This window comes from Gymnodraco acuticeps, unplaced genomic scaffold (genome assembly GCF_902827175.1).
Source record: "Gymnodraco acuticeps unplaced genomic scaffold, fGymAcu1.1, whole genome shotgun sequence".
In the NCBI taxonomy this organism is placed as follows: Eukaryota; Metazoa; Chordata; class Actinopteri; order Perciformes; family Bathydraconidae; genus Gymnodraco; species Gymnodraco acuticeps.
The window spans coordinates 203,189-347,367 of record NW_022990764.1 but is presented as its reverse complement, the minus strand read 5'-3'; the positions used below and the strand labels follow the sequence as shown (position 1 = coordinate 347,367).

General features: G+C 40.8%; 3 protein-coding genes across 4 annotated transcripts; 2 read left to right on the top strand and 1 right to left on the bottom strand.

The window, feature by feature from the left end:
* Positions 1-28,549: 28,549 nt before the first annotated feature.
* On the top strand, positions 28,550-32,868 carry rab20 (RAB20, member RAS oncogene family). The gene is made up of 2 exons (XM_034232413.1): positions 28,550-29,039; positions 31,762-32,868. Exons 1-2 carry the CDS (start codon positions 28,850-28,852, stop codon positions 32,355-32,357), a joined length of 786 nt encoding a protein of 261 aa, XP_034088304.1. The 5' UTR covers positions 28,550-28,849; the 3' UTR covers positions 32,358-32,868.
* Positions 32,869-33,084: 216 nt separating this feature from the next.
* On the bottom strand, positions 33,085-94,167 carry col4a2 (collagen, type IV, alpha 2). 2 transcript variants are annotated; one of them, XM_034232410.1, is made up of 48 exons: positions 93,896-94,162; positions 93,530-93,648; positions 93,394-93,445; positions 73,755-73,835; positions 55,590-55,724; positions 55,452-55,496; positions 55,235-55,351; positions 55,070-55,138; positions 54,877-54,912; positions 54,706-54,759; positions 54,446-54,481; positions 54,274-54,315; positions 53,802-53,873; positions 53,617-53,661; positions 53,461-53,508; positions 53,333-53,368; positions 53,214-53,258; positions 52,812-52,875; positions 52,375-52,488; positions 51,799-51,948; positions 51,266-51,337; positions 50,921-51,072; positions 50,761-50,833; positions 50,355-50,461; positions 50,078-50,261; positions 49,682-49,723; positions 48,850-48,924; positions 48,667-48,765; positions 48,326-48,547; positions 48,012-48,173; positions 47,747-47,917; positions 47,284-47,427; positions 47,075-47,200; positions 46,813-46,994; positions 46,434-46,497; positions 46,254-46,328; positions 46,031-46,138; positions 45,823-45,930; positions 45,648-45,719; positions 45,091-45,216; positions 44,451-44,567; positions 39,673-39,834; positions 39,199-39,297; positions 38,947-39,093; positions 38,741-38,857; positions 37,662-37,853; positions 35,230-35,516; positions 33,085-34,383 (listed from the first exon to the last, which is right to left on the bottom strand). In XM_034232410.1, the coding sequence occupies exons 2-48, from the start codon at positions 93,577-93,579 to the stop codon at positions 34,129-34,131; spliced, it is 5,031 nt and encodes a 1,676-aa protein (XP_034088301.1). In that variant the 5' UTR covers positions 93,580-93,648; positions 93,896-94,162; the 3' UTR covers positions 33,085-34,128. The 2 variants fall into 2 exon arrangements, with proteins under 2 accessions (XP_034088301.1, XP_034088302.1); XM_034232411.1 differs by lacking the exon at positions 49,682-49,723 and having other exon boundaries at positions 93,896-94,167.
* On the top strand, positions 94,168-132,116 carry col4a1 (collagen, type IV, alpha 1). Its single transcript, XM_034232412.1, has 52 exons — positions 94,168-94,423; positions 113,148-113,201; positions 115,556-115,645; positions 115,813-115,857; positions 115,991-116,035; positions 116,287-116,349; positions 116,435-116,488; positions 116,672-116,698; positions 116,787-116,861; positions 116,981-117,043; positions 117,224-117,259; positions 117,369-117,407; positions 118,007-118,099; positions 118,234-118,269; positions 118,386-118,445; positions 118,555-118,590; positions 118,704-118,748; positions 118,846-118,878; positions 119,770-119,830; positions 119,949-119,984; positions 120,104-120,250; positions 120,345-120,428; positions 120,613-120,696; positions 121,462-121,532; positions 121,633-121,824; positions 121,948-122,116; positions 122,263-122,355; positions 122,635-122,739; positions 123,039-123,136; positions 123,437-123,587; positions 123,716-123,829; positions 124,113-124,280; positions 124,491-124,580; positions 124,725-124,877; positions 125,018-125,116; positions 125,322-125,411; positions 125,662-125,801; positions 126,432-126,558; positions 126,780-126,860; positions 127,017-127,115; positions 127,488-127,538; positions 127,625-127,810; positions 127,938-128,071; positions 128,159-128,231; positions 128,346-128,417; positions 128,567-128,695; positions 128,800-128,898; positions 128,984-129,196; positions 129,298-129,475; positions 129,724-129,838; positions 130,248-130,420; positions 130,583-132,116. Exons 1-52 carry the CDS (start codon positions 94,349-94,351, stop codon positions 130,668-130,670), a joined length of 4,932 nt encoding a protein of 1,643 aa, XP_034088303.1. The 5' UTR covers positions 94,168-94,348; the 3' UTR covers positions 130,671-132,116.
* Positions 132,117-144,179: the final 12,063 nt, after the last annotated feature.

Here is a 144,179-nt window from a genome sequence, read left to right as displayed (position 1 = left end):
TTTTTGTTATATTCCAGGGAATGCTCTTAACATCCCGATAGCAAAGTGCTTTGACAAAAAATCCATAAAAAAAGGTAATCTGTAGAAGCCGTAAGGCAAGGCAAGTTTATTTATAGCACCTTTCACCACAAGGAAAGTGCTTTACAAAAAACGAAAGACATTAAGAAAATGGCATTTAAAATCAGTCATTAAAAAGAAAAGATAATAAAATAAACATTAAAATAAAAAATACATGGATACAAGTTACAGTGCAGTTTCAGATGTGAATAGTTCAATTAAAAGCAGCGGCAAAAAGAAAAGTCTTCAGTCTGGATTTAAAAGTAGTTAGAGTTGCAGCGGACCTGCAGGTTTCTGGGAGTTTGTTCCAGATATTTGGAGCATAATAACTAAACGCTGCTTTTCCATGTTTAGTTCTGACTCTGGGGACAGAAAGCTGACCAGTCCCTGAAGACCTGAGAGATCTGGATGGTTCATAATTTAGCAGTAGGTCAGAAATGTATTTTGGGCCTAAACCATTCAAAGCTTTATAAACCAGCAGCAGTATTTTGAAATCTATTCTTTGACACACAGGAAGCCAGTGTAAAGACTTCAGAACAGGAGTGATGTGATCCACTTTCTTAGTGTTAGTGAGGACTCGAGCAGCAGCGTTCTGAATTAGCTGCAACTTTCTAATAGATTTTTTAGTGAGACCTGTAAAGACACCATTACAGTAGTCCAGTCTACTGAAGATAAAAGCATGGACAAGTTTTTACAAATCCTGCTGTGACATTAGTCTTTTAATCCTAGATATATTCTTTAGGTGATAGGAGGCTGATTTAGTAACTGTTTTAATGTGACTGTTGAAACTCAGGTCAGAGTCCATGACTACACCTAGATTTCTGGCTTTATCTGTTGTTTTGAACATTGCAGACTGAAGCTCAGCGCTAACTTTTATACGTTCTGCCTTGGCTCCAAAAACCATTACCTCAGTTTTATCTTTGTTTAATTGGAGAAAGTTCTGACACATCCAGTCATTGATTTGTTCAATGCACTTACTCAGTGTTTAAATTGGAGCATAGTCTCCTGGTGAAATTGTTAAGTAAATTTGTGTGTCATCCGCATAGCTATGGTAACTTATTTTGTTGTTTTTCATTATCTGAGCCAGTGGTAGCATGTAGATGTTAAAGAGGCCCCAAGATGGAGCCTTGAGGAACCCCACATGTCATATTTGTCAACTCAGATGTGTATTTACCTATAGAAACAAAGTTGTTTCTGTCCTTTAAGTAGGATTCAAACCAATTTAGAACTGTTTCCTAAAGTCCCACCCATGTCATTGAAGACCTTTACAAGAGCAGTCTCAGTTTTCAGGGCCTGTGGAAAAATACCTGAGTGAAGAGATTTGTTTACTATATGAAGTAGATCTGAGGCCATGCAACGAAAAACATCTTTGAAAAATCCTGTTGGAATAATATCAAGGCAGCAGGAGGAGGATTTCAGAAGTTGAATAATAAGGTTTTTATCATTAATCTGATGGAATTGTTTCATGGTGTTTGAATTGATATTAGGTGGACATAGGGACAACACATTTGCTGTACCTGATGCAGAGGCATTGACTGCTTGTCTGATTTTATGAATTTTGTCAGTGAAGAAGGAGGCAAAATCATTACACGCCCTGGTGGATAGAAATTCAGAGGCTACTGACACTGGGGGGTTAGTTAGTCTGTTGACAGTAGCGAACATGGCACGTGCGTTGTTTTTGGTAATGATGTCAGAGAAGAAAGACTGTTGTGCGTTTTTCAATTCCAAATTATAAAGGCCAAGTCTCTCTTTATAGATTTCAAAGTGAACCTGGAGATTTGTTTTTCGCCACCTACGTTCAGCTTTTCGACACTCTTTTTTCTGCTCTCACGGTCATGGCCTTTCTCCATGGAGATATTTTCTTCCCAGTCACTTCCTTTACCTTAGTTGGAGCAATGGCATCTATAACATTTTTTATTTTGTAATTAAAATGATCTGTAGTAGCCGTAGTACTGTAAAAAGCACGACCAATCATTTTCATGGGAGCCTGCCTGCAGACCTCCACTGTCAGGACAGTTCCGGTGCAGACCTCCACTCTCAGAACACCTCCACTGTCAGTACACGAAGTGACGATTCTGACGAACACGTTTTTTTTCCCGCCCACCGAATCACAATGGAGACTCATCACGGAGGTGATGAGTCCGCCCACCGTGCACTTTGGGTCGGCCTTGGTCAAGCCCTTTTGACCCCCCAGCCTGGTTCTCGTAAAAGTTTTTCGCTCAAAAGACACCATGGAGGAATGTAATGGGAGTTACAGGAGGATAGAGAACATGGGATGGGGGAGTAGGAGGGGCAGAGAAGGGGATCATGAGGTTAGGGCAGTGGTGTAGTGGTCGTTGGACGCGAGGGATCGCCGTCCCCCCACTTATTTGGAACCCCCATTTTTTTTAATAGTCTAATAAATATAAAATCATTGCCAGTAGGCACACACACACACACACACACACACACACACACACACACACACACACACACACACACACACACCACACACACACACACACACACACACAATCACACACACACACACACACACACACACACACACACACACACACACACACACACACACACACACACACACACACACACACACACACACACACACACACACACACCACACACCACCACACGGTTTCTCACGCAATGCCACTGCCTCGTTAGCAAATAAGACATACCGGCTTGTCTCCATTTATCACAAAACTTGTGCTCAGTTTCCCCATGTCTCGGTAAATGAGTGCATTAAATTGCCTTGCATCAACTTTTTTTTATATTACCGCTGATGATATTGAGACGCATCAGAGAATAGCGGCATAGGTGGCCTATGATAAGCAAATTATATGCTCTGCAAGTATATATTATATCGATAAATGTTTGTTTTGTCCTGCGAAACAATACATTTAGACTGCATTCATTGTTTGGATAGTGCAAACAGGTCACACCACCTTACCTTACTGATTTGCACAAAACCATCAGACGAGTCGTTCGGTGGGCGGGGAAAAAAACGTGTTCGTCAGAATCGTCACTTCCTGTACTGACAGTGGAGGGGCCCATTCCAATAGTCCATTTAGCTTAGGAACCTTCCTAACCAAGTGAAATGACCCGGAAGTACGTCACTGGCAGCCATGATAAGTGCCGTTCCAATTCTCCAAATGAAAGGAAAGGAGGTTTCAAACTTCCTTTATAACCTCCTTTAGCTTAGGAACCACTGGACCTCCCTAACCGAAAGGAGAGGAGAAAATGCTGCCCCACAATGCATTGCAGCCGCAGCATTTGCCGTCACTCAACAGTCGGCCGTTCACGGAAACAACCGATTATGACCGAGAAATGATATCATGAAAGTTACGGTGCTTATTAAGCATTTTAAAACGTAGGCCTATGTGGTAAGTTGCCAAAGTGCTTTTTTCTGAACGTTCATCAGTATTATAATCAAAAAGAGAAATATGAACGTTAGTTTTTACTGAAATGATCAAATAAAGTCAACATTTCACAGTCTTTACTGAGCTGTGTGGGGTTTGTTCAACTTTTAAAAGATGTTTGAATGGTGATATACACAGTGATAGATGTTAAGGACTAACGTTTATAATAAATACATTTGTATTGATTTTAAGATATGTTCATAGTTCATACAATCATACGTATTGGGATCATTTGTATTAATGTGGACCGGAGGGAGAGGGTGACGAGCATAAGTTTCACTTTCCTTTTTTATTTCAATTCCAACTTTGGTCATGAAGAATATGTTTCTCTGTTGTCCACGTTCATAAAGCATAAAACAACAGCATCAGAGCACGGTGCAGAGTCTCTAGATGAGTTTACAGTAGTCCCTCGTTCTTATTAAACATCCATGTTGTAGTCCGCTGTATAGAAAACTGTAGTTTCCATAGTTTCCCCACAGCAGCAGACGCACATTCATGACGTCCGCTGGCGCATCATAAACACGTCGGATAGTGAAAGTGCATTCGGATTCTCTAAAGTACCGCGGTCTCTTCTCCTAAATCCTTTTGAATTCTCCTATCCACTATCCCTTAACCCCGTGACGTTTCACTCAGAGGTCAAGGAATAGGAGATAGGGTTAGAATTTAGGAGCTGATTTTTGGATTATCGGAACGCAACCGAGGTGTTCTGACAGTGGAGGTCTGCACCGGAACTGTCCTGACAGTGGAGGTCTGTAGGCAGACTCTCTCATCATTTTAGCCAGCCCGGATGGCCTACCTGCCTGTCAGCCTTCCATCTGTGCACAAACTTATCTCATGCCCTCATTGGTCATGTGCGCGTTCGTGTTGGAGGAGGGGCTCCGTATGCTGCGTTCACACTGGACGCAATGCGAATATTCGCATCGCTCCAATCGCTCAAGTTTCACCGCGGCTTGCAGTTTGTTTTATCGCGTCATTCAAAACAGACATACCGTTGACGCGCCGCGCCGTTGACGGACAGTTGAGATTGTTTACACTTCCATGCAAGATCGTTTTGGTTATTTCTGTCTGTAACGGAGGTGATCTCTGGGGCCATAGATCTCGGCATCCGTTACGGATTGTATAGCTTCGTGTGTTAGTATGTGGATTTGTGTAATAATCATTATTTGTACTTTCTGCTGACACTAGGTGGGGCTGTGCCATCTGTGGAAGCCGTAGTACTGTAAAAAGCATGACCAATCATTTTAGCCGGCCCGGCTAAAATAATTGGATGGCCTACCTGCCTGTCAGCCTTCCATCTGTGCACAAACTTATCTCGTGCCCTCATTGGTCATGTGCACGTTCATGTGTGTTGGAGGAGGGGCTCTGTGAGGAAGTGGCAGATTTTTTCCGGCTGTGTATTTTCAAATTCCAGCGCACTCGAGCTGGTTTCTACAAAATTACCTACCTCACTGTTTGATGTTCTCATAAACGAGTCATGTTTATCATAGAACTTGGTTTAATAACCTTAATAGTGACGGAGCAACATTACATACACATTGCAGTTATCACAACACTACTCGAACCCACCTGTAGATCCCTACATCCGGTACTTTGTCTGCAGAAGGACCAAAGAGACCAAATGTGAATACTCTACATCCCCGTTCTTTAGCTCTTCCTACAGTGGTGAACACAACTGTTATATTGAGCACATATGACAGAACATACAGAATGCTGCAAATGTACATATTATCAAACTATGTGTGCATTTAGTAACTGATGAACACAGAGGCTATCTCAAAGAATGAGTGTAGCAATTAACTCAGTAATTACTACAGTAACAAAGTAGATTACTAAAATAGAATACATTTGCACTGAAACAAAACTTTAAGTCTCAATATGGTATAACTGTGTGAACTAACAGTTTAGAGTCATTGTTCTCAGAGTGGTATGCTTATGCATACATGACAAAACTTCAGTCTCTGTATTTGGGATTAGGCTTGATAGCACGGCATGAGCGTGTCCTATAGACACTCTCGGGAGTGTCTGACAGCAGTTTAGCTGTGGGAACATCAGCCCTCATGTGTTCACTGTTCAGTGATTCCTGTGTGTTACAATCTGTAAACTCAAATCCTGTGTCCAGGGCCCAAGAGTTCAAAGCTTTTAATCTCAATCAGATCCGATCAGATTTTGAAATCCCATTTTTTGTGATCCAGGATCAGACAAATCGGCCAAATTTTGTCCCTGGAGTTCAAAGCAATTCAGGATAGGATCAGTCTGATCCAGATTACGATTTTTCAAGATGACTAGATCCTGAATATCAGTGCTTTAATCCTACCGATCGCCATCTAGTGGATATGAAAAAGAATACAAGGAAGACAAGAGACCACATTGCAGAGACATCTATAATGTTTAATTATATTTTTAAATACATAAAGGACATCAAATCATAATGAAATTGTAATTTAAAAAAATACTCCCACTAGGGTAACAACAATAAAGCATTAATTCAAAGGCAGCTGGATCATCCAAGCGTGCTTTGAGGAGCTGAATTCTCAGTGAGGTTTCAGTTTGCTGAAGCCGGCAGAGCTGTATTTGTTCTTCGGCCAGACGGATCTGCATCTCTGCCCTCTCCGATTCACGGCTCAGCAGTCTCGTAGGCATCATCCCTCTGCTCTGGTTTTCTGGTGCGCTTGCATTTTCTCTTTAGAGGTGGCTCTTGCAGTGTGTCATCAGGCCTGGCTGAAGGTCCAGCTTCTGGATCCACATGGGTCAGGAGGACCTCATCTTCAATGGTGTGTGTCACATCAGGTGCATTGACGACCTGAAATGAAAGTGTATCAATATACTTTATACCCCTTAATAAGATGATCACAAGCATGCAACCTGGAAAATTGTAGTACTAGGATGCTATGCAAGACATATAGCCATTGTAGTACTATGAAAATAACAATTATACAAGATAATAATTGTAGTTCTATAGGAACAAGGATAAAATCACACATACTTGCGACTCACCATCCAGTACAACGTTTGGTATTCCATGTAAAGATTGTGACTGCTGACCACCAATGATATCAAGTACCACATCTGTGTATTGTCCCCTTTTATGTGGTTTGTTACCCGTCTGTGGGTTTTTAGCCTGGCTGTGGTCTTTGGTAGCTTGCTGCTTCAAATTATTCCACCTCAACCTCACTTGGTCCACCGTCCTCTTGTGTCCAGATCCTGTGGCATTCACATTGTCTGTAACTTCCATCCATATTCCGCTCTTTACTTTAGTCGCTCCACCCTCTCTGTTAAAGCTACCAACTATGGAGTCATAATTGTTCCTTACACCCAGCAGCAGTGCATGGGTCTCAGCAGATGTAAAATTAGGCCCCTTTTTGTCCATCTTTCCAACTCAATGGTTTGGTCAGGTCAGCAATTAGTTTTATAGGTCTGGCCTTGCTATTAATTGTTGTGGAAATAATTATCATAAGACGCCAATTAGTAACATACAGGACAAACCTCGATGTCTGTTTACCTTCTTTAAGGACACAGGCGGCTTAGCCAATAATGTTATTGTTCCCATTCTGTGACCGGTCAATACTGGGATACAGATGGTCTGTGTTGTGGGTACACTGGGACACTTCCTTCTCTGTATTTGTGGACTCCAAGGTAAAATCTTCGAGGTCATAAGTGTCCGAGGCAAGTAGCTCTGTGTTCCCACACTGTTTAGGCTATCTCCTCAAATATGTTGTTTACTCTCTGCGAAACCAGTTAGATGGGCTGGCAAGAGAGAGGCTCTCCAGAATTGACGTGGCAACTCTACCGTGAAGTCAGAACCTCTGACTCTTGGACTTGTGATGTGAATCCTCCGGCCGTTAACTCCAAATAAACCATCATGTGTTTGACATCAAAGCTACTGCTCTTCCCGTGTCTCCTTCCTGAGTCGGTGACTCCCACTGCATGCTACACAGAAGTTTCCACTACAAATTGGCGTTGTCGGCAGGATGCCAACAGATCTTCAGATTGTGGTAAGTGTGATTTTCAAATCTACTTTGGACATTGCCTTATCAGAATCTGTGATTGACGGTATCCTAAAATTACCTGTGAAACTGATCGGCTGCGTTTCCTTTTGGTTAATGAACATTTGGGGATGATAAACCCAGGAGATCAGTGTCTGGGGACTCAGTCCTGGCTTATTTCCTCTGTGTGTGCTGCTCGGGACGGAAGTGCCATACAGGCATACACAGCTCATGTTTAGAGATACCTTAAAGAAAGGGCATCAGTGAGGTGGAGCTTCTGTGTGAATTGAAAGCAATGTAAAAGATTTGTATTGGACAAATCGCCGGATTTTGAGGGTCTTAGTGGCTAAGCACAGCAGTTGAAAATAAGCAGCCAAAGATATTTGCTGCTATCACCTCTCTGTAAAAACACGGCTCCAGCTGCAGGCTTGTGTGTGTGTGTGTAAAAGAAACCTCACCGTGTGTGTGTGGGGCTGGAGCAGTGCAGGCTGAGAGGGAGAAAGTCACAGCTTATTGCGTATAGGCTTTAACTCACGGCACCACCGTCCTTCAAACGGGACGGTCTAAAAGCACTCGTTGTTTAGGACCGCTTTTCTCATGGTTAGACGGGCCAGCGCGAAGTGCGTGCATCACCCGATGCGCTACGGCTCTCTGGAGCAGGTGGCGGTCAGGAGTGCATACATAAAAATATAGGCTAATTGATCAGAGGTGTGTAGTGGCAAGCAAGCATAGGCAAACTGTGTTTCACCTTGAGGTGAACTCGATAGTAAGTGTATATAGGCTGGTCGTACGGACTACAGTCAACTGAGCTGTTGTTTGGAGAGAAAGGGCAAGGAAAAAGTCTGTGGGCTCCGATCGGGGGGGCACAGCGCCACTAGAAACAAATAGCCTAGTGGTTGTCGCAAGAGGATAAGCTAGTTATCACTCTTGGACGGCTTTCAGGCACCGATAAATAACTTGTATACAAGGGTGAGGCGTGAGAAGACGCCGCACTGGAGATAATTCCCCCCCCCTCTAAGATCTCTAAAATCCGGACTAAATTGAGCTGAAGAGCTTTGCTGTCGCGCTGGTGTTTATTAAGAGTATGTTTTGTTTGTCTGATTGTTTGTATGGGGGTCTATATTGGTTTGTCCCGCCGTCTTGTGTATGTTTTGTAACAATAATTAATCAGTCCATAGACAGGGTAAAATGAACTAAACTGTAGTTATCTCACCAAAAGTAAATGACCTGAGAAAAATAAAAAGTGTTTTTATGTCCTGCCTCTGAGTGCAGGGGAACATGTAAACAAGAAGCACACTGTTCAGGGTGAGCGCTAGGTGTAAGAAGAAAATAAGATTATATTGCTTTAAGAATCCATTCTTAAATGGTATTGCTGGAATGTTAAGATATCTTTGTGACCTTGTATAAACCCTATGCCCGTCCTGCGCCCCGAGACCCTCAGAGACTTGCCTGAGGAGATCAGAGTTGCAAAATCTGGTTTTAGGTCAATGTTGTATTATTTGTTTCATTTATTCTTAATCTATGTATTGTATAGTAATAATGAATAAAAACGTAATGTATTGAACACATTCCGAAACAAAGCAGATAAGCAGAACTAGACTCAGACGTAATACTAATTGTTGTTGAAACCTTTTGCGCTGTTGCTGCAAAATGGAAACTGTGTTAATTACTCTGTTCCAACTGGCCACTGGAATCAGGTAATTAATATAAGTTGAAGTTCAATTACAGTTTTAAAAATAGTTTAACATTATTTATTAAACTGCTTGAAAATATTTCTAGTATCAACCAATTGGTCTCTATAGACATTACTAACATTAAAATAGTTGTTAAACTACTGACAAGTTTTCTGAAACCGAGCTTATGAACAACAGAGTAAAGGTCGCTGGTTAAGCCAGGATCAATATATTTGTTGAAGTTTTTATTGTGTGCATAATAAATGTGTTAAATTAATTGAGCAATTCTTTAAAAGTATAATGTTGCAATTTCTTTAAAATAAGTAATTACAGTTACAAAATAGGTGTTGTTTTCCAAGGGCCTCTCTTTCACAGGCACTTTGAATCATAACACTTCCAAGTCCTACAGAGATCAGTATCACTTTGTGTTGCAAGCCAAACCCAGGGGTTCTACTCGAGCCCAATTTTAAATACCATAAAGAAAAGTATTGAACCCAGCTCGAGCTAAATGTGAAATGTATTTAATTAATGTGCAAGTGTTTTGATTTATTTAAAATGTTCCAGTCTAGCTTCCTTCGAGTTTAGTATAAACAACAGATTGGTTCTCATAACATTCTCACTGCTGTGCTGTCCCAAATGTTTTAAACCTTGGGCAGACAAACACACACACACACACACACACACACTTTGGATGAGTAATCACTTCATCCAAATTGTAAATTGTTGCCTTCTTTAAAGTTATTAGTAATTCAAGATTAATTATTAAATTAAATTAGGTACATAACAATAAACAAAATAACTTTGACTTGATCATTTTGTTCACAACATTAGACCTGTCCTCTAATCTCTACTAGAATAAGATAAGTGTGCATGTTTGGGTGTGGAACACTCCTGTGATGTACCTAATCTTCTTATCCTTTTCATTACAGAGCTGGGGAAATGGTGTATTGATTAGATTCTGACCCGTGCAAAGTCCAATTTTGACTGACTTTAGTTATAATGTTAATTTGATTTCAACCCATAAGTAATTATTTAGATTAACTCAACATTTCACATGATGGATTAGTGCTCCACATTTTTCCCACTAATTTGTTGTGCAATTAGGCCAATGGTAAAGAGAGACATTGATGACCTTGTGTCCCTTTTGTTGGTACGTGGTTCCATTCTGTCTATGGCCTTGGACGGCTTCACTAAGAATCACCCAGTTCTGACACAGTTCTGAGTGCAGTCACAGAGATGCTATGGCTGCTCTACATGAAATGACATTAATGGTCTGGTCTGAGAATGGACACCATTACCTGCTTCCAGAGACAATGCCGCTCCTCAGACTGAACAATACTGTCTCACGTGGGCCACTCCCCCCACCAAGCCATGAACTGAAAGCTTGACATCTGAACACCTGGAAGCCTCCCGGTCACACCAGCACCAACACTTGGGTCAGTCAGATGGGACTAACGGCTTAACTTAGGGCATTTGGTTCAGAAATATGACTCTCGTTACCGCAGAGTGGGTTGTTTTTTTTAAGGCTATTCATACTGCTATGCAGAGGATGCCTGTAGGTTGGCAAGCTGTTAAAAGCCCCTACTATTTTTTAAAATAGGCCTAAATGTCAGGGGCCTCTTAAGGTCTAGTTCTACATGTATTCACATTATATGGACAATGTTTCCACCTGGTGAAACTGAAGGCTGCACGGTACTCAGGCTACAATACGACCATTCTGTTCTGCTCTAACAATTCAATTGATAGATTCTACATCAAAACAATTAGCTTTTATTGTTTCCAATGATAACGTCATTTTAAGAGAAGGAATGCAAACCTGTTTTCAAATGTAAGGTTTTGAATGTGTTTGACATTTCTCAGTAAAAACACCCTCAGACACCCACTATCATTCATGCTATGCCTTCAGTAGTGACTCAGATGTTAAGGGGGATGAAGCTTTTCCTCCCAAATCAGATATGCTTTGTTGTTTTTCAACAAAGGTATACAGTTCCTGCATAATATATGTTTCTCACAATTGTTTGTTTTTTTGTAAGCTGCACACAGGTGATACTGAGTCTTCTCGATTAATAGATTACACCATGCTTAAATAGACTCCTAAGTTATTATTTCATATGAGACATATGTAAGAAAAGGGAGGGAAGAGTCAATTATATTGAGTAATTGATTTTATATTGGAACATTTATTTCTCAAACCTGTTTTATGGAAGAGGAAAATATTTCTGATAAACTAATATGTTATCAAACGGTAAATGGTGAATTAATATAACATTTAGAATCATTGAGAAGGGGTGATATCCGCAGGGACTAGCTCACCTTTAAATTACAATAACATTTCTCTACTTTGGACTGATGAGTTTATGATTCTTGCATGTTAAATGACTAACACAAACCTTACATTTATGCATGTGCATGTCTCAGGAAGGCTCCCAAATAATTCTGAGGGGCCGATCCTATTTTTGTATTTAAATGATAATGTGCTAATCCATTACCTTGAGTTGTCTGCACTCAGGAAAACATCCCTATCAAGTGTTAACCCAATAACTACAATAGGACAGCTCTGAAGGCCAAGGGTCAGAGAGAGAGAGCTACGTGGGTCCACGCCAGCCACTGCAAGGTCCTAGTCACCAACAGAAGTAGATGACAACAAGTGATGTGTCCTAATCACCAACAGAAGTAGATGACAACAAGTGATGTGTCCTAATCACCAACTTGCACCACACTTGCACTACATACACCAAAACACACTACACACAAGGTATCACGAGCGAGTGCCAGCTGAGCGGTTCCATATGCCCTCTGGTTCCTCGTTTGTGTTACCGGTGTGCGGAGTCTGACTGTCCGTGTCACAAAATCGACCGAAGGAATACACACACACACCCCATGGAGCATTCCCACCTCGTGATGACGGCTCGCCTGGGACAACGCAACCGTGAGCAATACAACTGGCCTGGCCCAGTGATGTGGGGTTTAGCTCGCCACAAGATTACGTTTGGTTGTGCGGCGACAAGCTCTATCAAGTTCTGGCTCCCCTCTGGATAGGTACATGCACTCTAGTGGATTTGAATCCAGCAATCAGGCTTAACAACACTACTCTTTAATGTATTATCCATGCATAGAAAGACCTACAATGATGTTTCAAGTACTGGATTAATTTCAGTTTTGGCCCAAAACAAATATTTATAATATTTCATATAACAATTATGTAGCATATTTGATCCTCAAATTAGAGAAGTATAATTTAAAGAAATTGATATTCTCAACATTAGATAAACACAGAAGAATCCTTTCCAAGTACCATAAGTAGCTCAGGTAAGTATGGCTAATAGGAATACTTGATAGACTTAATTTGGTACAGATCAGTGGTAGCATTTACAAATGTAATAATTCAAGGTTTAAAAATGTTTAATCCTTCCTTTCCAGGTTTTTACAAACGTCTTTGAATATTTGCCTAACTTTTCCTTTTCAGATTTTGAACAATGTACTTGACTAAAATGAATGTATTGATTTCACTAAGTGCCTTACTCTTGACTAAAGCGTATTTAAGTAAACGTAAAAGTAATCCTAAAATTGAGGACACTGCACTTTTGCAGATTACAGATTGATCAAATCACCAGTGTGAATTCTATACTCTAACTGTGAATTTTTAGCTGGATCTCTTACGATCCTGAGTTTTAAAATGCTTGTGACTAGTGATTGCCTTGAAGTAAATCTTTAAAGCGGCAAGCTGGTTTTGATTTGATAGTTTGATGAATGAAATTAACTAATGGTAAATGATCAAATATATTAGTTTAAAAACAAATATTTAGCCATTGTGCACCTGTGTTTTATGTGTGTTCATTATTATGCTTTTGACAAAAGATGATCAAACACTGATGAGAGATGATTTTTCCTATTATGATTGGCTGTATCAATCATTGTGATTGAATGTTTCAATCTTATTCCACTTTGTGATATAATTAATGTAAGGTGAGACCACACTCGAATCTGGAGACGCCTATTGAGTTAATTATTGACCAAATTATTATTAGACTAATGTTTTTAGGTTATCATAAATGATAAAAAGAGAGGACTGTTGTGGAAATAATTATCATAAGACGCCAATTAGTAACATACAGGACAAACCTCGATGTCTGTTTACCTTCTTTAAGGACACAGGCGGCTTAGCCAATAATGTTATTGTTCCCATTCTGTGACCGGTCAATACTGGGATACAGATGGTCTGTGTTGTGGGTACACTGGGACACTTCCTTCTCTGTATTTGTGGACTCCAAGGTAAAATCTTCGAGGTCATAAGTGTCCGAGGCAAGTAGCTCTGTGTTCCCACACTGTTTAGGCTATCTCCTCAAATATGTTGTTTACTCTCTGCGAAACCAGTTAGATGGGCTGGCAAGAGAGAGGCTCTCCAGAATTGACGTGGCAACTCTACCGTGAAGTCAGAACCTCTGACTCTTGGACTTGTGATGTGAATCCTCCGGCCGTTAACTCCAAATAAACCATCATGTGTTTGACATCAAAGCTACTGCTCTTCCCGTGTCTCCTTCCTGAGTCGGTGACTCCCACTGCATGCTACACAGAAGTTTCCACTACATTAATTACATAATTAACCACAGGCCCTAACCAATCTGGACATTCATTCCAGGTGTGTATTTGCAATTAGTTGTTATTCAGAGACTGATGTAGGCCTACTGACTGAAACAACAGTCAGAACAGGGATTGTTCACATCTTCCATGCTGGAAGGAGAGGTTACCGCCAAAGGGTCCACACCGAGCGCCCCAAACCTCTCCAACAGTACACAACAGAAGAACTGTACAATCGTTTTTGATTTGGACTTGATGACATCAACTTGGCCTACATTGCTGATCTGGTCAGGCCACAACTGCAGTGCAGAACCTTGCGGAGTCATGCTCTGACTGTAGAGGAACAGGCCCTCATTGCCCTGCGCTTTTACGCATGTGGAACATTCTATGAGGTCATAGCTGACAGCATGGGAGTCCACAGGACAACAGTGGGTGAAGTGGTGACAGCTGTGTCTGATGCACTGGCTCGCCTGCTGGATCACTTTGTGACTTTTCCCACTGATGGCCAGATTGCCAAAGTGAAGCAGAAGTTTTTTCTTCTGGGAGACATGCCCAACACCATTGGGGTGATCGACTGCACCCATGTACATATTCAAGCACCTCGTCAGAGGGAGTGGGAATATGTCAACAGGAAAGGGAGGCACAGCATCAATGTGCAACTTGTGGGAGATGCTGACCTTGCCATCACCAACTGTGTTGTGAGATGGCCTGAGTCAGTCCACGATGCACGTATCTTCAGAGAGAGCCGGTTGTTCACTGAATTCCAAACCAACAGGCCGGATGGAGTTATATTAGCCGACAGTGCCTACCCACTCCTACCATGGGTGATGACACCTTTTCCCACGGCCAACACTCCTTCACAGATGCGCTACAACAATGCCCATGGAAGAACAAGGTGTGCCATTGAGCGCTTGAATGGAGTACTGAAGAGGCGTTTTGCATGCCTCAACTATCTGAGAGTGGAACCCCAAGGAGAATGCCAAATAACACTGGCTTGTATTGTGCTACACAATATCGCTGTCCTTCGCAGAGTCCCCCTCTCTGACATCGATGATCCCCCAGAGCCCCTCGCACCTGCTGATGATCTAGGCCCACCTATGGATTTCCCTCTAAATGAGAGACTGAGTGGTGGTGCAAGGCGAGATGCTATTGTCTGCAATTACTTTTGAAAGGTGATGACAGATGATGGACTTTTTTCTGTTGAAGATATTTTTAATTTAATCTAAATTACATTTGTGATTGACAATCTTTGTTGTGATACTTTTATGAGCATAAACATTTATGTCATCAACATTTGGTTGAAAACAAAATAGGCCACCACAAACGTGAGCAAAAAATGGAAAAACAAAATGTATTTCCCATGAAGGCTAAAAATGGTGTATTATTTCAGTTAACAAACTTTGCCATCTAATTTAAATTGAAACATATTTTAAAATAAATTGTACAGTACATTTTGCTCTGGTAATCCACTGGAAATCCACCCCTCTGGTGGGATCAGGATAATCCAGTTTTTTGGGATCAAATTGATCCCAATCCTGTGTTGTCGGTTTGAACTACCCGTTTTGAAGATTGTATCCAGATTAAAGCTTGGATTGGATTTCCTGATCTGATCGGATATCAAAGTGATCCTAATCCTGTTTTTTGGTTTTAAACTCCCCAAAAGATAAATCTGATCTGATCAGATAGGGATTAAAAGTTTTGAACTCTTGGGCCTGATGATCAGTGTCACTTGTGGAGGTGTGTGACGGGACAGGCTCAGCTACAGGCAGAATGTGCCTACGATTCCTTCTGTACAGCTTCCCGTCTGAGTGGACGACGTATAACCGGGGTTCCTTGCAAATCTGTTGAATCATTCCAGTCCGGTTGTAACCTTGTGGAGTCTGCATCCTAACAACCTGTCCTTCCATCAAAGGTTGTAGTGGTCGGCTTGACTTATCATAGCACTGTTTTTGATACAGCCTCTTGTTTAGAAGCTGGGCTTTTACCTCTTGTGGATGGCGCATGTCTGGCTCAAGCAGCTTCACCGAGACTGGGAGTGTTGTACGTGTTTATCTCGACATCAGTCTCTGTGCAGGAGATCCTAATTTTGCGTCAAGTGGTACATTCCTGATGTTTAATAGGTTAAGAAAAACATCAGTTCCATCTCTATGAGATTTCTCCATGAGCTGCTTAGCACTGCGCACAGCCCGTTCAGCTAGCCCGTTGGACTGGGGATACTCAGGGCTGCTGGTAATATGAGTGAAGTCCCACTGTGAAGCAAAGTCTTTAAAGCGCTGGCTAGTAAACTGCCTCCCATTGTCTGACATGAGGGTGTGAGGTGTTCCATGAACTGAGAAATGTCTTTTCAGCTTTGTAATGACTGTTGCTGCAGTGATATCACGAAGCGTGTCTATCTCATACCAGCCTGAATATGAGTCCACTAGCACTAAGTATTGCTGATTGTGCCACTCAAAGATGTCAGTTGCTACAGTTGACCACGGCAGGTCTGGAACTGGATGCAGATGGAGTGGTTCTTTCTGCTGGTGTGGTTTTGTGCTGTTACACACTGAGCATGACTGTATTTCTGTGTGAATGTTGTCTGTCATAGTTGGCCAGAAAACAATGCCACGTGCTCTCCGCTTTGTAGCTTCTTCACCAGGATGTCCTCTGTGCATGATGCTGATGTATTCTTTCTGTAGTGACAGAGGAATAACTGCTTTGTGACCCTTCATTATGACTCAATTTTCAACAATCAGTTTGTCTCTGAAAGGAAAATACGGTCTAATGGCATGTGGAAGATTATGCTGTTTAGCGGGCCACCCGTGTCTGATAGTGGTAAGATAAGATAGATAAGATAGAGCTTTATTGTCTCCCTTAGGAGAAATGTGTCTTGGGCATCGAGATAATACACATAAACATTCAGGTCATCACATATCAAATGGCAAAGAAACAAACAAGAAACATACAGGTACAGCATTTTCCCTATTGCACATACATAATCAAATTGCACTTTCCCTATTGTATTCATAATCAAATATTGCACTTTTCCCTATTGTATTTATACACAAATCACATATTGCACTTTCCCCTATTGTATTCATACACAAATCAATATTGCACTTTCCCTATTGCACCTATGCATAGTGTCCATCAAATTGCACATATCCCTATTGTGTCCATACCTATTTACACATAATGCACTTCCCCTATTTAACCTTCTCGATTGCACAAACTACACTGTAAACATTGCACCTTCCAACAACTCCTAACACAGCATAATCACAATTGTTTCTGACTGTTCAGCAGCTTGATTGACAGTGGAATATAGGAAAACGTATACCTATAAAGGAAAACTTATACCTACTGTAGCGACCCTGCATAGGATGTCCAGGGTGTCACTCAGGCATCCCCCGTCTCTCTGCCAATCATAGAGCTGCACAGTGATGCTGGTTGAGGTGCGGGCCTGTGGTTGGGGGAGCGGACGGGGGAGGGCGGGGAGTTGTGACGTAGACACTGCTATATATATATATGTGTAAGGGTAGGAGTTAGGTTAGTGTGAGGTTGAACCCACAAGTGTACATTTACCTGTGATCATCTGTTGTCAAACAAGAGTTATTAAAGCCTAAGCCTGTTTCCGACTCACCTTGTGAACGCTACACTACAAACAAACATTCTCTCCCGATCTCGAGTCGCGTGCAGTGCCGCTTGTTTGCAGAGTCATGTCTTCAGCGGTGTGCCTCTCTAACTCTTCTAAGCGAGAAGAAGATATGTAGTTAACAGTCATCACGTCGAAGTTGTTCTCTTCCTCAGCTTGCTGAACTGTGGAGCTGCGGGGAGCTCGCGACAAATGCGGCTTTCACACCAGCGCTTTTCCCTTTCTAGCTCCGAGCTAGAGCTTTTCTGGTTCAGCTCCGGTTTCCCTTTTCTGCTCCCGCTCTGTTCACACCGCCCAGCACCCAACTGGTGCTGCCGCTGCTGCGTCATGAGGTCACCGTTTACATCGCTGATTTGCTCCCCAACAGCATTACGGCGCTCACAACAACAACAACAACAACAACAACAACAACAACAGGGAACTGTGTCGGGTCGATGATCGTGTTGCTTTTAATCACACAAAGCCAGAATAAATTGAATAACGACTTCTCCAACCTTATACTTTGCTCCAGAGTGCCGTGGTTCATTGTTTATTCATATGTTTCTGCAGCATTTACCGACCGCTGCAGTGTTGGCTGCTCTTCCACGGGAGTTTATTCTCCTCCGTTAGCTCCCGGTTAGCTCACACTGCAGCGGCCGCTCTAAAGTATTCACTGTCCGACTCACACAAGCAGCTGATACATATCCCCAGTTCCTCTTAGTGAATGTGTGTCAGTCTGAATTGACGCTGTTTGGTATCACAACGCTGTTATGAAAGTTTCTCTGGTATGAAATGGGTGATGTTAGCATAGCAACCGAAGCTAAACTGACTACTTGCTATTGCTATCCTATTGTGGCATAAACCGTTTTCTACAGGCACATTTTATGAAGGTAGATATGGTGCAAAATGCGAGAGCGTGTAAAACCTGATGTGAGCACTTGCAGAAAAAAAATCTGAGCTTGTGTGCATACATTTACACTTGTATAAAAATATCTACGTAACTGTGAACCAAATGTACACTTGTATAAAATATCCACGTAACTGTGAACCAAATTTGAAGTCACAGAAGAAGAAAAAATGTTTTACAACTTTACGAATCTTCTCTGTGGCAGTATACATCGACGAATCTGCGGTCTTGAATTTTGCTACACTTCTTGCGATAAATGTGTCGCAAAAGTAATTTCACCTGTAGATGTGGGGGAGGGAGGGGGGTTGGAGCGAAGGGGCGGAGCTATCAGAACAACGAGGCTTGGGTCAGTCACAGTCAGGTCGAACCGGATGACTGCGGGGCTAACGGTTCGCTAACGGTTCGTGTCGCTACCGCTGACATGGCGCGTCAATCAACGGTACATTTTGCCCATTACTTGCCCAGTATTACTTTGAATATTATTATTGTGATTGAGGATTAAATCCGCTTTGAACACCACCGTTTTATATCGTGCAGTTTAGCGGCAAAAATAACGTCAGTTAGCCAGCTAACGCTAGCTTTGTTGAGTTTATGCTAGCTAAACAAGTAGTGGTTGTAGTCTACAGCAGTAATTAATATATTAAAGCCTACTGCTTTGGCACTAACGGTTGATAACCGTTTATGAAAATAAAACCAATTGAACTGTACTGAAATAATTACAAGTTTTATAATTGTCTTGGGCTCCTGCTGTGTTTTTAAAGCCTTTGTAAATTATCCATGCTATTTAGCTAACGTCGAAGTAGTGTATGTGAAATCAGCCTCACAATAAGATGTGTATATTACAATTATTAATGTCATATTTCAAGATGATTACTTAGATATTACAATATGGTTGGTTGAGCTGGAGTTCATTATCGAGCTTACACGTTAACGTCACAGTCATCTGAAGAACAAACCCTAACCTTGTTGTTTGTATTAATTGCATTACCAAATGGGTATCAAATAAACAGTAAGCATTGGTAACCCAACTTCCAAAGTTACAGTAAAATAAAAAGGACCCTGACTCGGACAATAAACAATCCAACATGTTCAACAGAAGAGAATAAGTTATATTGTTTGTACACATGGTACTTTACATATATATATATATATGTTTGTTTAAGGTGTCCAGGTGATGCAGACAGGCTGGACCAGAGAGTGAGAGACAGAACTGGACTCCTCACAGCAGTGAACTTCAGCACAGGTACAAAGACTCTTTTTTCATACTGTACAAAGAATCAAGAAAGATATTGGTTTAAATAAATGAAGTATTGACTTTAATACACTGATATACATTCCATTAAACAATACTAAATACTAGATCACCTACACATCAGTTAAGTTGAGGGTTTTTTCCATGCAAAAAGTTACATTTAGATGTTAACAAGCAATATGACTTTGTCAGCTTTCTAATTTAATGTATTGAAGGCAAAGCTATTTAACACATAGTGAGAACTGCTACTATTTATCTCTCAATATTGTCTGTAAAAAACGTGGTAAAAGTTATTCTTTCAGTGAGACAACAGAGCAAGCTTCTACAGTTCCACTACGTTTTGATAAGTTAAATATTATTTTGATAATAACATATATTTCAATGTTGAGGAATTTCATACTGTTCATTCATAATCTGATTACAATTAAAAAATAATTATATCAACAGCCCCTAAACACACAAACACACCTCTTTCATAAATAACACACTTGTTCTGCAATAATATGTTTTATGTTTCCTGTCATTTTTGTTAGGAAAGGACATGCCTGAAAGACACGACTCAGCATCTCCTCTTTCTCTGAGGGTCAAGAAGAACATCCAAGAGGAACATTAAAGGCTGATGTTATGAGATTTTAAGACCAGTACACTAAGAAACTACTTAGTTTGTGAAAACAAAGATCTGCACACCGAATATTTGTGTAGTCTATCAGGACCATCATTTGTTTGTGACGCTGCCTGCACCTCAGAGAAGGGGTGGTTATAGTCAGGGGTGCACATAACTTTTTTGCCCTGGTTCTCAAAGGAGCACCTGGAGATGTTGCTTGGTGCTCATCCTTAAAATGAAATAAACCGTAACTTTTGAGGGGTCTTGACTTTATTTGCCAGACACACGGCACTGAACACACATGCAGAGGTGAACACAGAACACACATGCAGAGGTGAACACAGAACACACATGCAGAGGTGAACACAAGACAACATTAGCACGAGCAGTAATCCTACAAGCTGTCATCACTACCCTCCTGACTGTTCTCCTCACTGTCTTCCTCTCTGTCAGACATGGTAGCTGATGATGTAGGCCTACTTCTTTCGCTCTGGTTGAGTCTGCGATTAGCTGCTTGCATCCACAAGTCAACAGCTGGGTTTGGGTCGAAAGTCTCTGTTGTCATCTTAGACAAGTGGATGTAATCAAATAAGTATGTGAACATAACCAATAACCTACCATAGCCAATAACAAATGAATGTAACTTGTTTTATTTGTGTTGTTCATTCATATCTTATTTTACCTTAACATTTATTTATGCATTTTTTTTTTTATCTCTCCAGTTTTAAAGGATATTTTTGGTTACTGTCCTATAGTATACATTGGAATGATTTAAAACCTGTTTATCCCAATAATTATAAAGGAGTGCCTTGGAAATATGTGTTTACATAAATTGCGACCAAACCGTTTGAACTTAGACTTTACCTCACTGAGCTGTAGTTATCAGTCTGGCTGGAGAGGACTCTCCCTCCACATTATTGTAGAAACATCTTCTTCTTATATCCGTTAGAGCAGCTAGCACGGCACCAGATTCTAATAACAACAGCGCTGGCCTGGTACCGGTGCACCCTCCCTCGCTCACTCGCATTTTGGCTGTGAGCTGCGGGTATGGGCATAGATATGTCTCATAATTATTTGTGTGAACATGAAAATAATTTGTGTGTAAATATGTGATTTGTAAATGTAAAACAAAATCCACAAATGCATTTAAAAGATTTGCAAACTCACAAATACATTTGCAAGTGTAAAACGGATCTGGAAATACGCTAAATATGTTCACAAATAAAAAAAAAGATCTGTGAATATCTCTTTAACATTTACACCTTTCGATCAGGCATTTGTGAATCCATTTTGTATTTGTGGACCAAAAATGCACTTGCGGATCTCAAATCTCTGTTCACGGATCTCAAATCTCTGTTCGCGGATCGTCTTTTTACACACACGGAATTTTGAGACATATTTTCCGCCGGTCTCGGCTAAAATCTACTCGTGTCACTCGGTTATTTTCGGAAACCACGTGATGGCCCGCTGTTGACGACATTTCCGCATGATTTCAAAGTAAGAGCATGATGGTTTGTTTAATGCTCTGTTTTTGTATTATAATGAACAGCGGAACATTAGATGCATTCTTTATCACCATAACCCTGACCTAAATACGGTGCTTTTCTACAGATTACTTTATTACTGCACTGGTAAGGTACAATTAGGCCGATTAATAAGATGTGAAGTGCTTTGTAACTTCGACCCGCTTGACTGAATACACAACAAACAATGAAGAAAGAGTTTTATCTGGGCTGTTTCGCTGCCAGCTGCTCCCCCGGGACCCGAAAGTGGCGTATAGCCTGCACTTCAACATCAACGAAAGTGCTCGATATATGCTATATTGAACCAATAACACAAACTAACTGTATCACTATAACATGATGATGATGGTGATGGTGATGAAGAATGCATCTAACGTTCCGCTGTTCATTATAATACAAAAACAGAGCATTAAACAAACCATCATGCTCTTACTTTGAAATCATGCGGAAATGTCGTCAACAGCGGGCCATCACGTGGTTTCCGAAAATCACCGAGTGACACGAGTAGATTTGAGCTGAGACCGGCGGAAAATAGGTCTCAAAATTCCGTGTGTGTAAAAAGACGATCCGCGAACAGAGATTTGAGATCCGTGAACAGAGATTTGAGATCCGCAAGCGCATTTTTGGTCCACAAATACAAAATGGATTCACAAATGCCTGATCGAAAGGTGTAAATGTTAAAGAGATATTCACAGATCTTTTTTTTATTTGTGAACATATTTAGCGTATTTGCAGATCCGTTTTACACTTGCAAATGTATTTGTGAGTTTAAAAATATTTTAAATGCATTTGTGGATGTTGTTTTACATTTACAAATCACATATTTACACACAAATTATTTTTATGTTCACACAAATAATTATGCGACATATCTATGCCCATATGCGGGCGCCAGATAAGCCAACATCCCCCATTTTCATCACTTACAGCGCCCATCGTACAGGGCAAATGAAACGTGTAACCGGGGTGAAAAGGGTGTTACATTTACTTAATTATGAATATTGTTACATCAAGGCCGAAAATTAGGATGAGCCCCAACGGTCAAAATGTTTGTTTCCCTCCCAGAGCTACCAGCGCAGCGCCTCCACAGATCTGGCGCCCTAGGCGAACATCTAGCCAGTGCTACGGGCCGACCCTGAGTTCATATCATGGTTCATACATGTATGCAACTCGCAAATATCTTTCTCTCTCTCTCGCTTCTCTCTCTCTCATCTCTCCTCTATTTTCTCTTTTCTCTTCTCCCTTCTCTCTCTCCCTCTCTCAATGTTGGTACGCAAATGCGCTTTGTTTCAAATGACCCGGTGCTCTTTTTTTGGCGGAGGTGCGCATGCGCACCAGTTATGTGCAGCCCTGGTTATAGTCAGGCTTATAAAGTGTGGCGAAAAACACAGTCAGCTGATGGGATGCATCTATTTCCACATCTACACTCCATCAGCTGATTATTTATATTTGCCTCACTTTATGAGCTTCACATCGCTTGTGCCTTGTACCGCAGAGTTTGCAACATCACAAATAAATGGGGCCAATCTTCAGTCAGATGTGAATGTGTAATCTAACATTTTCAGTAAGAATAATGGACAAAAGGAGAGCAAATTAAAATACAATTTATTGAAATGTGAACCAAAAGTTAATCAAATGTTTTTAAATAAAAAGCACATATGGACAGAAGGTGTAAACCTATTAAATGTATAAGTAAACAGATGTAGTCAAATAACGTGACAGACTAGGCCTGTGCAGTTGGTATCAGCTTTTCCCAGCATGGGCTCCTCCATCAGGCCTGGTCCTCCTCGCAGAGGAAAGACCCTCAGTCCTCTCCAAACCAACAGACTGGATGTCCATCACACAGAGGTTTCTCCCTGAAGTCTCTGCAGCCCTCTGGACACCATGCTGTCTCAATCCGTCCACACTGAATATGAGAGGGGAAAAATGAAAATAATAAATGCTTTAGACAATAAGAAATATAAAGTTAACTGTTGAGTTACTCCGTTTTTTTAGATTATCAATACTATTACTGTATAACTAATATCTCAGGTTAAGAGGCACATTCAAATAAAGATTGGTCTTTAAATACATTTTGTCTTTTGAATTGTTTGTCTAAAGTCAAGGATCTAGAACTGGTACTTAGATTTAATGATACAGTCTGGTTATTATGCTGTTTGGAGGAGGCCTCACAGGTAAGAGTACTAACTAGCTACCATCACATGTACCTTAGCTTGACTTAAATGTATTAAACGTATAATTAAGTGATATCAAAATATAAATAACTAATGTCATGCAAACATATTAGTATTTGCTTGATTCCAGTGTTGAATTTAGCTGGCTAACTGACGTTATTTTGCCGCTAAACTGCACGATATAAAACGGTGGTCTTCAAAGCGGATTTAATCCTCAATCACAATAATAATATTCAAAGTAATACTGGGCAAGTAATGGGCAAAACTTACCGTTGATTGACGCGCCATGTCAGCGGTAGCGACACGAACCGTTAGCCCCGCAGTCATCCGCTTCGACCTGACTGTGGCTGTTACTGTGTGACTGACCCAAGCCTCGTCGTTCTGATAGCTCCGCCCCTTCGCTCCAACCCCCCTCTCTCCCCACATCTACAGGTGAAAATTACTTTTGCTACACATTTATCGCAAGAAGTGTAGCAAAAGTGAAGACCGCAGATTCGTCGATGTATACTGCCACAGAGCAGATTCGTCAAGTTGTAATGACTGATTTGAGAGGTTGTAATAACCAAGTTGCAGTTGTAATGGAAAATATATTTAAAAAATATGTATCTTTCTGTGTGAGTGAACATTTCATCACTAAGTTCATTTTTTTCCTACAAGCTACAAAACTTTTTTTTTTCTTCTGTGACTTCAAATTTGTTTCACAGTTACGTGGATATTTTATACAAGTGTACATTTGGTTCACAGTTACGTGGATATTTTATACAAGTGTAAATGTATGCACACAAGCTCAGATTTTTTTTCTGCAAGTGCTCACATCAGGTTTTACACGCTCTCGCATTTTGCACCATATCTACCTTCATACATTTTACCGGCGTATTTTTATTATGATTCTACTTGTGATAGTCGGACACGACAACCTGTGCAGCCCATGTATTGATTCTTTCACACACACATACGGGTTTTGGGCCGAGGGCGACACCGTACTTCCGGTATCAACAATTTCACACGAGGTGCATACAGAATATCATAGTCGATTGCCTTAATCAATATAGTCAACTCTAAAATACCACATATATGCATTGGCATGATAATATTATTGTGACAAGTGGGGTATTCACCTGGTGTTTCCAGAAGATAGACGTAGATGCAGCCAAAATTGACCGAAGGCCACTTTTGAGGGTCGTAATTCCATACATTGTACATCCAACAACCCACACAGCTCTAGTTTACGCTGGTAACGACCTAGAGCACACCCCTCAAGTCCAGAGATGTAATCCGAAGACATGCAGCGATTTCTTCGGTCGTTAATTCAGAAAAAAAACCTAGTGCGCTCTGCCTGGCTACATAAGCTAGCTGTTTATATTAGAATTGCCAGGATTTTTGCACCTCCAGAAAAATGGCGTCTTTATAAAAAAATATATGGCGCGCGTTGCATTGTGGGTAGCTGTGACGTCACTGTGTGTGAAATAATTCCATCCGATAGCTGCTATAATACAAAACAACACGTCTGCCTCTCTCCACAATGATCAATAACAGTGAACGGATGGTCAAAGTAAGGTAGGCCTACAAATAAACAGAATCAGACGAAGCCTGGTTAGTGTTGCCTGACTTTATAAAGTGTGTTTATAAGCACTACTGCTTGTAGGCAGGCATGACAGTTTCCTGCACGCCTCGACGTAAGAGAGACGTAAGCGACGCCACCTCTTAGCTCCGAAGCTCTTGCCTCTAGACCAGTGCTTCTCAAAGTGTGGTCCGCGGACCACTGGTGGTCCGTGAGCGCCCCCTAGTGGTCCGCGAGTATATTGGTAACATTTCACATTTGAAATAAATAACTTAATTTAAGTTTTCCGCACTCTAGCGGGAATATCTCCGCAATGGAGCTAGGTTAAGTTTCACTTTCAATTGCATGATATAGCCCAGCGCAACACCTTCATCACACATGTTGCCACCTGTTTGTACCATTTTCAGGCGATTTGTAATCTGTTCTAGAAAAACGATGCGATTTTGGATATTTGTGGAGTTAGGTGGTCCGCGAGTGTTTTTTGTATTGGTTAAGTGGTCCTTGGTATGAAAAAGTTTGAGAAACACTGCTCTAGACCGACAATTTTTTGGAGCTGGAAGTGAACCGGATTCCGGAGCTAAGAGCCGGCGCCGCTGCGGTGTGAACAGGAAAAACCGGCGCTTTTCAGGCTCCAGCTCCGAGCCGGAGCTGAAAAAGCGCTGGTGTGAAAGGGGCATTTATACCTCATTCACACCAACGCAACTCCGGTTCAAGCTCCGTGCTAGCTTTTCAGGTTCAGAACCAGTTCTTCGGTTTAGCTCTGGCTCTTTTCACACCGCCCAGAGTCCGACTGGTAATGTATCGTTGCGTCATGACGTAACCGTTTGCGTGCCTGCTTCATAAAGCCAAACCGCTTGGATGAAATCAGTTGCATTCATTTCTTATGGCTCTATCAAGCCCCCAGGAAGTGCGCCGGAGTCTGATGAGAATATTCGTGCTGGCCAAACGGCGGTACTACACTTCCTTTAATAATAATAATAATAATAATATATAATATTTTTATAGCGCCTTTCAGGAAACCCAAGGTCGCTTTACAAGTCGGGTAGGGGGGGGGTAGTAGGGGAAAAAAGGCAGACAGGTTATGGGGGTGGGGGGGGGAAGTAGCGGAAAAATAAACCTATTAAACTAACTATACAGTGGCGAAAGGCTTTAGGTTGCTGGGCCCGGAAACACTTTTTCCCATTGACTTACATTGGGAAAGAGTGGTCTGTAACTTGTTGGATATTTTTTTTAAACTAAATAAACAACCCAGTATGAACACTTGTATAGCCCTTATTAAAAACGTTCGTTCCTCAAGTTGTAAAAATGTGCTAATAACGTTATTCTGAGAGTTATTTCCCTCGGCATTATGAACGCGCATCTAACCCACGGGACCGCGCCGCCCGGCACGTTCATGTTACATGTTCAGCACTACATGCGTTTATCTTTACCCATGGATGCACAATAACAACGGACCCATATCGCCTTACTGCCAGCCCACGGAGCTGTAATAATGGATATATTGCACGTGTTTGCTGTAATTCATCATTTGTAAAATATTATACTACATGGGCTGTATGATGTAAATCTTGTACCGTAAATGTTGTATTAAATAAAGTTAATATTACCGACGTAGATTAACGTCCCTGTAGCTTATTATTGTATTGTATTGTACATCCGTGTGTATTATGAGACTGTTCTGAGCCCATAGTGTTCAGCCACCTTTTCATTTTTTGTCAATAATTTTTTCAAAATAAATTGTATTTTTAATCTACTCTTCAAACACCTTAAATTAAGATGACTCATTGATTGACTTTTAAAAATATTTATTTTAGCCAGAAGAATAGTTGTGTGCGGTCTTCATCTAAAAGCCCAAATAAAATATTAAACGGTGTAAATGTAAATTCCATATTTGCTGCCAAATAATTTGCAAAACATTATGATTTGTGTGGAAACATTTTCATTATTAAGATTTTATTTTTTACTTTTTTTAACCTCTTTTCCTTTCTCTCGATCCTCCTTAGCAACGGTCGTTACAGTCCTTGACAGCGGTCTGTTCTACTGGATTTACAAGGTGTCACGTTTTTTGAATTGACCAATCAGAACTTTATTTAGCCTCCGTATTGTTTATGGTTGAATGTGGGCATAGACTGTATATATAAGGCCCTGAGCCCTGAGTTGAAAAAGGTTGGTAACCGCTGAGCAGGGGCGGCGGGTGCTGTAGGCTAGGGAAGGCTAAGCCTTCCCAAATATTTGTGTAACTGCATCCTGGTAAAAATAAAAATATAATGTATAATGTGTGTGTCTTTGACATTAGCGCTGCTATGCAGCCACCAGTAAACTGTACGAAGCCAGTTCAACAGACCCTGGATATGTTTGAGTTATCTTAACTAACCCTAACAAACGAGATTTCGCTAAGTGGTCCACGAAGCTGGTTATCAACTCGGTAAATCAAGCCAGGGTTTTTCTCTCCAGCTGAGAACGCGTTCACGTGAAAGGGGCGGGGTTAGCTACATTTGACCAATCACAAACAGGGACAAGTGTACTGACAGCGCAGCGTCATACTTCATTAATGAAAAGTAAACTAATATTAGACAAATATTAACTTTAAACATCCATGACTTAAACATATAATCCAGGATACGAGCCACATAGTTGCACCTGCAAGGAGAATACAGAACAACTCGTTAAAAAATAAACTGTTTGAAAACAGTTGTATGATACTGCCCCATCGACACGAGTGGATCTGACTTTAATTACATTTGAGTTGAGTGTTTCGTCAACTTAATGTGTTGCTTAAAATAATACGTCTGCATACAGTAGCCATATGTGACAATGTAAGTGTTGCACGGCCAGATACGGCTCGAGAAGCTGAACTCAGATAAGGAAATATTGTGATATTATATGATCGATGATCTGATTGATGATGTGATATCAGTGTGATATGAATGATAAGTGCGACACGTCGGCGTCTTCTCTGCGTATACGGCAGTTTAAACTGTATTTCCTTTATCCTGTAATATGACTTGATAGATTTAAACTCCGCACACTGAGCTCTGATCGGTCAGCAGGCGGTGCTTTCACTGAGTTGATCTCTTTTCTATAGACGCCGGAGGCGGGCAACGTCAGATAAAAAAAAAGGTTATTTACGTTATTTAGCCTTCCCAAACCTGAGACTCACGCGCCGCCGATGCCGCTGAGCTAGACTGCTGGGGCAGTTCACGGCCTGCCAGCAGTAGTAGAACCTGAAAGACACAGCTCAGGGTAAAATCACTCACTGTGAATCATTAGCTCCTCACCTACTTCCTGTTTCACCTCAGTTACTTTTTGAAGTTCGGACAACAGATTGAAAATGAGTATACACTGATGGTTGTCGCGCTGTCCAGATTTAAACAAACTTTCGTTCATAACATGGCTTTTGTCAGAGGAATTCGCGACTTGAATTTTACGAGCTAGACCTATTGTTTCACGATACGGAAAGAAAGAAAGAAAAGTATCCTCGCTGCAGCGGGACCGAAGCAGCACCATGCCCGAGGTGTCGAAGATGAAGAAGCCCGACGTGAAGCTAGTTCTCCTGGGGGACATGAATGTGGGGAAGACCTCGCTGCTCCACAGGTACACGGAGAGGAAGTTCAAAGACACCGTCAGCACTGTTGGAGGGGCTTTTTTCCTAAAACAGTGGGGACCATACAACATCTCTATATGGGACACTGCTGGTAATATGTTTGTGTTATTCGACTTTTCACCCTGTTTATTTAAAACTCTTATCTCATTCCTCCTGTTTATGAGCTGTGTTTACCTGATAAAGCGTGAGGCAATCACAGGCATGTGACAACCCAGTCTGCACAGACACTCTGCAAACACCTCTGTGTTATTTGTGTTTTTTTTGTTGGTATATTACATGCATACTAATTACATTACCGTGTCCTGTACAGCTTTGAACAATTCAAACGTGTCTGGTCAAAAACAGTTCGATAATCTAACACCATCTGGGGAAAAACAACCCTTGAAAGCACATCAAAATAAATCTCCAAATCTATACACAGTCACACACCAATACCAGGGTCCCTTGAACCTCTTTGATAAACATGTAGAGTAGACTAATCTACTGGGAAAACCTATAATCATTAACATGATATTAGCCCAAAGTTATTTGCTCCAAGTTGCTTTGTGTTTAGCCTTAATCTTAAAAGAAAAAATAACGGTTAAACTTAATGAAAAAATACCATATAAGATACAAAAGTCTTAAACAACTCAACATTATTGTCTGTTTTTGAATACACTTATTTACTCATATTGTTATTAACATTTAACACATCAGTTTCTGGCAGTTGGCAAGACTATCTGAGAAAATCATTTATAACACATCTGTTTTGGCTCTGGTTATTTGTGATTATCATCTTTCACAATTCTTTGTAAAATGCAGAATAAAGCATACATTCTTTAATTGGAAAGAATGACATGCATTAACAATGAAATAACTAGTTTGTTCCAGTTTTAGCTGGTTATCATATGCTAAGGAGCATTTGACACCCTTCAAAATACGATTAAGCAAACACCACAAACCTACCCACCATGCAAACAACTGCTTGGTTAAAACAAACACATGGAGGCCTTGTATATTATTGTGCAGTTAGCTTAATGTTGTTAATATAATAGGTCACTTCAGTTTTCCCTGCTTGCAAAAAACAGAGAGGTTAAAAATTCACGGTATGCTTTGTTTTGCTAAATTGCTCAACATTGGACAAATCTCAACCATCATAACCTGCACAGTCATCCGTGTACTTCTGCATTACTGCTAATTCTCGTAAGCAGAACACATTTGACCTTATCATTTCGCATCTTAAAGAGCTGCTTCAGATAGCTTGTTTGATAGCTGCCCGATAAATAACAACAACTTATTTACATGTGATTTGGCCTTTATGACAGATACACATCAATGGCCCTTACCATATTAGGTAAATATTACATTTGAAAAAATATTAGTTTTTATATTATCGAATTTTCAGTTGCAAATGCCCTTTATTGACTATTTATTTCAGCATTACTTGAGACTATGTTATACAGAAACATGATTAGTAATCTCTATGCTCTGTCCCCGTTAACACCTTTTATAAAGGGATCTAGAGGATTTGTTATCCACAGAACCAGTCTGTTATATTGCTCTTATATTGAATACATTGAAACTTGTGCTTTTCTCGAACTTCACTCCTTCATTGACCCCAAGGATCACAATGACTTAAATCGTTGATCCTAAATACACATATTTATACATATTTATATTGTCAGTGGAAAGAATCATTTGGTGAATCATCAAGTTACTGCTAATGAAAAAGCTTATAACATTCCAGTATTGTGTAAACATGAATTACAGTAATCCATCTACAGCAAATACACACTGCCAAAAGTAGAGCTGGTGAGCCACAGAGATAAGGAAAGTCACAGTAAGCCATTTCCTGTCTATGTTCCCCTACTCCGTGACCTCTGACAGGACGTTGGTGTTGCATTTTATTTAGTCTGTGGTAGAAAATGCTGGCACTAAGTCATTTTAGGGCTGCTGTTTCAGAGCCCAGCGGCAGCCATAAAGAGTAATACTGGTTGTACGAGGACCTGTAGGGGGATTGGCTCGGCAGCTCATTTAAAACATGCTGTTGCTTATTTTTCTGCTGACTAAGCCTGTTCTTAGTTAAGTTTCAAAGCCCCATGTTTCAGCTGCCTGCCCTGTTCCTCTTAACAGTCACATGACAGGGCTACCCGTCTTCCCAGGCTTCAACATATCCTTTCCAAACTTGCATAAACAGTCATTTCCAAAAGCATGAGAAGGAATGAATGAGTTTTATCACTTCAGTCAGTAGTTTGTAAGAAATACATTTATTCCTGCCTTGGATCTTTAGTGTATTCAAGAAACTATTTGTGACAAATTGATGTAATGAATACACTCCTAGATTCTATTATAGCTGAAATTATTAGTTGATCAGTTAGTCGACCGGCACTAATAATCGGAAACAGTTTCAATGATGAAATAAAAGATAAACATTATTTGGTTTCTTTGCTCTTTTACTTCATATATAATAGTAAACAATATATTTCGGGTTTACCAACAGTCGTAGCGGAAAACAAGGAATTAAAGAATGTTTATTTGGTAATTTTATGGTTATTTTCCCCAGTTTTCTGACATTTAATGGACAAAGCTATCAGTCAATCAACAAATAATCTTAGTATTATCCAAGAGATACCACTGTAGCATCGAGTCACACAACGTGCCCTTTCAACAAAGGTTGTCTCTGTTTTCAAACTGCTGACTATCTTGCACAACTTCGCTCTGTGCGGTGTGTCCTCCTGCAGTGCTGCTCTCACAGTCTGTTTTTAGTTTTGTATGTTTAAAGGGATTCATGTTGAATATTAAGCCAGCATTTGTTGACCTCGCTGTCTCCTCAGGTCGGGAACAGTTCCACGGTTTGGGATCAATGTACTGCCGAGGTGCAGCCGCTGTCATCCTCACCTACGACGTGTCCAACTGGCAGAGCCTAGCTGAGCTGGAGGAGCGCTTCCTGTCCTTGACTGACACCGCTAACCACGACTGCATCTACGCTTTAGTGGGCAACAAGGCTGACCTAACGGACCCTAGAGCCCAGCTGTCCCAGGACTCAGATGAGGCATCCAAGGACCGAATGGATTGTGGGGAGGAGAGGACAGAAACCCAGGTTCTGTCTGCCTGCCCCACACCCCCGGCCTCCCCTGTTTCCCTCTCGGGGATAACGCCAGGGAAACAGGTGACCCCCGAAGATGCAATGGCTCTTTACGGGAGAATACTGCGCTACAAGGGCCTGGAGGAAAAGAGCAGCCTGCCTGCAGAGAAGATGTGCTTCGAGACGAGCGCCAAGACGGGCTACAATGTGGACAATCTGTTTGAGGCCTTGTTTGATCTGGTGCTGCCCTCCATCCTGAGAAATAAAAATGAGAACCAGCATTCCCCCACAGTGGACCTGGAGGAGTGCAGGGGGGCCAAGCGGGGCAGACCCGGCTGCTGCTAGAGAGGTCTCCCTTGTTTTTAACAATAGACTATCAAAAGTTTGTCTGTGGACCAAATATAAACTGTGACGGTACTACTTAATTGCCTTGACTGAGACCTAATAGCATTAATGACCTCCCGGTAACACAAACAGATTCTGTGATGGTGTCCACTTACATTTTAAGGAATGGAAATAAACTTGTGCTGCGTTTTGAATCTAAGCTTTGAAGCCTTCATCCCCAACGACTGAAACTGCACTTGTATCCCAAAGATGTGCCTCTGGCCAGATAACACATAAATGGCAATCACTGCTTTTTGTAAATGTTTTAGATTGAGAATGTCACAAATGTAACAGTTAGGTGTGTGGCAGGTTGCACTGTGTTTATTATAGTTGTATTTTAAGATTACCACCAATCACTTGCTTTATGCTCTGTTACTAGCATTATTACTGATCTTTATATTTTCTATGCACATTTTCAACTTTTCAGTGATCGTATATAGTTATTAGTTAATAAATCTGTGAAATGATTACAGCAATTGTTTTTTTTGTTTTTTATCGAAGGGACAATGCACATCAATTAACACAGGCTAGTTTTGATCTACTGTCATAATAAAGATTTATTTTGCAGCCTTTCTGGTCTGCCAGATTCATTAAGTATCTATCACTTAAGGGGTAACCAACCATGCTCTTTTTATATACATTCTATGACCAGATTATGATAAGATTGTGAGAGTAAAAGGACACAATCAGAAATATAACCAACTTTAATCTTTACAATCCAATGAAATGATGAAATTACTAATATTCCATTACAGTTGTTTGTCAGTATATTCCCAGTTTATACAAACTGTTTATTTGCAAACAAGCAACTCTTGGTGAAGTAGAACATTTGACCTACTTTCTAAATTGTGTAAAATACTTTAATCTCACCCAGGATCAGTGACCGCAGCATGGATTTGCTGCAGTCAGACCTTTGATCCGAGCTGTTTGCAGTCTGCCTTGTTGGAAGTTCAGGTTAGTAGATTTATAAAGCAAAATGAGTGTGACATGAGTAGTATTAGATAATATATATATTTAACCTCTTAAAGAGGGGCTTCAAATTCATTCAGCTGGTATGAACACAAAGATAATCAGTGCATTGTGTGAACATATGGGGTATGAAAAAGAAAGAGTTATAGATGATTTTGCAATAGTTGATAAATACATAAAACAGAAGAACAGCTTGAAGACACTGTTGTATTATAAAAATACATTTTGAAAAGAAATGGAATAAAAGCAGGATAATACTGTCGATAGTATCAACCAACAATTGTTCAAGACACATTCTTCAATTGGCAAAGAAGCAGTGGCTTTATGGTGGGCTGTAAACCCTAAACAATACAAACATCTAGAGAAACTGAAGCAGTGCATTCACACGGGCGTCTTTGGTTCAGCTGTAGTGTTCTGATCTACTCTGATTGTTAACAATGAGTCATCGTAGCTGAGGTAATAAGTTAAACAGTAAGCACCAATCCACATTTAACATAAAAATACTTGTTTTCCCATAATGCTGTTGACTTCATAACGGGGCTTCTCCTGTTTTATCTACATCGGGACATTTCACTCAGCGTTCAGGGCATCGCACAGTCATTGCATATCTGAGCTCTGTGGCTCGGGGAGAATGTTTCCAATTTACATTGATCTAAATCAGTATTTGAGATCCCCCTGTTTGGTTTAGTACACAGATAGAGAGACAACACTAGGCCACTGTCAATGCAACCAATACTTTGTGTCCATGCTGCTGTTGCGTCTCTCACAAGTTCTTCATGCAGACCTGGCAGCGGCTGATGCGTGACAGCAGCTGACCGGCTTTGAGCGTCTCTGATGACTGCTCAGTGTGGAACGACTGATCTATGGAGGTTAGCCAGAAGCTGTGCTTGTTAGCAAAGTAGTGGCATGTGCCTTTGGCCCCGTTACACTCAAGGAACGGTGCTGTGCGGAAGTCCTCCAGGCAAGAGCCGGGCGATGACAAAGACTGACCTCCGCCTTCATTTCCTGCTGCTGTGTGCTGTGGAGACAAAGGTGAGAGGGCGACAAATGAGGCAGGTGTGAGTTCAGATCTACACAAGAGATTTTGGTTACATGTTACAATTTAGAATCTAAGTTAAATATTGATGTTGTGTACATTTATTTTTGTCAACAAATCCACTTAACGATCAACACCAACAATGAATTCATCAACTAACAAGTTATGTATTTTATGGAAAAGCCTAACATTGCATATCCTTCTATAGTAAAGACCTCTAATCAATTCAGAAAATAGTTTCCAACAAACACAGTTGTCTCATACTGCATTTTCTTTAAAACTACAGAGTATCCAGCCTTGTCCGACAAATAACACTGCTTGTGATTAGGAGTTACTTTAAACATAATTCCTTTATGTTGCAAAAACACATGCAGTTCTGTTTGAGATGGGTTAATGCAGACACAACGAACAAAAACCTGTAGAACAATGGAGGGTAGGGAGAGGAGTGGTGACCTTTGGTCTAAATAAAAAAAGCAGAGTATCCTGACTTTTAGCCACTAGCATGGGTCAAGTTTCATAAACGCTGCGTCATTGCGACATTGCAATACATGGGGCCATTTCATGAAACCCTCCCTTTCTAGCTGACCAACACACACACTCTCATTCTCCACATTCCCAGTTTGTCACCAAGGCGTTCTGTTTTACATTCTGTAATAATTAATTCGAGATTTTATAACATTTCCCAAAAGCAAAAGAATACATCATACATCATACAGATGTTTTCACAAGCCAAGAAATAGAACCCATCCTTAGAAAATAGATCACGCCAAATAGAAGTGTTATCAAGCATTGTCTTCTTGTTTTGTTGTATCAAGATTGGCTACTCACCATGAGGAAGGAGTAGCCGATCCACATGCTGCGCCAGCCCGCAGGACACATAGGGATGGTGATGTCCTGGCTGTGGATTGCGATGGCAACTGATGGAGCTTCACATACTGAGCAGCGGCTGATGTACGGTTTAATCTCTCCCTCTACCACAGGCATCATGGGAATAGGAGCGGTGGTCGACAACCAGTAGGACTTATCATTCCTGCTGGCATAGTAACAAAGGTCTCCTGGGTTGCAGTACAGGAAGGGCATGGTGTTGAACCGTGGGAGGCAGGAGCCAGCCAAACCTGAGAAGGACAATACAAAATTATACTTTAAAAAAGGCACACATTTAATAAACAAACTTGAGTTAAAGTGTATAACACAATAAATAAGAAAACGATGTAAATAATCATGATATGGTTAAAACTTAGGAAATAGGGTGAGGGTAAGGGCTAGGTAGAGATAAGAGATAACGTGTGGTTAAGCACAATAGAGTGCATTTAAACTTCCTTACAAGGGAACACAGCAGCCACTTTGCCCCAACTGACAACTATGTGATATTGAAAAATGCTAAAATTAAGTATAACAGTACCACAAGTACAGAAGAATAATTCAAAAATCAATAACTTGACTAAGCAATGTCAGTTATCAGGCAGAACCCAGCCAAAACGACACTACCAGAAGAATTAAAACTTCTTACAAATGATATAGAGCCTAGCAAGGGTGCCTTAGCTAACTTAGGTTAATTTGTTATATTGTTAGTTTTTCTTTGAAAATGTATGGTTTGTGGTGTGACAGTAGTTTCAATACAAAATAAAAGGTCCTGAGTTCCTGGGAGTTCAAACAAGTGAAGGTGCTCTTTGGTCTGGAGCACAAAAGCTCCAAAAACAAAAATCAAATAAAGTTGTTCTTCTGGGAAAAGTAAAAAAACGCTTGGTTGCCTTTTAAACTTTTGCCTTGGCCTTTCTTATTTTTTGAAAGGAGTTTCTGCATCGGAAATAATGTGTTGATGGTCTAACCCAGTTTTATAGTCTTTATAGTTTTAATGTTTCACCTGAGAAAAACCACTTACTTTTACTTACTAAGCACTTTGAATAGCCTTGTGTTGAAAAGTGCTATATAAATAAACTTGCCTTGCCTTGCCTTAGTGAAATGTGGTCAATTGTATAGAAATATAAAAAAAAGGATTTCTCTTTTTAGCCAAGTCCTAACTGTCATGCATAGTTCATTCACTTAGAAACAAAATCTGATTACATTGATGAAAAGTCAATGATTAATTGAAATGAGGGAAGAACCTTGTAACGGGGTATGGGCGAGGTAAAGACTTGAACATATTCAGAGCCTTTCCTCTCTGCTAAACAGCCTTGTTCACATTAGAAAATTCCACATTTAAAACAAACACAGAGCTAACCGGGAGAAGAAAACAATGAATTTATTAAAAGTGTGTTTGACTTGTTAAAAAAAAACATAAGAGAGATGTTACACATTAAATACAATATTAAATAACCATAAACGATTTCTCCATATTCTGGGGTTATTAGCTTACTCAATTATAAAAAAGGGGTCCCTTAATAAGAAAACAGCCTTAGGAGGCATTTACATACATTTTCAAGATTGCCTCTAACTATTGCAGGAAACTGTTTATTCTTGTCTGGACTTAATGTACCTCCACAAAGCAGCATCTCATTAGAGTGCCACTGTGTCTGACCCATCTGATTACTCACTTTCTTTTCCTGCCACTTCTGCTTTATCGTTGTTTCTTTCTTTGAGTGTCTTGTTAAACTCCAATAAGCAGATGTCATGCCTCCTCTCTGCATCCTTTATCTTTTTTCTCTGATCTCTATGCCTTTGTTCTCCCCCCGTTTGTTTCATTAGTGGTGTCTGTTTCTCTGTTCTCACAATCCCCATCTCTCAATTGAACTTGTGTTTTCCAACAGAAATATGAGCACACACAGAGGATGTATGTAGTGTGTATTTGCTTACATTAAAAGATAGCACTAATATAGCTTTTTTTTTCCTGAGTCTATGTTTAGTCATCGCCAAGAGATCAGCTCTGAAAAACAAGTCTATCCTTTACTATATTGAAGTCTATTTATAATATATTATCACATGTACCATCTCATTTATTTCACCCCCATAATGCCACTATAGTTCTACTTGTAAATGTGAAATTGAAAAGTAAGATCCCCGGCTGCTTCAATTGAAACTCAGCCAGCACATGATGAGCCCGGCTGCTCAGGAATGTCTTCTGGTTCACTGGATCACAATGTCCTTTCTAACAGGACTGTACTGTAACAAACTCACACTGGCCCATGTCTAGTAGACAATGTACTGATAACATTTTCTCCCAGTCTAATGGAGTAGCAAAAATAATGTTCATTCACAAAAGAGATTAGAGATGACAGTCACCACGTACATTAAAATACCCAAACTATTGTACCCAGACTTACCGAGGTCCTGGTTGTGGGCCTTCTCCTGGCCCTCGAGGTACAGCAGACTGTAGCCGTCCCACAGTTTGGACATGCCCACAGGACACATGGGCACCTGTTCTGTCTGACTGTGTTTCACCAGCAGGTATCCAACGCTGACGCTGCGGCCCGGCATACCAGGTAACCCATGGATACCAGGGTTGCCGTGGTGACCTATTGAGGAATGATGTAATTATTGGTTTGCCTTCATTCATACTCAGAGTAAGGCAATAGACGATTGGAAAATGTTGTGTATTTTTCATCAGGGCCACAATAATTGTAATTCACAATATCATCCCAATAATCATCAAAATAAGCTTAAAACTCCGAAGAGGCAATAAAACACACTGCAACAGCTTTGCACTTACCTTTTGTTAAGTAAAGTGTTTGTATTGCATAGCAGATAAGACATATCTTTCTCTAGTGAACATCCTTTTTAATTGAATAAAAAGAATAAACTGTTAAATAATGTCTTCATGAATCATAAGTCAGCCTGCATAAATAAAGGATTATTTCTTATATGTTAATTCCTTTTGAAAAAGGTTATATTTTTCACATTTCTACCATGATGAACTAGACAGCTTTCTCAAGCCTCGCCGGAGAGTATTCACAATTATCCCGGCAATGGAGTTTATAGTAAGTGTTTTTATCGCTATAAAATCCTATATTGTTCCATCTCTACTCATACAGTAAAGACTTGATACATGCATTACCATTTAAGATGGGCTAAATATTAGTCATACAAACAAGTCATATAGCTCTGACTTTACTGATATATCTGAAAACACAAGGCGTACATGCATGTGAATGATTTCAAAGGTTCACTCAAAGTATCAATTATCTAAAATAATGACCTTTAAGAACTCCTTTAGGAACTCTCTAGCTCAAAGCTATCAATGCCTATTTATTCAATTTATTCATTTTATTTCACAAAAAATCACAATAAAAACCCGAAGACCCTCTTGGGAACTGGGTTCCTGCTCAAGTCTGCACATACTTTAAATCCTTTAATCCAGGTGTATTAACCCTGATCCTAACCAGCCCCACAGTGTCGGACGTACCTTCACTGCCTTCCAGACCGGGGTGACCCATTTGTCCGGACTCTCCACGGTATCCAGGCGTTCCTGGTGTACCGCCAATCCCCGGCATGCCCTTCTGCCCGATGGGTCCGATGAAACCTGCACAGGAAGAGAATATGTTTGTGTTGCTGAACCGGACACTCCAATAAGCGATGCTCAACAACACATGTTTAATTAGAATTACTTACCTGTATCGCCAGGGGGCCCCTGTGGCCCTGATTCCCCTCTGACCCCCTCTGGTCCTTTGATACCCTGTGGTCCTGAGAGGCCTCTCTCTCCTGGGACTCTTACTGGAATTGGAAGGGGACCCTGGTTTCCTGGTATTCCACGAAAACCTGCAGCAGAGAAGGATAATCTAATGACCCTGACAAAAAAACACATAAACTCACATCTGGTAAGGAGTGAGCTGTCTGTAGATTATGTGAAAGTGTATCATATACCTGTAGGTCCAGAGTTTCCTTTTAGGCCAGATTGCCCTCTTTCTCCCTTCAAACCAAAGATTCCGGGAACACCCATCACTCCTTGCTCTCCTTTTCCCCCTGTAAGGAGAAAAGCATACACACATAGGGGGTGATCATGTTATCAGGAAGTATGGGTGACAGGAATCAGTAGAGTTGGAATCTTTCCAAGCCTTTAACCTTTATATAGACAGTCTATGCCTTTGAAAGAGATAGTGCAACATACTGGTTGCCAACTTTAGAAAACATTTTTTAACTGTATTTCTGTACATATTTTCATTATGTTTAGGATATTTCATTATTTTAATGTTCAATCCTTCTACTTTATTCAACAATATTTAATTTAAGGTATTATGTCTATTTTATTGATTTCACCTTGAGATCTGATACTGTAAAATGTTCACTCATCATTTGAACACACGCCTAAAGCTTATCGTTTTAAACATCCACGCTTACCTTTCTTCCCAGAAACACCGTTTGGTCCCCTGTATCCAAAGGAACCTCTATCTCCTTTGAGTCCTTTCCTTCCAGGGATTCCAGGAAAACCATTTATTCCCGGTACACCTTTTTCCCCAGGAGGAGCATCAACACCAGGAAAACCTTTTGCTCCAGGGAAACCTGAGAAACAAATAATTAAGGGTTAATAAACATAGCATTAAAGCCAGTCTGAAGTGACACTTTTGTCAGTTCACTAATTACTTTTATAATTAATTACGTTTCAATTTTAAAGAACACAGGGTTTCCCACACATAGACTATACTTGGGCGGGCCGCCCAGGTATATTAACGGCCGCCCAGGTATATTAACGGCCGCCCAAGTATATTTCGCGACCCATTTAGGTTTTTATTTTTATTATTTTTTATAATTTCTTTTATTTTTTATTCGTCCATGACCACGACGCCATCTGCGATCGATTAACTTGTGGACAATGATCCCTCGCTCCCTTGCTCTGATCTCGCCTCCTTCTGGCCTGTTAAGTGGCCTGCCTCACACAGGGTGACTGGCTGTCCACATGATGTGGCCTGCCGACATGGCCACTGTCATACAGATCATAAATCAAAGCCCTTGATTGGTCTCTGTGTGTCATTCAAGCTCCGGATAACCTCAGCTCAGGGTAAAGGACTCTCTGATTGTTTAGATAGTTAACTTAGTCTAAGTTCTCAGTGGGTCTCAAACGGTGTGGTCACCATTTATGTAAACACATATTTCCATTTGAGAGGGTAGTGATTGGTCTAATGCATAGTGGGTTCAAATCCCGCCAGGAACACCACCACTAGTGTGCCCTTGAGTAAGGCACTTAGCCCTTAGTTACTCCAGGGAGAATGTCCCTGTAATCGGTCATTATAAGTCGCTTTGGATAAAAGCGTCAGCTAAATGAAATGTAATGTGATTAGTAAAATATGCATGAATAAATAAATAAAAAGTTAACTAGGTGAAAAAAGGTAAGATACACTTATAAAACTTGTTGAGAGAAAACTAGTCTTTGCTGCTGCCTCAAAGAGGAGCAGGGGGGAGAGGAGGGAGACAGGAGAGGCTGATTGAGGAGCAGACACACTCACAACTATAAATGAACCAAAAATAAATTAATAAACAAGTTTCAGTGTTTTTTCATATTGGAAATGGTATGTTATTGGTTATGGCCATGATTTTATGATTATTGAAATGTATACAGTTCTGTTTAATATAGGTGTTTCCATAGATAGTCTCTTTACTTCCCCCTCAAAATGCACCAGATTGATGCAGTTAACTCCAAAATAAAATCTTACCGGGGGGGCATGCCCCTGGACCCCCCTAGAGGATTTGAGGTTGACCCCCACTAAAAATCACATGGATAGGTTCCTAAATACATTTATTTTTTAAAATAGTAACCCATTTCCATATGTTCATGTGTGGATAGTAGATTTAAACTATAGGGCTATCATTATGGGCCCTGCCTGTACCTGTTCGCTCTGCCATCGCGTGAAGGGTCTGCTAACAAGCGACCAACAAAAAGGTTAATGTTAATGTTGTTGCACGTCACCTCAACCCCCCCCCCCCCCAAGTATATTTCAGATCTGTGGGAAACACTGGCAGTTAATGGACCAGCACCAGAGGCGTTCCCATACACACAGGCGTTGGAGCTGTTCTTCATGAAATCCCAGAAGGATGAAGTGCTCTGCGCAAAATGATTATACAGGAATGAAAAGTCAATAAATAAACATGTTGTTAAAAAATGATTATTATTATTTTTTGCTTCGCGCACCCCACCACGCCCCGCGCCACCACCCGCCCAAGTATATTTGAGATCTGTGGGAAACACTGGAACACCCTGATCACATTATGCAGAATACTAATAATCAAATGAATCTAGTGTACCCTTTTCCTTAAAGAGAGAGCTGAAACTGTTTTTTTACTCCATTATTTCCACAGCCAGTCAGTTATATTTAGAAAATGCTACTGTTTTGAAAATTAAACTACCAACTATTACTGTTGCTTTTTACCCACTCAGAATTCCTCTGCTGGACAGGAACTAACCTTACATCTATAAGCCTGTTTATCTAACACTAAGGGCACCTTATTTTACACTCATGTTGAAAACATAGTTCTGTTATATTCAGGCCCGGTTCCAGAACAAAATGACTCAGGGTGCATCTGAGATTAGAGAGGGTGCAGTGGTAAAGTGCTATTTTTCTAAGGGGGTCCTCACCTTCTCTAGGGGGTCCGGGGGCATGTTCCCCCGGGAAGATTTTTTTTAAAATATTGAAGTTAAAAGCACCAATCTGGTGCACTTTGAGAGCAACATGAAGAGATCTAAGGATACATCTCTCAACATCCATATGAAACAGAACTGTAAAGTAAACAGATTTACTTTTTCTTTATGGATATTTTACAAATCACTCCCCTTTTAAGACCGAAATGTCTACATGCATAGCAGAAGATGGCATCTTTTTTACAGGAATATTCCAGCCAATCTCTGTTTTGAAACCATGAGCTGCAAAATGAGCGCCTTACCCCACTGTACAGACGAGTTGGGTACTTTTTTTAAATATACCTAGGCAGGTTCTGTTTAGCTGAGGTCCTTTGGCACTTGCGGGCCGCCGAGGAGTGGCGGTGTTTGGGGCAACGAAGACGGCTGCGGCTGCTCCGCCTCCGTGGGCGAGGCGGGCAAAGCTGGCGAGTCAGGCGGGAGGATGTTAGTGTCCACGACAGTGACCGCGGGTAACGTAATGTCCCCATGATTTGAACTGGTATTACCTGCAGTAGATGCGGTGTTACTGCTGGCGATAAGGGCTGGTTGTTTTAACCATTTTCTGATGGCCATCATTGACTGCTGTGTAAGCACCTTGCAGATGACGGACGCACAGCGGAACAGCACAGGTCACACGCACCTGACATAATAACGTTACTTACTGTAGGCTACCGTTTAAATTGACAAAATAAATGCAGCAGACAATGTTATTTAACCACAATTACAATTTACTATATTCTTCTTATTATTATTACTGTTATTATATATGTAATATTTTTCACTTTGAATTTTTCAAATGAGGGTGCATAACGACTCAACTGAGGGTGCAATGCACCCTTATGCACCCCCGTAGAACCGGGCCTGGTTATATTTCACCTTGTTTTATGATTTCTCACCAAACATGTGCTCTTAGTTAACCTTGCAAAACCGTTTTAATTGCTGTCAAGGCACCAATGAAGATATATTTGACGGAAAACACAGCACATGGATAGTTATGGTATACAAGCGTATTAGCAGGGGTGCACATAACTTTTTTGCCCTGGTTCTCAAAGGAGCACCTGGAGATGTTGCTTGGTGCTCATCCTTAAAATGAAATAAATAAACCGGTCTTTATTTTCCAGACACACGGCACAGAACACACATGCAGAGGTGAACACAGAACACACATGCAGAGGCGAACACAGGACAACATTAGCACGACCAGTAATCCTACAAGCTGTCATCACTACCCTCCTGACTGTTCTCCTCACTGTCTTCCTCTCTGTCAGACATGGTAGCTGATGATGTAGGCCTACAACTTTCTCTCTGGTTGAGTCTGCGATTAGCTGCTTGCATCCACAAGTCAACAGCTGGGTTTGGGTCGAAAGTCCAGTTTTAAAAGGATATGTTTGGTTACTGTCCTATAGTATACATTGGAATGATTTCAAACCTGTTTATCCCAATAATTATAAAGGAGTGCCTTGAAAATATGTGTTTACATAAATTGTGACCAAACCGTTTGAACTTAGACTAAAGTGAACTATCTAAACACTCAAGAGTCCTTTACCTCACTGAGCTGTAGTTATCAGTCTCTCGGTCTGACTGGAGAGGACTCTCCCTCCACATCATTGTTGAAACATCTTCTTCTTATATCCGCAGCTAGCACCAGATTCTAATAACAACAGCGCCGGTACCGGTGCACCCTCCCTCGCTCACTCGCACTTTGGCTGTGAGCTGCGGGCGCCAGACAAGCCAACATCCCCCATTTTCATCACTTACAGCGCCCATCGTACAGGGCAAATGAAACGTGTAACCGGGGTGAAAAGGGTGTTACATTTACTTAATTATGAATGTTGTTACATCAAGGCCGAAAATTAGGATGAGCACCAACGGTCAAAAATGTTTTTTTCCCTCCCAGAACTACCAGCGCAGCGCCTCCACAGATCTGGCGCCCTAGGCGAAAATCAACGCCAGTGCGACGGGCCGGCCCTGCGTTCATATGCAACTCGCAAATATCTTTCTCTCTCTCCTCTCTTCTCTCTTCTCCCTCTCTCTCAATGTTGGTACGCAAATGCGCCTTTTTTCAAATGACCCGGTGCTCTTTTTTTGGCCGAGGTGCGCATGCGCACCAGTTATGTGCAGCCCATTAAAGGGTTTATGCCTTTGTTCTAAACACATCGCTGAACACTCGCAGACCCATCTCTTCAAATAGGTTATTAGCCAGCATGTAAGGAACTTATCTAGTAAGCGAGGCTATAAGTTAACGTTAGATCGTTAGTGTTATCCTGGTGAGCCCACTCGGTGCGCCTCCTTTCGCGTGGACACGCCTTCCCCCGTTCAGCTACTGCAAACGTATATCATTCATTTCCGCAGATTTTTTTGATTGTAGGCTATATATAGTCAATTAAGTGATTGTTTTCAGACACAGTCATAGTATAAAAGGTGTTGCAATACTAGGAAGGGTGAGTGAAATATGGCTCTGTTTATTTTAACTTTGGCTCTCTTTGATCCCACTGCATCTTCTCACCTGGGTACCCTTTAGGTCCATGAGAGCCAGGGTCCCCTATGAGTCCTGGTCTCTCAGGAGTCCCGTCTAGTCCAACGGGGCCTCGGAGTCCCGACGATCCAGGTTGACCCCGGTCACCTGAACAAGTGAAAAATGAGATTGTTTCAAGTCTTAAGATGCTTAAACCCTTTCAAAATGTACATTTTGTGTCGCTGTGCATTATTGGTGATAGTTTGGAAAGTTGCCCATTAAAGGTAGGGTAGGTAAGAATGGAGAAACCAGCTCGAGTGCGCTAGAATTTGAAAGTACGCAGCCGAAAAAAATCTGCCCCTTCCTTCAGACTTCCTTACAGAGCCCCTCCTCCAACACACACGGACGCGCACATGACCAATGAGGGTACGAGATAAGTTTGTGCACGAGATGGAAGGCTGACAGGCAGGTAGGCCATCCAGTTACTTTAGCCGGGCCGGTGAAAATAATTGGTCTAGCTTTTTACAGCGCCACGGCTTCCACAGATGACATTTTTGTATGTATTTATTGTCAAAGCATTTAATATATTCATTGCTATCGGGATGTTAAGAGCATTCCATGGAATATAACAAAAAGTGTTTCTGAAGTGAATTACCTACCCCACCTTTAATGCAGAAGAGTAATAGCTTACCTAGAGGGCCCTGAAAGCCTTTCAAACCCACTGTGCCGGGAAAACCTGGCTGGCTGTTGGGGTCCCCGTCTCCTCCCTTCTGTCCTTTGCTTCCGGGTTCCCCAGTTTGTCCAGTGGTATCCAGACCTGATGAAAATATGAACAGGGGACAAGTGTCAGAGGTATTTACATTTAAAAAACCTATCCTCTCCACATTTAGTGAAGAATATACCTTGATTGACTTATAGTACAGTATACTTACTACTAAAAGCATAGTAAGAACGTTTTTTTATCTTTAATTACAAATGTCTAAGTAAGCAACAATCAAAGTTTAAAAAGTATTTTGGCAATATTTCTTAAGAGTTTCATACCAAGAAGAACACATTCAATAATACATTAATCTCTCACGAGCAACAACAAGATATAGTGTGTTCAAGTTGATAGAGAAAATACGTTTTTGGTGGTTTTTAGCTTTATGAATGTATATAAAAGTTGTATCCAACCCATTTTTAACTGGCATCATTTGTTCATTATGTTCTAGTCGTGAACAGTACAAAGAGACAATTCTGGTTAAATACCTGGTGTGCCGGGGACACCCTTTTGTCCTTTAAGTCCATGTAATCCATAAAGACCCTTCAGGCCAGGGAAACCTGTACACATTTGTATATATCAGATGGAGGAATATGGTGGACCACAAGTACAGTATGTATTTTATTGTAAAACAAAGAAAAGACATTGGTTTGGTTATGTTACCTTTGTTTCCTGGGAAGCCTGGAAAACCTGGGTGTCCGTCCTTTCCAGGAGTTCCAGTAAAGCCTTTTTGACCTTGGTTACCAGGAGTTCCCTTCTGCCCATCAGAGCCTGCATGAAACAAACACAATTACAATATGCTGTACACATTGCTATTTCATTATGCTACAATGTCCATTATAACATTTGATAAGGAATGGGATTCTTTTACCTGTGTACCCTATTATTCCTGGATTCCCAGACTCTCCCCTTCTCCCTTCAATTCCACCAAATCCAGGCGTACCCCAGTCCCCTGGTTGTCCAAGTAATCCTTTCTGGCCTGTAAAAGAGGTATTACACATCACATGAGATGCACAAATTGGCCTCTACATGTTAAGTGATGCAGATCAACATCAGAGGAGATGGAACATAAACTGTTAAAGCTACAATCATACCTGGATCTCCTGGAAGACCATGCTCTCCTCTCAATCCGGTGGTTCCTGGAAGGTCTATGCGTGGGCCTTTCTCACCTGTAATCAAAATGCACCATCACTCACAATATTTTTGCTACTTTTCTCACTTTATAATTAGCATCTTGGTCTCCATTTATCTGGAGACTAAATATGAGGTCGTACCTTTAAATCCCTTCCTTCCTGTTTCGCCTGATGCACCGTAGGCACCAGGACCTCCATTAATGCCCTGAAAAGTAATGAGCAATAGAGATGATCATCATTATGACATGAGATGTTGCAATGAATATAATGTATTGAATAATAAGGTATATAAATGTATTTGTAACTTCAAGATAATTAACATTACACAAACATCCGAACGGAGAGAGTACAATAAAAAACTATGGACTTAAAGGAATACTAAAGGAAAGGCAGATTGGAACACAGACAGACAGAGTCATCAAACAACCGTGCCTCTGTTGACGAGTAAACTGAATTTGAACTAAGTGGCTCTTTAAGGCGTAATAATTAGATTAGATTTTCCCAGTATGATTCTGCTCACCTTGTTGCCTGGCATTCCCCCAAACCCAGTAATTCCTCTGTTCCCAGTTGGGCCCGGCATTCCTTTGATTCCCAGCAGCCCCTCTGCACCTGGTTCTCCAGGGTGACCCTTGTTATTGCTGGGCTTTCCAGGATACCCGTGAGATCCCTCTTTACCAGGCACACCGGGCAAACCCTTAAGACCTGTGGAGCAGAGAAGGAGGTGAGGAAGTGAAGCCTGAGAGGACATAGGAAGTGAGAAGGAAAGAGTGACTGATGCACACCTCTCGGCCCGGTGAAACCATGATTTCCATAATTTCCGAAGTCCCCCTTCGCTCCCTTCATGTCAACAACCATCTGGGCGGGGATGAGAGGCTTATCCCCGGAGGGCCCTCTCAAACCACGATCACCTGGAAGACAGAGATGATAAGTCACACAGTTTTTGTGGTGGTCCCACTGGCATCTCAAACACTTTATAAAAGAACAGTCTCACCTTTCACTCCGCTTTGACCCAGCAATCCTTTTAGGCCGACTTGGCCCATCGTTCCTGGGTCTCCGCCTGGCCCACTGAAACCCTTCCCCCCAAAATTGCCCCTGTTACCCTCAAAGCCTGACATGCCGGGAGATCCTTTGTATCCTGCAAAAGAGAAGGATCATCAGACAGGAACCACTGAAGACACATTTTTCAGATCAAAACTGCAAAGTACACAAATTACATGTTGTCTTATTATTTGATGTTTATTTCAGTCTGTATTCTTTAGAGAGTATAATTGTCTTGTTTAATAACCCTGCTTCCTGATGGAATTTGTGATGGTACATTTTATACCAGAAACAGTAACAGGACGGCATACTCATCTTCTAACAATGGCTGTTTTTAGATGGTTTTCCCACAACAAAGCTGCCTATACTTGTTCATTCAGGTAAGAAAAGGGTATTAGTAAATGAGAGGAACAAACCCTTCATTCCTGGAACTCCTGGGCGTCCATCTTGACCAGACTCTCCAGGTTCACCTGATGGGCCGTACTCTCCGGTACCACCATTACCACCGTATGGCCCAGGGACTCCTTTTAATCCTATTGGACCTGGAGGGCCCGGGTCTCCCTCAACTCCCCTCTCTCCAGTGAAACCTGGTGAGCAGAATGAAGAGCCAGAAGGATGTTAGGCGTGCACATTTCTATTAATTTCTGAGAGACAGTGTGTTGGAGTTTGTGTTCCTCTAACCTGGCTGTCCGGTACTGCCTGGCTGCCCAGGTAGACCTGCTCCCCCAGGGTCTCCAGGGTAACCGTACTTGCCTGCAGGCCCAGGCCTCCCTTCCTCCCCCTGCAGACCCAGAGGGCCAGTCTCACCCTTGAAGCCGATCATACCAGGCATGCCGCCCATTCCTGGAGAATGGAATAACAACATTAGTGGTAAATGGCTTATTTTTTCCTAGGATGCCACCAATGCTGAAAGCAACAATGAAGAGTGAGACGAAGTTACAGGAAGGTTAATCACATTGGATATAAGTTATAGACATGGTAAGGGTGTGAATAACCTGGATAGCCTTGATCTCCTGGATCTCCAGTCTGGCCTTTATTCCCTTGCAGTCCCGGCTGACCTGGGTCACCGGGGGATCCTGACGATGCTCCAAAGATCTCTCCGTGAGCACCTTTTTCACCTTGCGAACCATATCTGCCGGGCACACCAGGCACACCAGGGGATCCTACTGAACCATTGCGGCCGGGAACCCCCAACTCTCCACGGGGGCCGGAAAAACCTTTATTCAAAGAACCATAAATGTTAATAAAATAATCTGTATTTAGGAAAAAACAGTAGATCAGATGTGGTCAGGACTATCTGACTATGCCCAGTAAGTGTTTTCCTGTCACTCTTTACCTGGTGGTCCAGTACGGCCACCTTTGCCTTGTTCTCCTGTTTCGCCTTTCCCTCCATGTTCTCCAAGTGGACCCTTTGATCCCTTTTGGCCCGGAGGACCTGTTGGTTCACAAAATAGAAACAAGGCATAAAAATGTACTCCAAGCAGGTTCCTGTGGACAGCACTTAGCACTTATTTCTTACCTTTGAAACCCGGTAATCCACTGGAACCTGGAAGTCCAGGTAGCCCAGCAGGTCCGGGAAAAGTGCCACAAGGACCTAAGATTCAAATAAAAAGCTTTAGGGCAACATCATGGTCATATGTAGAAGTTAAATGTGCAAACTACTTTGTGGTTTTTATCCGCTGCCCAGCGTGGATTGTTTTAACAACATGACATCATAACTCAGTGGCGAACCGTCAGGGCCTTCAAGGTATTCAGAGAATACCCTGGAACACTCAGATAAAACAAACCAATCAGATCTTGTTCTGGGTCTCTGGGTAGGATATCCTTCAACCAAGGTATTCTACATCCTTGATCGAATGCCCTGGCCATTGCACTGAATGAGAGCGTACGTTTGGACTGACAGTTTGATTAACCAATCAGATATCGATTTGTAGCCAATGGGCGTATTCTTTCAGAGTTCCCCTCGGTTCCAGGGTACTCTAGAAGGCCCGCTAGTTAACTGGCTCGAGACAGAGGATCTAGAGATGAATGCGACGAAGCAATTCATGCCGTTTTATTGATTTTAACGTTGAAATGACAAGTGCAACAGGTGAAGATGAAGTTGTTGCGGAATTGTTGTGAGTACACTTTTCAAGACGACAATTCAGTGAAAAGACGGACATTATAATGCCGCGGAGGGGCGGCGGCGGGGGGTGTGTGTGTCTACAGAAGGTCCAGTTGTGATAGACACGGTTCGCCACTGTCATAACTATATTAGCTAGTTTCTCTGTACACTTGATCTCAATTGGTTAACAAGAAACAAGAAAATGATCCAGAGGCAAAAGCAAAAACAAAGCTATTATACCAGCTACCTGTTACATCCACCTGTCCTCCATCTCCTGGACTACAGCCGCCTTTCAGTTTCATTGAGAGAAAAGGAAAAAGAGAGAGGCATTCGGAACAAGAGTTACTTTAAAGCACAAGCATTATCTCAAACAAGCTTTGCTGCAGCTTGTTTGACCACAGGAGGCAAGAAAAAAATTAAATGGCAAAATACAAATGTCATGCTCTCTCCTTTTTTAATCTCAAGCTATTAATGTTCATTCCCGTTTCAGAGCTTTTGCATTTGATGACAGGCCAGGTAAAATGAAATAATTAAAAGAGTGAAAACAGGTCAAATCATTATAAAGACAAAGGCATTGAAGGAGAAATATGCAACACCATATTGAGATTGAAAGGACATAAGGAGGCAGACAGCCACCTCTCACCTGGAGCGCCAGGTGTTCCTGGAACTCCATCATAACCTGCAGCGCCATCGTCTCCAGGTAGACCACGTTGGCCCTTGAAGCCCCCAAGGACTTCACCGTCTTGTCCACTTAGCCCGGGTGAGCCGGGTTGACCAGGCTGACCTGAGTAACCTTTGTCTCCATATTGTCCTCTTGGACCTTCTCCCTGTACAAAAAGAGATAATGCCACTTTAGAAGAAACCCATAAGTCAACAGAATATGCAAACTATGAAACAGTTGTTCTGACAGTTGCACTCACTGGAAGACCTCGGATCCCAGGGATACCAGGTAAACCATTTCGGCCTGAAACACCAAATGTTCCCTGCACACCGTCTTGCCCGGGATCTCCTGCGTCTCCAGGATATGCTGTAACGACACACATCCACATACAATCAGTACACAGCACTGCTCATGGGCTCGCAATGTAATGGGCCAACAAGTCTTGATATTCTCTGATACTGCTTTCTGTTATAAATGTTAGCGTGTATCTTTGGAACATTCTGTTACTATCGTATTTTCCAAGCTTCCCTTGGAAAAGAGATCTCATTAGGACTTACCTGCTTAGATAAAGTTTCATAGTGAAACAAATCAGCAGTTGGGGAGTCAGTGTGTGATTTTTTGGCCTAGATGTTCTGAAATGAGATATAATACCAGGTACACTGCACCTTTCCCGGAGACCACCCTTGCTTCTCCTTTTCGACCTTGTGGTCCCGGCTCACCGTTGAGCCCAGGAAATCCCTGCAAGGCGACACAGACAATTGTGAGGAGACAGAAAGGGCTTGAACAATGGAAAAGAAAGAATAGAAATGACTTGATGATTCTTACAGGGGATCCGAAGTCTCCATGTGGACCTGGATCTCCCACATCCCCTTCTCGACCAAACTCTCCAGTCATCCCAGCGTCGCCGCGCTCCCCGGCAGGCCCAGGTCGCCCCGATGGAGAGTTCACGATGCTGCATTCACACAGCCCGTGATCACCTACACGGACACACCATTGCACCCACACGTCAGCAACACAAAGAGTGTGTTCTGAATTTAACTGACTCTTTTACTCTGGGTAAATTAAATAGAAGAGTAAGTAATTCATAAAACTACAACTTTCTTTGCTATTATCTAATAATCCATCATTATGTCAACATCCTCTTAAGCATGAACAGTATAACTACAGCACCTTTCAATCCTTTAGAGCCCGCATTGCCGGGCCTTCCTCTCCCACCAGCAGAACCCTTGAAGAACTCAATCCCTAAGGACGAATGGAAATAGAAACATGTAGAAATACAGGTAAAGGTAGAGCTCAAAGGAGACAACATGTTTGTATATTTTGAAGAAAATAACTTGTATTAAGAATAAAACATTTTCATTGTTAAACATTTTTATCAGTATTTCCAAAAGACTTGGAAATACTAAATACTGAAAGACACTAGGTCTCAAAAATCAAATGTTCTGCCAGCAAAATGAAATAGTTTATGAAAAAAACTAAAACCTTTTTTCATGATATCACTATATATTTTACAAAATGTGACTCTTTCTTTAGAAGGATTGTATAAAGTTGATTCCTCCTCAGCATGCAGATTTTGCCTGTAACCATGTGTGACTTTTTCGCTTTTCACTGAATATTCAGTTTCTACACCTTTGGCATTTCAGAAAATACTGGAACAAACACGCCTTTGTGCATGCTCGTAACTCGCATCACATCTCACTCACATGATCCTTTGGGTCCCAGAGGGCCTCTGGACCCTGGGCGCCCGTTGGTGCCTGGGGGTCCTGCCAAGTCAGCAGGGAGTCCTGGATCTCCTGCTGGGCCCTTCTCTCCTGACTCCCCCTTTATACCAAATGGCCCAAAGAAGTCCGAAACTGACAGAGAGAACGGAAATGTGTTATTTTTGGCCTTTGGCTTGAACTCAGTTCTTAAGCAATTTTTTAAATGTTAACTTTATTTTGGAGAACACTGTTGGGATAGTACATTTTCCTTTTGTTCCTTGCTGAAGCAGCTACAATAATTATGATTATTTATTGTTTCACAGAAGAGCGATCCCTCATCCATTCCTCTTCTTGAGTTTATATCCCATTATGCCAAATCAATGTTTCTCTATGTACTTTTATCTTAGCTAAGGCAAGTTTCTAAATATATAGGATGTCATATATTGTATTGTACAGATTGACATATTTGACATTTTTGGATTAATAAATAGTTAAGTTGACTATTGCAAGTTTCATAAACTGGTTCCTGTATGTGTGTGTAGTGTGATACATATCTTCAGATGGCTTCAGTTCACAGACCTTGTTGCTGTGATTCAGAGGGAGGGGGTCCTGGGGGTCCGGGAATGCCTTGGTCTCCAACCGGGCCCCTTTCTCCCTCGGGACCCTGATTGCCAGGGGGACCGGGAGGACCACCTTATCAAAGTTAAAGCATATTTAAAATAAACAATTATAACAACAACATCTTATGTTCATACATCACTGACACTTCAATCTATTTTACTTTGAGTAATAAATGGATGATTTCTTTTCAACTGTCAAATGTGTACTCCTTGATGACTTTTTGTGCAGTCTGTTTCAATTTGTCAATAATTCCCCCCCACAGTTTCACTTCATGTCAGCAACTATTTCCTCAGAGTGCATGTTCACATGTGTCCAACAATGAGTTTCATCCTCAAACTATTTATCTTTTCTTTTGGTTGATTATTTGACAATTTATTAGGTAAAAATCAACGTACCTCCTGAAGACCAAGGCCATACAGATCCTGATGAAATCAGTTCTCCTGGTTCACCTCTGACTCCCTGAAAGAAAAATGATGTCAGTCTCTTTTTTTTATAAATGAGATCACATGCTGGATGTGCACACATGGCTGAAGATAACAGTTACACATATCCGGTTGTTGAGTTTTGTGCCATATCTTTAACTCTGATAATGTTGAAATTGGATATTAATTTAAATCAGATAAGAACATGAGCAAAATGTTGTTGATAATTTTTCAAGTTGCATAATAGCATGTCAATGATGCAATATGCCCAGAATAGTTGACTATGTAAAGCCACATGTTAAACAGTCCATTCAGGTTTTGTTCCAGTGGGTGCATCGATGCTTAAGCAGTAACAACGATCAGGTACATTCTCACCTTAAAACCATCTCTGCCTGTTGGTCCTGCTTCCCCATAATCTCCCTGCAAGAGAATTGTAATTATAAAGCTATACAATGACATTTCATTCAGTTCGACATTATTTTTCAAAAGCATACCCTTGGTCCAGGACGCCCATCTGCACCAGATGTGCCCTAGAAAGTCATTAACAACATATGATATGAATTTCACAAACACACAGAGGACAGTTTTTAACAAAACCCTAAAGAAATGTGCCTGAGCTCACCCGGGGTCCAGGGAATCCCATCACTCCAGTTTCTCCTTTATTGTCAGCCTGAAACAAACCCCAACAAAAGAAAAGATGAGCAGAGGATTTACAAGCTGAGAAATAGATGTTGATATGTTTCTATGTACATAAACATGATCATTCATGAGTTCATACCACATCTCCTATTTCTCCTTTGAGACCTTTCTCACCACGGAGTGCCTATAAAATAAAAAAAGGCAGATATTATTGGTGCATGTGCGAGTTTTCATAACCCTCAAATGTATCATTTATATTTTAGACAACAGGTTTGAACATTACAGTAGGTTGTAAGAAGTTGAACATGATGCACATGTACAGACCGTGGGTCCGTAGGGGGGCTGAATCTGCTGATGAGTTGAGTTTCCCTGCAGCCCTGGTTGTCCGATGTCCCCCTGTGGTGGAGTTAGGAAAAGCAAAAAAAGTCAGACAACTCGCAGAGAAATAAAGATAATCTAGTTCTCTGAGTCTTTAAGTACAATTACAAAAAAACTATTTCATACAAAAAATATATATGTATAAATAATGCCTTGTATATTGTTTATCCTTTTACTAAAAAGGTTTATCACAGTTTTGGACAGAGGGTCCTAAACACAACATTTGATAACATCTCTAGCCGTAGAAAAATGTATTGAAGTAAAACTTTTTTTTTGTATACAGCTCAAAGTGAAGTGGTCTAAATTAATTCAAGAGCTTCCGTGCAGAAACAGCAAGTCGTTTTGGGTCATAGCATTTGCTTTATAGAAATGCAATTACACTTGGCTAACAGATATTAGCAAAAACATGGTCACTCACTTGGCTCCCTCTGTGTCCTTTAAGCACTTGGGTCATTGTGCCCTGCCAGGAAAAACAAAAAACACTTCAACTGCATTCATAAATTCACATCCTGTTTTATACCATTATATGCAATACTTATACATCATATTTTTTATAACATTATATTAAATATATATTGTTGTTGCCTTACCTTTGGTCCACGGGGACCTGAAGGCCCTTGGGGACCCTATAGGAGATGAAACAAAAATACTGATAAGCACTTTGCGTCACAATAGATAGAGTTTCACAAACTTAAATTAAAATTACACACACACACACACACACACACACACACACACACACACACACACACACACACACACACACACACACACACACACACACACACACACACACACACACACACACACACACACACACACACACACACACACACACACACACAATTACCTTTGGTCCTGGATAGCCTTGGTTACCCTCTCTACCTGGGTTTCCTGGAGGCCCCTGACAACAATCAAGTAAAGTAATTAGATGAGAAGGTTTGCAAATACAGAAGTGTTAGTTTTGACCATTATCTGCTCATGTGTCCACATTATGAATAGTTTGAATAATGTGCCTTACATATATTCCCTTGAAACCTGGCATGCCTGGATCTCCCTGTGGAGAGATGGTCAGAGATCCATGAGGTTGTGGAGATCTTATTAGTTTGGTTACAACAATATCAATATATATATATATATATATATATATATATATATATCATAATTTATGAGGACAGGAGATTAAAATAAAGTGATGTGTGGTGTGAACTCACCCTGAAGCGCTCCATGAACACACTCAGCTCCAGAGAGTCTCCCTTCTGTCCCTTCCAGCCTGCTTGTCCCTGAGAGTGGAAGACAAAAACACAGTCAGCTTGTGCACTTCAAACCATTATGCATTTTACTAATTACTATCTGGGTAGGTTTGGAGTTGCACTTACAGGAAAACCAGGTGAGCCATTATAGCCAGGTTGCCCAGATGAACCGGAGTCTCCATGTGTCCCGTTACAGCCGTCGGCCCCTGGCTTCCCTCGGGGGCCAGCTTGTCCCGGGTGGCCCTGCAGAGCAAAACGTCAGTTCACAACAGAGGTCAGAAAACATGGCAGGAAGCAGATTCAAAACAGTGAGCTTCTCTTGCAATCATCCAGACGGACTTACAGGAATTCCATCGTTTCCAGCAAAACCAGGAACGCCGGCCATTCCCTACGGAGGGGCAAGAATGATACATTAAACAGGAGGACAAACAGGAGTGTTGTGATCTTTAATAATCAGATTTAAAAGAAAATTATATTTTACCACACTTCCTTTCGGACCCATGGAGCCACCACGGCCGCGGTCACCTTTCTGCCCCTTTGGGCCTTCAATGCCTGCATCTCCTGTTCTCCCTGGAGGCCCCGAGGAGCCCTGAGAACCTAGAGGCCCTGGGCCACCCTGAGATTACGGAGGTAACAAATATGTTGATCAACTTCTGGTTAAGGACATATCATTTTATTTTTTTGCAATCCAAATTGGGATTAATAAAGTACATCTTATTTTATAATAATACAGTAAATGATCTGTCAGAGGCTGCACATTGTGTTAGAGTTTGACACTAATTCACCAGAAGCCATTATTTATTCTTGTCTATTCATCAGTTATGTAATGAGTGTTAAGAGTTCACCATAAAGCTAAGCTGACATTGATGAAATATGGGGTGGCAAACAATTTTTTACTTACCTGTTAACAAAGAGAAGAAAAGGTTTGAAAAGTATTATCAAAGGCTTAGAAACAAAGTATCACAACAATGCAACAAGAAGTATGATAAAACACTTTCAATCAATTAAATATATGTTCTTACCTTTTCTTTTAGCCCTAATTCCCTGTTCCTATTATCCTGCTTGTATTTTCTGATTGCATCACAAGGGGGAGACAAACACCATTTTATTTTTCGAAGGAAATATTCTCCCTCTGCTCACCCGGCTCTCTACATCCATCCAGTGGTCAGACAGTGTACATGTGCACTCAGCTGATAGATACAACTCAATGACTGACAAGACTTAGGTACTAACAGTCAAGAAAGATTAACAAACAAATACATACATGTGAACAAACAGAAATGTTTATTGGATATATTTAACGCCACTCTTTTTTTACATTTTAGAGGGTTTCTTACACACAAATGAATTGTTTTAGAATCATCTAGGTCCCGTTTTTAACATGCAAACTGAAATATATTTTCCCTCTTTTTCTAACACATGCCAAATAGAGCCATGAAGATATGAAGTTTGGGTAGATAAACCCAGACTCAGATGTCAAATATCTCCTTATTCTAAACATACAGCCCTGGCACGGCCAAGCAAGCTTGAAAGGCAAAGTTAATGGCTGTTTTAAGAGGAGTTTGACTGCTGAATGTTTGATACTGCAGACAGTCTCCTAATCTGCAAGCTAAATATAAAAATGTGATTATGATGAGAGTGATGAAAGAAATAAGGCAGGGACGCAGATAGAGAGGAGGGGAAATGTCTGGCTGCCACGGAAGTATGTTGCAACTCTTCAAACCGTACCTCATTTATCAAATGAATGTGATCTCCTAATGAATAGATATATTTGCAATGTTTCTGCAGACGAGGCGCAGAAAATGTTTTCCTCTCCTCACACCAAAATTACTGCTGCATTTTCACAAGCAGAAAAGCAACTTACAACCAACACACTCCATGGTTACGTGAATATGAGGACATGGAGATTTAACCAAAAATATCAGACTGAACAGGTGATACAAACACACACACACACATATACTGTAGCTCAGTGGGTGTGTGTCATTTACATCTCTAGGGTTAGCAGGGTGGAAACATAAGATGAGAGCATGCTTTACAAGGGTTTAGGTTGTAGATACCATGGGAATTGTGTGGTTTTTCATGGACTGGGAGTTCAGGGGTCAGTTGGTGAGGACCTCTGAGGTTTGGGGGGCGGACAGTGTTTCTGTGAGAACCAACAAACAGGGATGTTGTTTGTCCCCAGACACAAATGCTCTGGGCCTTGTTATATGAGGCTCAAGCCAAGGGTCTGAAAGGCATTAATACAATTGCACAAAGCCTAAACAATGTCAGACAACAATTTAAACAAGTTTACAGACAAATCAGATGCAGATCGTGAGAGAAAAAGCCTCAGATGAACTCTCGAAACTGGAGGCTACTTGATGTGTGTGTGCATGCAGCTGTGTGTGTGTGTGTGTGTGTGTGGGGGGGGGGGGTGTGTGTGTGTGTGTGTGTGTGTGTGTGTGTGTGAGGTATTCAGAGTGTTGTCTATGGCTGGCTTTTTGAAACAGGAGGTGTGTGTTTTGTCTTCGACCTCAACCCTGCAGCTGTTCCTTATAATAGAGCCAATCATAGACAGACAACTTTCCTGTCATAACATCTCCAACTCTGCATGAATAACGAACATTCTGTGATTTATTTCCATTTTACGGATACAAACTGAAAGAGGACTACACTGATTAGTTCGTCGATAAATGATCATATCTGTACATCTTGCCTATAATTGTTATGTTTCCACTGTACTGACTCAACCCAATATGCAATATTATTCTAGATAATTTGGATAAAACCGTAACATAAAGAAAAGGTAAACTACAGTCAGATTATGTAATACAGCGTCAAGAATATAGATTTAAGAGTCAGGTCTGGAAAGAAACAGCCTCCTTTCTTCTTCTTTTTTTTTTTTTACTATGAAACATCATGTTATCTATTGTTACGGTGAAAGAAAAGCCTCTCAGGTGCATGAAGTAAGGGGAACTGTACCAATAAACACTCGCATTGTAAATCATTCAGCATCATGAAGCGGAAATTCATCAAACTGGCTAATTGTCTATGACAAATGGTTCTGTCAAAAGTAATAATTGACATAGAGGAAGAAGTAAAACACACACTGTTGGGCTGGAATGGTGGGTCGTTACTCAAAAGTAGATTATTTCTGGAGAAAAAAAACTGTGCATATGTATACGTGTGTGTGTATAAGCATTAAGTTAAAAAAACATATACATGTCTTTACTCCTTGCATGGTACACTCTGTGCACTGGACTTTATCTTTCTGCATGACTTAAAAAGAGGGTTGATAAATACCAGCGTCCTTTCATAGCTGATAAAGTGCATTCTTGTGTGTGTGTGTGTGTGTGTGTGTGTGTGTGTGTGTGTGTGTGTGTGTGTGTGTGAGAGCTACAAATGCTGTACCTGCTGTAAACACTAAAAAAAAACAATGTACAGCAGGATACAGTTTAGTGAGACCTGGAAAGAACATTATTTACCGATATACCATTAATGGTTTTCAGATGTTTTACTTTAGTTTCCACATTAAGGTCCACAATTGTAGTAAGTAAGGTAAACTTGAACCTATTTGGCAACATATTGTTGTTGTTAATACTTTCGAGAGAAGTCAATTCAAATATAAGTTACTTATTGAAGTCAGAGATAGTGGTGATGTTGTACTGGAGTAATTATTCTGAAATATATACCCTTATTTTTGTAAATTGGTGGAAAGGTGTAGCATGGACCAAGAAAGAACCAATACCATTTTTTTGTGGATCTAAACCAAAGCGAGGATACATTATTTATGTCTTCCTTTTGTTAATGTTAGGAGATAAGGCATTTGACCTTGGTGCGGGTAGAAGTTGAAGCTGAGCTGTTTTATTAGATTGCATTCGTTTTTACAGGTGTATATAAAGTGGCCACCCAATAAAAGAAGTGCAGCAGTTTTATTTGCCTTTAGACGTGCACTTTAACACTTCATCATAACTATTTTGATCCCTCAAGTAGGTCTCAATCCAATTGACAAGACCCTTTTCAAACAGCATTGCTTTTTCTAATTTGCACTCTGGCAGTACATCATTTCTCGTTTCCTCTTTTCTCTCCAGAGCTAAATCTCTCTCCAGTCCTCCCCACTCTTTAATGGCCAATCTTTCACAGCTCCACTTCCTTCAAACCTCCATACTCCCCATTCTTATCGGCTCACTTCCACCCAGCATTTTGCCTTTGGTCTTTTCCTTCCTGTCTCTGCTGGGAGTCACCACATGTAAGCCTAAATCAGCGAGCCACAGACTATGTGGGGAGAGAGATGACAAAACAGCATCAAGAGAAAGCATACATTGTGATCTAAACATTAATCGAAAACAAATATAGGTTTGAGCTGTGATGCAGCAGGTAGTGATTTATCTATTGTAGTAATCACAAGACTGAACCTTCAAAAGCTTTCATAAAAACGATCCAAGGAAGTTGAGGGTTCTTAAAACTGACATAATTGGATTCACTAAATGACAGTGAACGTACATACATGCGTGTTTGTTTAGTTCCTCTTTCTTTGAAGGCCGGTCATGACTTTTCCAGATTATGAAGCTCAGGAGACACATGCTGCCCTCTGGCTTTTCTGTGTAACTGTAGCTCCTTTATTTTTCTTTGGGTCACAGTCGGCTCTCGTCATACCTTCAGCCTCATGTCTCGTGAGCTTCATAATGGGAAACGACGAGCCATCAATCAGCAGTTGAATCTACTGAAGTCACAGGGGGAAAATAAGGAAATGAGGCAGGCAGAGGGTGGACAAATAATCTCTAGGAATCTCAAGGATGTATTGTAGATAGTCAAGTCAATTTCATTTACTGTACACAGCCCTGAAATTGCTGATTTGCCTCAAAGGACTTACAGTCTTAACAACATACACCACTCTATTTTACTCTACATTAGGCTTCAATTTGTACAAGGAAAACTCAACAAATAAAGTTCCAGCTAATCAATTGTGATTATTTGTTGCTTCTCTTTGACTAGCGTCTTGGTTAATTGGTTATTTCAAGGATTTGGACTGCTTAGTTTTATCCTGATAAGGTAAATGGAGCATAAAACTGCATTACATTTTTAAACCGCTAAAGCAAGACACTAAATCTGTGTGTGTGTGTGTGTGTGTGTATGTGTGTGTGTTCATATAACAGGTTAGATCGTGGACACATGCTCCAGGCACTGATGTCATATTAAGTTAAGTAGAAATGACCCTTCTTCTTCAATTGCTTCATGGATGTATGTTGCAGTTACAAGGATGGTAGTCACTTCCTGTTAAACATATCAAATGTAGGGTCCCAGCCAATGCTGTGGGGGGGATGTAAAATCATCAAAATTATAAGCGGGACTAAAATAACATGAGTTAACCACATAGGGAAGTAGTAATAAATGGCATTAAAACAAAGAGTGACTGAATATATACAATACATTAGGATTGTTAAAAAACAGACCATACAGGACAGACTTTAAAAGCGCAATAAAAACACCAGTCCTTCCCACACAGGTCTGCCAACTGGTGTCTGCTTTTTATCCGATCACTTCTCACCTCATTGAAGGGTCAACATTACCACACACATAAAACACACACGTTGGCTAGGTGAACAAAGTGACTGAAGTTAAGGTGTGGGATGATGTGATGAAAAAAGTAAAACAAATCCCTCTTTCTTCCTGCAACTAGGCAGAGAAATTAGCAAACACACAGTAGATAATATCTTAAATCCTTTAATACCTGTCTTGTTTTGCTATTCCTATCCCTATCACAACAATATTTCTGTCTCTTCCAAGGATTAACCCCATCTGTTATTTATCATGTCTGCCATTGACAACGACATGTTCCAGGTCCACCTTCTGCAGCTGGAGGAATGTGTTGGGAGGATTCTGAATTTGTAGCACAGCTTCACAGCTGATTTGAAATAAACTTCTAAACTAAACATTGCTCTGAATGTTGTGGCGCTACCGAAAAGATGGAGAATTTTTACCAAATCCAGATATTCAGGTTTGTATAAATCTTAATTTGGCTGACCTACAGGGTGTGTCAGTACACCACAACAGAAGTTAAGTGCAAATGTTAAAAGGAAGTTCATGTTTTCTACTTGTGTATGTTAGACTGTATACAGTCACATGTGATGTTGTATGGTTTATGTTTAAGGTCCTAGGGATAAAGGATGTAAATAATAATTTAAGGTCTTATATTTTTATTCTGATGTTCATTTATGATCTGTCTCAAAAAATGCAAGCACAACCATCAGTGATGCTACAAACATTTAACCACAATAGCAATAATTATTTTTTCGATTTTCTCTCTGCCTAAAAATATTGTTTCTCTATAATCCATGTTTATGTCTGGAAGAGTCAGCGATTTCTTAATAGTTGGAATTTTAAGTGGACACATTTACATTTCCACTTTACTTGTGTAAACTTGCAAGAGAAAGACATCTCTGAGAAAATCTGTCCTATTTACACTGTATAAAATGCAGTAAACATAATTCCTTTCTCCCTCTGTGTACGTGGGCGTGTTTGCATTTCTCATTCCTAAATCACAGATCTATTAAAAGTTCCCCCGTCTGACACCATACATTTCATCTGGACCCAGACTGTCCCCTGGGGTGGACGGTTTGGGAATGGCCCACTAAGAGCAGGATGGGAACCCACAGCCCAGTGCACAGACCTCTGACCTCAGAGGGGAATACAATAAATGAATAAACAACTGGCCGGAAGCTTCCTCTGTTATTCCATCTGTCTGTCTGGAAAAACCAGGACATTGTGCAATTTATTTTTTAAAGCAGAAAAATGGATAGAGTTACTGATTAGAAAAAGGACGGTCAACAGAGATAAGAAATATGCTTAATCAGAGAAAAACAGATAACATGAACCTAGTGACTTCCACAAAGAACACGACTCTAATATTCTTTAAATATTTTCAAATGTATCAGCTTGGGTTAAAATGGTCATGTCACATACTTTTTGTCTTTTCATGTTTCACAAATAGCCCACAGCTAATCTTAGGAGAAGAATGCACACTTGGGCTGTTTCTCAATATCAAGGAAGGCTGCCCCTGAGCCACTATTTCAAGGATGCTACGTCATCGAGTCCCGCCAAAGGACTGTTCCAATGTCCAGGCTCCTTGGAATTCTACCGAGCCCGGCGTCCTTCGTAACGAGAAATGTTCTTAAAATGCCCACAATGCTTTGCGCACGGACCAATTTTCAAATCTTTGGCGGAAATCACGCTCCATTTAAGGCGGGGCCTCGCATATGACGCACACCTGCACACCTGTTAGCCTGTTCCACCATTCTTCGTTTTCCGAGGCTAGGAAGGATTCTTGCCTCGCTTCTTAAGGAAGTGACTCGGAAGACATGTCCTACCAAGGAAGCGTCCTCGACATTGAGAAACACCCTTGCACTACTTCACAAACTTTGACTCACAAATAAATGAGGTTTCCATGTCTCTTTTTGGATATTCAACTCTACGTTTACTCAGTTGCAAACAATGTGAATACCTTAAATCCTTCAAGTGGTTGTAAAATAACAATGGAACATGAACAGACAATGTGGCAGTGAGAAGAGGCCGATGCTACGCAGTGTGGACATTATCCTCTCATGTCATTAATGGCAGGCCACCAACAGCCACATACTTCCACGGTAACATCTCCAGACCAGAGCTGATACACTAACATTCACACAACACTCACTGGTGTAAACTGTGAAGTCATGGTGAGTTAGGCTTACTTACAAGCTTAATAGTTTGTACAACGTGACATCTGAACACAACAGGCGGGAAAAAGTGTTTAGTGTTTGCGGTGGGAAAAAGCCTGCTGTCAAAAGGCTGGACCAGACCTAATATTTTAACAAATGTTTTTTTTTCTTCCTGGAGGCATTCATGATGTGTTTCGTGTTTGTACATATCAGAAGAATGAAAACAAGAGAGCATGTGAAAGAAGTCTAAATCCTAACACCTGGCCAAACACTGCATGAGGAAAGTTACAAAATGTGTTGGACTGAGCTTCCTTGATTTAGATTACAAAGAAAGTGTGGAGAGGTGATTTCATCCACCCAATAAGTACATAGAAACACACTGATATCTGAATTCACTGAACATCAGCAGTGTTTCAGCAGTATTGAACTGATCTGCTCTGTGCATACTATCAAGGAAATGAGAAAAAGCATTGATCCAGAAAATGAGGAAAAATGGAAGGAAGGAAGGAGCTAAAGAACAAATTAAGGAAGGAAATAAGAAGGTGGAAGGGGAGAGGTTAACATATTATTTAAGAAGTAAATGTTGTATTAAATAAGAAAAAAAGAGAACAATTATAAAGGAGAGTAGAAAGAAGGAAACGGGGAAGGAAGAATAGAGGCCAGGAAGGTAGATTACAGCGTGTAAACCCTTTCTCTCTGACTCCCACCATAAGGCTCAGACACTTTGGTGGATTCGGTCCCACTGCTCTGAGACCCAGCTCACATGTTTTTCTTGGATAAATTTTTCTTGGCTCATTTCCTGAAGATCCACATCCCCTTCTGCCTTATGCACAGGGGGGAAATGGGGCTCAGCTCCCCTAGAGGAGTGAGAGGCTTCAGGGGCTCCGCTTGGAGGATGAAGAGGGTCCTTAGCTGGATGCCCTGAGGAGGACTGAGGCAGAACAAATAAACATCTGCAGATGATGTTTAGATATCTATTAGAGTGTGTTTAGATCTCCTGGCTCAAATCAGCGAGGTCAGTTTTCCGAATTCCAGGCTGGAAAAAAAATGGTCCTACTTCTGAAAATCCTTGAAGACTGTGTTGGATCAAAGCGGATATAAAATGACAGAAGAGGGTTACAGAAAAAGCAACAAAGCCATGCAGGCTACAGGTGGAACAGCATCATATAAAAAAACAGTATCTGATGAAGAATTACCGTGAGAAAGTGCTTTGTTACTGTGGAGACAAAGCTCCAGCCAGATTTGTAAAAACATAATTGAAACCTTCGTCATCGGTTCCTCTGACTCATCCGCTTAAAATGTCTCAAGAGAGAGGGGTGTAAAAACAGATGACATGCAAACAGGGATTTCTTTTCACTTGTTTCCCATGGAGGTCTGCTGCTTTTTGTTTAGCTGTTTGGCACATAGTGGTTTCAGACCGGTTTACATTGGAATTAATGTGTTTAGACTCTGAGCTAATTTCTGCATGCACATGTAACACTTTCACAGAGCATGTGCACATGCATGAGCCAGAAATCTGACAGCATCCAGACCACAGACGAGGCTGCTAATGACCGGTTGGACTGGAGCGTGTGTGTGTGTGTGTGTGTGTGTGTGTGTGTGTGTGAGAGTCTTCATGTGAGGGTGTGTGTTGTGTTGAAGATCAGGACTCCAGGGGGGGATCCCAGGCTGAGAACAGAACAGCTTGAACCTCCAACTATCCCAGGGGTCTCTGGGGCCCGACACCTGTGCTATTGCCTCACGTCAGAGGAATGAGACGTCTCATGTCTGCGCTACAAGCACATGTGTGTCCAAACAGGATGCAGCTGCGGCCTGTGTGTGTGTGTGTGTTGTGTGTGTGTGTGTTTGTGAGAAAGATCGAGGAATGGCCGGTCTGAATGGCTGGTCTTAGGTGTTGCCCTCACCTCAGAGAATAACCACCTGTGGGCCTGTATCGTGTGTCTGAGTGTAAGTCTGCGTGTAATGAAGTCCATCATGGGTGTGTTGCCTCCATAATCCATTGACATTACATTTATCACCATGACTCTTATGCCATTACAGCTTCCATACAGTGGATCACCCGAGGCGCAGTGACCCGCTGTTTATAAAAGTCCACCAAGGATCACTCAGTTTCCTCAACAAAGCTGTTCTCTGACGTTGTACATCACACCCAGGGGCACAAAGGTATGTATATTGACTTGGAGGGTAATTGTTTGAGAGGCCACAGGAACTATGATGAAGTGTGACAAATGCACTTATTTTAATACATTTCTCAACAAGATCTGCTCTTTTAAAGTAGGTTTTACAGATTTTTTTATTTATTGTACAGTAAAAACAACATTATCATAAGTAAGGGTATGATAGAAAATACTACTGGAAAACATTCAAATGCTACGTTTGTATGTAATGACAACTTTAATTAATATTATTTAATCACATAATTGATTTATTAAGCAAAAATGACGCACATACTGTACAGTATCTTCAGTCTCTCAACTATGAGGCTTTGCTGCCTTTTTATAATTAATATAGAAAAAGTATTATCTGACATTTAACAGACTTAAAACATTGTAAATCTTTTGGAACAAGACTATACCAGCCAGAGTACACACCAGAGAGCAGAACAAATGATCTTGATTATGACGCAGACCTAATTGATAATGAAAATAATAGTTGAATCCATACAGCTTCATGTATCTAGTTGTTTTTAAAGCAGCCTTACAGGCTCTTCACAAACAGTTAAAAGACATAAAACACAGCTATGGGAAAAAAACAAGCCTGTGAAATTTGATTTATAGTCAAATACCCAGCTGTGATCGTGGCCCTGATTGAACTGCACTGCATCTAGTCACATTAGTGTCGGGGATACCCATTTAATCCTTGAGTTCTCTTTCTGCACCCCCCGATCCATCCAGCTGGCCAAGCCCACAGCCCAACTTTGCCAGTCTGGAAAAGTTTTTCATTTTCCCACATGAGGATGCAACGCCCACAGCCATTCCAGCTAATGCACATTCCTGGATAGTTCACAAGGGAGCAAATCTGTGCAAAGGTCCATGTATGTATATGTGCCTGTGGTTAATGTACTGGATTACTGGTTTCTCAAGTGAATACAGTATCTTGTGTGTAAATGTAAATTACATCAAGTTGATATTCATAATTTTAGTAAAAATTAGGGCACAGTTTTACCTTGACCTTTCCTATATATGAAGGGGGAAAATAAATCACACAACATTTCCTGAATCACAGCACTATTTAGAACAAAGTCCTAACTGAAAACACACCTTTCCCTGAAAAGAGGAATAAATATGAGAAGAAAAGACATCTAATTGTTTCCTCTATAGCTGGCCCCCAATATGGGTTTCACAACAAGGCCTGATGGGGAACACATGGCGTTGCCGTGGTGACCCACAACTCTGGTCAAATTTTTCCTACAGCCCCGAGGACCCTCTTTGTTGACCAAAACGTTTTGTTACTGCTGTCTGCAAATCAAATGCATCCCATAGGAGGTACCGCGATGAGGAATACATGGTATGTGTCTGTGTATGTTTCTCAATGAGACGCAGAGGAAGATCGATTCCGCAGGAAACAGAAGGAGTCCACAGGGGGAAAATAAGGAGGAAAGCTCCAAGGGGGAGGCTTTTTATGGAACATAAAATCGCCATATTTCAAAGTGATCAGGGTGCTTGGGTTTAGAGTCCCATGATGCACTGATCAGCCAAAACATAAAATAGAATATCTCACACTTATAATACTCTTCTGGATCTTTGTTCACCTCGTTTGTCCTCGTTACAATCAACACTATGTGCACTGGCTGATGACAACACAGTCAGGCCACAGCTGGTAAGGACAAGGCCAATGTTTACCGCCTTAAACAAGGTCTCACAAATACTGGACTACTGACTGACTGTACTGTCAGTAGCGAAGTGTAGCTATCATTGCTACTGATAGACCTATGGCAGCAACAACATCAAGGTCATTGAATGACATAAAGATTTCAATCTTAACTTAAAATCCTCTTTCCAAAACAATAGGTCCGAAAAAGCCGCTTTTCATTTTTTACTGCCTATTTTACCTGCTGACAAATGTAATCAGCTGTAACCAATTAGCTTAATACGTGAATGTTAAACTTTTTCAGGTGGTTGAAAATACAGTCTGTAACTGACTCGTTTTAGAAGGTCATGCTTAATCTCATAAAAAAAAGACTGAGGCTAAAGATGCATGTTATAGGCAAAGAGTTGGCATCCTCACTTGAAGAAAAAAAGAAACAGCATTGTTTCTGTGTTTTAGTGCCAGGGTAGTTAACCCTATAGGTGTATTATAAATGTATATGTATTATAAATATGATAAAGTAAAATGTAACATCAGCAACGTATTTAACTCTAACAGAGCCCTCTTTGACCATCTACAATGCTTGGAAGATTGGCGTCGGCTTCATTGTTTGTCTTTTCAGACAGTATGCCCTACTTTTAACAATACAAAAGGGTTTTGGAAAATAACTAACTGTGTTCATGTGTTGAATGAACATATTGCTTTGGTAACACTGGCAGGGGTACTGAAGTTTAAACTTCCCTCATTCTAATAAAGAGGAGGACAGAGCCATGGACAGCAGGAGTGAAATACAACACAGTGTTTAACGTTACCTGTAACCCCACCAAAGGTAGAAAGCTAATGAAATGCTTCTTGGCCTGGGAAGTAATGCCGGGTTAAACTACTGATCTAAGCTGGACCAGTTGGCAATTTAAATTAAAGCAGAACAAAACACATTTTAAACAAATGATAATACACAACTTTTCTGTAGATATTGAGTTTTAACACCATGCATGCACACGTCAACATGTAGAAAAAACCAAGGCTGGACAGGTCCTCTCTGCTTAGTTACGGTTACTAAGCTATGATTGGACAATTTTGGGGGGGATGAGTTCAAAGAAGGGTCAATGACTAAAGTCATTGTATAATTACTACATCTTAAGTAAAAGTATATACCCATTTGCGCGTGTCCCCCCGTGTTTGTGTATATTTGTGTGTGACTTTTCAAAAGAGATGCTCCTTTGTCCACATCAACAATAGTCCTCTTGTTCCAGAAACAGCACCCATCATCTTAAAATGTGAGAGAGCTACTTTTATTGGCCGGTCGGCAGCTGGGTGCAGGACGAAGGGTCAAATCGGCTTCGACAGAAATGGAAAAAAAGAGAAAATGACAGGAAAAAAGGTCTTTGATTGTAGAGGCAGACGAAGATTTAATCTGAGAAATATGATGTGATCTTGTGATGTTCTCCTTATAAATTATCTGGAACATCTTCTAGTTTGTTCATTGTCCGTCCAGTGAGCTTTATCTTTCTGTATATCATGGTAGCACACAAACACTTAAGGCTAATTTAATATTTTTTCCTACCAACAATAATTGTAAAGATAATGAAGAATGTAGATGGGGAAAATCATACAAAGTGGATGAGCAACATCAGTTATTATGGTTTATTTTATTCTTTACTCATCGGTCGGTAGTCAGGTGGTTCAGAGTAGTGAATCACACAAAACCACATGAGGAATGTGTGGAGATTTAACAGCCTTGTTTTTGTTTCTTCTTGGCATGACTTAGAGCCTTGCTCATTTTTACAAGGTTCACACAGTGGCTGAGATATTTCAACAGTTAAGCCATGTCTTTCCCGCTTTTGTCTGAAAAATGACGTGTTAACACTCACAAACAGCTGTTGACTGTCTGTTGGTCTAAGTGTCTCCCTAGATATTTCCTCCTGCTCCACAGCTTTAATTTTCATACAGGACAAAGCCCACTGAATTCCTCTTTCCAACAATCTCAAGAAAAGAAAATCCTCCCGGCTAAGAGTTTTAGTGATAGCAGCAGGTTTTCGCTTCCCTCCCCTTTCATCCACTCACACAAACCATATTTTCAACATTGCTCCACAGTTGGTAGTTCTTGCCTAATAGGCCCTGTCAGGGTCAGGGTCAGGGTCAGGGGAGAGGGGCTACAGGAAAAGGCTCCTGATTACAGGTTTGATTGAGGGGCTTATAAAATACCATTACGCATCATTTCGTCTGCTGATATGTGAAGCTACAGTACAACAGGCCGTAATGCAGACAGACATGCTGCCAGTGCAAGTGAATCAGTTCAATTACTTATCTCGTCTCCCTACTGACAGACAAATAGTTTCTATCACAGGAGATGAGTCCTTTTTTTATTAAAGTTACTGATGGAAATGCAGCTCTAATCAGATGAGTTCAACCTGATTTAAGTTCAACAGTTTATGTTATACACACACACTATAGTGCTAAAAAAACACATCTACAAGTTGAAAAGTTTCAGGGACTAATAAAAACCTTATGCACCATAAATGTCATGCAAGTGTGAGTTTTAAGATTTGCTTTGTAAAGTTTTTATATGGCGATAGGTTGTAAAATGACCTAAAGGTCTTCCAAAGGAAGCCAGAACCTGAAAAACACCGGCTTTGGTAAAAATATATTCCAAAGGTTCTTTGATCTTTTCCGAGCCTACAGCATTCCTCTCTGTGCCGTTATCCTGTTCCTGATCAGACAGGAAAGTGTATGACAGTCATGGGTACAGGGCAAATAATGTAGGTACAGTAAAGACTTGTTTTTATGGAACAAGGACATCTTTGCCATTTATAGCTGCAACTGAACACCCATATGATCTTGTTTCCACAAAAACAGAGAGCGTCTATATTAAAAAAAGATCAGTGGACATTCATTGTGCTCAGCATCCTGGGACGTGTGTCATTTCCTGTTCTACATCATCAGCTGTCGCGCTTTTTTCCCATGGTGTAAATCTTCTGCATAGTGTCTATAATGGAAGCACTTCCGTTATCCGTCTCTCTGTTTCCCTCTGGATGTGTCCTTATCTCTCTGTGTCCACTGTATAGCATGAGGCGAGACAGTGAGCTCATGCAGATGGACGCTACTGTTCTCTAAGCCCAAGTGTCTTTTTCTCTATAAAACCCGGCGCCACTCCCCGCTTCTGAGAACTGAAGACGGAAAAACTCCCAGCACAAAAGACAGCATTGATCTGAACATGTTTTCTGGTGAGGACGCAGTGTGCCTTGTGCTCAGTTACTCATGCTGCCCTAGTTTTTCATGCTTTAGGGGCCACACACTGCTCAACCTACTTTAGCTTGCTTTCTTTTCCTTTTATTTGACCACATTTTACTTTCTTCGTACAGATGACAACTCTTCAGAATACCAATACTTCAGAAGCTTTGTTTGCCTTATTTACTTTCTCGTAACACCATTTTAGGGTTGCTTGTTTTCCTTTTTATAGCAGAATCTGAGAAGCACAATCCACTAATGATTCAAAGGAAACAATGAGGAATTTTGGAAGTGTGCAGTGGGGAGCTTGATATTTTTCTGCCCACCTGCTATGTGCTCTCTGCCAGGGCAGTGGGTGGTGAGGCTGGAGAGTCAGCTCGCCAAATCTCTGCGTTCTGCCCAAAGCAGAAAACTAATGTAATTAATACATTAAGCCACACTTTACAATCTCTGTCATTCTTTCACTCTCTCTCTCACGACTCTCTGTACTGCAGAAACGGATACACTTTCCTTGTCTTTCTAGATTGCTCACATCTTATCTTTTTAAGGTGTCTTAAGGTTGAATGCGAACATTTGGTATTTGTTTGTTTGGACTGTTAGGGCCAGTACAACAAGCTATAAACAAAAATATTTGACATATAATAACCGTTTAAGGTTTTCTGTGGGGAAAGTGTTAGCAAACAATTGCCCATTCACCATCCATAAGACCTAGAGCACCATTTTCTTCTTTTACAGTCAAGTGTTGGTTCCCCTATTAAATACAGTTAATTGTTCACTCTCCTGCAAGCTGATTTGGTCCACAACAACTCCTGAGCAAATTATCTGGCTCTGCTCAATTTGGCTTAGGGTTAGGTGTCTGTTGTTTGGTATTGTTGACCAGTCGTTTTTTTAGATATTTTTGCAGAAAACAGCTGCCTGCTTAAAATGAGTGAGGTACCAAGTTGCAGGCCAGAAAACCACAAACATTGGCGAAAACATAATGAAATGTTAGCGCTAAGGTAAACAAAAGATTGGATGTAGTGATGACAATACTCAAATTAAAGACTCCCTCCAGCACGTAGTAGCCTGACCAAGATGTTGACATGACTACAACATTAACCCATTAACAACCATCAACAAATCGCCACAGCTGTGTCAGGTCTCAGCCAATCCGGACAGCTGGGAAGGATCAGCTCGACCCATTCAGGGAAGCGGACATCGCCAGGACTCTCCTCAGGGGAAAGACAGAATGGAGATAGACGTAAAGCAGAGGCAGCAGAGGGATTAACAAATCTGTGAGAATCCATCTTGGTTTCCATTGTATTTACAAACAACTACATGATTTGATGAGGGAAAGTTTGCGTAAGAATCTTAGGCCTTGGGAAATTAACAGCTTAAACATGCACGCAATGTGTCAGAGACAACAAGTGAGAGATCAAAACAAAGGGGAATTTATAGCCACATGTCTGGTTTCTCGGAAAGTAGAATCTAATCTTTCACAGTAATACATGCTTTAATAGCCAAATCAGTGTTGGCGAGAAAGGTTTTTACAGTTCGTCATTAGCATACCAGAAAAAGAGTATTGTTTTTTTTCAATTTCATCTTGTGTTAATAGAGAAAGCACAAACAAAGGTTTAACTGTGACTAAAAGTCCTTCACTTTCATGGCACTATGAAGTCACTGAATTACCAAAATCCTTTCCTTCACATCCAGCTGACGCAGAGGAACAGAGAGAGAGAGAGAGAGGGGGGGGGGGTAAAGGAATAGAACGGTGGTCTGCTGATCCCGTCATCCGACTTTTGCATCCTTCAGATGTGGAATGTGGGACTTCCTCTCTCTGCGCTGCGTTTCCTGTACCCAGAGGTCAGACCTACTGTAAAGTTGGTCTGGTAAATTCTCAGCGCATGCCAGAGTGCCATTCCTTTCTTCACCTTTTTTTGAAGATCGCCTCCCTCAGGAGCAGCTCTTTACTGGTAGACGGGGAGTTTTATTAGAGTCCATTTTTGTCCTTGAGTTTACCACATCATACTGCTGAACTGAGACTTTTACAGTTCCTATGAGCACTCTATAAAGTTTCTCTTTAAACATACATTTGCTTTACAAATGTACAAGGTGTTCTAAAGATACCTTTTTGTAGTCAATTCAGTTTACACACGTATTCTGTGCAACTGCTCTTTTACACAACACATATCCTATAGAAATTGGCCTTGCTGGCGCCCTTGCTCAGTCACATCCATGTTCGTATTGATCCTTCAATTTTAACTACACATCTGAAAATTGTATTGACCCCAAATCTGGACAAGGGTGTAATGTAAAAATATCAAATATATCCCTGAAAAAAAGAATTACGAAAATAAAAAACTAGACCTATGAGCACCCGATTCAACTTGGAACCATAACTATCTGACTGTTTTTCTTTTCTTTGTGTTAGATCTTGATGGAAGTTAAAGTCCAATTCTTCTCCAGATGTTCTTCCATACTCAGTCAACTAGTACAGCACAGTGCTGAGGGCATGCATAGTGTAGCTAAGGTGTTTATGTATGTCAGCTCCTCTAAAAGCCTGTGTGTACTAAGGTTAGTCAGAAACCACTTCTTTATTCAAAGCATGTTTTGTCACAGATGAAACCCTGTTTGTTTTTTCACTCATAAACATGTCTGGCCAAATGTTGTTGAGAGTAGGCGTTGTCTGTCTGATTCTGAAAGTTACAAAACGTTATGGATGTGAATCCCCCTGCCCAACGATCAGAAAGCTATCTGATGATCTGAGCAGCACGTGTCTGAAGCATAAAGCAGCCGTTAGTCATGCAGAACACCGGTTATTCCCTCTGAGTTTGTAATCTCAATGTGTTTAGTCTATGTCTGTCTCTTGAGTTAAAAACCCTCGGTCCCTCTCTCTTTCGTTTCTCACCCTAATGGGTCCACCACACTCCAGACACACCTGCCCCTCTGACCCCCTCTTTAAGGGGTTAATGGTGTGAATTTCATCACTTAAACTGTACGGAAGTGAGATAAGTATTTCTAACTAATGACTTTCAGCAGCACAGTCTTACATAAGGCTGAAGGCTGAAACAGACTCATACATTCAACATTATAACATATTCATGTTGCACTGTTGTGATGCTTTTGTTTCCTAGAATAGGCCATGATTACACATGATGCTGTTTGTTGGAGAATATATGAAGGATGGATGTTTGCAACTACATTTGATATATTTTGTTCGGTCAACAAGAATCATTATAAGAACAAAAACTATTATAAGAAAAAGCCACAACAATATGCCAATCCCTCTATAAATGCTTTTTTAATTTCCAAACATGAGACCCACAGTGCATTGGTTACAACACAAGATATATATGTTTCAAAACAGGTCTCAAAAATATCAGCTGGGCACTGTAGTTGCCCAGTGCATAACTACTCGAAAAGCTTTGAGTGTCAACATATTAAAATAGGCATGTTTAAATATGTTTGGTCTAACAAATAGCCTAAAGTTTTGTATGAAATGAAAGCTGCAGAACATCACCTGGTGAGAGCTTTGACGGTTCGACCTATTTTCAGATATCATGTGATTTAGGAAAGGCACACTCTGTCGGCTTACATAAAACATGTAACATAAAAATAAAATAATTGATTATGTTGCAAATAGCATTTTATGGTAATTTAGGCTTTAAGTTGTGTTGCCGATTTAGTTAACGTGTATACTACTCAACTATGCTCCCTGGTGGTCAGGGATAAGATTAGGTAGAATTATTTGATGACTACAGCCATTGTTTCAGCTAGTTAGAGAAAGGTTTGCACTCTTAGCAACCAAGGTATTGAAATTGCAATTTTCAGAGGCATTTTGAAAACATCACATGTACTCATGACCTAGTTTGAAGAGGAAGAGCTGGTTAACACAGGGGTTAAGGAAGATAGTGATAGATAGAGAGGGAACAGTAGTTACAGTTTGGACTTACCCTGGCACCTTTCTCTGGGAAACATTTACAGCCTCCGCTGCAGTCTCTTCCTCCACAGGGGCCACTGTGCTTCTTCCCACCCTGTCAGACACAAAACAGACAACATGAACGTTAGAGCTGGGCTATAGGAAGTCATGGTATGGATGTCATATACTGTCTACAGGAAACGTAAAACAATTCGCTTTCCACTCAATTTACAAGAATACAGTAGAGATAAGTCCATCTGTTGTAGCCTACTTTCCTCTTTGTGCATTAGATGGCACAGGGTGTGGGATAAACTGTTGTTTACTGTAGGTGTTACCGGCTGTGTTTGTGTACACTGCGGTGTATGTGAATACGCTTGATGTTTATGTCTGGAAGATTGTTTTAGAGTTGTCTGCACTGCTGTGTATAGTGGTCTTGTGTGCAAAGAGGATGTTTTGCATGTGGCTTCAATGACTCATGACGCGCGTCCAGACATAATGGATGTGCATAAAAATGCTATTCATCAGATGGGCTGGGACCGGCCTGTGACGGGGACAATATTTCTTTAGAGGTCTGCATAGCAACAAAACCGCCCACCATCACAGACTGTTCTGTGCTCGACACGACAATCACACACACACGTCCACAGGGTTCAGCGGTTCATGACATGATCAAGGACAGCAGTCACACAAACGGGGTTTCCCAACCCGCAGGTCAGAGGTCTCGAGACCCAGAGCTAGCGGAGATAGCTGGAGACATTCATTAAGACAGAACGGCGTCTTGGGGAATGTTTGTGTTCATGTGGTGTTTCAAATCAAAATCATGCAAAATCCAAGTTTGCTTTTGGATTCTTTGCCATGACAGCATTTGTCACTCATTAGAAGCATAAGCAAAACAGCCTTGACAAAACTGTAGCAAAACAAACGTGTTGGAAACCGCACCTTAACCCACTATACATTGCAAATCAGTGATCCAAATGTTCTTAAAATAGATTGTTGGATTAATCAGTGACTGCTTAAACCCCCAGCACGGTTTGAATGTAGAACTTGAAACCTAATTAAAATGTTCCATTGAACTCTCTCATTGAGTCTGAGAGAGATTACTAATGAAACACACACGCTCTCACATGCAAAACTTTCAAAAATAAATCCAGACACTTAAAATTACCACTCCAAAGCTGACTTTCAATAAGTGTTTTAACATAAAATAACAATTGTATTGCTGTGTGTCACAAACACAAGGGCCACCAGCTAACATGGTAGGGTGTAAGAGTCACATCTAGACTCCATCTGTAGGTATAATCTTTAAAATGATACAGCTACATTTGAAAACTTATAGTAAATGATTTTGCGGCTCTAGAGTGCTACATACTTTAAGAATTGCTGGTTAAAGGGATTGGGTGCAAAGCCCCATTACGGCCCCTACACACGGCGGCGTGCGTTGCCGCTTCAACGCTTCTGCCCATTCACTTTGAATGGGGTGACGTCACGATTCGCCGAACTGCATTGTGGGAGCAAAGCGTAGCTTCTCTCGCGGTGCTCGCTGCAAAAGTAGAGCAATGTTCTACTTTTGCCGCCTCGACGGAGGCGTCAGCCAATCAAATCCCGCGTATGCAAATCTGACATTACAAGCGCTAGCCAATCAAACCGCGTGTATGTTGGGAGAGCCAGACCGCAGTTATTTCCCATATGTTAAAAAATGGAGGAGAAAATTATCGTGGCGGTACTATATGACCAGTCCCTCTTTACATACAGGGATACAAACCGGAGGAGCCAGGCATGGGGGGAGGTGGCAGAGACAGTGGGTGAAACTGGTAGGTTTTCGCCTGTTTGGGGAGTTTATATCCAGTGTACTTCGTTTGAATGGACAGCTAGCAAGCATAGACAGTATATTTAGCCAGCATCGATGTAGCATGAATGCTTTGCTTTGTATGTCCGGGGCGGGACATTCATGTGATTGGTTGTTGGTCGCGTTGTTCGTAAAAAATCCCCAGGCTTCAGACACGCCCACCGCCAAGCGGTAACGCATGCCGCCGTGTGTAGGGGCCGTTAGTGGCTGTCTATTACAATGTATAAGTGAAACTTTGACTAGACATACTAAGGCTCCATGTAGTCGGAGATGACGTCTCTCTTTTGTGTTCGCCTACGTGCTCCACCTACACAGCCATACCATAGCAAATGCTTCAATACCCTCCCCTCTCCCTTCTTAAACAAATACAAAATCAAAATGGCCACTTTATGCCCACAATGGCAACAAATATGCAGAGAAAGAATCAGAATAATTCCCCCTCCTCACTTTGACAGCAGAGATCCCAGCAGACTCTCTTACAATGGCCACATTCAGACACCCTTAGCACACAAAGACCTTCTTTGACTATGCTATGGAGACGTCGTCCTTTAATGATCCCCTATCTCCACAACAAAAAGACCCTCTTCCTCTCTTTTATGGAATGCACAAGGCTGCATTTCTTGGTTAACTACCAGAGGATCTGAGGGTTCCTTTCAAATGTTTGATATAGACATGAAGTGATGGGTTTAATTTAGCCTGCATGCCATGGTGGCAGATTCACTCTGTCCTTAGACAGCATTTGTTACTTATATCCTGATGCTTGAAATATGGTATATCCAAGCATCCTCTCTAGGGAATACCCTTATGTTCAGTTTCAAGTAGAGAAGGTTATGTCATCCCAATAAGGATGTAACAGAGTCATAGCATGACCTTTCTCCACGTCGAAGTGGAAGTCCGCAACCCAGACAATAGACTGCTCCGGGAAAAATCACAAAGGAATGGCTCCCATAAAGGCAATTACAAATGACTGTGCTATGCGTCATGAATTACACTTTAGAGTTAACAAGTTCAAAATAGATGATGTCTGTTTTAGTAAAGGACAATAGGAATGTGCTACAGTATCCTGTTTTCTCCACCCACAGTCACAATGACCCACTGATCACTTTTTTCCTGATACTGCAAGGCACACCTTGGTCGATTATACAGTATGTTGCTGTATTTATTCATAGTTTGGTTCATTTTGTCATTTTGTACACACTGACTTATTACAAACAAAAAAAGAGACAGTTAGCTTGAAGTTGGATGGATTGTTAACTCATTGATATGTCAGTTTATTTATCCTGTATCATCAAAGCTATGGGGCCATGTCTTGTAGTATTGAAACAAGGCAGAGCCACAGCACGATAATTATGATAAATGGTTAGATCAGATGAAGAACTACAAATCCCTTTAATGCAAACGTACTGTTAAATGCAACAAAGAGAAATACTGCATGAATTGAGACACCCCATAGGGTCTTACAGATGTGTCATACATTTGACACCATTGTTGTAAGATGTAGTGAAAGAGGACCAATCCTGATTCTCAACATGCAAAACGGACTAAAACAGACTTCATCTACAGATGAAGTCTGTTTTAGTCCGTTTTGCATGTTGAGACCAGAAGAGACAGCTAGATATCTGCTGGTGATTATTCATGCCCACCTCTCACATTTTGAAATACAAAGTATAGATTATAACTCACTCCAATGACTTTGTTATGAAAATTGTAAGACCACGGTGTATATGATTTAAAACAACAAACCAGGTAACAAACCCCAGTTAGCTGTGTTCATTTGTCTCTTTATCTAGTTTACATTAGGGCTCCCTGGTGTTGACCATCTTTTCCGTCCTGCTAACTACCTTCAGTAATCTGGACTGCCACTACAGTCATCTGCTATGCTTCAAAATTGCAATCATGTGCATAAATGTAAACATGCTTTCCACAAAAAGCCACCCACTTTTCATTTATATAAATGAACCTGTAAACCACTCAGACCACACATGAATGTTAAAAGAGAAATAAAAACATTCCTTGGAAAACAGATTAGAAAATTAGGAGAGAAACAATATGCTGTTTTCCCCCTACATGGTGTCTCCTGAGCCAAACAAATCCTATTACTCTCTTGCCAAGTTCCCAAGTTTTAAAGTATGTCTGGAGCAGTGCTGGAATTGGGCCGGTACTCACCGGTACGCAGTACCGGCACTTATGGTTCTGACCCATGGAGTACCGGCACTTCTTGCTCAGTACCGGCATGCTGGCGGTACTCCGGTACTCATGCACCGTGCCAGTACTCAACACTCTCCCGCCGTTCTTATTATACATCCATATATATATATACAGCCGCCCGGTACTCAGTAGATGCGTCATGAGGTGCCGAACGGACATTCTCATCGCTCTAACCGCTGGAGTTTCACAGCGGCTGTCAGCTGTTTACTCCTGTCATTCAAACAGAACGTGCTGGAGAGGGGGCGGGGCTTATCTTCTCCATGTAAATACTGTGGTGGAAACGACTATGTCAAAATTAACCTATTTGACCGTGATTTAATAGTAATACACGTTTCAAAATAATAATAATAATAATGCCGAAGTAACAACATACTGAAAACTGTTAGTAAAACCATGTTTTAATGCTTTACAATTTACATACCTAGATGGACGTGTGTTGTGTTTATGCAGTGCAACTCCCACCCAGTGGGTGGCTATGTAGAGTGATAGAACAGAGCAGGCACGCCCCCGAGAGAAGGAAAGCAAGTCACGTCACAAATTAGCATTTCTAAAATGTTAGCGTGGATTAATAAAAGTGCAAAAAGACAGCGGTTGTCGCCGGAAGAAACTTCAAATACAGAGAATGCTGTGCCTGTGTTGGAAATTGTGTCTGATGGGGAGCTTTCTTTGGTTGATCCTCCTGCTCCAAGTTCTAGTGCATTAGCATTAGCACTAGCTCCGCCGCCTCCTCCAGAGCCTCTAAAGTTAGCTGCTGCTGGCTCAACTGCCACCACCAACACCGGGCAAAGCGATGCACCTGACTGCTGGACAACGGACCAGGTGCAATATTTTTGCAAGACCAATGCATGGCTCCTTCTTAAAGATAAGAAGCTAGGATGTCGGATATGCAGAGATGTCAAATCTTTGGGAATACACACTGGACAAGGACTGAAACTGTCAACTGAATGGGGTGAGTGTGCAGTGTCTCATTTCGGTGTTGACAAGGGCAAACAACAAGCTAGCCTGAGAAAAAAAATCAAAGAACATAAAGAATCACAAGCCCATGTAAAAGCTGCTGACATCCTTACATCTGCTTCACGTGAAACTATTCAACATCAAGTGCAGTCTATGCATAAATCTGAATTAGACACCACTATCAGAGTTTTTCGAACGGCATATACAATTGGCAAACATAGCCGGCCATTCACAGACATGCCAATTGATTTGAATGTACAGAAACTGAATGGGCTGAACGTGGGCAGGGTTTTGCACTCCAATAAAACCTGTGGCGAAATCATCGACCACATAGCTCATGAGCTGAAGAAAAAAATGGCAAAAGACATTACAGAAAACCAAAGAAAACTCTGTGTTTTGGTCGATGAATCTACCACTATTAGTGGAAAAACGGTGCTTGTTGTGTGTCTACGCTCAGCATTAGCTGATGCTGAGCTCGAAACGTTTTTTTGGGAGCTGATCGAGTTGGATGGAACAACGGCTGATGACATCACAAAGGCGTTAATGGAGTGTCTTGGAAGAGATTTTAACGAGGACTTTTTAGGTCAGTGTTTCGTTTCTTTTGCATGTGATGGGGCTTCAATCATGCTAGGGAAGAGAACAGGCGTTGCTACCCAGTTGTGTAGTAAATTCCCAAGCCTGTTTGTGTGGCACTGCTCCAATCATCGTCAAGAGCTGGCAGTTGGGGATGTGGTCAAGGAGGTCTCAGGGCTCAATCATTTCCAGATCTTTTTTGACAAACTCTATTCCTTGTTCCATGCCTCCCCCAAAAATCAGAGGCAGTTAGCGCAGTGTGCGCAAGCAGTCGGACAGCGTCTCCTGGTGATAGGGCGTGTTTTGTCCATCCGCTGGGTGGCTTCAAGTGAAAGGAGCGTCAGAGCAGTCTGGGAAAACTACCGAGTGCTTCATGATCACTTCACAAATGCTGCAAACGACACGAGCAGGGATTCCAGAGACAGAGCAAAGTACAAGGGCCTGGATGATGTGCTCACATCTGCAACGTTTGTCAGCAATCTGGGACTGATGTACGATGCGCTCACAGAGCTCAGCGACCTCTCTCGGCAACTCCAAAAAAGAGAGATGACACTGCCTACAGCAGATAGGCTCTTAACTCGAGAAATACGAGTTTTTGAATCCATGGTCACCATGCTTGGCCCACACATGACTACAGTTCATACAGCTCTAGCTGAGAAGTCCTTCAAGGGTGTTGCCCTGCGTGAGAATGGCAGGCTTGTACAGATTCATGCAGGTCAGTTTTTCCGCAGTATGGTAGAGAATCTGAGACACAGAATGACTTCCACAACCTCCTCTCATGTCAGCACAAGAGAAATCCCATTACATGGCCGGGAGGCCCGGGACAATCAGCTAATCCAGGACATGAAAGTTATCCATCCTGGAAGTTGGCCTGAAGAGGAGTTAGACGTACAGTATGGGGACGTAGAGGTGCTACGTTTGTGCGAAGTGCTGAAAGTGGACAGAAGAGAGACTGTTCAGGGCTTTCGCGAATACAAGGAAACCAGGGCATCCCGTACACCTGCTGCCATGGAGCCTCTACTGAAAGCAGTCCGAACCATCGCTGTCTCCACTAGTGAGTGTGAGCGGGCATTCAGCTGCATGAACGATATCCTTACTGCAAAAAGGAATGCTCTCTCTGTCAGCCGACTGTCCAGCCTGGTTTTCATTAAATGTAATGGACCATCACTAGGACAGTTCAATCCGGAACAGTATGTGAGGTCCTGGCTGGCAAAGGGAAGGAGAAGTGCTGATGAAAGAGCCTGTCCAGCTCCAGCCCCTGATACTGATGTCCCCAAGGCCTTCTGGAGCCTTTTCTAACAATGTGAAGTATATTGCAAAGCAGCTCACCCAGTGAGAAGACTTTTGGCATAATGTGCCGATTTGTACAGATCCTGGAGATAGAAGGACTTCAGACCAACTAGGGAGTTATCTGATCAGCTTGGTGTTCAATGTAACTCTTTACCATGGCTCAGACTTTGTTACTTGCAGTTACAGTTTCTCATTTTAGATTGTGCAAATTTTGCATTTGTTTTTACATGTTCTTTGTTCATGCTCTTTATCATTTTTCTGAGTTGGAAAGTTAGATTGCATCATAGTTTACTTTATACATATTTGTATTCTTCAGTGGTGAAGTATATTGCAAAGCAGCTCAGCCATGTGAGAAGACTTTTGGCACTTTTTCGTTTTTCGTTTTCTGAGTTGGAAAGTTAGATTGCATTCAAAATGTACAGAAATACTTAATTTTGTTAAAGCTTTTTATAAAAAATGCTTCTGACCAGAGCTTTGTTTCCTTGTCATTAATGTTGAACACCACCAGAGGGGCTCTCACCTGAAAGGTCTCTGCTTCATGTGTCTTCAGCAGAAGATCTAGACTTTGATTGCTATATTTTCAGTTAATATTGACCTTACTGAGCTTTAGCCATATCCGCTGCCTATCATAAAAAATGTTAAGTACAGTGAACCTTTCTAAAATATACAGTAGTAAAGAGACAAACCCACCAGCATTATAGTAGCCAAATTCTTGTTTGTGGGCTGTATATATAAAATTGACTTGAAAAAGTTGCTGATTTTAGAGTACTGGCACCTTTTTCATTCCAATTCAAGCACTGGTCTGGAGGGTGTATAATAGTTTATCCATTGCTATAAGCATAGCCACAAGAACAAAATAAGCATTATTGTGGAAAACAATTAAGGATTGTTTGTCCCTTGAAGAAACACACCACATTTAGAGAAATACACTTATTTGCCATCATACAGTTCAGAGGGTTCAGCTTACCCAGAGCAAATAAAACTGTAATAGAATAAGTCAATATTTATGATTTATATCAGTCTGTAAAAATAGAGCCAGTGAGGTCACATTTGTATGATAGATGTCTGTTACTGATACTGTATCTGTGTGTCTATGTGTGTTTAATGAGTAGGGGCGTCTACTGTAGAGGCAAGCAGTTCACATGTATATTTATTTTTAACAGCTACCTGCCTTAATCAGTTTTTCCTGTCAAAGTGCTGGATAAAGATAACCTGGAGTTTGAGTTCTTAGAATAGTTCAAGGTCTTCAAGAGACAGTGGTCAGATTAATGCTTTTCTTAATGAGGAAATATGTTTTTGTTGCCTCCCTGTTCTTTATGGCTGCACTGGAGCCTCGCTCACTATGTCCTTCAATGTACAGTAAATAAAATAAATCCAGCTGGGTAAACAGCACTCTTTCTCACGCTCATTTTTTTCTTTCCTGCTGGTACTCATACATGCATCTTTGATAATAATGCTTGGAGAGACTTTGACTTTTAAATACCTATGTAGGTAGGGTTAATGGATGATGCAGTGAGCTCTGATTTCTGATGCAGTGAGCTTGGATATATCTCATTTGTATAATTGCCTTGATAAATACAAAGGATGACCAAACTACATGCAGACATGATGGTTGGCTTGTGGGATTTGTCTGTGGTCAGAGTGAGTCACTGTAATATATACAGCAGGTTAACCACAGACATTATCACTTCCTAGCACTTCTGGATGATGTCAAATGTAGCAAAAATCAACACAGCATGACAGTATGTTTAACTAAAAGACTGAAAAACAAAAATAATTAGAGTCAAAAACCTTTGAAATGTATTTCATATATATATATATATATATATATATATATTACAACGTATGTCATGCACATTAGTGCATAAAACAACCATGAATGGAATTTAGAAAATGCACTCATTGCCTCTCGTCTTGCAAATGGCAAACAGGGCATAAAACACAAAAAAAGACGGGAGTCCATGATGTCGACACGCAGCTGTACATTCCACATCTATCATGGTATTACTCACTTAAACATCCCGTGATACCCAGAGATTAATAATCCAAAAACATAATTCAGAAATGTGCGTGCTGACCTTGACTGAAAGGAGTGACGTTGTTGAGACACAGAAGGACACATTTTAGATAACATCTCCAGTTTCCTCCTAAAAACTCAATTACTTGTTTGCAGACCACAGCCAATTTTAACACTCTTTTTGTCACACGGATAGTATTTCTTACTCGCTGTTGCTTAGACATTAAAACATTTACAGGTAAACTGTGAAGCCACAGCAATATCTCTTGTAACAGAATCACTCTGAGCCCCAGGTGGTGGAATTGACACACTGCCTATTTTGAGATGGTTACTCAGTTTTCACACATGAAACGAAACAGTGAAGCATAAACAGTGTTTGTGTGAGACCCCACCTTGTGTTTGAGGTATCAAATGAACAGAGATCACAGACTATTGCAGGTCAGGATGTTTGATCTGGGATAGGTGGTGACATGGTTTCTACCCGTCAGTAACTCAGCCTATAAGGAGGACAGAGGAAACTGAGGAGGGAGAAAGAACCGGTAATGAAGGCTCTGAAGGCTACCAGAGTCAACAGAAACCAAATCCAACTACAAGGACACTTGTGACCATAACAAGTGGTTGATCTGTGGGCGGATTGTCAGAGGCTGATGTTCATCCTTTATAAAGGATCTGACCTGCGGCCTTTCCACTTTGACCGTGGCCAAGAGGAATGCTTGATCCCATCATCAATTTGATGGACGCCAATTGCTTTCTACAACCACTTGTCTGGTAAACTGAGCCATCAGAGGGCTGCTGCCATCGCCGCCTAACTTCAAAAGACATGACTAACATGACTGACATCTTCGGACTCATTGAAAACCCATGGGATCCTGACACTGAAGCGTTGGAGTTATATGAAAAAAACGTGTTCATACAGTATACTTATCTGAGTCGCCTTAGGATGTTAACATGCGGCTCAGTGCAATCTGCTTTACAATGAGCAAAAAATGGCCAACGGAGTTTTTAAGCCTATTTACGCAGGCTGAATTAAATATTTTTTATATAATTAAAAGACGGTACATAACAAAATGCAGTGCTCTTAGTGGCAGACGTGCAAATATAACATTGTCTATCATAAACTGGGTATCAATGAACACAACTAAAAAGTGTTTTCCAGTCGGGCAACTGCATTGGCGTTTACATCCCATGTATGTTTGGTTGTACCACTGTCATTTGACCTTTTTTTTCACATTTGTTGGTTACACTGGTATATATTCATACCAAAAAAGGAAGTAGGGGGCACTTTCATGGCATTTTGTGTTTTTGAACCATTTTCATAAAAAATGTGTATTTCTTTGTGTGTAAATATATACACTGTATTTCATCGGTTACTAATGTTCCAAGGTTGCAGCATCCTTTCCTCACACTAATGATGAGAAAGTGCAAACATGTTGAATTTGAAACACCTGGCCACTTTTAACAAGGAACTATGAGAAGGGGAGTTTCTGTACATATAACACTCATTTGTAATGGAAACATGCTGTTTGATGTGTATCTGCAGTATATCTTAATGTCAGTTGTGAGACTCAATCTGCACTGGGTGTGTGCTACTCCCTTCCCCAGCTGAGAACGATCTCTGTTAGGACTCGCTGTAAGCATGCAGGCCGGAGTTAACATCTAAATAACTACTTTAGTTTATGGCCAAATATGGACAAACCTATAATGACATTTGTTAGCAAGTTACTTAAATCTTTAAAAATTATAGTTACAAGTATTTTACATCCCATGCACACAGTTTTAACTTACGAAAGTGATAATAAAAAACAATAAGTCAAGTCCTTATGCTGCGGTTCAAGGCTTGATCACCATTTGTACAATTGATAAAAATCTTGAACATATATTGAAATGACTTCCCTAGCCTCCCTGTTGCCTAAGTGAAAAAGGAAGAGTATGTGTGAGGACATTTTCTTGATAAAAGGAGAAGAAGCAAGTCTGTCCGTCATGTGACTGAGTAGAAAGGTATAAACATAAAACTGCAAATGTCTGTGTCTACAATACATTTTGCTGCTCATTTTTGCTGTCTTGCTATGGGACTCTGGGCTGTAAGAAATGTCAGGAACATTTTTACAGATACATTATAGTATATGAAATGATGAATAGTGATTTTACTATTTCAACTATCAATACACAGAATGTATTGCATAAATGTTAATGCCTTTTCAAGTTTTTTATTTTTAGTACAGTACTGAAATACAAACTTTTTTAATAACTCTTTTATAACGCCTTATTTTATATATTTTTATTTTACCTTTATTTAACAAGGATAGGTCTCATTGAGATTAAAAATCAATTTTTCTTTTATATTGGCTAGCGTGTAGAAAGGGGGAGTTTATACTTTATGTGCAGATTCAGCTTCCGGCAATAGTCTCACACAGAATTGAATCAAATAATCAAATTCTAACTTTTAAACAAACACACTTACAAAACGGTTGGAAACACATACACACACAGAAGCCGGAAAAGCAAAACATCAAACATGAAAATGTTTGTCTTGGCTTAGATTTTATTACTGAGGCATGTCTTGATATAACACCAGTTGTCCCAAAGGCCCCCATTATGTTGATAAGGGAAGTTCTTGTGCCGGCCATTATGAATCTCACAGAATTCCTACTTGATATTCAGTAAAGCTTGTCTGCACCATCACGTCTTTACAGCTCACTCTGCTTCCTGTCAAACACCATCCACATCCTGTTGGAATGTTGAGTGTGCACTCAAAAGAACACCCCAAGACAAGTACTTTTAAACAAACGGACAAGTGAAAGAAAAATAGGAAAAGAAGGGAAGAGTTAGTGAATGAACTATACAATTTCAAAAACAAAGTTCTTAATGCTAACAGCTGTGAGAATAAACATATCAAGGTATGATTTCTCACATTCCTGTGGAGCAGCTATGGAGAGCCACTCAACATTTTTAGACATATCCACAGATCTACGGAAAATACCCAACTGTGTGCACTTTATGGTTTCTGTAGCTACAAATTGAAATACATAGAGGTAAGTAGTGAGAGGGAACTGTAGAGAGAGAAGGACATGACTTTAAAGAAGAACATGAACTAGAAGCAGGGCAGAGCAGAAACTCCCGTGGTGCTCCTCTGGCTTGGCTCCAGTATAAACACAGCTCTGGTTTCTGCCCTGGGCCTGACACAGCTGGACCTCCCTTCTCCTTAACTGGCTTAAGGTCACAACAAATCCCAACTCAGTTTCCCAGTGGGACACACTTCTAATCTATGCTTCCTGCTACAGTCTGAGCCAAATTGAGGTGGGATTAGAACCATTCTGGATCTTGTGCTAACAGTCCAACCTGTCAAAGCGTGTTATGTTGACGGCCTTGCTCCTCAACCTCTTCTTGATGATCAATCACATCCAGACGGGAGGATCCATTCAGTGAGAAACTGGACACCTGAGAGGCCTGAGAACTGTCACGTCTGCTGTTTTACTTCTACCAATGAGCAGACAGTGTCATCAGAAGAAGGCCAAAATTGTGACTTTTTGAATGAAATAAATTGTTCATTGGTATTTATTGCTCTAACTGAAAAGCTATGGGATCATTAAAGTTATTACAATCCAAAAGTTTTCAAGGGATTATGGTGGCGGTAGATGGAAAGTCAGAGGATCACTGAAGTTATAAGGGTTCATCTACTTGGTACCATCGCTATCATTAGCCTACACAATGTCATATCATTCTATAACATATTGTCATGGAGATATATGTCTGGAGCAAATTGGCACAGGCTGGGGCTGACATTGCCAACCCTTAAAAAAAAAGGACAAGACAGATAAGGGGTAAGAGAGAGAGAGAGAGAGAGAGAGAGAGAGAGAGAGAGAGACGGGGACATTTGACAAGGTCATGTTATCACAAAGTGTGTACTTAACTTTGTTAACATTCTTCCCATGACAAGAAATAATTCACTCTAATCAATTAGGCCACAGCTGGGAGGGAAATGTGGTTTTCTCTGGTCCAGATGAAACATGTGTAAAGCCGGACAGTGAGATCAGTGAATGGCGATGTTCTTACTAGATAAAGTTGTGTCGTTATGGAGGACCTATACATACCGCAAGATATGAATACATTAAGTGCATCACCAAAATAAGTACCCATAAATAAAATTCAAACAGATGACTTCAGGAATGTAATCACTGTGTGGAAACCAGTTGGACCAACCGGCACATAATCTAACAAGTCGAGAGTCATTTTGTAAGAGTACGTATGGTCTTTGTGTAAACACAGCTGAAACAATCCTTCCGTCTGAGCTCACTGAGAAACTCACCTCTACTGAGGAGAGACAGACGAGCAGAGACGCACGTGTAGAACGAGGGAGGGGAGGGGGAGCTGAAATGTGAAGGAGACAAGCTGAGGGAAGTAGAGTAAAAGAGAGGGAGGACACAACGTCTGCCAAGTGTCCCTTTCAGAGATAGATGGAGAGCGAGCGAGGGGACAGTGGACTGGGGCAGAACGAGGCTATAAAAGGAAGTGAGGGATGGAGCTGTGCAGACTGAAGCCTGGGAGCACTGAGAGGAATTCTTTCTGCACGGCCTGATGGGACCCCTGTGTCCCTCCATTAATCACTGTGAGATGGAGAAAGGGCAAATGACACGGGTGGGTATGTACAGAATATAGGGAATTTGCAAAGACAACGTCCACGAAGAGTTAACTTCATTCCAAGTCAAAGAAAAGTCAGGTTAGACTGCAGGACCTTACTACAGCAATGACAATTTAAACAAAGCCCTGATTTACAGTTCAGAGGAGAAAGGTCGATAAGATGCTTAAAAAAATGCTTAAACAAAGTTGCATGTATAAACAACTTCAATCAAAATGGATTAAATATTTGTATAAATTGTACTATATAAATTCCAATGTAATAAATAAAGTCAAGGGTAAATACGTATGGGCATGTGTTTCCAAGTTTGAAGTAATAATACCAATATTTCATGGTATTTATTTTAGCGCTCAAAGCGCTTTACATTACATAAATTAGACATGTCATACATCAATACTGTGGACAATACCCACAGTAAGAAGGTAGGTACTGTATGTACTTCATAGTATATTTACATACAGTAGGAATACCGCAGATGTGGGCAATATAGATGAAATCCTAATATGTACTAATGCATTGATATCGTGTATTGTGATGAATTTATTTCTTAAAGTTAATGTAGATTAAAATCAAGATGGGAATGAAAAGCAAATAAACTTCATCATACCACATCACATTGATAACAGTGATGTAGAAATTAAGTACAAATCCAACCTGATAACAATTATGAGCAATATTGTAGTATTATACACAATGGCTTAATGCACCCAGAGATTCAAGAATACAAATGTGATTCATTTCTTGATCATTTCAAAAAGCTATCCAGCAATAGATAATGAAAGTTGTTAGTTGTGTGTGTGTGTGTGTGTGTGTGTGTGTGTGTGTGTGTGTGTGTGTGTGTGTGTGTGTGTGTGTGTGCATACAGTACTGTAGCAGGGCAGTGGTACTGCTGGCTGTCACACATGACTTAGGAAGCAAATGAAGCATAAAGGGTGATTATGCACAATCACAACACTGGTATTCTAACCTTCCTTTGCCCTGGGATATTGAACTCTTATATTACTTTCACATCGTTATATAAGAAAATACAATTATATGTTTTGATGTATGAGTGCTAAGAAAATAACTGATGGAGACAGTACAAAGATGACTGTAACCACCCTTTATCCTCAGAGACCACACGGCATCGTGAAAAATCCACTGATAAGCCCATGTGAATACTTTCAAAATAAAATATGAACTGTATATACTAATAAACACTCTAGACTTAGTTTATTTAAAGTTGTCCTTTAGTGAACACTTCAAGGTATCTGGAGAGAGACCAGAACAGAGACAGAACATTGGCTGCCATCATTCCCTTAGACATCTAATATATATTTCCTTCTCTTTCTCATGTACAGTATGAACCAGAGTCTACATTGTGAATATACTGTACAACTCTCTGGAGAAGTGGAACTATGTGAGGTCCAGTAGGGTTGTAAAGAAACTCTTGACACATTTAACTTCACCCCGTTTCCTTTTCCTGTTTGGAGAGCTTCTCTGGATAGTCTATTTTCTCTAAGCCCAGGATGTTTTCCATGTAACCAAACTTTACTTACCCCACAGATAAACAAAGCCCCCACACACAGCACGTGAGAAATGTAGGGGCACACACTCATACATCCTGACGATGACGGAGAGCAAATTGGGTGACTAATTCAAGACATCTTTCGGAGCCCCAATATAAACAAATCTCGTGCACATTTACTGACGTTTTACTCATCTGCTTTTAACATTGTTCAAAATTGTACATGTGTGCTTGTTTAAGAAGGCATTTTGTATCCAAATGGGGGCAAACAGCCAAGCACACCAAGCCTTTCTTCACCATTACAATGCTAAAACCACAGAGACTTATCAAATAATCACCAAGTCAAAGACCCATTTTAAACAGCTGTTCCTGAGGAAACAATTCTTAAGCGAAACAAAAGACACGCACATTGTACATCCATTCACATGGGAGCATGCATGCACGTGCATCCACACAATCGTTAGGCAGTAAAAATGCAGAAAGGTCAGAGAGGTCGGTCTCTGAGGTGAGGGCAACACCTCAGTGGAAAATGCCTTTCGCCACACAACACACACACACACACATTATTGCTGGCACACACCAGTGACAGGGAAGCCCCACACATGGGCTTCTCATCTGAGGCTTCCTGCAGCACAGCACAATGGACTCTTCCCCTGATTGTTACAGCCAGGCACTCTCTATATCACAGCCACTATTTTGGCGGGATGTTCTGGACATTTTTCTATCCTTATCACAGGCAGACATCTTCCCCCTCGCCCCGGACACACGCCTTCCTCAAACATAAAACAATCAAATTCAAAAGGTCAGTCACGTGTCGGCTTTCCATTACTGACCCCATCACACAGCACTCATTTACATTTAGGCTTATGCTTTGTTCTTTTTCCCAAATGAACGGCACAGATGTTTAACCAAGTAAACTGCATTTCCATCATTTGCATATTTTTCCTATTTTCTTAGGAATATTTATAGCATATGCAGTTGGATATAAGTTTGCCTGTGTAGTTTCAATGTGAAACTTGCCAGAAAAGTACAAAGCAAATGCAGAAAAAACATTTATCACGATCATCCACTTAGCTAGTAATTGCAAAAGCAGATGTTGCTGCTGGGGTTTCAGGTACTGTAAAACATCTGTAGCCAAAAACATCTCTTCCATGGTCGCAGTGCGGATTCCCACAACTCAGGAAAACCTCAGCCAGCATCATCCCCTCATTAAACCACACTCAAAGACATCTTTAAATATATTCTCAAACACACAAGAATAAGAGCCTCTCAAAGGGTCCGATATGAAACATCCTGTTAACATTACAGTCTCAAGAGCCTTCCTTCCTCCGCCAATGGACACTGATAAACAGTTTTTGTGTGCAAGGTTCATGTTCATGAAGCGGGGTGCACATGAATAGAAGTTGTTTTACTTGAAATGTTAGTCTTGCCTCGTCAATAAAAAGCAGGAAATCCAGAAAAGACAATCTTCTGATATAGCGAATAAACTGTGGCCAAGGCCCTTTAATGTGACACCTTAGAGGTATAACCGACACACTTAAAAGGTGGGTTAATAATAAGCTTGTCATTTATGAAAGAACACATTGAATTTCAGTGATTTTGGAAAATTCCGGTTTGCCAAATTTCAGGAGATGATAAATGTTTTTGTCATATATGTGACCAAATACATTTGTGTTGGTCGAACAATACAAGACATTTGAAGCAATGGGACACTTTAATGGAATTTAATAGAAATTGGTTTATGAATGAAATGTTCTGCAAATTGATTAACTATAAAAAACATGCTTAGTACAGTATGCACAACAATTGTCAGTTTCAGGAACAACAATTGGTGAACACTGAGGAATTTCAGGTGGAAGAACACTCAGTCAAAACTGTGTGTCGGATGATTAAACTTTATTGGAAAAGCCATAATACTTGAACTTTTCCAAAATTGAAAATGGGTAGGATGCTTTTCGTAACTTTCCGAAAAACTGACCTTTAGACATTCACACCCACTTCACACTGTGATGGCCAGCAGTGCTGAGATGGGAAAGCAATCAGGGTTGCTCAATCCCTTTTCTTTGACTCACTCTTTTATGTTTACAACTCCTTGCAACACTCTAAATGCCTTCCAGGAAAGAAAATATGTTCTGATGAATAGTGCTATCCCCACATTTAGGTGGTAAATGCGTAAGCCCTCTCTTCATAAAGGTTGGCTTTTCACCCCGCCTTAACATTCGGAAAACAGACGCAAACACATTTTCCCACCAATGTGCTTGAAAGACATGCAATTTCTTTCTAGTCCTAATCACAGAGGTACATCTCACTATGGCAGAGTGAGAAGGAAGGTGACACTAATTCAATCTCACATGAGAAATATACTTTCAATAGGAAGTGTAATTCTAAATCTAAAACATGAGGTGGAGACGGATGGTGGGAAACATTTATCCTACAGAAAGGCTGGGGTCTGGTTCAAAGTACTGAAACTGTCCCGTGGGTCAGATTTAGATTTGATATTACACAGAAACACATTTCCTGGGAAGCGGCTTTAGAAATTCTGTGTCAGATGGGAAACTTCAGAGAGTGAAGTTTGGTAACTGCTTTCATCACCCTTTTGACATTAAAATCACTACCTCATTTCTCAGAGTTCAGAACAGCTGAAACAGGATCCTTATTACCCTTTCAATAGCTTCTTTAATGAGTACAGATGTAGGTGTTTCACCAAAAATGTATACACTGGTTGTACTGTAGCCACACTCAGACTAACATAGACTCAGACAACTGAATTTATTTTGTTGTAACTTAAGTAATTGCATAATTAATAAGAGCTGTTTCTTCAATTGACAGTTAACAGCCTGCACAGAGCACATGGATGTTGCCAAACTAAAATTAGACTTCTGTCTTCCAGTATCACCGCCTTGGAGCAAAGCTGCACAATACACAGAGGAGCTGAGTCGGGTCACACGCTTTTAATTAAGGTTTGACCAAATCTGATAAAAGCAAGAGACAATGGGCCTTTTCATTACACCCGAGGAAAAAAAAGAAGGTTTATCCGAGAGCCTAAAATATGATTTCAAATGTCTGACCAGACCAATGGCCATCTGATGTTGTTACAAGTTGCAACAAACAACAAAAGCAAAAAACACACTTGCATGCTCCATGCTCACAAACACATAAAGAGTGGACACATGTGCAATCTTGTTTCCTTTCATCAAGCCAACATTTTTTAGGTTGATGTAAGGAAACATATAGTATGTCATGCAAAGTCAGGAGGTTAGGAGAGATAAAGAGATTAATTCATTATTGAAGGACCATTTTTATTGGTATTCTCTTCTGTATTCTCTCTTTAACTTGAATTCAAGTGGAGTTTTTATGCATATAGGGAAACATAATAAGTCAATTTACATGAACAGGAAGGTTTAGTCCAAAGGATTTATTTATTATTTTATTTGTGCTATTTGGATTACATCTTTGCACCTGTCACAGTTGGTTTGCTAGGGACAGCAACTTGTCATCAATCCAGTGTTAACATACCTTTAGACAGATTACACGTGAGATGAAAGAGGTAAAGTATCAAGATCTAGGACATTAGCACATTGGGCTGCTGAAGGGACCTGACCTTTGACCTCTCACCAACTCTTTTCAGCAGGACCTCATGATGGTGAATCTTTCCTTGAGTTTGTATTCAAAGAAATATATTATGTAGCGCAATTGTATAATGGTTGTGCAAGTTTCATTTTCTTTGTTACAAAATATCCTCTTATTGTTTCCATGGACACAAAGACGGAATCCCACACTGATAAGATTGATAACATGTTTATTAGCTTAATCTGAATTTAAGACAGCTCTTGGATTAAGGACTGTGCATTTTGAACCCATTTCCTAAAGTAAATTGATGGGTCACCTTATGGTCAGTGTGAACAGGGGGAATGATTAAAGAACCATTATCACATGTCCACGTGAGAATTGATTTAAGGCAGATTTGAACAACGAAAACCTCCAAATCATGAATATGGTTCTTCTTAATGCATGGATTCATAGCTTAGGCTGTTGGTTTTGATTAATTCATGCACAATATGATCAGCGATAAGTGAAGACTGTATTGTCTTTTTATAATGTAAGTCTGGTTCTTTAAACACTGACCGAAAGACTGACATATACAAACATAAAAGAATGTGGAGCATGCCTTTCTCATTAAGAAGTTATTTTGCATCATATTAGCCCAGCATGGCAAATTTGTAGTCATAAAGGTCATCATTTTGTTGTCATGCCTTCAGAGGTCATGACCCCACCTTTCAATCACTGCCAGGTTAAAGGTCAAGCAAATCAAAGCTGAATTCTAGCCTTATTATGATAGCTCATTTCTGTTTTTTCCAGTTTGCAAAACAAATAGAATGTCCTTATTTAAACCACTGGCATTTCAACATGAGCCATTTCACAACATTTAAACATGCAAGCCAAGGACCCTCCTACAGGAGAACCCCCCCAAACAGACACTCCCACGATGTGCATGCATGGGCATCTGCCGAGCAGCTCCCAGATACAAACCCAGCCCGGAGACACGTTCAAGTTTACGTTTTATAACTTAATTATCAATCAGTTTGCAAGTGAAAGTTTACAAGCAAAACTAAATTAAAAACACGAGGGAGATAAAACTTACCGCGTGCACTCCAGAGGCGAGGGTGGCAATGAAAAGACACAGAAGCAGCAGCCTATAGTCAAACAAATGACAGTGTTAATAATGCTGCTAATTTATGAATATATGAAGATGATTTGCTGTAAAATGCCCCGCTCACCTCAGGTTCTTCAGTCCTCTCTCGTGTTGTCCTTGCATGGTCCCACTCATGCGCACCGCAAACTTCAGGTCCACTCCGCTGTCTCAATTAGAGACACTTCTACAGCATGTCTGCCCGACCTGAGGCACACCAACACCATACACGTCAAATATCACTAATGCTTGATGAGAGTCAATATATGTGACCCGCCTGGTTAGCGTCTAAAGTGATTTACAACTTTATCATTGTAACTATTTCTGCTGAGAAATTGACCTCATAAGGTGCTCCGTATTAAACCCCTCTCCTGCGACAGTTGCAATGATACATCGGGTTTTCTCTTGTAAATGTAATTCATTCAATATCCGTTTGATAAAGTAATTTACTTACAGTTACCCCTGGCTTGGGTGCGGTGGTTAGGTAGAGGAAATGGATATCACGGGGTAGAAGATGCGCGGGATCCCGAGCAAAACAGTTTAAAAACAGGTAGCAGTTGCACCAAAACCTACTGAAATATTGTCACAAAAACACACCAAAGTGTGCCGAGTAGTCCCTCTTCTTACGGAGAAAAGTCAAAGTGTTTGTTAGAGCAGGGTTTGAGCTCGTTTGCATGGGCGAGGGTGGTCGTTTTGGGAGGGGGGTGTGGTGCAGAAGAAACAAGACCAAGTTGCATTGATCAGAACCTCACAACGTCTCGGACAAAGATGCAGCCAAACGTGCTGTCCGTGCTCTGCCGATAAGTTTAACAGTTATCTGAAGAAAGAGGACAAGAAGCGGCACGCAGGTGGTTGTCAGCGGACACTCTGCACTGTTGCGCACACGGTAACCAGCGCGCACCGCACAATGCTGTTATCGTCCGGCACCCTGTTACTGCTGCTGGCGGCTCTCTACTCCACTGTGGACCTGGCGGGGGCTGAGGTAAGTGGATGAAGCATTTAAAACACAGGGAGCTTAAAAGTATACTTGTGTCACCTACACTTTCTACCTGTTTAAGTTAAGGTGCGCAACTTTTAGACAGGAGGATCTTAGTTGTTCATAGTGTGCATACATGGCTACTGTATGTCCTGTATAGGCTAGTCTGTCTCTGGACAACCGGCTGTGTTTGTGTCAAATTCAGTGTGTTTAAACATCATTAACTGTGATCATTTGTGATAGAGTTTTAGTCATTGAAATAGACACATTTCAGTGTTTATGGTTACTCTCTTTATTCCAGATTGTGTAGAATATATATTTGTTGTACTATAAAGTTGTTAATGTTTCTTTTTCAACCACTGAATCTACTCAAAGTATTCCAGTCCAGCCTCTTCTTTTTCTCTACACTGCTAGAGGAGAAGAGAGACAGAGAAAGAGAGGGAGGGTGGGGCAGACTGCCTACAGTAGCTGAAGTGTGTGTGTGTGTGTTTGTGTGTGTCTATGTGTGTGTGTTCGTGTGTGTCTATGTGTGTGTGTTACAGGGAGGTATGACGAGGTAATGAGGGAGACACAGATGTGTATGAAGTTAATCATTGGTATGTTTAGATAATCAAATAACCTTCATGAATGGGTCTCCTTAGAATAAAGTCTATTTGAGCTGTTATGTTGGTATGGTCTTTTTCCCGTAGCCAGAGGAGATTTAACTATTTCTCAAGTTTGGCAAAGAAAATGTAGGGAATCTGACTTTCCCATTAACATTTTGAATATTGTCTACTTATATCCGCAAGTCTGAGACAAGTGGAACTATACCAGCTATGCTTTACATGCATTAAGAATGAACTATTTACATAAAAGCAGAAAGCATAAATGTTTGCCCAATGTTAATTTCACAGCTTGAGTTTGTATCCAACATTTAAAACAGAAGACAGGTACACTTTTAAATAGTTTTCCAGATACAGTTTCCCTATTCATAAACTCCTTGAATTTAATGGAAAACAGGAGAACAACTGGGGCTCCAAACCTCCCCTGAGAACAGAAAGAGTTGAGAGGTTTACTGCTCTGTGTGTTGATCCTCATTTGGGCCGTTTGTTGAAATCAACATAACTACAGCGGTCACCTTCTGCTGAAAGGCTTGTCAGATGTGGGGCTTTATTTCCAAGCGTGGGTGGGGTTTGCAGCGGAAACATCTCTCACACAGGAGTATCAGAAATCCAGCTGAGGGGGAGTAAATCTTGGACTGCGTCACATTCAAAGTTAAGGCTGTTGATCAGTTTGTATTTCACATTGCGGGGATGTGTAATGTTTCAGAGAAGATTGACACCCCTCAAGGGAGCCTGGATCCTCATGTGTGGAGTTTCACCATTATTGCAACTCTGAGATGTCCTTATAAAGTGCCAACAATTTTGTTCATGAATGACTTGTGATCAACATCTTGACAAAAGAGCTTTTGCTTGTCTCCTTTGCTGGCATCAAGCTGAGCAGAGTGTCTTTAACATTCATTTCCACAGATGTTTGATCGACAAAACAATATTGTTTGCTCTTTTATTGGCAATGGAATGAATTGTTCAATGTAGATTAAGGTTAAAGAGCTGCGTAGGTTATGATTGCAGAGGTTGAGAACCAACGTATGAGGTTAAACAAATCCGCAGAGGAAACCTTTATCCACAGCCTGCCTCATTTACAGTAGAAGCACAAACACGACACAGACATAGGACATCTGGACAGATGAGCAGATTGGTGAATATCTGGGCTGAACATCTTGTTACTGATTAAATGACGCCACTCAAATCTGGGATTTATTGTTGGCAGTAGTATATTTTCCTATCCACCCACGGGAGGTCCATAACAGGAAGTTTGTGTTCCTGTCATCCATCCAAAGCTGCACGGTGAACAGAAAGGGGCTTTCCTCATCACTTATACAATGACACACATACTTGGCTCAAATGCAGTCTTAAACATTTCTCTTCTCATTGTCTTATTGCTTTTGTATCCTGCACCTTTGTTAATGTGGATCTCAATGTTTAGCCCATGTCTACAGGTCGCTTCAGAGTGTTTGTCTCTTCTTTGTCTCCACATACACAGTTGCATGTCGTTGACTGAGTATCAGAGCATCCTGTTTGGGCTTCTTTACAATCAGTGGGGCTGAACGGAGGCCAGGAGTGAATATACAGTATAAACATTTCACAGTCAACCATTGCAATCAACATCAAATGTCATAACTCTGAGACTCGCATGGGTCAGGCTGACTCAAATAGAAAGGTCATAATGAAAAGATAATGTCAGATTGCCTTTACCCACTACACTCTGTTTGAGAGTTAACCAACAAGCTAATATTTAGACCAATGTGACCTTTGCTCCCAATAATTTCACCGCATCATCTGTTCTTAAGTACATTTCCCCTCTGTTTATATAATATTAACAGAAAAGAGCTTCTCTCCCTTGGCGGTCATTTAATCTGGTCAGAATGAGTCATTAGTCATTCCTAAAGGAGGAGGAGGAGGAGGAGTATAGGAAGATGGGTAGATTAGCAGATTCTTGCAGTGAGAGTTTGTGTGTGGGATGTTGGATGGAGGGATTGTGGAAAGGCGGTAGCTGGTGGGAATGACGAGCTTCTCCGTGCTGCCAGGTTCCTGCTCCTGGCCATGATGTTCCAGGGCAGTGTGAACCCCAGGGAACACAATTTATATACGGAGGAAACATTACTGAGTCCTGTTAATGCCTGTACAGCCTGATAAATATGTTTATATTCTCCTTTAAAAGCTAATAATCGTAAGACTTGGTCAGCATGTGGTCTGGTTTGAGTGTGATCTTATTCACCCATCTCCCGCCCATCACCCCCCACAGAGACAACAGCTGACCCTGTTCCTGTGATTGGCCACCAACCAAGCAAAAGCACCTTGGTTAAGCAAAAATAGGATGACCCTTGTCCCCCAGAGTTATAAAAATGCCTACGTTTGAAAGAGTTGTGTGTTTGTGTCCCTGTATTTTCACAGGCTCTGTCTCTGGGTGGCAAAAATAATTCTTCCCTGACCCTGATACTCAAGTAGCGAGGCAGGCATGCCCCACTCTGCCTGCGTGTGTTTCTGTGTGTGTGTATTTGGTCTGTACCAAGTGAGGAAAGGATTAACCCTTATTTTATATACGGGTCTCCCGTGACCCATTTCAAGTTAAAATTATATAATAACTACGCTCTAGTTTTTTTTATCGGAACAAGGCTTCATGATATCCTCCTCAACAGCTATATAAACACTACAAAACTGATTTTGACAATTTTAGCCAAGTCTGAAGGTCTCTAAAAAAAAAAGTGTATAATTTGGTGTTCAGGTCTGGGAAGAGCAGCATTGTTGTGGGTGACTCGAGGTCAAATTTGGCCCAATCAAGATTCATCTTTGACTTTAGACACCCCACCCCCATCCCTTCATCCACTGTAACAATATTTTTTTGCAACATGCACCTGGTCTCCCATCCCTCTGCTCCCCTCCCCCCACGGGAACTCGACCTTTCACAAAGAATATGTACACTAACACTTGAACCTGAACACATACATGCATGTGTGCAATATGTGGTGTAATGTGTTTTGGGGCCATACAATTAAATTACAATAGGATTGTACGGTTATGAATACATTATAAGTTAGTTATGATGTAGTTAAAACAATATTGCATGATAGTCATTATTTTTGAGTGTTTTGGACTGAGATAAATCATGGGTCAAAATCGACCCGCGAACACCATGAACGGTAACAGCTTTCGAACACAACACAAGGGTTAAGTGGTAGATTTGAGTTTTTATGAATAAACCAGTTATTTTGTCCCACGCTAATATTTCCCCTCTTTAACTACCTTGGGATCAACTTGTGTTTGTCCTGGAGATCTGATACTTCCCTGAGGTGTATTGTTATGGTGAAACTGCAATTTAGCCGTTGAACTGTGAAATTGTTCATAAATGTCATTTGTGGTTTGGACGGAGATGGCGTAATGGATACGTCTGTCTGACAGGGAGGTGGGAGGTTGAGAGTGATGGTGGGATGAAGGGGGAGATATTATGAGTCCCAGAAATGGAAGAATGGGGGTCGGGTCCGAGATGATACCCTTTAGCAAATCTTTTAGTCTCACTCTCTTAACCTTGACCTGCCCTTCCACTCGCCATTGCCAAATTGTCCAACTGATGTAAGATAATAAAAACAGTGATGATAGCATCATTAGATTTATGATTTCAGTGCTTTTTTGTAGTTGTCCACAGTGAATAGTTAGAATTTGGCTGTCTTTTCTCCCAGCTGTCCTATTTGTCAGTTTTTGGCCTGAAAGTCTTCCATTATATTGTCTCGCTTCAAAAACTAAGGACAGGTGCAAGATTAAAGAATAGTTTGTAAACGATTCCATAAACTACACAATGCTCAAGTGTTTTATAAGTACATCGCCTTATAGACAACATGGGCTTCAATACAATCTTCACTTACCCTATGTATGTTGTTGCCTTACAGGACAGTATATTCTTGGGTATGGGTGTGTTTGTAAATACAGTAGTTGATTTGTGTGTTTTGGCTCGATTCAATGACCTGAATAAGGGGAAGTTTTGCGCTGTCTTGATGTCATGTCCTTTGTGAGACTTTGCACGTGTCAGGCAGAACAGTTTTAAATACTTTATAATACAAGAAGCTATCATCTTTTTTTATCATATTCTCAATGCATGTTTACAATAATGATTCATGCTTGATTATCTGACAACAAGTGATGGTGAAAGTTGCCCGCTAGAACGTCTCAGATGTCAGACTTTTTCATGTGTTTAGTTGTTTCTGGTTAAAACTAAAAACGTACCTAGAAATGTTGCTGCTTTTGTATCATCATTAGCTGCAGTGTGTGTGCAAAAATACAAAATACCAATGATGGCAACAATCAAAACACACATTGGAGAGGCAACTTTTTTTTGATTAAAGTTCCTGTCTTGTTCCTCTTGTATAAATACACATGTTGAGCTGGATCCTCTCAGATAAACATCATAGAGTTTGTGCCTTCTCCCTCTGCCAACAAGACAGACTTCGCCTCATGGCTTGCCTCTATCATGCGGAAGAAAAAATGTTTTAAATATATATTTTTAATGCGTTTTATCTTATTTATCTGACTGCAAGGAAAACACCTCAGGATATCTGAAAGAAAAATACAGTTTGTTCTAATAACATATTCATCAAGTAAAGATCAAATCTGCAGCGGCTTAAATGAATGGCTCTCTTTTTACAACACCCTGCAGAACTGAGTGTTCCTGAACTAAAGTAACCAGGATAGTCAGGATGGTTGTTGTTTGGTAAAAGTGAAAGATCACAGCAGACAGTAGATTAAGTTTTAGCAACAACAAACAAATCTATGATAAACACAAGTGTTCAGGGATCTTGGTTGAGTTGTATTGCCTGGATGTCAAATCTGATAGTTGAATACGTTATAATTGTCTCTGAACTTTGTGAAAGTTTTCCTTTCACTTTCTTTTAACCTTTTTAAGTCATAAGTAGTTCAGACATTAGAACCAAAATAACGTACTAAGAAGGATATTGCAGAAAAAGTGAGGTCATAGGTTGAGACATGACATAGTTGGACAGTTTTATGATTCTCCCCCGTTTTAAGATTACAATGTTGGGCTTTTCCACAGAAGAAATAAGTGAACAGATTTGTTGGTAGTTACCTCACAACACATGCAACTATGGCAGCTTATGATGACTCCTTTTTTTGGATAAACTCACTTATAACTTTGAGACCTACCATGATCATCAGCGGTATTTGCTTGGGAATTACACATGTTAAATGCCCCGTTCATTACACCCTCCTTCTTTTGTATGACCCTGTCAAAGTAAAATCTCAAGCTATTTTATTGGTTTAAGTCCATGCTCACTTTCATATCCTTGCTGACTTACCTCACTCATTTTAGAGTTCAGATGAGAGAGCAGGGCTCGTTTGTGTGTTGTGTGTAACTGATGAAGTTAGTGAAGGTACATTCTACCAGGAAGCTGGATGTCGCCAGTGCTCAAGAAAGAGAGGCACTTACAGTAAGAGCACATGATATTACAGATGAACCGGGCACATGCTTCATATTTGTCAGTTAACAGTTAACTGATTAATGGTGTTGCCAGAATGTGGTATATATAGAGTGAGGCGCCTTTCAACAAGTATGAGCATTACATCAATGGATACATTTATTATTTCTGTCAGCTGAACATGAGAGTGATGTCTCAAGTGGTGCTATCTGGGTTTTAACTCTGTAAGTGCCTTGAAACTGTCAATGCAGACCTCACATATTCCTGCACAGCCTTAACTGAGCTAGAGTTACTCCGTATTTTCACAAGACATGGTATACTGAAATGATAGGACAATAAATGTACAAAGGAGGATTGATAGAAATAGCAGATCCGACTGTAATTCAGAGGACCTGAGAGTGCCTGTGTATCCATACCGAGAGCTTTGAACCTATTTCCTGGAAGAACAGATGCTTTATCCATCTTTTCCTTAAGTTGCTGCTGGCGTTCATGCTCTGTAGACTTGCTGGACAATGAGGATTGTCATTCAACCAAAGGATTTAAGAAAAAAGAGCATAATCAGATAATGTGGAGTAGGAAATTAGCTAAGCTAGTCACATCCCGTGGTTCACATCAGGGAAAGAGATGTGCTAATCTTTCATTGCTGACTCCAGGGGTAGATTAAGAAATTTTTAACTGATATGAGAGCAGATCTGTTGTCAGGGTTCGTCATCTCTAAGGCTCCAGAATGGGAACATCTTTAAGTTACAGTCTCCATATGTCCAGACGGAAGTTATGCAATGTTGATGAAGGAGATAAGGCTTGATATGGAAACAGAAGAACAATAGAAAGCAGTTTTTTCTATTAGATAGTTATCATCTGAAGTGTATGGTAATGGGCCTAAAGAGCTCCATTACAGTCCCATTAGTGTGTTGTCGACTTGTAAGTTAAGTGTGGGGATAAAGGCGGTCTTTCTCTTGTCCCTGGAATTTCCTCTTGCTCTAACACATATTCTTACTCTGTAGTGCTGCAATTATGTGTTTCTGATGTCAAGTTGAGGGGTAATTTCCTCATTGGGAACAAACATATGTGAAGCATGCAGAAATGGAAAAGCCTTTGTTAAATAGGATGTACAATAGGGCTTACATGCTTCCTGTATTTGCATACTCCCTGATGGATGCATTGTGTTTCCCTGTATGACAGTGATGGTGATGCATCTGTGTATAAAATACTAACACAAATATAACACGTGTTTTTTAAGAGAGAGATAAAGAGACTTGATATCTGTATTTAGTTTTTACAGGATGGCAATGTTGGTCAACGATACAATGTTGATGAATTGTAATATGTTGAACCTCTGACTTTTCCTCCAGGGTCTCCATGAGGTTGATATTTTGGCGCTTTTTGCTAAATGTTTCAGCAACCTCACTTTTCGTAATTCAGTCAGAACTCTTTTTGTCCAATATTTTGGTTTATGGCCAAATAACCCAAAAGCTATCAGATTCCTGTCACCGCCACATGTGCTTTGTGTAAAGTGCTAATAAGCAAATCTAAGTTAACATGCTATCGTTTTATTATATCAAAAACAATCTGCGTATTAGCATTGATAGCATGCTGATTGCTAGAAATAAAAGACTGGCTGTATCTATCAGTACAGATTCATGCTTTTGATTGCTTTTAATGCATGTGTATAAAACAAGCAGGATAAGAAAACTGGGGAAAAAAGTGAGTGTGAGAATATTCCAGGCTGGATGTATTGAGTTGGTACAAGTCACAGAGGTCATTCCCTGTCCTCACGCTGACGTTATCCCAGATACCAGAGCACTCTTGAGAGAGACGCAAGGCTGACCAAACCCCTTCTTGTCTTTGTGAGCATAAAAGGCAAGGAAGAGGCCTTCCTCCTTAGAGAAAGAATGGCTTCTGAAATCCTACATCCTGTGGCACAGTGCTGCACATTCACAGAGGAGCAACAGGCCGAGCTGAAGTCCTCAGAGCTGTGCTGTCGCTCACATGAACTCAACCAGCCATTTCTCAGAGAAAACAGACAGCCTTACAAAGCAATTGTTTCTTTCTCCCCCCATCTCTCTGTTTCAACCACCCCCTCACGCTCTCCCTCTCACTGCCTCAATACCATATTTGCTGAAAAGATGCAAGCTCTTTTCTAGATTATTGTCAGATATTAATTATTGCACAGGCATCCAAGGCTGAGCTACAAACAAGAGAAAGGATTGCAGAGAGAGAGATTTTCGATTTGATGTATGTGTGTTGTAGCCTACTGATCCTGTTCAAGAAGAATGTCTTTTGTTTTCTTTCTGGAACAATAGCCGCTCATACCAGTGATGTGTGGGCATGAGATCAGAGCCCTGCACACAAACCAAAAAGCCTGTCTTTCCCACTGGCTGAAACAACACAACTGTAAATCTCAGTCAGGTTGCCAGATTTCTAATACACATATTTTCTATGAGAGAGACACAGCATCTCCTGCATTTGAATACTAATGTTTCTTGTATCCTTTCCTAGAGGGCATAATTTAATCAGCTGTCTTTGGGTGGTGTGCTTGAGTGTGTGTTTGTGCGTGTTTGTGCAGCAGTTAGTGCCGTAAAGTCGCCTCAGAGGTCAACAGCAGTCTTGCTTAATTTGTTAACAAAGTAACATTTCATTCAGATGCAAATTAACACTCAGAGACTGAAGAAGAGTTATCAAGATGACCCAAGCTCTGTTTGGATGTCCCCTCTAATGGCCTGGTTGAGGTTAAAGGTCAACAGGATGAGCCTGTGAGGGTCATTTGTTTCTGGTCAGGATGGGATGAAGATGGACTAGTTGATTAAGAGAGGTCAGGGACTTTTGTAATATAACACAGGATTATTGTTTAGAATATGTTTGAAGCACTAACTTGCTTTGGAATTTTTCTAAGAAAAAGTTAAGTGAAAGTGCACCAATTATGTTTGCTGTTTTTACAGATTACTAAAGCAATTTAAATAAATAAAATGATATTGTTTCATTGAATTGGGGATTTTTTTGGGGCTCTAATCTAAACTGTTTCACAATCTCTCCACGTCCTGTTTTCTTAACATGCAAAGCGAGTTATCGGCAGAGAACTGTTTTCTTGGACCATGCTAGCTCTTGAAGTTCAGCCAATTCCATGGTTTTCATATAACCATACACACATACAGTACAAGTGAACAGTCAGACACACACAAACAACATTGTGCCGACCAGCAAGTCCTGAGAAAATGTCTAAAATAATGTTCCCATTTTTCGAGTTAATTTGGCATGTGGGACTTCCTGTTTCTGTTCTGATGAAGAGGACTGACATAACGAGTGTTCTGTCGTTATGTTGCATGTCTGCTGACATGTTCAACAACTTTTGGACTCCCAGAGGATAAGAGTTGTTTGCAGTTCGGTCTATAGTTGGCCACCGAATTATAGTAGCCACGACTTCTGTTAGGTCTCCCAGTTTGTTGAGATTCTGAATTCAGGCATACGCTGCATGGTGTTGATAAATGGGTGACATACTTGTTGTTTCTATTGGTAGGGATGCGTGCCAGCGTGCTAAGGCATGTGTGTGTGCAAATGTACATTCCTATATTTAAAATGTTGCCTAAGTATTGCATTTCATATATTTACTTATATTTATTTATATAGTTTGCTTTTTCCAAGGGATAAAGATTTCCTCCTAAATGTTTATGCTATTACTTTTTATTTCTTTGTTTACATCAATTATATGTGTGTGTTTCTGCACATGTGCAGCTTTGTGCAGACATTGTTTGGGCCTGTGTGTGTGGGAACAGCTTTCTGCCGATGCATCTGTTTTCGTTAAAAATAAGCCTTGAATTATTTCTGTGGTGTAGATGAGAACCTGCTGCCTGCAGCCAGAATGCCTGACATCAAGTCGGTCTCAGCAAATGAGCGTTACAGGACTCCTTAAATAAAGGAAACAGAAAACATAGCCCTGTTTTATTGCAAAATGTAGGCCTATGGTCTCTAGGTATAGGACTCGAACTTGGCCTTGGGGCACTGAGTATTGACGTGTAACCATGATGTATGTATTGTGTGTCTCTTTAAGACATGTTGAGCAGTCAAGTGGTGCATTTGTCAACGGAGTGGTTTTACATTTTTGGAAATATGCCTATTCTCTTTCTTGCGGAGAGTTCGATGAAAAGTTCAACACCACTGTCATGTCTGTATGCTACAGTAGTTCGCTTAGCTTAGCAAAAATACTGTAATCGAGGAAACAGCTGCTGCCTGTGTACCTGCCTCTGTCCCACTGCGATTCCCTGTAAAACCCCAACATGTTGCTTTAACACTTGGAAGCCTGTAGTGAATTGAACAATGTGACACAGTGTGCCAACTACTGAACATTAGAGTTGCTAGTTGACAGACTTTGCACTTGGCAAGAAAGTTACTAACTCTGTTTCCAAAAATGTCCAACTATTTCTTAAAGTACATCCAACGGAAACAAATGTTGCCTGAGTCAAGGAGACTATGTTTTCAGTTCAGTTTATCTGTTTGTTTGTCAGCAGGATAACCGAATAACTACCCGATGGATATTCACGAAACTTGGTGGAAGAGTGTTGAATATCATGACGGATAGCACACAAACTTGGTTTAACAATTATTAACATTGTGAGATTGACCTTGGGTGATGCATTCATGGGTGTATCGGAATAATCAGATAAATTAGTTCTGAATAATTGCCCCTGAGGTTGGCAAAGACTTTGGTTTACCTATTTATTGCTCATGACTCCTAAATGCAGGCAATGGGACCATCTGAGGAACATGTGAACGCACCACTGACCTTTGCAGAAATGTTCTGAGTGCCATTGAATGTTAGTTACAGAGCGTGTCCCTAGATATAACTATTCTTATGAAATCCATAAAAAAAACATTTCAGTTAGATATTCTGGTCTATTAAAATGTAATTTAAAGGCTATATTCCTTCCCTGGATTTACTCTAATGTTAAATGTTGCTTTCATATAATAATTCACTAAAAACTAAATAGAGTATGAAATGTATTCACAGAATCAGGCACAGGAGCACTTAACATGAAAAATGGTTCTGCTTAAAACGATTTATGTTATCTTCTTGGAAATAAAAAAGAATGTTTCACATCATACCAGGCCAGTTACACACACACGCACGCACGCACGCACGCACGCACACACACACACAAACACACACACAGTTTGTTTACAGAGCAAGTTGCACCAGGAGACTTGTCTTCCAAGTATGGCAGTCAGACAGAGAATTCCCCTCCTCCACTTTATTCTCACATCCCAGCCTCTCAGTACCGGGGAAGGCCAGGAATGCCAGAGCAGCACGGTTCAACCCACCACAGTCTGAAATATCTTAACCTCCTCCACTGATCTTTTGTTATTTTAGTTTTGTTTCAGTTTATCTCCCTCTCTCTCCAGGTTCAGTGTGGTTAACCGAGCATTACAACAGCATAGTTGTGGTCAGAAGCACCTGTGATCTTATTATCCGTGAATAAAAACTACAAATAAAAACCTCCTAACCACAAAAACCTGGAATGAGTCAACACTGCTGAGACACTGATATCATAGCTTTTTATTACAGAATCAGTTTAGCAGTAGCAGCAATACAGCTATTATTGGTATAGGCTATGTGTAAGGTAAGGTACATTTATTTATATAGCACATTTCAGACGCAGAGGTTATTCAAAGTGCTTTACATGATCATTAACACATAATAGTAAGACAACAGAGAGGAACACAATAAATAAACATAATGGAATAACAGTTTCATAAAAACAATGCATTAATGAGATGCAAAATAGTTGAAAAATGACATTGTAAATACGGTAAGCGCTAAAACAAGTTAAAAGGCTTCTGGGTAATCAGCTCTAAAAAGTAGTGTTTTTAGCCTCGACTTAAAAGAACTCGGCGTGGGTAAAGACCTCAGGTTTTCTGGAAATTTGTTCCATTTGTGGGGAGCTAAAAAACTAAAAGCAGCTTCGGCGTGTTTGGTTCTGAGCCGGGGAACAATGAGTAAGCCCGCCCCCGATGATCTCAGAGCTCTGGGGGGCTCGTAACAGGGCAGCATGTCAGACATATATTGGGGTCCCAAACCATTTAATGCTTTATAAGTTAACAATATAATTTTAAAATCGATTCTGTAAGCTACTGGTAGCCAGTGCAGAGATCTGAGTACTGGGGTGATGTGTTCTACTCTTTTTGTTTTGGTCAGGACTCTGGCAGCGGCGTTCTGGATTAGTTGTAGTTTTTTAACCGATTTTGTAGTGTACATACATACAGTACATGTGTATTGTTTGAACACATGTGCTTATTTACTGTATATATTGCAGCTACATTTATCACAAGGTACTGTATAGCCTACTGCAGTTAGCTCCATAATGTCTCATTTAGTGTTGCTCAATGAGCCATGCCTCCAATTGAGATCCTTCTACTTTATTACATTACATTACATTACATTGCATTTAGCTGACGCTTTTATCCAAAGCGACTTACAATAAGTGCGTTCGACCAACAAAATACAACTTGAAGAAAACAGAATCATATAAGTACATCAGGCTTCATAGAGCAAAAACATTTCAAGTGCTACTCAACTGGCTTTAGATAAGCCAGTCCTTTATTAGTATAAAAGTGCTTCGTGAATAGTTCCATCGCTCGAAGTGGAGTCGAAAGAGATGAGTTTTCAGTTTGCGCCGGAAGATGTGCAAGCTATCTGCCGTCCTGATGTCAATGGGGAGCTCATTCCACCATCCTGGAGCCAGGACAGCAAACCCACGTGTTTTCGCCGATGGGAACTTGGGTCCCCCTCGCAGCGAGGGCGCAACGAGTCGTTTGGCTGATGCAGAGCGTAGTGCACGCGCTGGGGTGTACGGTTTAACCATGTCCTGGATGTACGAAGGGCCAGATCCATTCGCAGCATGGTAAGCAAGTACCAGTGTCTTGAAGTGGATTCTAGCAGTTACCGGAAGCCAGTGAAGGGAGCGGAGGAGCGGAGTGGTGTGGGAAAATTTAGGAAGGTTGAAGACCAGACGAGCCGCTGCATTCTGGATGAGCTGCAGAGGTCGGATGGCACATGCAGCCAGTAGGGAGTTGCAGTAGTCTAGGCGTGAGATGACGAGAGCCTGGACCAGAACCTGAGTCGCTTTCTGTGTCAGCTGGGGACGTATCTTCCTGATGTTGTAAAGCGTGTATCTGCAGCTTTATGGAGTAAAACTATCCTGATTGTCTCCATATGGAAGCCATGATCTGCGGTTTAAAGCCATGAGCATGTCTTTACAGGGTGACTTACATAGGTTAAACATCTAAGACTAGTAAGTCTTAGATGTTTAACCTATGTAAGTCTTTATGTAAGTCTTTACACATTTCACTGTAGTAAAGTGACACAGGAGCTTGTCAAAAGTACTTAGACACACAAAAGAAAGTATGAAAGAAAATAAAAGCTGTATAACTCTACATGTTATTTCAGTGGGACTAACAAACCCAGATGTTTATGTAAAAGGTAATGGAAGCATTCTATTTAACAGTGTTTCACAATATTGTGCGGGAAACTAAGCCAAAATGTCATTGGATGTTTGGATGAGTAATTAGATCAACCAACTTGAAATCAACCCAAACAGCCAAACCCCCAAAACTTAGTGCAAAATGTAAACCCAAAGTGAAGTGAAGCAACAATATGGCTAACTTGTGTACTTCTCCTCACATGGAGAGGCTGGTGTTGTTGGTAAACGTGGTTAAGAAGTCTTGTGACAGTTCATTTTAGAATTGAGTCAGAGGGACAGTCTTAACCTCAGAGATTTTTTTCAATGTTGCTGGTAGTAACCAATGAGAGAAATCCAAGCAGCAAAATACTATTAAAACACCATTTATACTTCAGAAACCAAGTCAAAGTGTTACAACTGAGTTAGCATGGTTATCTGGTTTCCTCCTCACTGAAGCCCATATCAGTGTGGAAGGAAGGCTCCCCTTACAGTGGAGGAGATAAACTGAGAATCATTTCTTCAGTCAAATCCTTTTCTCAGGCTTCACAGACTTCAACATTTCTGCGTCAGGAAAACTTTTGTTTTGTTTTCTGCAAACAATGAGGAAAAACAACAGTCCACAGAACTTTCCAGATAAGAGCAGCCAGACCTTATATGCAGTACTAGCCAGGATGCCCACTACGGTCGTGTATGTGTGTGTGTGTGTGTGTGTGTGTGTGTGTGTGTGTGTGTGTGTGTGTGTGTGTGTGTGTGTGTGTGTCTATCTTGTAGTCATATAAATTAATGTAATCCAATTTATACAGTTATACCATAATTGCAAGGCCATGACGGGTCCCAAGGTGCATCTCTGATAACCAATACTGTATTTTAGGATAGGAGGTTATCCAAATGTGTTTGAATTGTGCCTGTATGTGTGTCTGTTTGAGTTGTGTAAAGAAGAAGAGAGGATGTGATATTAGCATATCCTCCCACACTTTATGTATTCAGCCCCTCCTGGAGACCCCTAGGGGTTTGTGAGATACTTCGGCGGTGGTGGGAGGTTATGGCAGGAATGTGCTGGGAATGTGATGTCGTTCTAAGAAATGTCTGTATATGACATTGACCAGATGTTAGCATGATCTTCAGTTTTCCTTAACATGGTAGGAAAGATACATCCAGCTGTTGAAGATGTAGAGCACTCCAGTGATGGGAACATTTTCACCCCCAGGTGGTTACAATCAGCACTGCTGCAGGACTGTTCATGAAAACCTTTTTTTTTAATACTAAATACATGCAGCAGGCTGACATTTGTCAGAGTGGTGTAATTGTTTCACAGAAGACAAAAACTTAAAACTTGCTCACACACTTGCCATGTTATGAGTTGAATGAAATGGGTCTACATGAGGGTTGGATTTGCCCTCTTTGGCAAGAAGAGTAGAGGCAGTGAGTCATATAAGCTGAAGGACAACGTGAATGCATTTTTCCTGTGGGCCATCCTATTTGTTTTTGTTTGTTTCGTTAAATCCAATTGCCTTCCCCATCCATTGTTTACGCATGTACAAAATGTAGTTAAGATGCCTCAAGTCTCTTGAAGGATATTTCATGAGAAGTAAGAAGAGATTTGTTGAAGTGGTACTGCTTTGATTTGTTTTGGAAACAAATATTTCCCTTAAGGCCCCATAGTTTATGTACCATCCTTAATATAGTAGAGTCTAATCATAAGTAAGACTCGTGGTAGACTCCTGTGATGTGTGCAAAGGCCAAGTGTTTGCACATACAGTATGTAACCTTACAAGTAGGTTGTTTTCATTTTTTATCAGAGCATTGGTGTGATTGCCGTATTATATTTTTCTAAATACATTACCCACCTTAGTACCTAGAGTAAGGTTAGGTTAATAACTGCACAATGTTGAATTTCTTGTAGCTTAAGTAGTGACTTATCATCATACCAATCCATACAAGCTATTGTGTAACAGGCAGTGCTTGCGTCAGCCACGAAGGTGCTGCTATAGTCCTTTTTAGGATACTCTGTACCCTCAACGTTGGTTTGTTGGAGTGTTTGTGCTAATGTCTCTTGCTGGCCGGATCCCGTAATCTGGGGAGAAAACATGACTCATCACTTCCTCTCTCCTTGGCTCATCCTATGTATCTAATGATGTCAGACATATCGAGTAAGTGTTGTTGAAACACCAGGCCTTTTGGGATGTGTCTTGAACTGAAGAAACCTCCAGCATCTCTGACACACCACCAGACACTGAGACACCTGTGTACTGCCTCTGTGCACCATGCCACACATCTCTGAATTTCCATGGCGCCGTGGCCTTGTATCTAAAAACGCTTTGCAAAGACTGGAAACAGCTACAGTATATGAGTGCAGTCCATTTACAGTTCACACCAGCCCCTTCCTCCTCTTTTGTTTGAATTTTCTATCCAGCCACAGTAAACACTCACAGACACACTGTCATATACGCACAAGTATGATGAGCCATTGTTTTGCGCAGTGCCCAGGAAACGTAAATACTCTGCCAGCTCACGTCATATTGATTTTTTACAGTTTAGAAACATGCAGGCCTTCCATCCAGACTCGGGAAGGACATAAACACTTGTCGAGAGACACATGGGGCTGTCTGCTGATATTTGCTGGGCTGATACATTTTCTCGAGAGCTCAATGACTCATTGCCAGCCACTGTATATTCACACTCTAACACTCTGCTGTATCTCAGGCTTCTGCTCAGCTTGTTTGCTCTGTGGAAGATCACACGGGCACACCACATACTCCGCTGATGCACCTAAAGTATAAGCAACAATTACATTTTTGGAGCATTGGAGGAGTTAATTAGATATTTATTTACTTATGGATATTTAATTAAAGAAAAGTATGAATGGAAACTAAGTAGTTATTATATATATAATATGGGGATGCTCCAAACTTTTGTTGGTAAGTATAGTTAAAAGATAATCAATTGATTAAAACGAGATCTACTAAAAGGCCTTTCAACAGCGTTAACAAGAATAGTGGTGGCTTTTTATCTCAGGCTTGTGTGTAAACTGGTTAGTCTCATCCTCCAATCAAATCTCTCATCATCAGATGCACCCGGGCATGTGTATGATAAGGTCCTCCTCAGATCCCTTTTTCTTGCAAAGCCCAGATACCAAATCAGACATCTTCTCTATAGCTTCAAGACTCATTAGCACGATGTTCTTATTGTGCCGATGTCAGATGTCTTTGTGCCACCTTTACCATTGAATGTTTGGGTTTATGGCGGTGCACGACGGACGTAAAAGAAAAACAAACAGGAGAATCCAGAGAGACACCGCTCTGATCTACCCGCTGCCCGCAGATTACTGAGCTCTGTTTGGAGATCCAGCATTAGACATCACAGTGTTGTGGCTTTTTATCACACTCGAGTGCACACAGTCTTCATCATTGTGCGTGTCGGCTTGATGCTTAGGTCATGCCTTCTAACATGCAGGAATGTCTGCTCATCTAAGTTGCTCCTTAAAATTGGTGGAGAAAACTGAAGAGACTAAAATTCATAGACAGAGAGCAACAGGTGACTGAGGGATTGCTTCAACACGAGCAGCTGTGATTAACTTGAACGGTGCTGACAATATGCGAGTGTTACCTCATTGCATTAGCTTGCCTGAACTCCCCTTGGTGAATTGTAAAAAAAAAACCAATCACGTTAATCCAGCACCAGGAGCCCTTATTGCTGCGTGCCAGGTTTGCCATAATAAAAGACACATGTGCTTCATTCTGAGTTAATTTTCCTCTTCCTCTGTTTGACTTATGACACTAATCTGATCTGAAGCAGATGTTCGTTCAGTTTTATTTTAGTGGCATAACAGAAATGAATCCTGTGAAACAAAAACACACCTTATAAACCAGAGGTGGAGAGGTGAGATGGAGAGAGTTTTGAGGTGTTTGTAGGCCACACATGAGTGGCCTGTTCTCCTTTACTGCAGTAAAGGAGAACAAGTGCACTTTGACAGGGTGGGGGCTGTTGAGGCTGAACGTCCTGGTCTGTTTTCTTGTATTTTCCCATGGTTTTAGAGCCACATATTGATTCAGTTATCAGGTTTGAGGATTGTGTGTAAGAAGAAAGGATGTTTTAGGACTTGGACAGAAGTTGCATTACATAAAGTGTAGATTTAAGAAAGAATCATTTGTCAGGTTTAGAAAGTTTGGAACTGATCATAATGATTGGTAATGGAGAGCCATTTTGTTGTTGTGTGTGTGAGAACGAGAGGCAGCCTGAGAGAAATAGTTGTGGGTGGTGTAGCTGTACACTCTCTGACCAAAGCCCTGACAGACTTTTGGCTGGACGCCTTCCACGTGAGTCGAGCAACAGCTGGATGATGGAGGGAAGAGGAGCAATGGAAATAAAGCCAAGGCAGTGCAGGCCAGTTCCCAGGCTCCATCCTCTGGAGACCCCAGAAGAGAGGAAGCAGGGCGGGGTCAGGGGGGGACTGAAAGGGCCGAGAACAGCTGCACTGATGTTCTGCCTGCATATCGTTTTAATAGTCTAATCTATTAAGAAAATAAATCCTTTCTCCATTGTCTGAGATCAATCAAGTTAAAGCTGCTGCACAGATTACTTCATATTTTACATTAACAATGGATCAAATGACTAAGTGGATGTGAACTTGGCTGCTTGTAGTGACAAACACACAGAGAATTTTCACACCACCCTGCAGTTTTCTTTAGCTCTATGGGGCATTTGAGCATCTTTCAGTACATCTTTTAAGTTTTCATGCTGGTAACTAAGCTGTTTTGGCCCACTCTCGGTGCATAGCAACCCTTTTCACCTAAAACAAGTGAATATTTATCCACCAGGTGGCGAGACAAACAACAGCTGGGTAACGCTGCCCCCAAGTGGCCAAAGAAAAAAAGAAAATGATAAAATGCAATTCAGATCATTCTTTTTTCTTTTTTTAAATAAAAAACTGTGATTCATAAATGCATGAAAACACTCATTGTCTGGCAGCTCACTGTGGTGATGCACAGTGTCAGTAGGGATGTCTATGAGCTATGGACAGAGGCAGGACACAAGATGCCATTACAAAATGAAAAGTTTCTAACGCTGTTTAGTGTTTACACCTCTGATGGATGACATTTAAAAACCCTCAGCAGATGTCTTTTATAATGTCCAGCTGCCGAACACAGTTTTCTCTCCCTGTGTTTATTTTCTTGTTTTGTTGAACCCAAACCAATGCTCCCTTGTTTTGCCTTTCAAGTGATGGATCATTCATTTTTACATTTCTTCTCACCCTCAGGGCTGCGGGGCTTCATGTGGAAAATGTGACTGCAGTGGTGTGAAAGGAGCAAAGGTTAGATTTTCTTTTGTCACTGTCAATCAATCCACGTGTGTTCTCTCCCCATTTATTTGATATCAGGCTGCCATGTTAGTATGCAGTTAATGCAAAGTTCATAGCGGGCCAAAGCAGCCGCTACAGTACCTCCTATGTTCTGAGAAGTGGGGTCAGCTCAGTGGGACGGACTGGAGCTGGGCCCGGGTTGAAAAGCAGTCACGGAGCAGAGACCAGGATGGGAACAAAGATCAGTTTGAATTAGAGCATGTCCGGACACACAGCTGGGCTGAAGGTCCTATTTCCAACAGAGGGAGGCTCTCATACGAGTGTATGAGCAGTGGGGACACATAGCCGTGAACTGGCGGCGAGCCTTTGAGCTGTCAGCAGTCTAGCATGACCTGATCACTGACCTGAAACATGAAAAGTTGGTATAACTGACTTGGGAAAGGTGTTTTTTATTTTTCACTATTTTTCTTCATTAGTTGTACTATTTTCTCAAATCCTAAAAAAATAGTACATAGACATTCAAGAAATTACTATAAAAGGCCAAAACTAACAATAAAGTCATCCTCTTAACAAGTAATGCATTTGTAACAAAAGCCTAATTGTATGTGGACTCAAAATAACTGTTTTATATAAAACGTTTATATAAATTACTAAATAAATTCTAACTTTATAAACTGCAATTTTGTACACATGATCTTTCAACTCACATGCTTAAATGTTCACTGTTTAAAGTAAAGATAATGATTGATGTGCTTATGGATGATTAAAAGGATATAAACCAGAAAAACATATTCAAGCCAAATAAAATATTTTTAAAAAAGTAAGGTAAATAAAAACGTGTTGTAAGTTAAACAAGCTCTTTAAGATTAAATTAAAGACAGATACATGTTTGGTTAACTTATCTACAAACAGGAGAAATATGCAACATGTAGTGAGGGGTTACATTGCTTTGTTTTTATGTTTTCACAAGCCAAGAAAAGAACCACTGTTTAAAAGTGGATTTATTTTCACTGTTTCTGCTGCTGTTTGAGTGTACATGCCTACTTTTGGCTCAGTTATATCAGACGTCTGCAGAGTGTTTTCTATTCTCTTATTGCATCGGTCTGGCTTTTTTTGGCTGATTCTTACAGCAACAGTAGCCAAACATTCAGCTACCCCGACAACAACAGATGTACTGACCGTGTTTAAAGGAGCTCGCCCAATCAACTGATTCAAAGAACTAGAGTTCCAACTTTCCAGTGTTTTGAACATTTCAGAGAAGACTCAAACAGCCTTTCTAAAATCTCATGAGCTTTATTTCCAATGATATCACTTCCTTAGAAACAACAGGATTTGCTTTGGTAAAGCTATTGATGATCCTCATGTTTCTACTGATGGGCATCAAATGTGTTGTGGTCGGGGAATGCAAATTGATCCAAAAGGTTTCAGCATGTTACTCATCACTCAGCTGAGAAAGATCACTGGATTATGAAACTTGTTCACAGAGCAATGCACCCATCCAGTGGCAGACAGTGGAAACAACATTCAGCAGCCGGTCTCTTCAAAGGACATACATGAGGATTGATGAAGGATTATTGGATTAGAACATTGTGCACAAAAAACAATGTGGCTTGATTATGAACTAAAATGCAACTAAGTCTGTTTATAATGTAAAAATATGGTTTATTATTGGTTGATTTTGGAAGGACGGTTAAAAAAAGGGAATTAAACATTATTTGAATGTTTGTTTTGAACTAAACAAAAACTCATAAATATCATCTCACAATTCATTTTGTATTTTTCTAAAACATTCTTATTTTCATGCAAACTTTATAGCAATGAAGGATGAAATCATAACATCTTTGGTCAAACGATCCCTGTAAACCAAAGTTGATGAAATGCCCAATTTTGAATAAAATCTAATGGCCCCTAAAGTTTTTGAATTTACTTAAGATTCAAGATCTGTAATTATTCCTGTAATTTATTTAAGAGCAGTGTGTAGCATTTAAGGGAATTTATTGGCAGATATGGAATATAAAAGTCACTATAATATTTGTATAATCACCTGGAACAAAGAATGTTTCTGTTTTCATTATTTTAATATAACCCATCATGTAACATGTTTAGCCCAGAATGGACAAAAAAGGTATGGTGTGAGCAGAGGGGTATTTTGATTGCAATCTGCAACCTCACCACTAGATGCCACTAAATCCTGCAAACCTGTAAATCCATTATTGATTGTATTTATTAATGTTACTACAGCAACACATTATACAACTTAGTCTTAGACTTGGCATTGTGTTATAGAATCGTGTAATAAATCTAATCTCAATTCAAATACAAATATGTATTCTTGTATAATTAACACAAAGGTCTATGCTTCACAGGGTGAGCGTGGATTCAATGGTCTTCAGGGTAATATGGGATTTCCAGGGATGCATGGACCTGAAGGTCCTGCTGGACCAATGGGCCCAACGGTCAGTACACACACACAGAATAAATGTTTAACCGTAAAAACCTTACCTGACCAAATTGTTCTCCCCCAGTCAACACGTGACTGGTAAACTAATTGTACACACATTTCTCAATTCAGATTAAAAACATGTTTTTCTCTATTATAATGATCCTGATTTGTTTCTGTTAGGGCACTTTTGGTGAATCTGGAGCTTCCGGGCTGAAAGGAGTGAGGGTGAGTAACTAACCAACATAATTATGACATACAGTATGATTTCATACAGTATATGAGACAGACTTCTATTCCACAAATGATTGGTTATGTTTTGTCATGACTCAGCAATGCTGATATGGTTGTCATCCTGCAGGGTCCTCCTGGTCTGCCAGGTTTCCCAGGAAACCCCGGACTACCAGTAAGTTCCTTTGATCTGTGTCACATCCTGCAATGTGACAGTACGGTCAAATCACCCACATGAACTTAAAAGTAATACCTCTAAATAACATGGTTTAGGAAGAGGTGTTACTTTTTAGGCTACATTGTACTGTTGGGTGGTGTCTCTGGGGAGTTTAGTTGTTCAGAGAGAGACTAGTTGGTAAGCTGTGGAGACTATATCACTAAATGTAAACTGTTTCAAATTGTGTATTTGTGCACTTCTGCTCTCAGGGCATTAACGGAAATGACGGTGGACCCGGTTCGCAAGGTATCCCAGGATGCAATGGGACCAAAGTAAGCCACTACAAACAATTATACTGTGTTTTGAATCGGATCTGTTCACTGTTTGAACCTTCTGACTTGGTGTTTTGTGTTTCAGGGAGATAGAGGACTGGATGGCACCTCTGGTTTTCCCGGTCTTCAAGGACCTCCCGTAAGCAAACTTGATTCTCTTAACAACCAACCACCAATTGACCAGCAAATATTTCAGTTATTGCCCCTCTCCTGTGTAAAATATATGAAACCCATCAGAATTTTCAATAAAGCTGCATAAATATTGTTTTGGCAAATGTATCAGAAGATGTATAGATACATAACTATATTAATCTCTTCTCAGGGCATCTCAGGAATTCCTGGAATGAAGGTCAGCTTTGATTTGTGAATTGTTAACTTTTTTATATCTAAATGTTTCCCATCTACAACTTCAAAACCATGTATCTTCTCTCCTACAGGGTGACCCTGGTGGTGTGATCGGGATTGTTCCCTCGAGAGGAGACAAAGGGTTTGCTGGCAAACCTGGACTACCTGTAAGTTTGTTTGTGTGTGTTTTTGCTGTCTGTCGCATGAAAATGAGAAAGACTGTGACAGTGTTATTTGAGTTTCCATTTAAACCCATGCGGTTCCCAAACTCGTCTTTCTCTCCCAGGGAACAAGTGGATTTCCTGGACCAGTTGGACCTCCCGGACGAACAGGCTTTCAAGGACCCAAAGTGAGTCAAAGTTATGGAATATCGGGTATACAGAGACCCATGATTATCTTTAAAAATAATACTACTGTATTGGAAAGAGCACAACAAAATGAAGTTGAATCTGTGTAGATTTCTAAATGTGCACATAATGGTGGCTGATTAATTTATCAGTGTGTTTACTAATTATGTTTCTGTTTACAGGGAGATTCTGGCCCCCCTGGCCCTCCTGGAGAGAAGGTAAGACTAATCAATAAAATGATTTTACACTTGTAAAAAATATCCACCCTTTAATGACTTTTATCTCCCAGGTGAGATCTTATAGGAACTGTTTTTTACCTCTCTGTAGGGTGACAAGCTGGCCTTTGTGAGTGAGAAAGGAGAGAAGGTGAGAATTTCTCTTTTTTTAAAGTTGTCTGCAAAAAAGCTACTCTTCTTATGGGATGCTTTCACTGTCGACACAGCTTCAGGAGCACTTTACGGTTCAGTAATAAAACATTAGCAATGGAGTAATATCTGGGCTACCATGTGTTTTCAGCAAGAAATACTTGCATTTAAAATATGTTATTCATTTAATAATTAACCTGATTATTTTGAGGTTATCTAATTTTTATATTTTACCTTTGAATAACAAATATATTACAATCTCTTACCTTGATATTACTGTATTATAAAGTGGTAATAAGGTTGCTCCTGCTACTGTATACATGCTGTTTAAAACATACATATTTTGAGACAAGGGACATGTTGGGGGTTTGTGAAACATTTTTTGTAATGCTGTCTTGTAATAACTATTTAATCAAATGAGGATTTCAATAGGTTTGTTTACCGGGAATTCATATTTATTTCACGAGTTTAATTCGGTTTTCACAAAATGACTAGCCTACTGTATTTCAATTCAATTTTGTGAATAATGGTTAATGTATTATTACTTTAAACATGTATTTGGTTGTGGAAGTTGTGGTGATCATTGCCGTCTGTGTGCAGGGTGATCCAGGATTTCGTGGCCCCCCCGGCCCTCCTGGGACAACACTGGGAGTGGAAGGAGGACGTCCCACAGTGCATGTACCTGGACCACAGGTACTCACTCAGTCCTTTCAAAACTGAATACAAATGTAGCTTTTTCGTGGATGAATAAACCACGATTGCTACATGTTTGATGATTTGGATTTTGTGATATTTTCTGAGTGTGTTTATGTTTGTTATTCCTAAAGGGTGAAAGAGGACTTAAGGGAGACCAAGGACACAAAGTAAGTTATTTGCATTCAAATGTTGTGGTGTATGCTTTACTGTGCACAGAGGCTGTTGTTATCTTTAGGTCAAACTTTTCTACTTTTTTGAGACTTCTGATTAATTTCCTTTGCAGGGCTTTTGCAACCCTCATCTAAATGGTATCAAAGGTGAAGCTGGCCCTCCTGGATCAAGAGTAAGTTGCAAAAATATCTCTCTATGGAATGGTTAAATGTTTTAATACATTTTTGAAAAAAAGTATGTGAAAACTTAACCCATTAAAGTAAGTGTTCCTGTCATTTTAGGGAAAATTTGGCAAGGATGGAGATGATGGGTCGAAGGTAAATATAACTTACTGTATTATCACCTATTGGCATCCACCATCCAACTCTTGTTTGCTTTTGTTTTATTTTTGAAATATTCATTGCTAAACTACCAACATACTTTAATACAGGGAGAAAAAGGCTTTCCTGGAACTGCTGGATTCACTGGTTCCCAGGTAACAACTGCAACTTTTACGTACTTTGCAGATATTCAAGTCCAATACTTGAAATTTCCTGAAGTCATCCTAAATACTAAACTCTCTCTTGTTTCAGGGTGAAAAGGGAGAAAAAGGACCGCCAGGATATGTAAGTCTTGAAACTACCAGCAGATGTCACCAGATTTTTATTTAGTTAAATGTGAGACCATGTTAAAGGGACAATAGACTGATTTTACCGGCTTATAATATCTTCCATGACTAGTTTGAGAAAAGTGCATCGGATAACTTTGCGTAAGTTAGGCCTGAAGCTTCTATAAAGGACACCTGTTGTTGGTATTACACAAATCACTTTGAACAGAAACAACAATTACACGGATGGTATATGCTGTATATGACATGGTTTTATATTAAATACCTTCACATTTTAATAGCATTACATTTATATTGGCAGTGATTCTCAAAAGGTGCGACTTAAAGAACAAGTTAAAACCCAACATTTTGTTTTTTGTTGACCACTAGTAGTTTATTTTTTAACTCTGTAACAGTGATTTTGAATTGTACTCAAGGATTTCGCAGCACTCTGTGACATCACTGTCGAGGGTGGCTAAGGGTGCACCAGAGGACACATCTTACCAAACACATACACGTCCTTCAGTGATGTTTGGTGGTCTCAGAGGGGCAAAGTGTGTTCAACTAAATATAGCGATAAGTAAAACACTACTTTTCATCCTGGTGTTAAGTTTATTCCTTACAGTCAGGATGTATTTGCCTTTTCTATTTTTACTTCTTTAATAGAGCACAATTCTAAAATGCCTTTGAATAAGAGTAAATAGTGTGTTGTGACTGTAGTGTGTGATTGTGTTCTTCAGTTGTTCAAATAAAAGAATATCTATATTTTCTATTGTGTGTGCATTCCAAGAATAATGACAGGTAAGAAAATGAAGCTGTCAACCGTTCTTAGTTTAGGTAGATTGGTGTACAAAACATCATTTTAATCAACGGCCATGCATCCTTAATGTTTGTTATTATGTCATTTCAGGGTAATGCTGCCCCTGGTCCTCCCGGCCCAAGTGGTAACCCAGGGTTCCAAGGAGTAAAAGGTAATGTAAGGCCATGGTATGCCCCAGTTATTCATACGAATAAACACCTACCTTGGATCAGTTTACATGTTATGATATATATATATTTTTTTCATTTTGGTTACCTCTTTATCCACAGGTTTTCCTGGTCCTCAGGGAGAGGCAGGTCCTCCAGGTAAAATTACATTATATTTCTATAATAATATAAAAACTTTGCATTAAGGCTTAATATGTCAGTGAGACACACGCTAACCTGGATAACAACCTAACTGGCTCCGATGACTTTTACTTCAGGCCGGCACATTGAGGGGCCTCGTGGAGAGACGGGACAGAAAGGACACTTTGGAGAGAAAGGAGACAGGGGACTGGATGGAGAGTCTCTCGTTGGACCTCCGGGACAACCGGGAAACCCTGGACTCCCTGGACCAGCTGGAACACCACGTATGCCTTATTTTTTAATATAACAATCTTTTCAATAATTGACAACAATAGTGTTAACCTACACATGTTTTTATAACCTAATGTGTCTACACAGTTGACCCTAATGAATGCAACAATGAGAAAGGAGCTCCTGGCCCAGCTGGACCTCCAGGGTTACAAGGAGAATTAGGACAGAAAGGTAGGAATCTCAACAATAAATGCTTATCAATACAGGACATTAATAAATGAAAAGATTAACATTCAGCTTCTTTCTTTGAGATGTTGTTGTACCTTAGTGGCCAAATGTACTACTTCTGCAGTTAGACTACATGTTAGGCACATTTGCATCATAGTTATCTTTAAACTGATGTTTCTCCTTTCAGGTGACTTAGGAGATACCTGTGTTCAATGTGATGGTTCCGGCTCACCTGGATTACCTGGCCCACACGGCCCTAAAGGAGATCGGGGTGAGTGAATTTGGTCACATTGAAAATAAACGGCAGGGTCTAGCAAAAAATGTATTGGGGCCATGAGCTTAAAGGTGGGGTAGGTACTTCAGAAACACTTTTTGTTATATTCCATGGAATGCTCTTAACATCCCGATAGCAATGAATACATTAAATGCTTTGACAATAAATACATACAAAAATGTCATCTGTGGAAGCCGTGGCGCTGTAAAAAGCACGACCAATCATTTTAGCCGGCCCGGCTAAAATAACTGGATGGCCTACCTGCCTGTCAGCCTTCCATCTGTGCACAAACTTATCTCGTGCCCTCATTGGTCATGTGCCAGTTCGTGTGTGTTGGAGGAGGGGCTCTGTAAGGAAGTTTTTCTCATATTGATATTCTGAACAATCTGTGCTGTTGTATTAGCTGTAACGTGTCTCTACTGTAGGCTATTTTTACAGCTTATATGTAGAGCACTTTGGCTCGACCAAAAATCGTTTATAAATGTGCTATATAAATAAAACTTGATTTGATTTGAAGTCTGAAGGAAGGGGCAGATTTTTTTCCAATGCATACTTTCAAATTCTAGCGCACTCAACCGCCATTCTCCATTCTTACCTACCCTACCTTTAATATGATTATTTCCATGGCCATCTGAGGACTTGGGACCACAGCTTGTTTCATTGTACAAATCTTTACTGATTGGATATGTTTCTGTGTTTTGACACCCACAATAATGAATATTGAGTATGAAATATGTACAACTTTCCATTTTCACCTGGCAGGGCCTCCAGGGCCAGTAGGAGGAAAGGGACAAAAGGGTACCTCTGGCTCTTCTGGACAAACTGGAACTCATGTAAGTAGAATAATGTCTGCAACACTTGGGGAAAATTGTTGTTAGAGTTTATCCTTCATTTAATTGAGGTCGAGATATATTTTAATCAACTGGTGTGCAGGGTTCTCAAGGTGTTCCCGGGTTGATTGGAGCCACTGGTGCTGTTGGCGAGCCAGGGGACGTTCTTGGAGTTGATGGGTTAAAAGGAGAGAAAGGTCTGCCTGGTCTTTCTGGTACTCCAGGGAGGTCCGGCCTGGATGGACTGCCGGGGAAAGATGGTTTCCCTGGTGTACAAGGCCACAAAGGAGAATCGGTAAGTGTGTGTGTTCGAAAAATATAGAATATTAGGACAGCTCCACTAGATTAACATTTTGTCAATAAATGTATTGTCAACATCAAATCAAAGTATATTTGACAATCGGTTAATTTATTTCAGGCCAGGGAGGGCATAAAGGGTGACCGTGGACTAGATGGGAACCCTGGTCGGATCGGGCCTCCAGGAGAGAGGGGTCCACCGGGCCAGCCTGGCTTCGGTCGAACGGGAGAGTCTGGAGAGAAAGGCAGTCATGGAAGGCACGGAACTCCTGGAACTCCTGGACAACCTGGTAGGCATGAGATATCCACAGAGAGAACTCATATAGTCGGACATTTCAATCTCAAATGCACATCTGAACAAAGTCTCTCTGATAATGCATAAATACAAACCTAATGAACATGAATTCATTTATAACATAAACCTTGCATTCACCAGGTGTTAAAGGTGAGCCAGGTCAAGGTGAGAGCACTCCTGGACCTCAGGGAGTACCTGGAGCACACGGCGAAACTGGCATTCCTGGACTTCAAGGTGAGCAGCAACACCAGTCAACATGTTTTAATTTGAACTCATTTAGACACCTATAAAAGGTATTCTTAATACATTATTTGAAATAAGTTGCTTGTATCAGGATCAATCAATGAACTTAAGCGTGTGTTTTATCAATTACATATGTTTAAAATTGGGTGGAGGAGCAGAGTTTCAGCAACCTTATTACAGAAAAAACTAAACAAATTCTGACGAATCACATATATGTGCTGATTGTTAGCGAGTGGTCCGGTTTACCTTGTGTCTTGGTGCTGGCTGCAGGTGACAGTGGCCTTCAGGGAGATCGAGGGTTGCCCGGTTTCCCAGGACAGAAGGGTGAATATGGACCCCAGGGTATTGGATTACCTGGCCCAACTGGTCCTAAAGGTATGTTACTCCATGTTTCAAGGTTCAAGGTTCTTTATTAGTCATACAACCATAGCTACAAAGTAGTTATGTCGATGAAAATCTTAGGTCACAGGCTTCTCCAACAGTGCAACACAATATTACAGAAAAACAGAAAAATATAGTGCAAGTAAATATTAAAAGTAAATGCAAAAAGAAAGGAATAGTTTAAAAAAAAAAGTGAAAAAAGTTTGACCTATTCCTCAAATCTGTTGATGCATCACAGTGTTTGTACATTAACAGGACAACACTAAGAGGAAATGTTTTGACCATGTTTCTAGGAATCAATGGAATACCAGGAGCTCCAGGATTACCAGGAGAGACAGGAAGAGGTGGACAGGAAGGCTTGACTGGACAAAGTGGTAGACCTGGACCAAAAGTGTGTATTTTTCTGTATATGTATTCTGATCCTAATTTAATTTCATACAGTTGGATATTAAGGTAAGTGCTGCCTCACAATGTGAAAGTGACTCAAAAAGGGACCTGAGGTATTCTGGTTCTGATGAGTTGATTTTAGGAACATGAGAGAGCATTAGACAAGTCTATCGGAGTGCTTCCAACAGCTCTGTTATACAATACAAAACGTATGGACATGGTTAAATGGGAGAATTGTATTTCATGTAAAATAACTGTTGGGAGAGTGGAGATGCAAATCAGAGATTATATTTTTACTCTGCAGGGTGAGCCAGGGCGAGGTCTTCCAGGCCCAAAAGGTTCGCAAGGCCAACTAGGAATTACTGGCTTCCCGGGAGATAAGGGTGGCTTTGGACGACCTGGTATTCCTGGACTAGAAGGTCAGACAGGACCTACGGGAGATCAGGGAATCCAAGGTACTGCAACAAAACTTACAACAGTGCTGGTGTTAAGCTTGGTTGGGTGTAGTCCATGCCACAGAGTTAAAATGCCCATCTCCTGTAGCAAGTACAACATTGTTTTTCTTTGTTCTGGTCAAAATTAGGTGATGTGGGAGTCCCAGGACCTCCTGGACTGGTCGGCGTGCCAGGTTCTCCAGGTAAAGGTTCACCCGGAGCCCCCGGACCACCAGGACCAGCTGGAGAGTTTGGACCACATGGTAAGCACAAACTCGGCATCCAAACATTTAGACATGTCCCTGAGGGAAAAGTACAGGTGAAAATTATAAGATTAATAATGCCTTCATTAATTATAGTTCCTTCAGTTTCCTGGTATTGTGACACTTGAATAGACAGTTGAAAGAAACAAAGCTATGTGATGTTCTCTGTAACATGTGAGATGTTTCTGATTCACCTTCAAAATGTGAAACTGAAACACACCCCTCATTTGCCTCACCTGACTTCATGTATGGTGTTATATTTGTGTGTGTGCATGCTGAATAGGTAGAGGAGGTGCAAAGGGAGACAAGGGCTACCCCGGTTCTCCTGGTCTGGACATGCCGGGGCCTCAGGGAGAGAAGGGACTACCCGGGTTCCCAGGAACGTCAGGCTATAAAGGACTGTCTGGACGAACAGGTCTACCTGGCAGGGAAGGACTCATTGGAACACAAGGTGAGACTGACTGATGTGTGATTTTGTTGTATTTTTCTTGTTTTGTAATTGTAGCACTTGCACACACAGAAAAAAGGTCAGTTCCTTATACTATCATAAACAAGTACATTTCTACAACCTTCATTAATTAATAGCAATGTTTCCTTTTGCCTTTTTAAAGCACACACTGCTCTTACTACTGTGGAAGTAATGTGTCTTTTTGTTAAACAGGTATTAAAGGTGAAATGGGTGTCATAGGGACACCGGGAATACCAGGATTTCCTGGACCACCTGGTACGTCTGGATCTCATGGACTGATAGGTAAGGAAAACCTTATTTTCTATTTATCTAAGTATAGTTTGTTCTACAGCCTTCATAATACTGGTCATACAGATTATGCTTTACAAGTTTAAATAGAAAGATTTATTAGCAGAAATAACAATATCTTTCTACCGTTGCTCTCAGGTGATCCAGGTATTACTGGGCCAAGAGGTAGTATTGGAGAGTCAGGACTCAAAGGAGAGAGGGGAGATCGAGGTCTGCAGGGTCCTCCTGGAAACATGAGTGAAGTGGACATGGAGCACATGAAGGGGGAGAAGGGAGACCTTGGAAACAGAGGTGAAAATCAACATACTGGCCCTTTGCTCAATGAGAGAATATGCGTTGATTCATTTCAAGCAGTTCCGTTGTTAATTATTTCCATTTACCCATTGTTTAAGAAATATGTCAATGTGATGTTTCATTAATGTTCCTATCAGGTGACTCTGGGGGCACTGGAGAGAAAGGCCACCGAGGACTTCCTGGTAACCCTGGAATGTCAGGCAAAAATGGAGAGTCTGGATCACCTGGCCAACCAGGTGAGCACATGAACAGCAACCTCAAAATATTTTACATTTCTTTATAGGATATTTAAACTATGCAGACATTGGTTTACCATCTCTATATGTCCTATTCAAATTAACTCTAATTTCAGTCCATTTTCTACACTTGCTTCATCACCCAGTAAAAATAAATCAAAAATAAATTAGATATTGATCCTTGACTCTCACTGATCTGTCTCAGGGGAGAAAGGAGACTCTGGTTTTCCTGGAGAGCCGGGCAATTTCGGACAACCTGGACATAAAGGCACTGTAGGAGAGATGGGAATCCCCGGTAAGATTGCACAAATGAAACTAACAAAATGTGTGTCATTGAAATGCTTGTGCAAACATGTATCATGTGTGTTACAAACATAAAATGTTGTCCAGCAACAGTTGAAGTATAAACAGCTGTATTGAGAGTATTTCAAGCAAGGGAAAATCAAAATGTTATATTCAATTGTGAATAACGTTTTTTAATGCATTTTAAATGAGACTCTTGTTATTAATCTGCATTTTTTCGGCCTATGTGTGTGTTTGTGCAGGTTCGTCTGGTCCACAGGGTACTAAAGGAGATACTGGTACAACAGGACATACCGGATTCAGAGGCACAGATGGACAGAAAGGTGACAAGGGAACAGGTGGTGACCCAGGTATTGGGCTCCCAGGAACTCCAGGAGAAACGGTAATCATTGGCTATAATAAATATTATGGTTGAGAACACTAGATGTACGAAAAGGAGCTCAAAATTATACTGTGGCTCTCTATATGTAACTGCCCATCCTGTTAACACTCGCTATTGGTAGTTGTAGCTCTTGCCAGGCTTGGGTGGTCATGAAACACCTAGGAAAATAATCACAATCAAAACTCTTATAATGTAAAAACCAATAGCCACTAAAATGTTCTAATGTTACACAACCTATGAATATACTGTACCTACAATGTACAGAAGAATGAATGTAAACTAAGAGCTGCAAAATGTACTCAACACGAAATTCAAAATCGTTGCTGCATATACTTCTAGACATACAACTTGTATACAGACTGAAGAAACCATTTTTGTGTGGTACAGACCCCTGCAAAAATCATTATTTCAATAGGTCTTGTTAATGAAAATAAGAATTGTAATGTTAGAATAATTATTTCCTTAACAAATTACAATAGTATTTATTTTCAAAACTACTCAGCCTTAGTTTGTTTGTTGGTATTAATGCAATTTAGTATATAGTTTTGCAAATTGAATTTGTTCCTCATTAGTGATCAGTGTCTTATTAGTCTTTACATGGTATTCCTCTCCTCTCCTCAACTCTCACAGGGTCAGACAGGCCAGCCCGGATTCCCAGGAACTGCAGGAGAGAGGGGTCTGAAGGGTCACGAGGGGATGTCCGGCAAGGCAGGACTGCAAGGAACCAAGGGAGACAAGGGAAGCGTCGGGTATTCAGGTCAGATTTCAGTCTGTGTTGTTTCTTCTATCCTATAAGTCTTAAACACTGGATAGATGGATAATATTTTGGTGTGTGTGCGTCCATGTGTGTGTGTGTGTGTGTGTGTGTGTGTGTGTGTGTGTGTGTGTGTGTGTGTGTGTGTGCGTGTGTGTGTGCGTCCATGTGTGTGTGTGTGTGTGTGTGCGTGTGCGTCCGTGTGTGTGTGTGTGTGTTTGCAGGTCAGTCAGGTAGACCAGGTGAGAAGGGAACTCCTGGGCTGTCGGGGTCTGCAGGAGAAACTGGTCCTGATGGTCGCCCTGGTAAGTAACATCATCTATTTATTAAACTAATCTGACAAATGCTAACATCAATCACTGTAATCATCAGTAATGTGATCAGTTTTTTTGTTCACTGGGATTTGTCTGTAAGAACTCTGCCATCCTGGTAAATGGTAAAAATCACATCTTCTCCCTCAGGGGAAGGTGGCTTGCAGGGACCTCCTGGTGTTCCTGGAGAGAAGGGAGATCCTGGAATAGATGGCATCCCAGGATCCTCAGGGGAAAGAGGAGACCCAGGTTAGTGTTGGAGAGTTAAGAAGAGACTAAACAATTTCCTTGTTTGTTGATACGCTTTCACATAGAATAGCCTCATCTAATATCATACAGCCATACTCTGCCTCGGGATATTCGAATTAAGCTTCATACAAGCAATCTTAACCAGTGCAAGCACATTTTACCGGAAAACACAAACACTTGATTAAGTCAAACACCACCCATCACCTAAAGTCAGGGGTTCAGGTAGCAGTGCATTCTCCTATTATGGTAATATATAACAACTAATATCAGCAGACAAGGGGTAGATTTAAGTTGTTTTCCTCTGCAGACCCCCACTAATAAATATTTTTTAGAGACTTACTGTAAGGTACTTTCTCCCCCCTCCTCCTGCAGGTTTATCTGGCCAAGGTTTCCCTGGATCTCCTGGAGTGCTTGGTGGCACAGGTCAGTGTGTTTGCAACAAAGATCCATATCTTCCCTCAGTCACTCAATCAGAGTTTCATCATGTGGCATCCTCTCTCCCTCTCCAGGTGACAAAGGCAGTCCTGGTTTCCCTGGCACTCCAGGTCATCCTGGCGTCTCTGGTATCAAAGGAGACAAGGGACTTTCAGGCTCACACGGACCCCAGGGCGAGACAGGCGAGAGGGGGTACCCAGGTAACTCCCTCGAGGGCCCTAAGGGAGAGTCGGGAGCATCAGGACAAACCGGAGTAACAGGTATGCCATACACATGACAGACCAAAAATGTATTATGTTGATGAGAACCTCCTAAATGTAGGCATATTATATTGAATAGAATAACATTATCTATGGTTTTATTCGTCGTCTTAACTTTTTCAAACAGGATCTCCAGGAGTACCAGGGACCTCTGGTGTGTCAGGCGGAGGGGGCCCTAAGGGAGACAAAGGAGGCCAGGGTCAGCCTGGTTTCCAGGGAGAGTCGGGACATAAGGGTGATGCTGGAACTCCTGGACTCCCTGTACGTTTCCCATGACTTTTTACTGTACATTTGTGTTAGTTGTGCATGTCAGTCCTGATTTCATTACACTTTGTGTTTGTTTTACAGGGACAAGATGGCCTTCCAGGTCTTTTTGGACAGAAGGGAGAGAGGGGATTGCAGGGAGTCCCTGGCTTCCCAGGTACATACAATGTGAAAGTCTATGACTTTACGTGTGTTTGCCTTCATGAATTTTGAAAGGAATGTGAGTACAATACAAACGTTAAAATACACTCTTATTGAATGCAAACTCTAGGTACAAGGGGTCAAGGGGGTGACATTGGATTCAAAGGAGAACTTGGAGACAATGGATTCCAAGGAGAGAAGGGTAAATATAAAGGGGAAACGCTTCAGTCTGTTTATATTAAAAACTATCTCTGTCTCAATTACAGAAATCATAACATATATTACAAATCATATCAGAACCAAAATGATCCTCTGAAAAATGTTGTCTAAACACTAGACTGTATATTTCAGGAATTGATGGCCCCCCAGGTCCCCCTGGCCCTCACACCTACATCAAAGGAGACATTGGGTTTCCAGGTACTCAGGGCATACCGGGTCCCCAGGGGCCATATGGGCTCCCTGGACAAAAAGGACATCAAGGTGACGTTTTGCTTAAAATTGTGTATCCCAACCACTTCACCTGCTCATTTGTCCTCCCTATCCATTTTTCCTAATTCTATATTGCCGTTTTCTTTCTCTCTCAGGTGTGACAGCTGTTCAAGGGCCAAAAGGTGAAGATGGCATTCCTGGATATAATGGTCAGGCTGGATCCAAAGGAAACTCTGGTCTTCCAGGGCCACAGGGTGAGAGACACATCGGGATGAATGGTGTGGGTAAGAACTGCTTTCTTGTCGCTGTCATTCCTCATTAATCACCTGATGTCTTTAGGACCCAGAGGACACCCTGGCCCCCCAGGACCTGATGGTGTTCCAGGTCAAATTGGTCACACCGGGCCCTCATCCATGGATCACGGGTTCCTGGTAACCCGCCATAGCCAAACGGTGGAGGTTCCAACCTGTCCTGAAGGAACCCGGCTCATATATGACGGCTATTCCTTGCTCTACGTACAAGGCAACGAACGCTCACATGGACAGGACTTGGGTAAATAACACAGCAAGAGAGGAAAATATAAAGGAGTAAGATAAAGGCAATCACAAAGGTTTTTGAGGATAAATGACATGTCTACTCGCTCTGTGTTTTAGGTACGGCCGGCAGCTGTCTGAGGAAGTTCAGCCCCATGCCCTTCCTGTTCTGCAACATCAACAATGTGTGCAACTTCGCCTCCCGTAACGATTACTCCTACTGGCTCACCTCCCCTGAGCCAATGCCCATGAACATGGCACCTATCACCGGTCAAGGCATCAAACCCTTCATCAGCAGGTTTGTCAGCATTTCTATCGTTTAGAGGTGTACAGGGTTGTCATCTTCTGATCAACCAACAGATTAACCGTCTCTGGATCTGTATTCTGATAAAAGACGAGAACTTTACACGGTTTATACCGGAAGTCCTGTTAATTTGGGCAAATGTTGTACCTTCTAACTAAATGTTAATTGGCAATGCAAATGTTTGATACTCTTTTGACCTTAACATACTTTGTTCCTGTGTGTGCCTGTGTGTGTGTGGACAGATGTTCTGTGTGTGAAGCTCCAGCCATGGTGATAGCGGTTCACAGTCAGACCATCATGATCCCATCATGCCCCCATGGCTGGGACTCTCTATGGATTGGATACTCTTTCGTCATGGTAAGACAGACAGTATCTGATCTCAAGAATACATTCAGTTTGCCTGTGCACCACCAATACTTCAAACAAGCCAGAGGAGCAATGATTCAGGAACGTGTGGAAAGAAGTGCTCACATACATTGTGAAACGTTTTTTTTGTTATTTTGTTTTGAGGTAAATTATTTTAATTACACAATTAGGAGGAATAGTAGATGGAGAGCAGTTAATGTAAATATAAATCTCTCTAACCTTCTTCATATTTCCTGCCAACGTCAGAACACACATGTTAATCACAAATCTAGAATTAAAGTGTCAGTGAAGAACATTTTCTTTGCATTTAAACATTCTGTCTTTAAAAAATCAAACAATAACTGTCTTCAAAATGTGTTTAATTTGGTTAGTAAGCAGTTTTCTTGGTGTGTTATTGTAGCACACCAGTGCCGGTGCAGAGGGCTCTGGCCAGGCTCTGGCGTCTCCTGGTTCCTGTATGGAGGAGTTCCGCAGTGCTCCCTTCATCGAGTGTCACGGTCGTGGAACCTGCAACTACTATGCTAACTCTTACAGCTTTTGGCTTGCCACCATTGAAGACGAGGACATGTTTACGTAAGACAAAACGCTCAGACATTGAATTTCACATGAAATAGTAACTTAACACCCCTAGAAAATCTTTGTTTTGCTGACCTTCAGTATGTTTAACTTGTATCAACTTTACATTATGAGCCTGGTAATAAAGGTGGACTTCTGATGTTTTTCTCCCTATCTCAGGAAACCTGTCCCAACAACGCTAAAAGCCGGAAGTCTCCGAACACACATAAGCCGCTGTCAGGTGTGCATGAAGAGGACATATACATAAAGATTCCTCCTTCCTAACCTGCAAGGAATCCTGTGGGCGCTGACGTCTTTGACTTGGCTTAACTTGCGGTTTTCATACGATGGTGCTATTTCCCTGCATGTGACAGGAGAGGGACAGAGCTTTGCTAAAACAGCCGAGATTGAAACATTAACAGCCAGAACACGGAGACCAAGCAGCCTTCTGATTAATGGACAACAACATAATAACATTATGTCTCTAATGAATTGCACTAAGTTTACCACTGCACTGAGTACATGCCCCCTAAACTGGTAAGCTGGTGTTCATTTTGTGTGAGTCAGGTGCTATTCAATCTTACTTATCTGCCTTATTCCTTGTTTTATCTTTTTCCTGCCAATGCCACAGCATTCAAAGATATAGCCACATTGTATTCTAGATTTTAACTTTTTTTACACATACTAATGTAAAGGATGGGACTTACCACTGGTTACAGACGCTTGTCATTTGCTTAATCACCATTATGTTGCAGACGCAGATATATAACAATCATTCTGTTGTAAATATAATGCATTCCTCTAACATAGTTCAACATACTCTCCTCAGGTCATTATTGAAATACTTTGTGTGTTATTAAGTCCATTTTTATTTATAAGATTTATGAGAATATGTTGGACTTGAGTGTATCTAAGATTCCATTGATCCCCAAAACATCTGACAATCAGCGCCTTATTATCATCCAAAACAGCACTGAAAGAGCATTTGTGTGCCTGTGTGTGCCTGTGTGTGTGTGTGTGTGTGTGTGTGTGTGTGTGTGTGTGTGTGTGTGTGTGTGTGTGTGTGTGTGGTGTGTGTGTGTGTGTGTGTGTGTGTGTGTGTGTGTGTGTGTGTGGGTGGGTGGGTGGGTGGGTGTGTGCGTGAGTGCGTGTGTGTACATATGAGAGGATTTGGAAGTGGGGAAATAGATCAAACAAAAATCACCTTTGCGTATAACAGCTATGTGTTAAAGGATTTTCACTTCTCACATCACATGAACCAAATGTACTAATCCCAAAGAAATGCACATGTATATATACTTAGGCATAACATGAACTTGACTGTTCCTGTTTGTGAATTACTTTTTTATCCCTCTGACATAATGCAAAAAATATAGTGAAGGGTCACATATTTGTTTATTCCTAATATACATTTTCGGAGATAACCTCAGACAAAGTCTTGGTGTCCCTTTCACAGATATTTAAAGATTTAAGCTCTTTCTACTGTTGAAGTTACAGCAGTTACTCTACACTGACTGTAACCTGTTTTTGTTTGTTTTGTGTGTGTGGTTGTGATGAAATGCTCCATGAAGTATATACAGCATCAGTTAACAAACTTGATCTTGATATCTAATAAACAAACCAAACCGAACATACTTCCTCAACACTTTATATTCTCCAGATCCCATACTGTGTAATTCCAGCAATAAAGTGATGTGTAGAATTTCCTTCTTAATTTATGACAGGTGTTTTTTTTTCAACGGGGATGTATAAGGTAGTACTTCAAGACGACCACAAGAGGGCAGCACCAGCACACTTTGTAGGTCAGTTGCTGAAGATTTATGACTTGAAAGTTCTCCTTTCATGTGGTTCACAAGCCCTCTGTGTTTTTGGGCTTTATGGCCACTGGCTATTATTACAAAAAGAGACCGCAAAAGCTGACCTCAAATTCTTCAACCCTAATTTAAATGCAGCCTCTGCACCGACACTTCCACTGTGTAATTGCAGCCGATACCTCAGCACTTCTGCTGGGACTGCGGCCAACAAACCCGTTCACCCCATTGAAACACAAACAGATCGATACGCTTTGTGAAGAACCAGATAACCCCTCCTTTCATCACCACTCTCGTCTTTCACCTATTACCGGACTCCTATCCCTTGTTTCCTCTCTTGTCACCAGACAGACAAACACAGTCCTTGACCCCTGGCTATCTTCATACAAATATCTAACAAGGCCTTGACCTTTGACCTTCGAGGACTAGGTCACTCAGGTGGGAGTCACACTGGATGCGCATACATCGCCAAAAGGCCAAATGGTCAAATGACAGATACAACTGAGGGCAACGGCCTAATGACCACGATCCAGATCATTTGCTGAACTGCTGACATGTCTGCATGTAGGCCAAAGGCTGCATTTACAGACAAGAGGCTGAAAGCTGTCCTCTGCTGTTGTACAGGGTAACATGTCACGTAAGGAGAAGTTGATGCTACCTGAAATCTGATCAGTTTTCAATTTTAGCCACATTTAAATGTTTTAATCACAGCTACATTTACAGAAAGTACTGATGTAAAACGATGGTATAATTGTCTTTAGTTCTAGTAAATTAGTTGTAGGTTAAGGCTTATAACTATATATTTTAAAGAGTTATTAACTTAAGGATTTCATGCATCACTTTTTCCATTATAGAGCTCTAACACTTTGAAGTTTATTAAGGCACAACAGATGAAATGTAGTTGTGTGCTAGTGAAGATAAAAGACAATTTAAAACTTCTGTTTAGAGTCAACAATATAAATGTAAAAATAGGCTTTCAACTATGGCAAGTAGTGTATTCATCAATTCATTCACTATTATTTTAATAGTGAGAGAGTAACACACAGATGATTCAAAAAGCAAAAGCAAAGACAAATCACATTCAAACTAGTACGTCAATAACAATATCAGTAATCCTTAAGAATCACAGTTGAAGAGATTATCAAAATAATGACTATAATATCTATTGAAAAAATGTGTTATGACAGTAACAAATCAATTAAATAATAATAATAATAATAAATAATAGAAAGGTGGCCAAACTCATCTTAAGAAGTTGTCTAATTTATTGCTTGGATTAACCATTAACATGATGTAGAGTGAGGGAAACTTAAAAATAAGTAGAACACTTGGTTGCTGTTTAGATGGCTCTTTTTTATTTTATAAGAAAATATTTTTGAAGTCAGGAATTTTAAAACCTGCGTACATGAAGATGTGGTTTTCAAACAGATTTAGGGAATTAAGCACATACATGCCATGTGATTAGGGTCAACAACCAGCCTTAGTTAGGGGTTTAGGAGGTTAAAACCTTTAAATGATTTAATCCTATTCTATGTTTGCTAATTTGAGACCTGACTTCAGAATTACAATCGCCTTCAGTGAAGTGAGGATTATAGTGGTAAAAGATTAGTGCAATAATCCAGCCATATAAGAGAGAAAACAGAGAGGCTGACTGAAATAGTTCATAAAATATTATATGATATTTTGTTATTCCTTATTTTAGGTTGCTTCAAACAAACAGCATTTTAAGGACAGGCAGGTATTTTACTCTTGCCTTAGTTTGTATATATGTCATATATATTGTATATATGTATATATGTATATTATGTCAAATTGATAATGAGAACTTGACTTGTTTGAACTTGACTTGTATATATGTCATATATATTGTATATATGTATATATGTATATATGTCAAATTGATAATGAGAACTTGACTTGTTTTCGAGAATTTGTTTACCACAGGTGCGGGAATGCCTCAGGAGGTTAGTATGACCCTGACCTTTCTCCTGAGTGGATGAAGCACGAGGCCACAACCTCCACACCACACTCCCCCTGACCCGAGCCAAATACAGATTAGTTTGCAACACAGCACGCAACTCAAAACACAACACAATCCACCCGGAGCAAACACCAACATACTCTCTCACAAAAGAGAGGGACTTTGCATACCAGTGATTTTGTGTCATTCTGGGATTGCACAAACAGCTACAATCAGAGTTTATGAGAATCAGCTTTACTTTCTCACACACAGGAGGATAAGTACTGAAAAACATTTTAAGACTCATAAATCTTACAGATTTGAGTTCAGGTTTGTAGTTATTATATATTATTTTTTATAAAAGTTGATGGCAAACTATGGATTGGCTGGACATCTACGCAAATATTATGACAAAAATTGAACTTTTCACTAGACAATTTCATCTGGTCTTGGTTAAAGGCCCTGCAATGAAATTATATAAAAATAAACGTAAAAAAACCAATGTATTCTCTTGGATTTTGTGTGTCAAAATGCAATGTGATTGAACTTGGCAAACAGATAGGGTTCAATTGGTTATCAAGAAGTAAACCTGTTCCACACCGAGACAAATTAGGAGCAAAACAAGATAAGATAAGATGGACTTTTATTAATCCCTCGTGGGGAAATTGTTTCTCTGCATTTGACCCATCCTAGTGTTAGGAGCAGTGTGCTGCCATTTTGAGCGGCGCCCGGGGAGCAGATGTGACCAGCCCTACAGAAGAGGTCAGGGAAGTCAAGTGAAAACACCTATGTGGGGGAAGCATAGGAGCTTTGTATTGAGTTCAGCTTGAAAGAGAAGAGAAGTTTGAAAACACTAAACAATACAAAGAAGGTCTGAAAACCCTTGCAAAAGTCAAGATAACTGAGGTAGAAAACATCTACACTTTAAAAACCTTAAATTGTTGACCTGAGCGACTTTTTTCATCCTCTAGTTAAGATTCGTTTTGATGTGCAGACTCTAGTTGACAAATTGTAACCGATTCAAGATATTTAGAAGATGGCAGTGAAAGATGCAACATAATAGTGGGTGTTTTAGTATTTCCTGGACAAGCTGCACATGCTGCAATCTGGCAGGTATGTTGTCCTTACACCTGTGTAACTCCTGATCACACATAATTGCAAGAAAGTCATTCTTTACCATCTTCTTAACACAGCAAACAGGCTTTGGTCAGATGTTAGCCTTGATAACAATACAATTGAATTTCAGAAGATATTGGATGTTGTTGTCTGACAGGCTGGTGAGGCTCGGGATGTCACTGTTGTGTTTGTAATTTGTGCTTTTAAACTTCAGCTCAAAGGTAAAAAATAAAACAAACACTTACTAGCCAATAACTAGCTGTACACCTTCACTTTACTCCTTCCTCAGCTTCCTGATTGATGTTTCCATCCCTTTGCAGCTCCATTATTAGCTCTAACAGACACACTATTAGCAGCACCTTTGAAATGGTTTCCCAACCAGCTGGTTTATAAGTAAAATATAATGTGTTGTGTTCTTCTTACTGGGCAAGGTGCTATCATCGTCTGATACAGGCTAATTTGACCCAAAATCAAGTGCAGTGGAGGCGATGCATACACACACTTCGTTGTGAGCAGTTATTATTAGAACTTCTTTACATAAGAAAAGATTTGTGGGAATGTGAACTTGAATGGTGCAGTTGTATAATCTGCCAGTTTGGAGATAATTACCGGCTGCGGCCAAGGCCTCATACTTTGGTGCAGTACACTTATTATACACAGTGCAGTACACTTATTATACACTTATCTTATTATATTAAACTTTTATCAGTTTTACATTTTGTACTTTCACATTTTTTCCTGCAATTGTATGACTTTTCAGAGAACCGACTGAAGGACGAATCTGCAATTTATTCACCTTAAAAGGAGAGGAATAAAACCTTGACTAAATGCCATAAATTCCTAACTGCATACTATAAATTAATGTTGGTTTGAATGTGAAGCATCTCCACATGTTCAATAGAAAATAAAGAATCATTAGCATTTCAATCAAGATCATCAATCATCAGAGTCAAAATGACTTTTTTTATTTATTTATAACAGATGGAATAATGAACAGATTGTAACTGTGTACACCAGAATATAACCTAACATCCCCCCTTCTAAAGGCACTGTTCCGATCAGGATGTCCCATCAAATGACAAATAGTTTGCATATAAATAGCATATAATTAGGAACACACTGTTCTCGCTGATAAAGGATGTAATTGTAGTAGCTTGAGCAGTACATGTCCTCCCCAAACATAACAAAATGAAAAACACCCTGGAGTTTACCAACATCTCAAACTGAGTAGTGAGCTCAACAAAGTTATGTGGCACAGCATTTATATACTTTTTAATCTGAAGTATTTGTAGAAAATGATAGCTATTGGCCATATTCGATTGAATCCTGGTGTTCACATTGACGAAGAACGTTTGAAATGCATGATGCTTTTTGTTTTTAAAGTAAAATAAAAAAAGTTGTATTTTTGTAATTTTGTTAAAGACTGGACAATATGTCTGTATAAGGGCTTGCTTCACTTTCCATGAACAAAGATGACGGATGGATAATTCCATCTGTAAAGCTCTCATGTGAGGTCTGATCATGATCACAAAATGATCGGAAATCTGATCGGATGAGCCAAACATGGTATTCTCCTCCTCCTCCTCCTCCTCCTCCTCCTCCTCCTCCTCCTCCTCCTCCTCCTCCTCCTCCTCCTCCTCCTCCTCCTCCTCCTCCTCCTCCTCCTCCTCCTCCTGCTCTTCTTCCGCCACAGAAATTGTAACTCAATGCACACTGTCCACAAAAATGGAAATAGCGTAGCAGTGTATGAATGAGGGAGAACAGAACGCCTCCACAGCCGAGCGGAGGAGTAAAAAGGAAGAGTGGACGTCACCGTAACAGAGAGTGTGTGGGCACAAGAGGAAGAGTGGGAGAGATCTGTAGGAGGCATTCCAGTATAACTCTCAATCTGTATTTTTTCTTGTTATTCAGCTCAACTATATCAGTCTTAATCCGATAAACAACCTTTTATAGTTTTTCCAGTAGCCTACCTTCCTCTTGATTTGTAGGCAAATCAGCATATGCTCCTGAACTACTGAACTGTTACATTAAATGACCTTTTGCAAACAACACCATTAACAACAGCCAATATTTACTGACACCCTGCCTCCTGTTTTGAAGCTACGTGTCCATCTGCTGATGAGACCTCAAAACGAAAGAAGATCAAACTAAAAATAATTCAAACGAAACTATTGTTACTCAAAATAATAGAATAGAACCACTCGTCAAAATAAACAAATGCGCTTGAAACAATTATTTGACGTTCAATTTCTTGCGAGAATTGAACAAAAAGGATCCGGACAGCTGACCAGTGATTTAGCTTAGCATTAAGACTGGAAACCGCTAGTGTGGCTCTGTCCAAAGTAAACAAATAAATCTATCAGCACCTCTGACAATATGTTGTTATGACTTTGAGGTTTCTGGGCAACCAGTGTACATTTTCTGAAACCCAATGCTAACTGTTTCAGTTTTCTTAGAAAAGCTAACAGACTTCTGGCTGTAGCTTTATTTATAGCACATTTTACAAAATTACACATCTGGAGGATTCAGATTCAGATTTATAGCTAAAGCAAAAAGAGGCATAGCATTTAGCACAACTGATGTGGTTAAAATGACAGCCAGCTTAGCACAGGAGGGTCTGCCTGGGCCTTCTGGACCGTTAGTATGATCAGATGGTTGGCATTAATGGAAAGCCGATATCTAGAACTGGAAAGTGAGAAGGAAAATGGGACATGGTGTGAGTGGAAGTCAGTAACAAAAGGAGAAACCATAGAAACCGTCCATTGAAATCGAGGCGTAACTGCCAGGCGGAAGAGAGAAGGCGAGTTGAGATTACATCCCATCCCATTAAAAACTGGCATTGACAAAAGCTACACATGCAGAAATCAAACAGTTGATTAATATGTGGAGGAAGCAGAGCAGAAATGAGGATATCTGGTGTTGCATAAATGCATTTATCTGCGACAAGCATCTGTTCTTTAATATAAACCTTTCAGATATGGGGAGCAGCGCATGAGTCTGGATGTATGCATCCATACTCTTTAGTTAAATATGCGGTTTATGTTTATAGTGCTAAACCACCGAGAAAAAAGGTACACTTTGTACGGTCCATTCGTCACACATAGGAGGAATAGTGATTAGGTACCGTTCTTTCGAGAGCAAGAAGGGGATTGTGGGTGTTGTGTGAACATTAGCAGCTAAGAGTGTGAAGACTCATAGTTAAAATTACACTTTCAGTACAACCCAACTTTTCTTCGTGTAATTATCTGTGATGTCAATAAAGAACAGACCTGATTAGTTAAATTATCTGTATTGTAGTGTAAGCACATGTATTAAGGATTGAAATATCTCATCCATGACTGGCCAGTATTGGACTTCATGATGAACCAAACTAATGGCAAAACTTTCTTCAGTTTTTATGGTCTTGTCAATTCCTTATGTAAATGACCAACTAATGATTATTAAAGTATATGTTGAGAAGAAATGCACAATTGATTATGCATGACACTGCCATCTGTCTTAATGTCACTGCATTGTGTAAAGGGCTGGCTCACTGCACAGTTTACATTGGCTGTGTTTCAAAGATCACACCGTAACTCACATTCCAATTTACACCGCAGACACATCTATAACGGCACATCATACTTAGTAAATAACCTTTTACTGTGTTTCATGCTAAATTACCTCAGTTAATATTACAAGCTGGATGCAGGAATCTCTCACCCACTCGGCTGCCTCATTTACATGCTGAGTGAAGTCATCACTTAGTAAGTACCATTAAAAAAACACTAAAAGAGGCTCAATTACAACAGATGAAACAGCCACGCATGCTAAAGCTCAGCTAACCAACTACATCTGCTAACGCTGAACATGGTAAACAATCCATTGGAGGGTGATTTTGTCAATAAAAATAAGACCAAAAAAAGTGAGCAAAATAAAACCATTTAACTTTATATTTTGCACACTGCATCACATGCTGCACTGCACTTCTGAGTAAAGCTATGCATATTGCACATACAATGAGCCCTATGTGAGATGACATTGCCTAGAGTGTTGTTTGCTCTTTTGGAAAACTGGATTGTTGATTTTTTCAGCAGCTGCTAAATTATTGAACAAAGCTATCATCACACTAGCAGATCAAGTATTTACAGTACTATTAAAGTTGTTGTGGTGTTAATGGTCTCTTCCATTAGCCTGTGTAAAGGCAAGAGTAACACCAGCATCAACAAAAACACACACATGTACACACACGCTCACAGACACAAATGCTGTCACACGGTTGTTTGGGGGGGGGGGGGCCCTCATGGGAGTTAGTTGTTTTTCAGCAGTGGTCCGGACACGTTAGGAAATGTGCTTACACCATGGCAACACATGCTGGCTCAACAGTATTGCGGGCTGTGGCAGTCCTTCAATGTCTCAGGAGACTCCAGATGAAATACAGAATCACATACATGAGGCCTTATGTGTGTGAAGGATGTCACAGAGCTCTAAAGACCATCTATATATCTGTGTGCCATGAGAATTGTCCATCATCATGGTCAATTAGGGGAAAGCTAATGAGTGTAACTGCGAGCCTCTCCCGAGAGATAAGGGATGCCTTTGGCCTTTCACCGCGTTATGCACACTTCCATGTTTACAGTCTCCATCACTGACTCACCTGCTCCTCTATCAGCTGACAGACAGTTATGCAAAGCAACATAGTGGCAACAACATGGTTTGCCAGTATTTGATTTACTCTCTGACCCAGTTGACCTTATCATTTTACTCCTCCCACCTCAAACAATAATACACACATTTAACATAGCCCTCACATATTAGACGACATATCACTTTTAATATTCACTCACCAGCTACTTCAAAATTAATTAAACTGAACCTTTGGTTACAGTTACCATGTCTTGAATACTCGTTTACAACTGGCTACTTAAAATAAAGTAGCTCTTGTAAGAAACTAGTTATTGTACTAGACACACAGTCAACACAAATGTAATTAAAACATGAATGTGTTCAAAAATAACTTTATTTGGATGCTTGTGGAAAAATTATACTGGGTCATGCATCAGACATCACTCCTTTAATGAGTACATTTGATGAGTTAAGTTTGACAGGGGGTGTTTGAGTGTAAATGTCCCAAAACCAATACAAAGAAGGATAAAATAACCTTAACTCTATTGTAGCAATATCCAGGTCAAACTACACAGTAAATGTGTCAGTGAACAGGGCAACAGTGTTGTATAATGCTGCAATTTAAAATATGTATTTCCTTTTCCTGTGATGTTTGTTCACTTCTGTCACTGTGTTTGCCATCTTGTGTATTCATTTCTGTCCTTGTTTATGGTCTGTGTCATCAGGCTCCCATAGCTTACTGTGGACATATTAAATTGGTAGGCTTATCATCTCAAAATGTGTCTCCGTTATAAATAAAGGTGTGGAAGAGATGTCTGATCCTTTAATCTCCATTAAAAGCTCCTATTATTTTATGAGGAAATACTCTGCTTTGTTGTTACCCGCACATGTGAGGACTTATTATTGTCGTTGGGCCTCCTGACTGATGGTTCCCAAATGATCTGAATTGATACAGACAGACTCATGCTGTGTCTTTATTTATTAAAGGTTGACAGTGCGTAACTAAAGAAAATACATTGCTGCTGATGAAGACAAGTGTAACCGTGGAGGGCAGTGGTACAGTACATTCTACAATTTCAGTACTGTCACACATGGAAGCTTAGATTGTCAACCACCTAATTTCTTGCATATCAAAGCTGCTCTCAAACACTATCACTATCGAGGCCTATCTCAGGAAGCCACAAGGCCACTATTTCTAAGATCCCAAAGGCCTACAAATGCAAATGCATATATTATGGGTCTCCCTTATATCCTTTCAATTTATAATTTATTCTGTACACAAGAGCAGCCATGCGTTGACCAAATGCCTTTCCCCTATGCTTCTGGATGTTTAATCCTTCTTCCACACATAGCTATTTGCATTTCAACTGCCATTGGTGTTTTGATTATTCTTGGTTGTATATAATGTCATATATGTTAGGTATTGCTAGAGCATTATTAGCAAAATTATGCAGATTGAACTCACTTTAATATTTTGTTTTAGTTGTACTAATACTGTATACTGCACAGTAAGAATGAATTTCATCACCCACATAAATGTAACCGCATTTAAACACGTGTTCATGCATAAAAAAAACACTGTATGTACTTATAAGGTATTCATAGTCCTCACTCTTACCATCTTGTTGAAACCCCATTAAACAGAGAATGGCATAGGTAAAATGTTGGTATGTAAATGTATTTAAATGAAGAGCTCTGCTGCAGCATCAGTCACACCGAATGGTGACAGACTGTTTCAGTTTTGCTGTATCTCGAGAAATAAAACCTCAAGGCCATGGTCCTCAGACTCCCTGCCCCCTCAAAGTCAAACCTTCAGACTGCTTTTCATTATTCAGTGCACTCCACTCTTAATTGTCTAAGAAAATCATTATATCTGAAATGTAGAATTGTGCTTAATGTATGCACAATTAGGGCCCATCTTAATCAATTACGGTAATCTAAATTAAACCAAAGATTCATTATTGAGTAAATGATCAAGATATTAATGCTTTTCTATAAGATGTTCCTTTTGCTGAACTGCTTAGGGTATAATGTGTTTAAAAGTGATAAGAATATACAATCATATAGTCCCCTTTCCCAGTTATGTTGTTTTATTTAAACTTGGAATACAGCCTGGTGAGTTGAACGCCTGGAGATTCTTTTAAGATAAAGCTAACATATATGTGTGTAATTATAAACAAATCAAATTAAATGGGGAAATGTCACCGCCATGTTACTTTCCCTAAAGATGTGTCACAATCCTAATGTCATGTCACGTTTTTAGTTTAGTCTGTCTTGTTTTGGGTGTTATTTTGCTGTTCTGTTCCCACCTGTGTCTTGTTATCCTGTCGTTAGTTTCCCTGGTGTGTCTGATTGTCTAATTGTGTTCACCTGTTGCCCTTGTGTTTCTGCCTCCCCTGCCCAGCTGTTTCTCGTCTCGTGATTACCCCTCCCTGTATTTAGTCTTGTCTCTTCCTGTGTTCCCCTGTCGGTTCATTGTTTGTTTGTCCTCCCTTCACGTCACGCTTCTTGTTAGTCTCTCCTGTCTCCCTCCTTGTTGGTCACGGTTAGTGTTGTGTGTTTGTGCTACCTGTGTTTTTCATGCCATGTTTTTGTGTTTTTTCAGCTTTTAAATAAAGCTCGCTTTTGTTTATAACCTTTACCTTTTTGTAGTCTGCATTTGGGTCCTACAATTTTTCCACGATTCTTAGCAGAATGAACCGACCAAACATGGACCCAGCGGATTTTGATTTGTTCTCCCTAGAGTACACTCTTCAGTGTCATTATGCTGAGTGGAGGAGAACCTCGGCTAAAAGGGACAAAGAGGCTGTTCTCAAAAAAAGCACAAATGGAGGTGGACAACGTGCCATGGTTGAGAAGCTCGTTGCCTGAGTTTCTCAGAGTTTTTTTATCGTAGTGCCAGTCTCCATTCTCTGATCCTTTCTTGGGATCCCGCCTGGCGTTTGGAGGTCAACGGAGCCTCCAAAAGACCTCTAAAAGATGCAAGGTCAGGAAGCCAGCTCGTACTCAGGTACCGGTCCCTGCTCCAGAACCGGACCTCGCAGCTATGGATCCGTGCACCAGTACCGGCCCACACAGCTATGATTCCGTGCTCCATTACCTGGCTCACACAGCCAGGGTCCAGGCTTTTGTTCCGTGCCCAGCAGCCATGGTCCCTGCTCCAGTACCGGTCCACACAGCCATGGTTTTGTGCTCCAGTGCTGGCCCACACAGCCATGGTTCCGTGTTCCGGTCCCTTGCCCAGCAGTAATGGTTCCGGCTCCAGTGCCGGCCCCAGCAGCCATGGTCCCTGCTCCAGAACCGGACCTTACAGCCATGTTTCCGGCTCCAGTGCCGGCCCCAGCAGCCATGGTCCCTGCTCCAGAACCGGACCTTACAGCCATGTTTCCGGCTTCAGTTCCGGTTCCCACAGCCATGGTTCCGGCTCCAGAACCGGCCCATGCAGCCATGGTCCCTGCTCCAGAACCATCCCACAAAGCCATGGTTCCGGTCCCTTGCCCAGCAGCCATGGTTCCGGCTCCAGTGCCGGCCCCAGCAGCCATGGTCCCTGCTCCGGCTCCTCGTCGCCTGTCGGCTCTCCGGCCGACGCCAGCTCCCCGTGTCCTGTCGACGTACCGGCCGACTCCAGCTCCTCGTCGCCTGTCGGCTCTCCGGCCGACGCCAGCTCCCTGTGTCCTGTCGTTGTACCGGCCGACTCCAGCACCTCGTCTCCTGTTGGCTCTCCGGCTGACGCCAGCTCCCCGTGTCCTGTCGGCGTACCGGCCGTCTCAAGTCTCCTCTCGAGTCCCTTCTCAAGTTCCCTCTCGAGTCCCTTCTCAAGTTCCCTCTCGAGTCCCTTCTCAAGTTCCCTCTCGAGTCCCCTCTCAAGTTCCTTCTCAGGTCCCCTCTCGAGTCTCTTCTCGAGTCCCCTCTCAAGTTCCTTCTCAGGTCCCCTCTCGAGTCTCTTCTCGAGTCCCCTCTCAAGTTCCTTCTCAGGTCCCCTCTCGAGTCTCTTCTCGACTTCTCTTTCAAGTCATCTCTCGAGTTCCCTCTCAAGTCTCCTCTCGAGTTCCCTCTCAAGTCCCCTTTCAAGTCACCTCTCGAGTCCCCTCTCAAGTCCCTACCCAATAACCTGGTCCGCTGGGGGTCCTGCCAACTCCATGTCCTGTTTCGTTGGAGGTCCAGCTGACACCTGTTTCGTCTGGGGTTCTGCCAACCCCAGGTCTTGTCCCGTTGGGGGTCCCGCCGACTACTCTTCTGTCTGAGGTCCTGCCAACTCCATGTCCTGTCCCGTTGGGGGACCCGT

Bases quoted from the DNA above. Each gene is read 5' to 3' on its own strand.
- rab20 (XM_034232413.1), top strand. From the start codon at position 28,850: ATGCCCGAGGTGTCGAAGATGAAGAAGCCCGACGTGAAGCTAGTTCTC. The intron at 29,040-31,761 runs GTAATATGTTTG...CTGTCTCCTCAG, and splicing joins CTCTATATGGGACACTGCTG to GTCGGGAACAGTTCCACGGT.
- col4a2 (XM_034232410.1), bottom strand. From the start codon at position 93,579: ATGAGTGGGACCATGCAAGGACAACACGAGAGAGGACTGAAGAACCTG. The intron at 44,568-45,090 runs GTAAGCTATTAC...TCACTTGTTCAG, and splicing joins AGGCTTTCAGGGCCCTCTAG to GTGACCGGGGTCAACCTGGA. The intron at 34,384-35,229 runs GTGAGTAGCCAA...TTGTCTCCACAG, and splicing joins TCGGCTACTCCTTCCTCATG to CACACAGCAGCAGGAAATGA.
- col4a1 (XM_034232412.1), top strand. From the start codon at position 94,349: ATGCTGTTATCGTCCGGCACCCTGTTACTGCTGCTGGCGGCTCTCTAC. The intron at 125,802-126,431 runs GTAATCATTGGC...CAACTCTCACAG, and splicing joins CAGGAACTCCAGGAGAAACG to GGTCAGACAGGCCAGCCCGG. The intron at 126,559-126,779 runs GTCAGATTTCAG...GTGTGTTTGCAG, and splicing joins GGGAAGCGTCGGGTATTCAG to GTCAGTCAGGTAGACCAGGT.